This window comes from Sphaeramia orbicularis, chromosome 18, assembly GCF_902148855.1.
Source record: "Sphaeramia orbicularis chromosome 18, fSphaOr1.1, whole genome shotgun sequence".
NCBI lineage: Eukaryota > Metazoa > Chordata > Actinopteri > Kurtiformes > Apogonidae > Sphaeramia > Sphaeramia orbicularis.
Genome location: NC_043974.1, coordinates 16214756 through 16324265, shown reverse-complemented (window position 1 = coordinate 16324265; position 109510 = coordinate 16214756). Strand labels below are relative to the sequence as shown.

Below are 109510 nucleotides of genomic sequence, written 5' to 3'. Positions count from 1 at the left end.
TTTTGGTGGTGATCGGAGGGGCACTGATCTGCCTTGGCGGAGGTCTGCGCTCTCTGAGTGCTTTTCTAGTTTAATTTTTTTTTTGTGTGTAGTTGTAGTTACATGGTTCCATTTACAAGATTGTAAAATTACTCTGTTATGCAGTGCTTGATGAAGTTTAGCATTTTAGCATATTTGCCTGTAGCTCCACCCCTTTTGTCCAAATATGGTCACAACATGGTGACAGCAAAATCATAATCAAGCACTGATTAAATTCAGTCTTTCTCTCTCTCCTTATTTTAACACTTCCTCTGAGATCATTTTCTTGACCCTAACCTCAACCCTTTTTCTAGTATAGAACCATACTTATAAAATTATGTAAACATCTTCCATACTAGATACACATAGAAAAATAACATTCTACAACATACAAAAAATAGAATGAATGTTCTGTGCAGTGGAATATAATCAGCCCCTTGTACTCAGAACACCTCATTATTAATTTACTTGCTCTTCAGTAACTGTAATAGATTAAATTCATTAAATTTAATGACATTATATTATTACTTGTAACTAGCAACTCCCCGACACTGTGTAGCTTATCTGTGTTTACCACTGAAAATAATCGTCATCATTCATTTATTGTAAACAGATAACTAAGATTCATACATGAAATCTTACAGATCAAGCAGCTCCACACACAAATATTTTTGGTTCTGAAACATGAATAAAAAATCAGATCAAAACCAGACTTAACCACATGGTGTGCACCATGATCCTAATTAGTGAATCTCAGTAAGTGAATCAAGTTTCTTTATAGTTGTTCAGCATAGTTGGTGATACATAATGAGGCAAAGCTGCAAAATAAATGCAGCATTTTTACATAGATAATTGGGTGACCAGAGATTTAGTTTCAACCAATTATTTTGTCTGGTGATCTAAAACAAAGCAATCAAATAATCGCCACCCAGTACGGTGAGAAATCCCCAAGTGAGGCAGCTGAAGGATAATGGTTGTATGTGTAGCTTTTTGTTAAATTGTTCAAACTGATTCTTCACACTTTGGTAATATCTTCTCCAGAGGGCTGTATATGTTTTTGTTCAGAATCAGTGAAAAGGATGAGAAATTTGTTGTATAAAATAACACTTTACAGTAAAGAGTGTGGCTGTGAGTGGTTGTATGAGGATAAAAACAGTATTTTCTCCTTTGATTAGTCGTTATAAATGTTGGTCAGTAGTGATGGGAAAGAATCATTTTAACCCATAAAGACCCGAGCAGCCACTGGTGCCCAAAAGCATCTGCTGATCTTAAATGTTTAATCACTTCTGAACCACTGAACCTATAGACATGTTGAAATAATTGGTGTAAAATACAGTTTGTCATCTTTTCATGGGCATCAGATATGACAAATTTGAACATTCAAAGGCTCCATAGTTACCGTGGAAACACAGTCATCTTCTACAACATTGATTCACCAGTAAAACCCATTGAGTTGGATCAATGACAGTGGATGGACACACTTGGTTTATGTTTAGCTAATGATATCTTCTCTGAAAAAGTCACTTTTTATACAGTTTTCTCTATTTCTGATATAATAACCCTCCACTTTAGTCTGATCTTTAATGATCTGTGTTGATTTTAGGTTGTAAAAGTTGCAGGTTTGTGGTTGGACCAGAGGAAATGGATCAGAGGAAATGGACACAGATTCATGAGTCATTTTAGGGAGTCAGGTAAAAAAATCCAAGATCAGTGAATTAAATACAGGAAAATACCTGATTTTCACAGAAAAATGCAAAATACAGAGGATAATAATAATGATAATATAATGATATAAAAATCACTTAAAGGAGTGATATTTTGCTTTTTTAAATGGAATTATGCATCTCTGTTGCAAGGTTATAATAGTTTTGGATTTTTCATTATAGTTTAGTCTTATTTACTTTTGACTTTTTTTTCTCTAATTCAGTTAGTTTTAATTAGTTTTTAGAGCAGGTTTGCTAGTTATTAGTTTTCATTTTTTTCTAAATGCTTAGTTTTAGTTTAGTTTTAGTATGCATTTAAGTTTTGTCGTATCTTTTATCTTCTTCGTCGTCATATTCAAATAAATCCCAGACAGGACTCTGCTGTTTTCTCCCAACTTTAGTCTCCATGTTTCCAGGTAGAGTGGGGAAGAGAAGATGACTCTAAACGACAAGTGACGACAAGTGACGGACCGTTAAATAAAATAAAATAAAATAAAAACTGCTTGAGGGAAATAAATCGATTTCATATCAATCCGACATTGACAAAGACGAAAACTAAGGGAATTTTATCCGTAATTTTTAAACATTTTAGTTAGTTTTATAAGCACACAATATAGTTTCAGTTCATTATCATTTTTTTCTTTTAATTATAGTTTTTATTTATTTCAGTTAACAAAAATGTTTTTACAATTCTAGTTTTCGTCATTTCGTTAGTTTTCGTTAATGATAATAACCTTGCACTGTTGATGCCTTCTCTCACTTCAAAATACATGACACATAACATTTAATTTATTGGAGTGAAAATGAAATGCAAATATGATAAATTTTGAAAAAAAAAAAAAAAAACAAGCCGGAAGCCTTTTTTTTATTTTTAGCTTGTCTAGCTGAATGGTACAGTTGTGCGTCACCGAATAGATGCAAGTCTAAACTGAAGTTTAGGATTGGACTATATGAATCAAATCCAAATGAATTCAGCTCATGTTGATTCTAAAATCATTTCTGAAACACCGAAAGTCCTGGGTTAAATGTCCTCAAAAGTTGCATTTAATTTTCCTATTTCCCAGATAATGAATCCTAGTGTTGACTGCCTGATACTTCCTCTACCAGCAGAACAGGCTGTAATGCTATTAATTAATTTATTTATTTACCCCATAACCATGATTCTTGACCCATCATGTCTGTTTTGCTGAATCCTTTACTCTGAAACTGCAAATGAAAGCCCGAAGCTCAGCATCAAACAGAATACAACAGATGTGGTTCTGAGAGACAAAAAGAAACAGTACAAAAACACTAAAACACCCAAAGAAAAATGGAGGCGTCTGTTTATTTGGTTATGAGAGAAATGTGCATATGTTTAAAAAAAATCCTGCCAAATGTTGTGTTGAGGTTCAGTAGATGAGTGGAATACAGCCAGTTTCATTAAAAGGGAAACATGAGGAAAAAGGATGAAGCTGTCGGGAGGCCTGTGGGTTGAACACACACCCTGCCATTACATACACACTCTGGTTTGTTTGACACAATAAGTAGCATCTGTTTCGCTGAGACGCCTCAAGCTGTTTACCACAAAACTCAAGTGAACTCCATTCATGCTCAGTTAGCAGCAAGACAGGGGTAAAAGAGGGAAATGAAGAAGAGGATGCTAATTTTACAAATTCTCATGACCAGTCACTAAGGACCAACCAAACAACTGCCTCATTGAAAGAGTAAAACTACCAACTGAAGACATTTTATCTAAGTTTATTGTCATAAAAGCTGAAATTAAATAGAATCTTCTGAAGAAACCCCCCATTCACAAGGAGCGCGAAATCCAACTACGGAGCATTTGTTGAATTTTCATTACGTCATTAAAGTCATGATTTCTATTTGAAAGATGATTTAGTTTAGAAGCCTGACACACCACACATGAAACTGGAGGTTGAAGATAAATGTATATGGGTGCTTCTATGAAACTGGTCCCCAAAAACAGGACATAGGGGCTAAAAATTCAAACCAGATGTAGACTAATGTTATGAAGTAAGTTTGGAAGCACTTTGGGTGTATTTTAAAAAGAAATATTTACTGAGATAAAAGAGAAACTATTTTTCAGATAAAATACATTTTTATATTATTTTTATACAAAAATCTATATGTAACATGATAAAAGGACGTGAAAACGATGTACTATTTTTTAAAAATATCTTGTCATTCTCTCACAGGTACATTTTGGGAATCAAACTAATTATGCAAGGCAGAGTGTTTCACAAAAATGAACACTGTTCCAAAATCATTTACGATTTATGTGTTTAAATGGGCATATTCTGCGTGTAACGCAAGTGGACACGATAGGTTACACACAAAACCTGGAATGAGACTGAGATTCATGAAAAACCCACATGTCTGGATTAGAAAAACCACTAAGATCAGTGTCTTTATTTATAGTATAAAAGACCATTTCAAGCCATTTTTTCAAGATCAAATACAACTAAGTAGTTTTTCCTGTCCCAATTTTGGTCCTATTTTTGCCCCAATTTTTTTTTTTTTATTAAAAATTCATTAATTTTGAGATGGCTCAGAGCAAGAGTATAGTTTTTTTTTTGTTTGTTTGTTTTTTTTTTGCATTTTTCCGAGGTCATCATTAGGTACATCCTGGAGGGAAATACGCCTAAATTTCTCTTTTATTATTGGGTCTAAAAAAGCTGGGGAAATGCCAGATAACAAAATGAACCCAGTTTCATAGAAGCACCCATCTGTGTATGTATCCCTAATCAACATATGTCTGAAACTAAAAGCTATTAATCATTTTAGATAATTTTAAGTATAAATTAACATCCCCAAAACATCACCAAGTTAACAACAATTCACAAGTAAATTGATACATTGGGATACTAAAAAATATGACAGATCTTGTAGTTCTGTATTTTAAACAAATACATTTAAAGCAAAATCTTTAACATGAAGTTTGTGTTAGAGCTGTGTTTTTCTGTTGACGATAGCTGACTGACTGGCTCTAAGCTAACAATAGCTACTGTTGCACACTGTTACCACTGTAGAGGAGCACAAGGGAGGCATTGAAGAGCTGTAAAGTAGTGCATAAGGAAAAAAATCAGTGTTTTCTACAGAGAAATTAGTGCATAGGCTACTTTGTAAAACAAAAACGGCCTCCTCTCTCTCTCTCTCTCTCTCTCACACACACACACACACACACACACCAATGTATAATGACGAATATGTAATCAATATCTGTTTTTGTCTTGTCCTACTTGTTGTCATGTCTCTCACATGTTTTATGTTTTCAACAGCAGCCACGTAGTTGGCTTATCCCACTATCTTGTCTTACGTCTGTTTTGTCCCACTATCTTGTCTTATGTCTGTTTTGTCCCACTGTCTTACGTCTGTTTTGTGAGAAAAAATAAAGGAAGGTCCGCACAACCAGTGAGCTCCCAAACCATTTAATAGTGACGTTTCGGGCCAAGGCCCTTCATCAGACTGAGGACAGAAACTTACACAGGTGTTCTATATGTGGCGTCTAATCACAACACTTGACCCGAGTTACACGTCATAACAGAAAAAAATATTAAACTTTTCAAACATATGATCAATTGTAAATGATCAAGAGTCTTACATTTCAGAGTATCCACAAATGCAGAGTACACAGGTGTTTTATATGCAGTGTCCGACCAAAATAGCACGTGACATGCAATATACGTCATCTTAGAAGATCAGAAAATAACTTGTAAAGCCTAATCATATGTACAATCAGTCATAAGTCATAAAGTGTTACAAATGTCTACAAATATACATGATTTTCAATAATCAAATTGCACTCATATTTGTAATCAGATAATCAAATTTCTACAGGTCCATGTAGTTATACTGTCCATCTGAATGTGGTGACAAACACCACAGCATGTGTGCACAGTTTTTACTAACAAAAATACAAGAACAGATTTACAAGAGCAAAAACAAAAGAAAAATTGTTTTAATTTTTTTTTTTTTTTTTTTTTTTAAGTTTATATTGGCTTCTATTTGGATGGATCTCAACGTTGCCCAATATAAACTTAAAAAAAAAAATGCATGTCATGTGCTATTTTGGTCGGACACTGCATATAAAACACCTGTGTACTCTGCATTTGTGGATACTCTGAAATGTAAGACTCTTGATCATTTACAATTGATCATATGTTTGAAAAGTTTTAATATTTTTTTCTGTTATGACGTGTAACGTGAGTCACGTGTTGTGATTAGACGCCACATATAGAACACCTGTGTAAGTTTCTGTCCTCAGTCTGATGAAGGGCCTTGGCCCGAAACATCACTATTAAATGGTTTGGGAGCTCACTGGTTGTGCGGACCTTCCTTTATTTTTTCTCACGTTCTACTTTTTTGGGATCCTGCACACCTCTTATTTTGGATGTGCGTGTCGTTCACCTTTTTTACGTCTGTTTTGTCCCACTATCTTGTCTTATGTCTGTTTTGTCCCACTGTCTTGTCTTATGTCTGTTTTGTCCCACTGTCTTGTCTTATGTCTGTTTCGTCCCACTGTCTTGTCTTATGTCTGTTTCGTCCCACTGTCATGTCTTATGTCTGTTTCGTCCCACTGTCATGTCTTATGTCTGTTTCATCCCACTGTCATGTCTTATGTCTGTTTCATCCCACTGTCATGTCTTATGTCTGTTTTGTCCCACTGTCTTGTCTTATGTCTGTTTCATCCCTCTGTCTTGTCTTATGTCTGTTTTGTCCCACTGTCATGTCTTATGTCTGTTTCATCCCACTGTCTTGTCTTATGTCTGTTTCATCCCACTGTCATGTCTTATGTCTGTTTCATCCCACTGTCTTGTCTTATGTCTGTTTTGTCCCACTGTCATGTCTTATGTCTGTTTCATCCCTCTGTCTTGTCTTATGTCTGTTTCATCCCACTGTCTTGTCTTATGTCTGTTTTGTCCCACTGTCATGTCTTATGTCTGTTTCATCCCTCTGTCTTGTCTTATGTCTGTTTTGTCCCACTGTCATGTCTTATGTCTGTTTCATCCCTCTGTCTTGTCTTATGTCTGTTTCATCCCACTGTCTTGTCTTATGTCTGTTTCATCCCACTGTCATGTCTTATGTCTGTTTCATCCCACTGTCATGTCTTATGTCTGTTTCATCCCACTGTCATGTCTTATGTCTGTTTCATCCCACTGTCTTGTCTTATGTCTGTTTTGTCCCACTGTCTTGTCTTATGTCTGTTTTGTCCCACTGTCTTGTCTTATGTCTGTTTCATCCCACTGTCTTGTCTTATGTCTGTTTCATCCCACTGTCATGTCTTATGTCTGTTTCATCCCACTGTCTTGTCTTATGTCTGTTTCATCCCACTGTCATGTCTTATGTCTGTTTCATCCCACTGTCTTGTCTTATGTCTGTTTTGTCCCACTGTCATGTCTTATGTCTGTTTCATCCCTCTGTCTTGTCTTATGTCTGTTTCATCCCACTGTCTTGTCTTATGTCTGTTTTGTCCCACTGTCATGTCTTATGTCTGTTTCATCCCTCTGTCTTGTCTTATGTCTGTTTTGTCCCACTGTCATGTCTTATGTCTGTTTCATCCCTCTGTCTTGTCTTATGTCTGTTTCATCCCACTGTCTTGTCTTATGTCTGTTTCATCCCACTGTCATGTCTTATGTCTGTTTCATCCCACTGTCATGTCTTATGTCTGTTTCATCCCACTGTCATGTCTTATGTCTGTTTCATCCCACTGTCTTGTCTTATGTCTGTTTTGTCCCACTGTCATGTCTTATGTCTGTTTTGTCCCTCTGTCTTGTCTCGTCCTGTCCCTGTACACTGTCGTCTGTGTGAGTCCTCCCTCTATGTGTGTATATATATATATATATATATATATATATATATATATATATATATATATATATATATATATATATATATATGTACAACATGTGAATATGAAATTGGAGATTGTTGCTTAAACACACAATGTAATTAAAAATAAAGTTGTTCTCCAAAGAGGGGTTGTGGTGGTGGGTTTAGGAAAAAAAACCCAAAACAAAACAAACAAACAAAACAAAAGCAACCTGTTCACTGCACAAAACTCAGAAGTGCACAAGTAGCCCGAAAAATTCCATATAGAACTTTTAATATCAAAAAAGTTTAATCTATTTTTAAAATTTTGCATTAGCATTATTACTTAATTATAACAAGGTGAGATAGAAATGGTATCTCAGTTCTCTGTATGTCCTGTGCATCTAGTGAATTAGCAATAAAAAGTCGAAAACTTTTAATTATCAAGTGTACTGTAATATTTTCATTGTGTTTGTTATAAAGTCATTACAGTTCTGGCCATCAGACCACTCTAGCAAATAGTTTTCTCCAATCATATTATTAAATCTCCTAAAAATCATTTCATCAAGTGTTCAGGCAGTTGAAGACACAGTGTACAAGCATGTGTCGCCTCATGATCGGATTGGTACCACCTCCGCCTTGCTTTGAGCCAGCAAAAACCCTGGCAAGCTTAATTAGCTGGATGGTTTATCAGTTCATATTTTGGCAGAGCCCAAGTAAAGTAACAAACCAATTTTATTAGTGATGTCTAAATCAATTCCCATGTTTTCATTTTTTGACAAATGTTTGTCTCAAGAGTTTATAATGTTTTGAAATACGTTCCTAGTTTTTTTTTTATTTAGTCATAATCTTTGGACTATTACATGTATTCTGTTTTATTTATTTATTAATAGTGTATTCACTTTTCTTCTTTATAAAGTGAATAATGCCTAATGTGGGTGGGAATAAACAGGTGTCCTTTTTTTTTTAAATAATATTGTTCTGTCCACAATTAAACATAAAAATGTGGATGCACACTGTGGGTTATCAGATGATATTGGACACAGCCAATACTGGGGCTTTAATTATCATGAAGCTGAGCAGCAACAAGTTGTGTTAAAAGCATCAGTTAATTTAAGAGCTTGTTCAGGTTGTTGATGTGTATTCTTTATATTATATAAACTAGCGGCATTGTACCCATGGTGCCAAAGTACGATAGCATGAGAGGCTAAAATCGCCCAGAATACCTCACAACATTTGAATACAGACATAAAATTGTGCGTAGTAGATAGTCAGGTAATGTTTATATTCATTTGGCAAGTTTGGCGGCGATCAGGCCTGTGAAGGCTGAGGAAAATCCGTACAAATGCCCTCCCGTGCTGCAACATCGATTGGACGTACAATGTGCATTATGTAGTAGGATGCTGCACCGGTGCATGTGTCCATCTTCAAATATTTTGCTGCTGACCATGATCTACTTCAGGTAATAAACTGATGTAAACATACATGACTCATACTTGATGGAGCACATTCATTACATAAAACAACAGGCATGTGTGAATGACAGTCTGGCATCATTTTCTAATCTTTATGTTTTCCCTGTCAACATGGATATGCAAATAACAATAACAGTAATAATAAAAGTAAGACTAATCATCGTCATCACCATCATCGTGTTTTGAAAAATCTCTATTTTAGTGACCTAAAATGCCATTTACATGTGGAGAAGCAGCTCAAACACAGAGGCAAAAATACATTTTTTATATATATTTTTTATATCAGCATTAGTGTGGATGGACATTAAAGGTGTTGGAGACTTTCGTGACCAGTTTTTCATCAAATCTGTAAAACCTCAGTCATAGCCTAAGTATCACGAATCTGTAAGTCTTTCTGTGATTACTCACCTGAATCTCTTGCATCACAGTGAACAATTTCGAAATGTCCTCCACCATAAACAAACCATGTGTTTATATTCAGAGCCAGGAGGTAACTCGGGCATCTTCGGAATTTTGTTGCAACGTGCATTGTGGGAAAGGGAGGTTTGTGCAGCCCTTGACAGTGGCAGCTGCTAAAGACACGATGTGTAAACAGCAGGAGCTCCATTCCCTCTATGCATATTCCTCCAGCCGTTTCCGCGTTTCAGCCGTTTCCGCGGCATGTTTGTTTCATTCATATAATACCATAAATGTTGCACTGCCACTGCCAGGTGGCTGCATGAACCTCCCTTTCCCATAATGCACGTAGCGACAAAATTCCGAAGATGCCCAAGTGACCTCCTGGCTCTGTTTGTAAACACATGGTTTGTTTATGGTGGATGGCACTTTGAAATTGTTCACTGTAATGCAAGAGATTCAGGTGAGTAATCACAGATAGACTTACAGATTCGTGATACTTAGGCTATGACTGAGGTTTTACAGATTTGATGAAAAATTGGTCATGAAAGTCTCCCGCACCTTTAATCTTGTGTCTGTGGTTTAAGTAGGTGAGGGTCAGATAAGCAAGACTGGAGAAAGCCACACAACATACCACTGTACCATCTATATCAGAATACTGGTACCTACAGATGAGGAACAGTCCCATCTCCACTTTAAATATCTCAGCAAGTTGATAGGACCAATATTTTGGGGGATGTCAATCATTTTGGAATACAATAGCCTTATAATCGAGTTGCTCGGTTGACAGGAAATGAAGGTAAAAACAGGAACGATGCATTTACTAGCTTCAGTCCACGATGGTTGACGGGAAGCACAATACCACGCTGCATAACAGGAAATGTTGACAGGAAGTGCAATACCATGCTGCATGACAGGAAATGAAGTTAAAACAGGAATGGCACATTTTGGCTAACTTCAGTTCCTAGATATCAGTATTAATATGACCCATGGTTCCTCACAAGTCACTGTGCTGGCGAATTAATATAATGGAGGTAGAGCAACAATCAGTTATTTCATTTCTTAATTCTCAACTATTAAATTATTCATCAATAATTTTGCGATTGAACTAATCTGTATATTTAAAAGAAAGTCAAAACTGTCTGAATCCAGCTTTGTAAATTTTATTATTTTCTGGTTTCTTCGAAAACAATATTTTTCAATAAAAAAAACTGCACATCACCATACTGTCTTCTTCCTGATATCACTTCCCCTAAAGCCTAATGCTTGAGACATTAGACAAGATTGTTCACAAGTACACTGTTTCTCAGAACCTTGTTTGCAACGGGAGAAAAACATCCAATCATGGGATGTAAGCTGTAGGCACCAGCTAATCAAAGAGTTGCCATTTCAAAGCTAACACAAAGCTGTTAGCTGAATGTAGCCTGGAGAGAAGGCTCTCTCTCCACCAAATGACTTATTTAAGCATGCCATATGGTTTCACAGTGTTCTTTGTATTTGCTTTGTTGCCTCTGAAGGGGAATCAAATGTGGAAGTGACATCCTGTGTGAAAGACAGAGTCATACATTTCCTTCCTCTTTGCTAATGTTATTAGCAGACCTGTCTGGGGAGCGTGACACATTTCTCACTACACAGGCCCAGTTTTACCAACCGGGGTTTAGCTGGATCCCCAAATGACAGAAAGTCTGCCTCAAGTTTTCCCCTCCACTTCGAAAACCCAAGAACAAAGCTTTCTGACTTTTCTTTTCTCAGCCGCGGCACAAAAATGTAGTTATTCTAAGGTATCCCAGTGTGGGAGATGTTTATTTGGATTATCACTTTTTGAGAGGAAGCATGCATCCCTCAGCCAATTTAGAATTTGCCCTATAGGCCAGAAATCTTTTGCAGAGTGGATAAGTTAATTAAGAACAGTAAAAGGATGATAACAGCCTTCTCTGCTGCTCCTGCTGTACAATAATTGCATTTTGCACTTAGTATTTGTGGCAGGGTGTCATTATGTGTCGGAGCACTGCACTCCAAGAACATAAAAACATCTCATTATTGCTCAAGACCAGAGTAACTGACAGATCACAGACATGTCTGAAGCAGATTGACATTTTATGTTTATTAACTGGGTCCTTGATGTGCTTAAGTACGAAAGGTTGGAAAGGTTATGGGCTATCAAACCTTTCAGGATGAAATCAGAGAAGAAAAAGACTCACACATGCAGCTGCAGAGTCTTCTGATAATATTAATAAAACATAACCAGCTAGATGAACTCCTTTGTTTTTTAGGTTAATGCTTCATTTAAAAGTCTAATGTGTATGTAATGTATATTAAATTTGCATTAAGAAAGAAAACATATTCCACATGTTACCACACACTTTCCCCCCCGCTAATTTAATTTACACAATCATGGACTAACAAACACAATTAAAAATCTACCCTGTGTACTGTGTACAGTCGTCTGACACAATATAAACAGGGGTATTTGGTCTTGTGTTAATCATAATATTAGTAATTTGCCATCCGCCTGTCCATCCGTCCGTCCATCCGTCCATCCATCTGTCCATCCATCCATCCATCCATCCATCCATCCATCTGACTGTCCATCCATCCATCATCCAATCCATCCATCCATCATCCATCCATCCATCCATCCAGCCATCCATCCATCCATCCATCCAGCCTTCTGTCCATCCATCCATCTTTCCATCTGACTGTTCATCCATCCATCATCCAATCCATCCATCGTCCATCCATCCAGCCATCCATTCAGCCTTCTGTCCATCCATCCATCTTTCCATCTGACTGTCCATCCATCCATCATCCAATCCATCCATCCATCCATCCTCTTCCACTTCTCCACTTTTAGTCCAGATTCCCTCTCCCAGGTCACCTCCTCCGGCCTCCCTCCAAGGTGTTTCCAGTCCTGCTGAGAGCTGTAATCCCTTCAGCATGGCCTGGGTCTGCCTTAAGGTCTCCTCCCAGTTGCACATGCCTGAAATACTTGACCAGGTAGGTGTCCAGGAGGTACCCTGAACCACCTCACTGAGGGGAGCCAAATGAGGTCGAACCCCATTTGTGTGCTAAAGGACAGACTGGATAAAGAAATGTAATAGATGATGGAAACAAGCAATAACATAGGCTGCAGTCAGAGATGGTGATTGAAGGTTTGCTGCATAACAACATTGTGCAACCTCTAACTTTGCTTCTTAACAGGTCATTATTCAGTTGACTGCAATGATGAGAAATATATATGAGAAATACTTGAGAATATATGAGAAATATTTAGGGACCAACACTTTGAGACAGACTGTCTACCTCACCTTGTGTACCAGTCGCAGAGCATCTTTATTTTCACTTCACTGCCCATGTTTAAAGGTTAGAACAGTCACACAGGCAGCATTAACCTCACTGCAGCACACAGTCACCTTTCATATTTACAAAGTGTAGAAACCAGAGCTTGTGAATTGTATAATGTGCAGATGATGTGTAAATGTTCGTGTGTATGTTTATATATTTACACTGAAGTGCAGTCCAGTGTTTAATTCACAGACCTGACACCACTTACTGTCATTTTAATGTGTTGACTGTATTAACCCTTTCATGCATGAATTATGAGAACCTTAATCAAGATGTTTTTTCTTGAGTGATTTTATTCCTCTTTAGGCATTAAAAAAAACAATGCGTATATATATATATATATATATATATATATATATATATATATATATTTTTTTTTTTTTTTTTTTTTTTTAATGAAGCTATTTTTCATTGAGTTAAAAAAAATGTCCACTAAGCTGGACACCATGTGTTTAATTTCTGAGGAAGCAAAGAAACATGTATTTACAGATACACTGTGTGAAAACTATGAAATAAAAACATTTTAATGCTGCTAATTTGATGTTTTCTCACATTTTAACGTTACTCATTTCATGGAGATAATATGCAGAATGTAACCCTAACAATAACAAAGAATTGATTTACACTCAAACATGTTAGATCAGGTTTATCAAGAACAGCAAATTTACAGTAATGTTATCAGTTGCAGAGTGTGGGATGATGCAAAAGCGTCCAATGTGTTAAAACAACAAAATCCATCCATATATAAGAGAACAGCTGTAGAATAGCTGCCCACTGTAGTGACCACTGTGCATGAAAGGGTTGAAATAAAATGAAAAATAGATATACTATTTTTAATAATCATTCAAAGGAGTGCCAAAGCCAAAAATCCTGACCCAGACTGTTATCAGCAACAAGTGCAGAGGCCAGAAGTCCGTCATGGTCTGGGGTTGTGTTTGTATCCTTGGCAAAAGTAACGTCGCCTTTGTGATGCTCCACTGATGCTGAAAACATCAAGATATCCAGGGACATCTATGCATATTTCAATTTCAAAGCCAGAGCACATTCTTCACACATTACAAAGACCTGGCTGGGGTATAAACAAGTGCGGGGTCCCGGACTGACCTGCTGCAGTCCACACTTTTCAGTAACCTGAGAGTGCAGAGATTCTTCTAACAACACAGACTGAGCTCATTATACAGAAACACAAACACACATGAAGTATTTCTGCATGTTTTTCTGTCTGGAAACAGAAACACAGACCAAGGGGAGGCAGCAGAACAAGGAGGTAGTGGATGAATGTAACCTGGTCGAAGATACTTTAACACAACCTTTCACCTGCTCACAAATACACATCTGGATCACCATCAGCCACATTTACACAGAGATCCCGGAAAAAAGGTGAGATGGTGATTCCACCTTTTTGCCACCATTGACCGATTTCCACAACCAAAGGAGTAACAGAGGTGAGACAGGCTGGACTTTTAAACAGTGAGCCTGCATTTCAGAATCAGAAGGGCGGTGATGCAGCACAGCGTATAGTGTGATGTATAACTTGCGTGTCAGAAATACCCCAAGCCCAAGCATAGCAGTGTTGCTAACCTTTCCAGAGTCAGCCCATCGTTCACCATTCCACAGATGTTAGCATGGATAGAGTCCTCTGCCCGAAGTGACAACAGCTCGCAGATCTTGGTGTCTCCCCAGTTCAACATCTTTCTGGTCGCATTGATATGTTTGTTTACTGTACACAGCCTGCACTCATTTTCAAATCCCCCCAAGCATAGCGGTGTTGCTAACCTCTCCAGAGTTGCCTCATCTTTCACCGTTCCACAAATGTTAGCATGGTTAGAGTCCTCCGTCCGAAGTGACAATAGCTCGCAGATCTCAGCGTCTCCCCAGTTTGACATCTTTCTGGTCGTGTTGATATGTTTGTTTACTGTACACGGCCCACACTCATTTTTAAATCCCCCTTGCGCAAGGGGTCATACATGCAATACATCTTCAAAACTTCACACCTTGGTTGCGGAACGAGAAGTGTTCCTTTTACATAGCATCCCGGAATCATGATTCCACCTTTATCATGGCTCTGTTACTACCTCCAGAAGCGTTACAGAGCCACGAGAAAGGTGGGACCAAATGATCCCACCATTTCGTCGACACAGACATCGTTCCAGAATGTTAACGTGTTCTTTTGTTAGAAGCTCCAAGAATAAGTCCAGATTATTTTCGGTCTCATTTTTATAAATTTATTATTGACTTGATCTGACCACAAACAAAATATAACTCAGCTGAGGATCCACACCAAGCAGGAAAATGGATCAAGACATTCCAATGCACATCACTTATATAATCCTTGTAAACTGGTCTTCAAATTATGGGCTGACTCTCTTGTGCTACGTGGGATGGGTCACAAAAATGGGCTGGTTTTACCTGACTCTAAAGTCAAGCAGGTGTTTGGCCCTTAGGACTGGGTATCATGGCCAATTTCCTTAATCGATTCGATTTCGATTCATAAGGCTCTGAATCGATTAATTGCAACTCAGTTCGATGCGATTCAATTCAGTATTAATTAATTGATTCAGATTCATTTAGTGATACCAAAGTACAATTTTGAGTTGTAACTTGATTATTTGGCTACTGCAGCCATGCAACACAGAATCTATATTGATATTAGAAAGGAAATAAATCTGACATTTCAGCAGTAAACAGATGAATCTGCTCTGAAATAATGAACAGGACACAAACATGTCCATGTTTCTACAGTGGCTCAGAACATAATTCTTCTTTATTCTGTTTTATGGCTGGTGCTTCCAGCCTCAAGGCACATTACTATCACCCTGGGACACTGCAACCAGTTTGGCCCCCCTGTAACAGAATCATGTTGGGCCTTGGTACAAGAAACTCACTGGAAGGGGAGGGTGGGCAGAGCTTCGTGATTTCCAGTTTACTATTCCTCTAACTCCGCCCTCAGCCACAGGTGATCCAAGTTAATAGTTCTAGAACGACTGGCTTCCACAACCCGCCTCCGCTAGCCAGTTCCTCCACACTGCAGGTTCGAGTTTGAGGTTGGGAGAACCTCCCGCAGAGGGGTTTTCCCCACCCTTCCTCCGCATTCCTCCCACGCCAGAATTGTCACAAGCACGACCAAGATGCCCTGTCTCCGCGAGGGGCTCATGAGACGGAGCTGGCTGCACTTCCGTGTTGCCAGTTTCCGGGTCATTTACTGGCGGTCCTGCTCTGAAAAATCAATCTCATCCAACATTAATCGATTACGCAAAATTAAAAAGAAATCGATCCAAAATTGATTAAATCGATTTTTTTACCCAGCCCTATTGGCCCTATATTGACAATGTGTTTACATCTTATCTCCTGTGGTTTACAATCCTATGTGGGCATGTGTATTTAAAAGTGTGCCTGAGGTAAAACCTAAGTCCTGTGTTCATAAATCTGTCAGTTTAGTATGTTGACCAAGATGTGACCCATACTATCCTAAGAACTTTACCACTAAACAGTGAAACAAAGGAATCTAATGAAACAAAGGAATCCTGACGACTACTGACTAATATGTGATTAAACTTAAGACTTTTTAAATTAAAATAATATTTCAAGAATTAAGGCAAAATATTCTCGTAATAGAAGTGCTGTGTAAGGCTGAAGTCTCGGCCATACAGTCAGTGGCAAGAGACATATTACTATTTGATCCTGTTGGAATTATGCATCATTTGCATGTGTAATAGTAGCACTTTAAAAGATAATTTTACAAGTCAAGAAAGTCACTGTTAGTTGTAAAACTGTTGAATAATCAGACTGTGAGAATATGTAAATAGGAAGACTACGCACCTAAAATCACAGAGGTGAAATTATACTTGTATCCACGATCTGTTCAGGGTTATTCAACATGTCTGTGCAGCTTCAACATAAACACATTGTGGTAATTTTCACCTCTTTTAATGCTTTTTATCTTGCTCTTAACAGCAGGTTGGCTATTGATTTTAATATCAGTAATAGTAATACACAGGAAACGCTGTGAGCTGACTATTTTGGCAACAGAACTAGAAAAAAACACTCATGAATTTATGTTAAAGTAAAACCTCTGCTTGACTTCCTATTGAGCCTCCTGGTGATTTGATAATATTACACAAGTGCCTCAGGACCTGGAGTGAAAAAGTCAACTGTTTTGTAGCCGATAACTTCTTCCTCTCATTTCAATACAGAAATATGAGTGGAGAAAATCCACCCTCTTCCATCACCTGTCAGACGCAAATGGGTTAAGACACACTTTTGTTGACAGCTGTAAACCTTTGTAAATCACACTGTGCGACTCATTTAAAAGCTCTCCTTCAGAAATTTGCTGCCACAAATACATATGCAATCAGGTCAGAAGTAAATGTGCCCACGTCTTTTCCAGCACTTCAGCCATTTTGTTTTAACACCAAACAAGAGTTAGGGTGTTACTAAATCTGGGTCTTATTCAAGGTTATAATAGTTTTGAATTTTTCATTATAGTTTAATGTTATTTAGTTTTGACTTGTTTTTTTCTCTAATTCAGTTAGTTTTAATTTGGTTTTAGAGCAGGTTTGCTAGTTTTTATTAGTTTTTGATTTTTCTAAATGCTTAGTTTTAGTTTAGTTTTAGTATTAGTTTTAGGTTTTTCATATCTGTTCTCTTCTTCGCCATCGTATTCAAATAAATCCCAGACAGGACTCTGCTGCTTCAGTCTCCATGTTTCCAGGAACAGTGGGGACCAGAAGACGACTCTAAACCAAGTGATGGACCGTGACGCGCCGTATGGTGCCAACAGCTAAAATTACTGGAGTGAGATAAATGTATTTCATACCAATCCGACATTGACAAAAACGAAAACAAAGGGAGTTTTATCCATAACTTTTATACGTTTTAGTTAGTTTTATAAGTACACAATACAGTTTCAGTTCGTTATCGTTTTTTTCTTTTAAATTTAGTTTTTATTTATTTCAGTTTTTTCACTTCTGGTTTTCGTCATTTTGTTAGTTTCGTTAATGATAATAACCTTGGTCTTATTACCTTGTCACAACATATAAGTACTATAGTTTTCTGATTGATCAGGGACTTTCTTTCCAAGCTCATATTGTAAACTTGGTTCATAAATTGAGATTAAAATTCGGGTTGTACTGTCAAAATAAATCCTGCTTCTGTGATGTTCAGTATGAGTTCTTCAACCAAATGTTTTCAATCTTTAAGCTTTGTTTATCTTTGTGCTGTATGATTTATCACTGGTTCTAGTTGCCTCACTCACCACAGTGGATTCTACACTAAAGCTGAGTGGCCTTCATAGCGCTCCCTGAGGTTTAACCATTAATTGTCTCAGATCTATAAGGCTCTTCTTGGGTTGGTTCCATCATACTTATCTTCTCTTCTTCAAAGAACCAATACCCATTATGCCCTACGGACATGCGACATTTATTATCTGAATGTTCCCAGGGTTCCAATTGAAATGTGAACGCAAGTCTTCAGTTTTACCACCCCCTCTGCCTGGAATACTCTTCAATTGGAGCTGAAAAAAACAGAACTCATTTTTTCACAAGCTTTTTGTACCATCTTACTGACTAGACAACAAGAATCCTATGGACCGGGCCTGTGTTTTTTTAATTGTTTGCTGACCTCTACCAAGTCTTGCACTTTAAAAAATTTCTAGTGACCTAAACTACATAGCATTTTAAAAATGTTGTCAAAATGTTATTATTAGTTTGTGTTACTGCTAAGTTATTGCCTGTTTTTATGTTATTGTTATCACTGACCTTTTAACCTGTTTTTCTTCATGGTGTGTGCTGCTGATCTCTTGGCTAGGTCGTCCTTGTAAAAGACATGTTGATGTCAATGGGGTTAAATAAACCATTTGTATTTAAAATACCGTACCGCAGGGGCGTAGAATTGGGTTGGGACACTGGGACACGTCACTACCAACATCCAGCCACTACTGTGTAGTCACTAGCAATACAATAAAAGACACTATTTAATGCCAAACAGATACACTTTTTAAAGTTATTTTTTACTTATTATTTTCATGTATTTCTATGGAAGAGAGCAATACGAATAAAATTTGTGGGGAAAATACAATAAAACCTCAAATTCTAAGTCTGATTCTAGATGTGATTTTGTCCATATTTTTGGGGAATAAGGGTGTATTCACACCAGGAAAGTCCGATAGTTCACTTGCTTTGGTCCGGACCAAATTTTTTTATTTTTTTTTTTAATTTGGTGCGGTTCATATTCACACTGTACATTTTTGTAAGTGGACCAAAATCTGTAAACAAAACCACGTGTGCTGAGGTCGTTCATCCATTGGACAGAAATGAGCAGTGTCCATTAAAGCGCTCAGTCCAAAGTGAAAGGACAGAATCATGGACATTTTGCTGCTGTTTTTGTTATCGTCATAGCGGTTTTTACAGATGCAGACGTCTGCACAAGTGTTTGAGCAGCAAGAGCGTCTGATGCAATGTCAGGTTTACAGTATTGTAGAATTCATTTCTCAATGACGAAGACACAGGGCAAGACGGCTACGGAGGACGGCGCTCATGTGTGCACATCATGTTGTGACTGTTGGTCTGATTCACGCAAGACAGAACAGGTCTGAAGTGTGAATTCTGCTAGTATATGAAAAGACTGTTCTCCAAAAGCATTAGTGCTCCGTACTGCTTACCTATGTGTATCTATCCTATATCACCGTTGAGTTTTGCCAGGGACAGAATTCCTTAACGCAGGTAAAGTTTGCTGGGGGTGATGAAGTCGTTTATTATTTTTTATTTCAAGCACAACAGACAGATCTAACCGTCATCCTAATCATTCTCTCGCTGAACAAGCTGAAAACGTCGGAGTTTTTATGTGTCCTTTCTGTCAGCTGTGTTACATGCACATCTGCCCAGATGTCTAAAAGGCAGCGTGTCCCTTCCAAGCTCCCAGTTTGACCAGGGCTCATTTTCAGCTCCGTAGCCTATCCTCACTCTGAGCGCTTCTCTGGTAAAACTCTATTGTCCATAATGCTCGACGCACGACAGGAGCTCGTTAGGTACAAAAAACCCAACTGTGTCGGATCGGGTCCGGTCTGCTTTCATACCTCAAACCACTACCAGGGTTTGTATGGAACCGCACCGAGACCACCTCTTCAACTGGGTCTCGGTTCGCTTGTTTGGTCCGGAACAGAGTTCAGTGGTTTTTATTCACACCAGCCCAAAAGGTCCGAACCAAAGGAGCAAACGAACTCTGGTCCATTTTAAACGGACCAAACAAGGCAGGTGTGAACAGGCCTGAATCACATGTAATAATTGAAAGTAAAAGCCTTTTTTGCTCAGGCAATAACTGTACCATCAAACTCTATGATCATTTGTATCTCTAATCTGTTCATATGTCATGCATCAACATATTTATGTCAGGTGACAGACAGAAGAGAGGCAAGAGGAGGCAGAGGAGGAGAAGCAGGAGAGGCTGGAAATTCACTGGTGAGGTTAAATAATAATGGATATGTTAGTCATGAGCATAACTTTGCTGAAAGCATTAAATTCTTGTATTCTCTTTAGATATTCAGATATACATAATAAACATGTCAATTACTGAATTGTTTTTCCTGACTATGATTGTTTGCTTGTTTGATCAACTCTACATGACGTGAAATTATGATTGCAAATGCAAAAAAACATCAACTTTCAGGAGTGCTGCCTTGGAGTACTTTTGTGTCCCAGCCAATGTCAAATTCAAACCTACTTCCTTGTCATACCGTCATCGTACCGTCGTTGTACCGTCGTTGTACCATCGTTGTACCGTCGTCATACTGTCATCTTCCGCTTATCCGGGTCTGGGTCTTGGGGGCAGCAGCCTCAGCAAAGAAGCCCAGACAGCCCTCTCCCCAGCCACTTCCACCAGCTCTTCCGGGGGAATACCAGCGTGTCCTGGGTCGGCCCCGACGTCTCTTCCCGGATGGACACAACCGAAACACCTCCCCAGGGAGGTGTCCATGAGGCATCCTCACTACATACCTGAACCACCTCAAACTGGCTCTTCTCGACGTGGAGAAGCAGTGGCTCTACTCTGAGTCCCTCCCAGATGTCTGAGCTCCTCACCCTATCTCTAAGGCTGATCCCGGCCACCCTGGATAGGAAACTCATTTTGGCCGTGTGTACTCGCAACCTCATTTTTTCAGTCATTACCCAGAGCTCATGACCACAGGTGAGGGTTGGAACATCTATCTATCTATCTATCTATCTATCTATCTATCTATCTATCTATCTATCTATCTATCTATCTATCTATCTATCTATCTATCTATCTATCTATCTATCTATCTATCTATCTATCTATCTTCTTTTTGATATTATATTTATTGTTTCATTTTCTTGACACAAATGGTCTTCCATAGTGCTGCTGTTTTAATGCATTGTAATTATTTTGTCCAAGGCATTCAACCTGAACAAACATACTGAAATGTCAGAGTGAAATATTGATTATCAGGAAGCACAATACAGAAATATCAATGTGTTTGTTTATGTGAGTAACATATGCACACATCTATCTCTGTGCGATAGAGGACAGACCTGATTATGGAAATCAACATGTTTTGAGTCCGGAGCTTTCATTGATTTTGGCAGCAAACATTAGTATGGAGAACATGAGGGGCTTTTCAGTCTCAGTGCCTGCTTTGGGAAAAGAAAGGCTTTTTCTTCCATTACCTCTTTCAGCGCATCCAATCTGAAATCTGACTGAAATTTACAAAAAAGCATGCTCCATACCTTCTCTTATGTAAATGTTAATATTAAGTAATAAAGCAAGGCACTCAGGCTTGCTGGGGTTGAACTGGTCTGACCAAACCAATCTATCTCAGCTGAGTGGAGAACAGCAGTGACTGGATTTAGCCGGTCGCGCTTCTACGATCCACTGTAATAGAGTCAGAGAAAATAATTCTCTGAGTCTATTACAGTGAGATGAGATGATGGGATGATGAGATGTACACGAGTACGATGCGTCGATCATCAACCGGAAAAAAAAAAAAAAAAAGATGAACAAATATAGATTTCAAAGTTTTTTTAGTCAATATATTTACTATTGGCCTGCACAAATTTCTGCTCATAATGATTACAGATAATGGCCAAACAGACAGGTGGGAGGGAGATTTACAGCTAAAGATGCTAAAGACACTTTCATATCTGTAGGAGTTTGTTGGAAGCAAGAAAATAAGTAAATAGTTTTTTTGTTTTTTGCTTGGAGTCATTACAATCACATTCCATTTGTTTGGATCCAAGTCCAGGGTAATGAATGTTACAGCAACAAGACAATTAAAGTCAGTAAGTTAGAATTAACTCACCAACTCTTGTCACAACATACTGGCTGCAAAAAGCCGAAATGGTAACAGACAAAAACTGAAAGTCTAAATGGTAGTGCAATAAATACATGTGTTACATGTGATTCTACATCATGATATTTTATACAGACTCCCTGAAATGCAGTAAATAAGAAAATAAAAGAAATATAATAGTATTTACAAGCATTAATATTCCATTTCTGTAAGTCTTGCAAGTGAAACTCCTTTTGACATAATGTCAAAACACCATTGAGAAAAAAATAGCTGCATAAACTCAGTATTTGGCTCTGGGACATGATGAAGATAGTTTATATATTTTAAAGGGAGTAGATGATCAAATTAACTCTGTAAAGCCTGAACCATTAAATCATTGACAGAAAATTCCAGTTCTTTGAAACTGGAGCCTTTATTGGTCCTTCTGAACAACCAAAACATCTTTTTTCAAGTATCAATTTCCATGTATGAGTTTCAATTTTGTATCATATTTGATACATCAGGTCTCAATGCTCAAATATTATTATTTTTTAACAAACAAAAACATAACACAAACATGTCGAACAAATTGGTAATTTCTTTTCGAAATTGTCAAAGTTCTGCCTCCTTCCTCATTAATGGCAATCTTGTAGTGTCACTGGAAAGGCCTCTGGTGAACGAATTCCTCCCTCTGGTAGATTATCTGTGTATTGCATGTATCTAATTGTATACATCAGGTTTTTCAAGATAGAAAATATCACACTGATCATGTAGAGGGCTTCAAAACTCATGTATCAAATATGATATGTTTGGCGTTATAGGGTTAAAGATGACTTTAATTTCTTATAAACACAATTTATCCTTTAAATTAATGTCTTGTTGAACAGGTTGGGTTTTCATGTGCAAAATGTTCAGTAAAAGTTAAGTTTGAAATAATTCATTTCCTTCCATTTTTCTGAGGACGGAGATTATTCAGTGTTAGAGTTTTACAGTACATTAGCAGTGTACCTACAAATACAAAAAAAGACATGTTTCTCAAGTCATGATGCGATCACAGTATTGAAAAATGTTATTGCACATAACAGATTTTTCTCATATTGTGCTAGTCTAGTGATTCTGTGGTGGTTACGTCTATGCCTTTTATACAGCCAATGGTCCTTTTAAATTCAGAGCACATAGAAATTAAAAGTCAAAGACTGCAGAGAATAAACATTGAAGAAAACTCTTGAAAACACCTGTAGCTTATGCAGGATTTTCAGTGGCAGGATGCAGCCCATGATCACAACCTGAAGTCTCAACATCTGTGGATGTGTTGAACCATGCAGGATTCAAACCACTGATAAACTGTTTTCACAGCAGACGTTTTGGCTGGCAGAAGCAGAAAAGCACAGGTGTTGTAGATAACATTAACATTAGGTCTGTTATTGCCCAGGAGGCCAGTCTAGGGAAATGCATGGAACTGATTCACCTAAATGAGAACCAGACGTTTTTCATTATAACAATTATAGTGTTTTCTGCCTTAAAAATCCAAAATATTGTTGTGAAAAGGATTATTACGATGAAACTTTCCTGGGCCAAAAGCAACAATAATCAGCTGATTAGCATTGAATGTGTAGTTCAATGGCAAAAACCAGCACAGACAGACACACTTCCACAAATGCAGCTCCAGGATTCACAGTCTTCATCACAATCACAGATACGGATTCATTCTACTCTGCACAAACAGACCTACAGCAAATAATAGTATATGAGTATTTCATGGTTAAGGTGGAACTTCTAACACTGAGTGACTGATTCCATATGTTTTCTGCCTTTTTATGCCATAGGTGCTACAAGTAAAGTCTCACCTCTGTATGAAACTTTTAGGAAGACTTTATTACCCCACCCCCTGATGAGGAAGCAAGGGGTATTTTTTTTTTTAGTTTGATTTGTTCGTGTGTTTCTTTGTTTGTTTGTTTGTTAACACTTTAGCAGCAAAACTATTGGTTGAATTCATATCAAATTAGATTTATAGATTGCCAGTGACCCAGAATAGATCTGATTACATTTTGGGAAAAGTAGGTCAAAGTTAAAAATTTTTATGAATTTTTTTAAAATCTTTTTTTCCCATTTACTTACAATTGGCTAAATTTCACGTGTCTGTAGCAGCAAAACTGTTGGTTGAATTCATACCAAATTGGATTTATAGATTTTCAGTGACCCACAATAGATGTGGTTACATTTTGGGGAAAGTGGGTCAAAGTTAAAAATTTATATGAATTTTTTTAAATCTTTTTTTTCCCCATTTACTTGTAATGGGCAAAATTTCAAATGTCTATGAAAACAGCAATTTTGTTTCAATTTACTTCAAACTTTGCACATGTATAGAGGCAACTGATACGCTTACATCACCACAGGCATAGATGACATCAGCTGGATTCATGCCAAAATTAGCTACAATATGTGTGAGAGGGCGGGGTTTGTTGTGCCACTTGTTTTATTTTGTGTGTCATTTAGTTTTTTTCACCTCTGGACCACATCAGACCAAGTCCAGACCAAAAACCACTGTATATAAATCAGCGAAAAGTGAAAAAACAACAAAAGCATGAGACCAGACTCATAACTAAAACCACCATAGACTAATAATAAAACATGTGCTATAGAGTTTAATTCTAGAGAGGCTATTCCCTTTAAAACAGTTACTAAGAAAGATATAAAAATGGACATTTCACTGCTTTTAGACAGCTGATACAATGTCATATATGCCCTATCCACACAATATATTTTATAAAATGAACATTTTTGGGCCTCTCAATCACACAGAAGCAGCATTATGTTTATGTTTACGCATTTGGCAGACGCTTTTTTCCAAAGCGACTTACAGGGGAAAACCAATTAAATCACTCAATCAATCAAATTTTATTTATATAGCGCCAGATCACAAAAAAAGTTATCTCTTGACACTTTATATATAGAGTTGGTCAAAACCAGACTCTAAGCCAATTTACAGAAACCCAACAGAATCCTCCAGGAGCAAACACTTGTGACTGGTGACAGTGGCGAGGAAAAACTTCCCTTTAACAGCAGAAACCTGGAGCAGACCCAGACTCCTGGAGGATGGACGTCTGCCTTGACCAGTTGGGGTTAAAGAGAGAGAGTAAAGAAAGAGAAAAAGAGAGAGCGATAGAGAGAGGGAGAAGGGGGGAGTAGGGGGAGACACATGGAGGCGGTTGAGGATAAGTGAGTGGTGATGATGAGGGCAGGGAAGAGGCCGGACCACCACAGCAGGTCCAGAGATAATCCTGGAAGAATCTGTGGTTATCCTGGGAAAAACCTTACTAGAATATTTAAAATGGAATGTTTGAAAGTGCTAGGATAGGAGGTGCTCTCGGAAGAGTTGGGTCTTCAGGAGCTTCTTGAAGATAGGCAGGGATGACTCTGTTCTTGTAGCACTTGGTAGAGCGTTCCACCAACGTGGAATGACCCATGAAAAGAGCCTGGATTGTCTTGTACAAGGTCTGGGGACCACCAGACTACGTTCCCCAGACAAATATAACTAATATAGCTTGATAAAACAGAGGTTTTTCTATTTGCTTTCCAGAATTAAGATTTTTAGAAACTCATGTGGCGTTGCACCCCAATACACACATGTCTGTTGTTGCTTTGTGTAATGAACATACACCTAAAACATCACACATATGTCATATCCTCCTGAGACCCAGCAAAACATTTTTGTGCTCTATAGTGGACAAGAGTTCTACAGCTTTGCTTTAAAAAGAAAAAAAAAGGAAGTCCACCGCAAAGGACATTCCATAAATAAATAAATAAATAAAATGTCTGAGAAAACTGTTGCATCATGCTGTTTCCAATCAAGGCAATTAATTAATGTAAAAAGGCCAAAACATTTACTTACTGGGTCTCAGGAGGATATAGTTGTGTAAAACTGTCCATGAAATGCAGACATCAGCTCTGACACATTTGGGAGAGGAATTGCAGCACACACATACTCAGGATGTTTGTTCTTTATCCAAATAAAAATTCCAGACTTTTTCAAAACTGCCATTTTTTCTCCCAAACCTTGACTTTTTGTACTTTTATACTTGTGTTCCTACTTTTTTGGTTGAGATTGTACCTGTTGTGTGTAGTAGAAAAGTTTGTTTTAATAAATGTATGAATGAATGAATGAATAATTTGCGGTAAATTGTGTTTTACTGACAGAAATGTTTTCAAAACATATGAAAATCGCAAAAGTTCATGGATATCACACAAACAAGTGTCACTGGAATCATTCCAGTATTGACCATTTAGTGAAATCATATCAAGTTTTTTTTATATACTTTCCTCATTTTACATCTGACAAATGTATGTGCCTTTGAGTATACTCTAAAAAATTCACCTATGAGGAAAACTTTTTTTCCATACTTTATTAAGACTTTCACGCAAAATTCCAGACTTTTCAAGTTCTGGAAAACAACATTTCAAAATTCCATACTTTTTAAGACTTTCAAGACCTGGACAAGCACCCTGTGCACCAGTGATACAGAGAAATCAACACCTACAGAGTCAGCCAAAATAATGTATACACACATCAGGAAAAGAAAAGCTTGCATAAATACTTAATTTGTATAAGTACTTCCATATACATAAATACCGCTTTTAAAGCTTGATCAAATTACGATAACACTGTATTATTGTACGATGTTTCCCAACAGATGGCATTACCCTCATGAATGTAGCATCAACAAGTGACGTCTACAACATGGCAGCGGTGGTTGACTGAGGAAGGTAAGCTCATTTTAACCCTTCCATGCATAGTGGTCACTACAGTGGACAGCTATTCTCCAGCTGTTCTCTTGTATATTCATTGATTCTGTTGTTTAGGTTTCATATCAGCCTACACAGTAGATGCTCATGCACCATCTCATACACTGACATTCATACCATTACTGTAACTTTGCTGTTCTTGATAAACCTTATCTGCAGTAACATGTTTGAGTGTAAAGCACTTGCTTGTTATTGTTACTAGACAGTAATTAACAACAAAAAGTTCTTTTTTTGCATATTATCTCCAGGAAGTGGGTTATGACTAGAATAAGAGTATGTTAAAATGTGAGAAAACATCAGATTTGCAGCATTGAAAATGTTTTTGTTTCATAGTTTTCACACAGTTTATTAGTAAATACATGTTTCTTTGCTTCAAAAATTAAATGCATGGTGTCCAGCTAAGTGGACATTTTTGCAACTCCATGAAAAATAGGTTCATAAAAAAAATTTTCAATCGCATTGTTTTTTTAATGCCTAAAGAGGAATAAAAACAGGGCAAAAAAATCTTGATCAAGGTTCTCATAATTCATGCATGAAAGGGTTGAAGTGGTACTTCAAATTTAAGAATGTTGTTGAAGTCCAAAAACAATGGAGGTGTGAGTTTGGTTCAGAACCTCCTACACATCTGGCACGTCTGGCAAGTTCATGGATGCATGATAAGTTCGAAACACATGGTATTGATATGTTACCCAAGCAGTAGTTCGCTGTACACATAAATGTTTGGAAGCCAACGGCCACCACTTTGAGCCCCTCTTGTAATTGTAGAGGCCAAAGGTAACTTGTATTAATCTTGTTCTGTCTGAATAAATTTCATATTGAAATATTTATGCAAGTTTTCCTTTTCCTGATGTGTGTATACATTATTTTGGCTGACTCTGTTTAACACACTCTGACACCCCAAACCAACACTGAACCTGCGCAGACCTGAGCCCATTCCTCAGCCTACCAGCTGAAAATGACACTCCCAAAATGAATAGAGCAAATTTCAAAAACAGCAACACTTCACTCAATAAATGTGGGTTCAAAAGAAAAGTATCACCTGTGAGATTGATGTAGAAATGAATCATCAAAAGTGCTGTTTCTGAGTAAAGCCAGCTGGAATGAAACAAAAAATATAGAATTTTCAGCTTTACTTATAACAGAAAAAGAAGAGATAAGTCAGATTTGATAAAAAAAAAAAATACTATTATTGATGACTCCTCATTTCATAAACCTAACACTATATCTTGGAGACAGAGAGACCACCAGTTGAAGGCTTAAACATGGTTACAAACAGCCTTTATTATGTGAGTACGCTGAATAATAAACCTACTCGATTTAATGTTGAAACAGTAGTCCTAGGGCTTTTGTTCATACAATGTCCTCCCAGAGATTTATTTATTTATTTTGAACATGCAAAGAAACAAACTAAAACAAAACGAAGCAAATTAAGACAAAAACAAAATAGCATCTAAATGAACAGAATCTATCTTCAATTACATGCAAGTCTGAATTTTGCATGGTCCAAAAGGAGTAGGAAAAAGTATAAACTTATTTAATCCTGCCCCTCAAGTGCTTTTACACCTTTATCACTAACTTAATACAACAATCAAACAATACATTTTTCCTAATCTTAGCATTCAACCACAACAAATATATGATGCAGTAATTGAATTCTACACAACAATATGATCATGGCAGTACAGTCATACAAACAGACTCAACAATTCAACCATTTTCTTCAAAAATTACAGCATATTTATCAATACAACATTATCCATTACCAGACAGCCCTCACTGACATTATTAAATCTCAAGAATCTCAAGAATCAATTCTTTATATCTTTTTTTAAACAGAATTATGTTAGATATTTGTTATATCTCCACCACACACAATTTGTTCCACAATTTTACTCCACAGATGGTAATACAGAAACTTTTAATGTAGTTTGTACTTTATGAATCTTTACATTTAATTTTCCCTTTAAATCATAGCCTCCCTCTCTTTCACAAAACATTTCTTGAATATTACCCGGCAGTAAGTTATTCTTTGCTTTATACATTATTTGAATAGTTTTGAACTCCACAAGGTCAATGATTTTTAAGGTTTTAGATTGGAAAAATAGTGGATTCATGTGTTCACGAAAACCAACATTGTGAACAATTCTTATTGTTCTTTTTTGCAGGATAAAAAGTCTTTGTATTGAACTTACATATGTATTTCCCCATATATTTATAGATATATATATAGATTCATGCACTTGCACTATATGTTGTTGTTATTGTGCATTTTTGAGGTTACAGAACGCTTACGTTAATGTATTTTTTAACAGCCTGAATTCCTCCTCGGTCACTTCATCCTGATACCTGGTCTGAATGGTTGAAATACTTCTGTAAAAAATGAATAAAGTATGGGGCCTCTTCCTGAGTGGGCTCGGGTGGAGATGAGGTGGGATGTCATGTGGAAGTTCCAGTCATCTTTGGTGCTGCTCTGGTTCAGGTCCAGGTGACACAATCTAGGGAACATCGGGTTACTGTCTCCGTCAATGAAAAAAATGGTTATGTTTTCAAAGTAGAACATCCCTGCCATCCATTTTAGACTTTAGCGTTACTGCGGCACCTATTTATTATATATTTATACAAAATATAACTACTTAGACTTACTTTTTTATAGCAGCCATGAGGTATAAATAAAGACAAGATGATAGATGATACCTCATAGCTGCACTGTTTTTTTTGTCAAATTTAACTTTCTTAATGTAACGGAGACACTGTAGACTATTAAATAATTTAGCTATCTGTTGTTTAACCCAGAGGATGTGTATTAAAACTTAGAAATTGCAGTAGATCTAAAAAGGCACAAAACGTTTAGTAAGAAAGAACCAAAATGTTAAAACTGTACTTAATTCTCTTAAGTAATTTCAGTTCACATTTGTTCAGGTTATTCACATTTTTTGCTTAAGGATAGTTTGTAAATGTAAACAATATTATCTATTTTTCTCCTTCATGCTAAAATGGTGATGTCATCAATTATAGGTTATTATGACAGTATTTTACTGGTCTGATCCCCTTGTGATTGAATTGGTCTGTATGTGGCCCCTGAACTAAAATGCTTTTGAAACCCTTTATTGCTAATATCTTCAGTGTAATTTTTGCATTTCACAAATTCAACCCATGGGCTTGATTGGACCCTCTGGCCCACGGGCCATATGTTTGACACCCCTTGTTTAACTCTTTTTATTATTATTATTATTATTATTATTATTATTATTATTATTATTATTATTATTATTATTATTATTATTATTATTATTATTTCTATTTAGATTACAGCTTTCTTCTAATAGTTAGAAATTTGTTATTCAATTTGGATTTTTCTCACATTGCATTTATTGTTAATAGGTTGAAGAATGATCATGCTTGTTGGTTGTTAGATAAAACATTGTTAACAAACAGACAGGCTTTTGAGGCCCCTAGGGTAGACAGACCCTCCGGGGGTTGGGTTCCGGAACACATCATCAATTCATGTACAGAACGCTGTGGAATGATTTTATGGGAAACAGCTGGTTTTGACTATTTGTGCCAATAGATATGGATTAAAAGGCCTCATTGTTGTCATTTGGTGATGGTTTAGGTTCCTAAAATGTCTACATGTAATGTCTTCTTTTGTCTGATTTGTGCTTTAACTCATTAAGCCTTTTGTTTTGGTACTTTGGAAGCTTATAATAATTTGACCTTTTTCCTTTTTTTTTTTTTTTTCTTCAACTTTACCTCATACTTGACTTTCCAAAAAAAAAACAAAAAAAAAAAAACCAAACTGTAATGTGTTGCAGTGCATAATAAATACATGTTTGGGCATAAAGCTTCTCATTTGTAAGTCAAACCTCATCACAACCAGACTATCAAAAAACTAGACATCAACTTTACTTTTTAACTTTATGAATTGCAACAGGTGAGATTTTATTCACAGTATTAACCTTAGTGCTCCATCACTGTATAATGATAGTCTAGTTTAATAAAAGTTAGCTGTTGGCGCCATCTTGTGTTCATATTAAGTTATTACATTACACATCATTCTACAACTAAAGAAGTATCTGAAATTCCCTAGAGGTAAGAGGTGAGTTCAGGCCATTATATAAAAATCAAACAGAAATGAAATAAAATGCAGCTACAGACATGAATCTGAGCTAAAGCAAACAGCTGCAAAATGCTTAGATTTTCTCTAAAACAGCCTGTTTCAAAGGCTACACACCATCTAAACATGTCTGTCTTGTTTAATAATGACACAAACATCTAAATTTCATTAAAAATCTGTGTCTGACAGGTCTGGAGTTGATCTATCATTTGAGTAAAACAAGACCATCTTGTTTTACAATGATACAAACATCTAAATTTCATTAAAAACCTGTGTCTGACAGTTCTGGAGTTGATTCATCATCTGAGTAAAACAGAACTTTAATTTTGATCTGGTACAGTGTAATATTTCACGTTAAAAGTAAAGTCTCAGTAACAGCATTGTGGTACGTGGAAAAAGGAGGTTCAGTTTGAGGGGTTGTAGGGGGTGTAGATCTATGAAGGCAGATACAGATGATAGGATGGAGAATGAAAAGGCACATACGGATGTCCTCTACAGAGCTTTGATGAACTGACAGACTTCTGCTGGAAAGAAAAGAAAAGAAAAGAAAACAAAAGAAAAGAAAAGAAAACTGAAAACTGAAAACTACCATGGTACGTAGAAGTTGTGTGGTTATACAGTATTATTTGCCATATTGCATAAGTGTAACTCATGCTTGTTAATATACACTAGTGCTTGATAGAAGAAAACAAAAGTAAGATTAATTTAGTAAAAATAAACAAAGATGGAAAAGTACATGTAGAATATTTTTGCTCATATTGTAATATTAACCCATAAAGACCCAGTGCTACTTTTATGTCAGTTCCCAAGTGAAATTTTCTCCATATCTAACCTTTCTTAAGTGATTTATCGCCATTTATTTGAAATATTATCCTCTGTATTTAGCATTTTTTCATTTATCAGTTAAAAGTAATACTAGCAATGACATTGGAACATAATGAGCATAGTTTGTATTATATTGTCAAGTAAAGTAATGCAACTGAAAAACCAGTGTTGCACATGACATAAGAAGAAGTCAAATGACAGTGAACAGCAGCAGAACGATATCTAGGAATAGAATAGAATAGAATAGAATAGAATAGAATAGAATAGAATAGAATAGAATAGAATAGAATAGAATAGAATAGAATAGTCATTGTAATATGAAACATGTACAATGAAATTAAAAAGTGTCCACCAGTCAGTGCATAATAAAAATAACAACAACACAGACACAAACATCACAATAGTAAATAAATAATTATAAAAACAAACACACACACACACAGCCATTCATTCAATCATTCCACTATCTCCATCACTGTATATATGTGTTATGTTACAGATTGCTTTTTATGGCATTGAGGGTGGTTATTCCTATGGAAATAGTTGCTTTGTTGTGTCTTCAAAGACACAACAAAAAAATTTGCCACATTTAATGATAAGTGATGTAAGTTTCAGATGAAGCCTTTGTCTCTGTTTGAGTCAGTTCCATCTTTGGGCTGTAACAGGTAAATACTCTTCCACACCACCAGGACATTTCAGTTTACATTCCCTGCTGTTTCTCAGGCTCATTAAACATTTCATGCAATCAAAAAAGTGCAATAAATAAACTAAATCAGAATTCTGTCTCCGTCTCTGTCGCTCCTCCCCCTCCTCCTCCTGAACCACTGGCTGCCTTTTCCACCTGAGGCGAAGAACTCAGAGGATCAACATAATCACTCCTCACCATGTGTCACTTCCAGATGCACAGTTAAAATGATCGCTGCTTCCCCCACAGTCAACTGTGGCGCTGCCGCTCAACGTCACCCTTTCATGAGTTCTCTTATGGTTTAAGTACATTGAAGCTAAATGACTTTCTCATGACACTGTGGCTCTAATTAGACTCAGTATAACATTCTGAGAGTATTGCACCAGCCGTTATGCTGTTAAAACAATTTTCTGCATAAAACCATCGTATGTAGCCAACTTGTTTTTCTTTACTCCCCTTTGAATACCTTCCATTTCAAAATGCTTCTACAGCTGTGCCAACATTTCTAGGAAATTTCCCTTTTGATGCCCTTTAGCCTATTAGATAACTCCTCACTGGCAATAAATTGAGCTAAAACCTAGAATATAGTTATCACTGCAAGAAAAGAGGATAACATCTCCTCTCCTTCAGTTCCATCAATTTCTGGCAAAACATCAAGACATTCTCCACTGACAAACAGCACAGGGTTCAGATATCATCTGATCTGTCATGGGATGCTCAAATTAAATACATGATCTCAAAAATGCATCCAAGGATATGTAAGCGCTGCCAAAGAGCTAGGCCTCCAATCTGATGACCTAGAACACACACACCAGACCATCATCCATTCTGACCTGCAGTGTTCCAGTCCAGTTTACAGAAGACTGACAACAGGCCTATGAGGAGATGGAGAGGCTGCAAAACCACACAAAAATCACAACATCCATTTTATTTTTTCCATCATCCAGGAGTAGACGAGTTCTCCACCTTTATCTTCTGTGCACTTAAACTATTTTATGGAAGATGCATTTATTTTTCAGCACTTTGGCCAGCTGTAAAGTTTTTAATGTGCTTTATAAATGAAGTTGGTATGCTATGCTATGCTATGCTATGCTATGCTATGCTATGCTATGCTATGCTATAGTATGCAATGCTATGCCATGCTATGCTATGTTATACTATGGTATGGTATGCTATGCTATGCTATGCTATCTTATGCTATGCTATGGTATGCTATGCTATGTTATGCTATGCTATGGTATAGTATAGTATGCTATGCTATGCTATGCTATAGTATGCAATGCAATGCTATGCTATGCTATGTTATACTATGGTATGGTATGGTATGGTATGCTATGCTATGCTATGCTATGCTATCTTATGCTATACTATGCTATGCTATGGTATGCTATGCTAGGCTATGCTATGCTATTTTTAAGTGTTTCTGTTTGTAGTTATAAGTTTCAATTTTACTTTTCTGATTATGATGTTTTATAGTTGGTATTTTTAATTCATGTCAGGATCCTTGGCAAAAAATCTTGGAACCTGTTGTATTTAGCTTTGTCAAACTTTATTTAGTGAAACCCAAAAATTTGCACCTCTTATGATTAGTTATATCACCAGAATTTTCAAATTAAAGTCAAAAGTTTTGTCACTGACACATTTTCTTTTATTTGAGCAAACCTCCCCAATGTTTGTTTTTTCCTAAGAGTTTCTTTTTTTTATGTGTTTCACTACACACTGAACATACACTGAAGCACAACAATTTGCATGCAATACATTTTACAACAACAAATGGCTCAGTACAACACCCGGTCTATAAGAAAATTTAAAAAAAAAAAAAAAAAATGAAGCTGCTGGAAGATAAGCAGAGTAAGAGAGAGAGAATAAATAAATAAATCCAAGATAAAGCAACTAGTACACAGTCTGGAGTTATAGTGAAGATAAAACAAAGATCAGACAAATCAAGCAGTGACAGGTGAGATCAGTAGTGATCTGATTGTAAACAGGCACCAAAGATTTGCAGTCACTGATGAGGTCTGAAAGCACAGAAGTGACTGATCAGTTTGTGAAACGGAAGTATGGAGTCCAAATTTTCATAAACTGTCCCTTTGAAGAATGACGTAAACAAGTCAAATAGTCCATAGGAAAGCATTCCAGAAGGATTTTATGCCAAGCTGTTTTAGTGGGAGGTTTGTCATTTATCCAAGACATGAAAATATTTTTCCTTGCAGCACATGCGAGGATATCATACAGTTTTTTCAAGCTGGTGTCGATAATGTCCTGACTTGGATGTCCCAAGAGCAGAGATAAAGGGTCCACTTTCAAAGACACTCCAAGAATCTTATAAAATATCTACCCAGTGGGATTGAATTGCAAAACCATTTCTAAAAAGAAAAAATATTTTTATCTTGAAAATGTATACAAGTACATGTTAAAGAAAAATGCTAGTATAAAGAGGATTATTTATAAAGAAAAAACTTTTGTGTATATATACATATAGTGTTCCCAATGTAACATGTTATGTCTAACTTGTATGACAGCAGACAAAAGCCTCTACAGATGGAAGTTTGACAGAAGTTCCAGACTTGTCAGAGATGCTCAGTTTTTATTGGAGTAGCTCAGAGCTGACGTAAAGTAAGCCACTGCGCATGCGTTCCTTATCATGGTGGTGCCAGTGGTAGTGTCAGCCGGGGAAGTTGTACCTTAATAGTAAAGTTTTAGTAAAAGGAATGGGTTACAAAGTCTGATATCGTTTAATTTTAAAGAGCGTAGGATTGTCTCATGATCTAAAAGAAGAGGAATCATGACAGCTAACGAGGATCAAGAGGTAAGGTTGTGAATAGGTGATGAAACAGGCAGCGGCTACTAGCTGTTAGCGGCTAAACGCTAACTACTCGGCACTAGCATGATTGCTATAAATTTGTTTAGAGTCACATTTGACAGAATTTCTCCCAGATAGACAACAAATAAGCCAATACGTCAAAGTGTAAGCAAGGTGTCATAGCTCTCTTTAGCTGACACAGCAGTCGTATTGTTATAAAGGCTGGTATAGCTGCTTAAAGTCTTAAAAACGTGCTGTTCATTATGGAGTAGCGTTAACACCATATTACACTAATATTGCATACAGGATCCATGGTTTCACTGATCAAAAAGGAAAATAAAAACCTGTAATCTGTAGTAATTAACTGAAGTTACTGACAAATGATTGAAAAATGTTTGCTCAATTGAAATTTAGTGAAGTACAAAGTTACATTATATAGAAACAATTACTAATGTTCAAGTGCCTCAGATTTGTACAGAACTGAAATGAAATGCAGCTACTGATAGGATTCTGAGCTAGAGGAAACAGTTGGAAAATGCTTAAATTTTCTCTAAAACAGCCTGTTTCAAAGGCTACACATCTGAAAATTTCTAGACTGACTTGTTTTATAATGACATAAACATCTGAATTTCAGAAAGAAAAAAAAAACCTGTGTCTGACAGATCTGGAGTTATTCATTATCTGAGTAAAACAATACTTAAGTTCATCTTGATCTTGTACAGTGTAATATTTCATATTAAAATTAAAGTCAAAGTTGACATTTTTTCTTATGCATCGTGGCATGTGAAAACAAGAGGTTACTTGAATAAAAGTAGGTTTATTCCACTGCTGTCAGTGGTGATTTGTCAGCTTTGTGGCATTGTAAAAGGATCTTTTTATACTGTTTTTTCTTTATACGCATTTTTATTGTATGACATTCAACTGCTGTAACAGTATTGCATTGTATTTGTTTGATATACACACATCCTAGCTAAAAATATGTTTGATTGTGCCACTGCTTTTGTTTCACTATCCACTCTAATCCTGTTTGCACAGATGGAGCTGGAGGCTCTGCGCTCCATCTATGAAGGGGATGAATGCTTTAAGGAAATAAGTCCAGTTTCCTTTCAGTTTAGGGTGAGTACCTTTGTTTTAACAGTCAAAGTTACGTCACATTGCATTTTTTTTTCCCAAAACACCTTTACAAACCAGTCAGCTTTACTTTAATACAACAGATAGGAGACCTTGAGGACTCCAAAGCGTTCATGGTGGATTTTACATGGCCTGAGACGTACCCAGAGACTGCCCCACAAATCTCCCTTGATGCCTTTTTTAACAACAGAATGTAAGTTAAATCATATTTCACCCCAATCATACAATAGTTTGTGTTTAAAGTAGTGATTCCTGTCTATATGATGTTTAAACCTTCACACTACCTTTAAGAAACTCTTGGTTAGCTTGTGGGTTTTTAGTATTTTTATATAAAATTGCTAGTCCTGTGAGTTTATAGTTTCTTTTCCTTTGTCTTTTGTAGATCTCCAGAGACTAAGCAGCAAATCCTGTCCAAGATGGAGGAGCAGGTGGAGGCGAATCTGGGCACAGCGATGATGTATACGCTGTTTGAATGGGCCAAGGAGAACCAGGAGGCCCTCATGGAGAACCACAGGCCTGTAGTGACTGCTGTGGTCAGTAGGTTTCACTGTTACATGTTAGTGTGTTACACTAACTAAGGTCAAATGTAAAATTCTGACTGAGTTAAACCTTTCATATACAAAGAATAATCTGAAAAAGTGAAGTTATTTCTTGTTTCAGACACTGACATCCAGCAGTGATGTAACTACCACCTCAACAGCCAAGAAGAAGGAGAAGAAGGAGCAGCTGACTAAAGCACAGAAGAGGAGGATGATCAGCAGAACAGGTACGTCATCGAGCCTGTCCACACCAAGTTAAAGATATATGTTGCTGTTTTGTTTTTCTTTTTTGTTTTTTTTTATAAGATTTGTTTTTGTCATTATTTTTTCCAGTTCTGTCCTTGTTTTCAAGTTCACTGTTCAGCTTTGGTAGTTTGGTTCAGTTTAGATTCAGTGTTATTACCTCCGCCAAGGAACGGCAGAGGTTATGTTTTCATCTGGCTTTGTTTGTTTGTTGGTTAGTTAGCAAGATAATTCAGAAAGTTATGGACGGATTTTGATGAAATTTTCAGGAAATGTTGATACTGGCACAAGGAACAAATGATTAAATTTTGGTGGTGATCGGGGGGGCTGATCTGCCTTGGCAGAGGTCTTTGCTCTCCAAGTGCTTTTCTAGTTTTTTGTTTTTTACTGTAATGTGGGTGTTTGTCAAGTATGAAGTTCAGAAAAAGTATAATATAAAAATAACTCTATAAAGTGTTATACCTTAAAAAATGAATTCACTTAGAACAGATGAACAACCATTGACAAAATGAAACATTATATGTAAACAGGGTGCTGGGGTACAGAATAATAATGAAAAATGTCGTATGATTTTATAACGCAGTAATTATCCATGCAGTAAATATGTATGCTTCCTCTTTAGCATTATTTTGTTTACACTGTCATCTAAAAGTTTTGCAAATTGCTTCAAAGTTGGTTTTTGCTTTATTTCACTCGGCATTAATTTTTTTGTCATTATAATACTTTTAAAGACCAACTCTAGATTTTGGAAATATTTGTCATGTTCTGACCAAAAGTGATCATTTTAACCCCCAAGTGAAAGCCTGGTTTTTCCAAAATTCACTCAGTAACTTTAAATAAATATAGATTTGACATTTATCATGATAATTATTGACAATAACTGACATGAACAATTTTATCATGACAATATTTCAGATCAATCAGAATGACTCATTAGATTGATCCATATTTTGGATGGCTGAGACATCCAGAACAGACTAAACAAACACTGGCACTTTTTTTTTGTAGGTGAGGAACAAGCAGAGTAATTTGCAACTCTACATCTAATTTACTTTTCCTTATTTTAGTTTTTGTTAATGGCAATAACCTTTGTCTACAATGAAAGTTTTAAATTTTTAAGCAGCCTCACAGTGGGTTTGCATAATTTAAGCCATTAGCTGAAAATACCATACGGGCCTATTTATCTCTAAATAAATACTGTAATTTAACCCATAAAGACTGAAACAGCCACCGGCGACCAAAACCATCTACTGATCTAAACTGTTTCATACCTACTGATCCATTAATCCTCCAAATACATGTGAATAATTGTTGTAAAATACAGTTTGTCATCTTTTCATGGTCATCAGTTATGACCCATTTGGATGTTCAGAGGCTCCGTAGTGAACGTGGAAACACTGTCATCTTCTACAACATTGATTCACCAGTAAAACCCATGGAGTTGGATCAATGACAGTGGATGGACACACTTGGTTTATGTTCAGTTAGTGATAGATTTGCTGAAAAAGTCAATTTTTTTTTAGGTTTTCTCTGTTTTTGATATAATAACCCTCGAATATAATCTCATTATGATGATAAAAGTACATGATCTGTAAATTAAATATAGGAAAATGCCAGATTTTCACCGAAAACAATGCAAAATATAAAGGATAATATTGTCATATAGGGTGATAAATCACTAAAGAACGGTTAAATATGGAGAAAGATTCATTTGGGAACTTTCACAAAAGTTGCACTGGATCTTTATGGGTTAAAACTGAACTTGCTCCAGAGGCTTTGTACCGTATCATCCATCCGTTTAACTGCCGTGATGCAGTCAGTGAATGACTAGCTGTGTTAATGGCTGGTTAATACATAATACAATACATAATATTTGGTGCATAATAGAGTGAATGTGATTTTCAGATAACAAGGGGGAGCTGCCAAGAGGATGGAACTGGGTTGATGTTATTAAAGTAGGTACACTTTACTTTTTCTCCACAAGATGGTGCAATTAAACACATGTTTGAGGCAGCAAGTTCTTCATTAACCTCCGTTTTTATCCTTTTCTCTCATCTGTACTTCAAGCATGTAAGTAAACCAAGTTATTTCTTATGACTTTTTTCAGTTTTTCACACAAATTAGTGTTTTACAGTTGTGCTGGTTTTTCTCTTTTGTAGCTGAGTAGAACTGGAGGAAAAGAGGAGGATTAAACCCCTGAACTGGTGCTGCTTCGTACTAAGAAAAACAAAGTGCAGTGAAATGTGAACTCACTGCAGCCTGTTGCTGCTGCTGTCCCGATGCCTTCACATCCAACCTCGCTGACGTTCAGCTGTAGATGGCTGCTTCCACCCCGAGAGCCAAAGCCGACTGGAGAACGGTGGAGTCAACCATCAGACCGCACCCACACACTTCAGCCAAGCAGAGACTGAGAGCTGAGAGCCTGCAAGAATCAGTAGAACTGGTTGTGTTTTTGTGTTGTGGTGTTTCTAGTACGCAACTGGACCAACATTTCAGCCAGGTTTTGTCCAGTTAATACATAAATATTCTGCTCTGTCATCCATCAGGTTGGAGGGGGCTTAATCTAATTGCAATCACTGCCATGTTTGAGTCTCTCATATTAAGTCTAGTGGCCAGAAACAGTTGGATTGTGGGTAAAAATGTGTATTGTGTGAGGAAATTTTTAATAACACACAATGTTTCTCCTGTTACCTTTTTCTTACTTTAATGTAAGATGTTTCTCCAGAAGAATTTAAATTTTTTATATATAAGTGAAATAAAATTTGGTCTACACCTGTGTATTTGAGCATGAGATGAGTTTGTTATTTAATTGTTGGCAAAAAGGAAGCGAGTTAACCGGCTACGGAACTGAACCTGAAAATAGTTGTAAAAAGCGTAAGAAATCTTCTTCAATACCTGTTTTAAAAGGACTAATTTTTGCTACAATGCAGTGTAATCTGACATTTTGGGTCTGCAGTTACCTTTATGTACTGGTATATTATTCACAATTTTTTTGTTTAACATTCAAGTCATATGAACCTTTGCCATTTCATAACCCTTTTACATGGCTTAGAGTTTTCTTAGGTGGAAAAATCTTTAAAATTGTCTGCAAAAAATGCCTTGAAAGACTGATGCCACCAACCATCAATGGTCTTGTAAAACATGATTCATTGCAGTACGCACCAATATACAGTATAATGTGAAATTAACAGCAGAAAAAAACTGCAATACATATTAATGTAGTAGTAACATGTCCAAAAACATCAAATGCATGCAGTTTTGTGAAAACCTAAAGCCATCACTGCCTATTTGGACATCATGATCTGTTCAAATGTATGTATATTTAATTGTAGTTATTTAAAGCAACGTTATGCAACATTTTTGCTGTTAAACATCTGGTAAATTATCATGTGAACTAAAGTTTTTATTTTGCCTTTTAACTGCAGAACTCAGTGCATTTTCAGTGTTGCATTCGTTTTAGTCAAGTAAAATATCTAAGTTCTTCCGCTGTTGAACTTTTCAGCTTAAACTCAGTCTAATGTATCTGTGGCTAAATGCGCATCTATCATACCCACTATACCAATATTAAAAGGCTGTATTTAACATTATTAGTATTATAGTTTCTCTGTTGCAAGTCAATGTGGATGGATATTCTTTTTACAAATTTATTTACAGTAAAAAAGAAGGTAAAAAGTTCAAGGACTTTTATTGTGAAAGTTTAAACCGGAACTTGAAATAATTTCTTTTTTTTTTTCTTGACATGACCAAAGTCTTACTTGGATCTACGGTGTGAAAATGTGGACTAGCTACAGAAATGAGCTTTTTCCCAAAAAGAAGAAAAAAGTAAGAGGTCTACTATGTCATTCTTTTATTTTTATTGATAATTTACGTTTGGTTTTTGTTGCTCTGACTCGTTAGTTTGTGTTACTCGTGACATTATATTTATCTATTTAAATTTAGCCTGTAAATTATAAGGTTAAACGTTTGACAATAGCTAGTCCTGGATGCAATTTAAGATATATACATGTATGATAACAAACTAGTAATTCATTAAAGTAAAAAATATTACAGCTTAATAACTCATGAAAATGTAATCAAATGTAAAATAGTTAAGGTTTTAGAGTTTACTAACAGGAAAATAACGAAAATGGTCAATATAGTATTGGGTTAATGACAAATAAGAGTAATTCAAAACTCAAATGCATTTGTTTTACAATAACTCACACTGTATTTGGTTAGTTTCATGTCATTTGGAGTTACATTTGCCCCATTTTTTTGTGTGTGTACCTGAAAAAGAATGATAAACATTACACCATATTTCGACTGACGTTATTCCTTAAATGGTTATTATAGTTAGAACTAGAAGCACTCGGAGAGCGCAGACCTCCGCCAAGGCTGATCAGTGGGCCCCCCCGTGGGCCCCCCCGCCCCCGAATACCACCAAAATTTAATCATTTCTTCCTTATCCCATTTCCAACAAACCCTGAAAATTTCATCCAAATCTGTCCATAACTTTTTGAGTTATGTTGCACACTAACGGACAGACAAACAAACAGACAGACAAACAAACAAACAAACAAACAAACAAACAAACAAACCCTGGCAAAAACATAACCTCCTTGGCGGAGGTAATAAAGACAATCCAGTAGTTTTAGTTAATGTAAAAGTGTTCTAAAGTAAGATCATGCCAAACTGGAATATTTTGGCAAATTTTTGGTGCAAAGTGTTTTTTTTTTTGTTTTGTTTTGTTTTGTTTTTGTTTTTACAAATTCCTAAAAAATGTATCAGAGTAATTTCTCAATTTATTTTGAAACTGAGCAATAATGACAACAAAATATTATCATCAGTCAGTGACCCTATTATAGATACCCTAAGATTTCCTGTAAAATGTACGTTAAAAAGTCAGAAAACAAACTGTATTTTTAACCAACAACAGTACTGTTGACGTACTTGTAGTTCACTGGTTTGATATTTATGTTTCACATCAGTTTTATTTGTCTACTCCACTACATCCCAGTGACTGTTTTTACTTTTCATACTTTAAGTACATTTTTGTCCCAATACTTACGATCTAAATAAAGTTTTGATTACAGATCTTTTACTCATACTGGAGTGTTTCCACACTAATTATCCCAAATCCCCTCTTTCTTCCTAAACTGTACATAAGGTCGATCTTTTTTTTCTAGTCTTTATGTTTTAATTAAATATTGAACATTTTTGTCATTTCACAGGAGGATAAAGTGTCTGTATCATTTCCAGCAATAAGCAAAGGCCCAGTTTCACTTTGTCAGGTGATAAATACATATTAGTATGGATTGGCAGTGAATATTTTCAGACATCCATAATATACAGAACATAGATTGTTCAGAGTCTCTCCTGGTGATTCTCTGACTTTTAGTTTTTGTTGTGTATTTTACAGAATCCAGCCACAACACTGAGCAAAGACACAACAGCTCCCATCACAGTGGGTTCTATGGGTTATAAAACTGAAGCTTTACATGTATGTGTGCTGAGTGTTTGATGGCCTCTTTTCATTCATTACTGAAACAGCTCCAAACACAGTTGAATTATGCAGCTTTTCTTTCAGGATCAACTGCATCAATCAGGGAAATCCCCAAATTTCCCTTTCATAGACAACAGACTAACAGCTGTAATCCACCAAGGCCAGTTTATGAAGGTACGACCTTTACACACTGAAAAAAATTGCTTGTAAAACATCCATTAATTTGAGTTACTTGATTTTCATAGAGCAAAAGAACCAAGTAAGATAAACCCAATGTGTTAGTCACCATTAATTCAGTTTGTTTCACATGCGTTAAAGTCCTCTGATGAATAGTAGGTTCTTATGTTTGACTGACAAATATGAATCACATTAAATTCAGTAATTTATTATAGAATCACTTTAATCCACATTAAAATACCTGTTCATAAATGGTAGAGGGTTTAGGGGGTGTTTTCTGCAGGGTTTTAGTGGCCGTGTGTCTATTTCTAACAAGAAATATGCTGGAAATATATGCACACTATTGAAAGACACACAAAAATATAGCTTTTGCAGCACCCAGATATTTATTTAGTTATTTATTTGCTAAGCTAAAAGCTGCCCAAGACTTTCCACTGTACTGTACATAACAAAAAGCTTAAAAACAAAAGTCCTCATTGGTCAAATCTAACTGTTGGATGTGGAAAAAGTCATTGATTTTTCCATATTAATTTTATATAAATTTGTGCTGTCAAAGGGTGGCTCAGCACCTAAATCTCCCCATGCCAAGGGAACAAGGGAATCTGTCATCTTATGTAGCATTATTTTATTGTGTTTTCATAGTTCTATGCAGGGTGCGATTTGTTTGGGGAAACAGGGGGGAATTAACCGCCCCCCCCTCTGGTTTTTACATCCCTACTTCTGCTCAATGTATTTCATCTTCAGGGGAGACAACCAACCATTTGAAATAAATAACAGGCAGGTTATGACTGAGTTTTCTTACACCTATATCCTACATTACTGGCACTAACATTCACCTGAACCCAACTGTCGGCAATCTCAGAATTCGCGAACATGTGTGTGTGTGTGTGTGTGTGTGGGGGGGGGGGGGGGGTAAATGTGAGAAATTCATGGGGCCCAGCATTTGCGGGGGGCCCATAGAGCAGTGGAGGGGTCCAGTGGATACAGGTTAGAAGTTGTGAAAATTTTGTGTATTATAGAGGAACAGAACCTGGGAGTTGAACGTTGAAAGTATGTAAAGTTTCACTTTCATTTCACACCAGCGCTACATCAGTCTTGGACCACACCCCCACGTATATAACTGCTGCGCACAAAAACACCCACTCCCCCTCTGTCTTTTTTGACAAATCGCACCCTGGTTCTATGTACACTGTTGGCCATCAAGTGGGAATGTTCAGAAACATTCCTCTTTTTATTCCTATTTATATACATCAGTAATCACCTTTGTCGAGTGCAATGATTAGATGCTGAGTTCCAGTTCCACTTTATTTATCAAGAATAACTGACATTGTCACAATCATTTCATGAGAACAGGTACAAATATTTTATTCCAGCTTTGTGGGCAACAGCGTATACAGTGTATATAGTTTTATAGGTTTATTTCTTCCCTTTGCTGTATTTTACCCTTTTTTATGCTACTCCGTATATTATTCAACTGCTGTGACAAACGGAATTACTCCAACTGGGGATCAATAAAGTTTTGTCTTATCTTATCTGATCTTATCTTATGTAAAAATCAGTTAGCTTAACTGTTTTCAAGTCTTTTTGCTCTTCATTATGTTAAACTGAGCATAAATTCATAGTTATACTACCACTACTATTGATGTAATGGTGTTTTTGGTGTCACCAATATTTCCCACGTTCACCAAACTCGTGTTCTTCACACTTTCAACAGGTCAAAGCTGTGAGTCCTTTACTCGATCTGCACGAACATGAAAAACACCTGAAGACTCACCAGAGTTACTCAGAAGCATGGAGGCCCTTGTGGAAAACAGTGATGAGGAAAAAGAAGAAATGGAGGGGAAACACAAATATACCGATGATAGGACGTGTTTATCTAATATGTCCAACACAGATGATGTAGAGAAAACAATGGGTGACAAAAGCCTGCCAATGATGAGCAACTTGAGTGACTTAATGACCAAGGAGATCCAAGAGGCAGAGGAACCACCGCTATTTCTAGAAAAGAAGAGGTTCATGGTCTATATATGTGGAGGATATAAAGGTCAGACAATAATCATTTCAGTTTTCACTACAGTATAATACACTTAATGGATCATAGCAATACAGTCGGTGCTTTTATGCTACATTATCAGTTAATTGTGAGTTTCATGTCACATAATGCCACTATTTCTTCAGTACATTACATCTAAAATTACCGTGTGAATGAAAATGGCAACTTAATGTGAATTTAGATTTATCTTTTCGCTGAAATAATGTAGGGAAAGTTATGATTTTGACAGTGACATTCTGATATTTCACCTCTTTTATTTTATATGGGTTTATAGAAGTCAGTTGATGTTTTTTTTATGATTGAAAGTGAGTTTCCCAACAGATAAAGCCAAAGACCCACACTTTTTTAAAGGAGAAAAAAATTTTTTGCAAATTAAATTATTTAGTCAGGATTTGTGACCAGTTGCTTTGTAAATAATCATCTCTGCTCTTAGGAAAAAAACTGCTTTGTTTGATTTTACATTTTGTTCTACAGAATGGAAAGTGAACATTTTAACATTTCTTTTATGTTTGTATGTTAATCATTTATTTTTTACCCTGAAAAATTAAACACAGTGCATTACATTTTAGATTAAAAGACAAAAACTGGAAAACCACACAACCCAGAACCAAAACGCACACTTACTGGTAGCTAGAATTAATATTTACATTATTAATATACATTTATTGTTGTAATGATACAGGATCCTCAATAAAAATTATGTTGACCGTGTTGAACTTTACTAGACCATTGATCAGGAGGAGGTGGACAAAAATAGAATCAGAGCTAAAAATCAGTATTATATTTATGAACCATCATTAAATACATGGTGTTCCTATGTTTCTGCTAGCTATAGGCAATTACACTGTTGCCCATAAAGTAAATAAAATATTTTTTCTACGTCTTCTCGTGAAGAAAGGAAGAGTGTTTTCCATTCTTGATAATTAAAGTGTAACTTGGGCTCAGTATGTAGTTATTACACCTTGTCAAAAGTGATTACTGATTATTATTACAACTTTATGGCCAACAGTGTATTTGCTAACTCAAATTGTGAAAACTGTTACACAGTGAAGTTTTTAATGCCCTTTAAATGTGTTCTGTCACCTCTTAAGCTCTTAAACCTGAGGCAGCCACAGTTCTGTCTGTTACCATGGTAATGCTATACAATGCTAGTAGCAATTTACACATTCTATACATCCGCATAAGCACAAGAATATCAGATAAAACTCAACAAAACCAAATGTCACACAACAAAACACACTCCAAACAACAAGAATATAAATGGGCAAATATCTAAAACAAGCTAACAGTCTGGCCAATGTACTGTATATCAGGAATAATTTTAGAAAACAAAAGACTAATGAGACTAGCTTTGCAGTGCTAAGCTAACACTTAGCAAATCTAACAGCACAAGTATTATTTCTCTCCTGCTGAAACTCACCGAACAAGACAAAGAAGAGCAAGAATAAAGGTCTTATTAAGAAGCACTGACTATGTATTTTGTCTTAGCTTTGCTGTTTTCTGATCATAACTTGGTTTTATATGAATGAAGCTCCTGCTATTGGCTAATCCGTTGTTGTGTCTTACATTGAAAAAATTCCCATTGGAAACAAATGACACAGGCCTTTACAGATGTTAACTGAAATCTGTATTTTTGGCAGCAGAATCTACTTTCTTCTTTTTTCTTACTTCATTTGAGGCTCTAGAGAAAGTTATATTACCTCAGAAAATCTCCACTTTTTTTTTTTCCATTCTTTGTTTATTTGGAAAAGGAAATTATCCAAAACTTCCCTTACTGGTACAATTCAATATCCACACATCAAATGGAAAGAAGATGCTAATCCAAGATTTGTAGTCAAATTTAGAATTAAAATAAAGAACAAAAGAAAAGTGGGCTGGAGGGGAGGGCTTACTCTGCTACTTCATCAACAGGATAAAACACATTAAGGTGTGTATGTTTACATTTACCTTAAACAGAAATGTATGTTATATAAATGTTTTCACATTACCGATGTATTCAATTCACATCCATTTCAAATTTATCATAGTTTGTTCATTTTGACCAAATGGTGAAAAAAGATTCCTTTTGACCCTTCAAACAAAATGTCAATTCTCCAGAATGTAAATGTCCTGTACGATGTCGATCCATTCTTCAGTTGTGGGTGCTTCAGGCTTTAACCATTTTCTAGTGATAGTCTTTTTACTTGCTGCCAAAAGCATTAACAACAGTTTTTTATCTTTCAGGGTCCAGTTATCACTTGAAGTACAGGGCTTCACATTTACAAGAAATTTTTTTAGTAAAAATGTTTTTTTAAATGTTCACACAGCTATTAGAAAACCTCTACTTTTGTATAAAACTTTCAAGTGCAACCGTACTGTCATTCATTCGCTGCTGTGTCAGTAAGTGTTTCACACCTTGAAGAGGAATTAACTCTTGTGAACATTACTGTTGTGTTTCAGACTCAGTTGAAGAAAGGGCTGCACTCATGGAGAATGTGTACCCCCTGCTGTATCTGTACTGTAAACAGAGAGGCTACGACTTCAGCATGGTTGACCTCCGCTGCAGTGTTAGAAACCCTTTTTCTGAACACCACGACACTGTCCAGCTCCATGTGGAGAGTCTCCAGCGATGTCAGGGAACACTGGGTCCAAACTTTTTTGTAAGATATTGTTTGTGTTATTATGTGGTAATTCAAAAGTGCAGATCTTCAACAAACAGTTGATGTGTGATTCTCTGTTTGGGTCAGTTGTTCGTTGGACAAAAACATGAAGTCCAAAGCCTTCCCTCTAGTCTCTCCAAGAAGACTTTTGAAGCCATCCTGACAGTTTTGGAGAAAGAGTGGGTCCAGATGTCCAAGGGGAAACTAGTGGACGAGTTCTCTGAATCAGGCTCTCAGTCCAGTATCGCCACAGAGAGCAGCACCGGCAGTTTTGTCCATGAATCCATTTACGGAAACTATCTGAATTTTGGAGATGAGGTTACGAGTTCAGGGCTGTTGAGCCAGGGTTCATTCAGCTCAGGGTCAGATGGAGAGGAGGCCAGACTCAGCCCTGTGGGAGTGAGGAGTCTGGAGGATGTGGAACAAGACCAAACAGTACTCCAAATGTGGTACAAGCTCGATGAAAACTGCATTCCACCAATCTACCGCTTGCTTCCCATCAGGTAAACTGTCTTTATTTCCATTCCCTCATAAGATCCTGCTGAAATTTTTGCAGCATGTTGAACTTGAATATGAATGATGCAGTTAGGTTTTTGTTCTGGAACATAGTGGTACTGCAGGTGAATGTGTTCCTGGTCTTGAGTCTTCTTTTAAATCTTTTGCTGTAAATTTGTGTGTTTTCTCCTCTTTGCATATTTTGTGACCCTGTTGACTATTTGCTGTAAAACGTGACAATCTTGTGGTCATGCTTCAGTAGTTAGGCTTTTTCAAGATCGTTTCATCCATTTGAAGGGAATCTTACAATTTTTGACTTTTCACTGTTAAATTTCTTTTTTTGACCCATTTTGAAGTAAAGAAGCTTCTTAATAATTCTGCACCCCCTAAATATAGGGTGTTAACATTTTAGGCCGTACTCTCCCCTGTTATACAAATACATATCACCTGAGAAAGACGAATTCCTACAAGAAATGGAATTACTATAGTTTGGAGTTGGAAAACTTGCATAAATATGATAATATGGTCTAAATACTCATTTGCCTAATAATTTTGCACACAGTATATATTTAATATTTATCTTGTAGCTTTTGCCTGCATTTTTCTGTATTTTGTGTGATTTTTTTATAGAGTCCTTTTTTGCACTAATTGTTTTTGCTGCTAAACAGAACAGAGCTGCTAAATGAATATTTATTTTTCCTGTGACAGTGACAATAAAGATCTATTCTATTTTAAATATAAAGATACATACTGTATTACTTGCCTCAAATAATAATTAGCCTGGAGATTCTCAGTTCTCAGTTCATTTCTGTTTCCCATGGGCTGTTGTCAGCTGACCCCAAACTGGGAAATTACAGAATGGGAGGGCAACCATAGGACAAATGTGATCATCTGTTAATAATCCAGTTAACACAGTAAATGGGGATCAGCCACTGGGAGTCATTGTCATTTATTGAAGTACTTTTTATATGTGGTGACCTTTTCAGCTTTCACCTTCCTGGCATGTTGAGTGTGGACAGGCAGGACAGGAAGGAAGCCAGGAAAGACTGGAGAGATACATGTCAGAGACTGGGGGCGGTTTTACAACACAGTGCTATGGAGGCTCTGGGACAGGAAGAGGCATCTGTATTACTCAGAACAGGTTTGTATGAAAAATTTTACTAAAATGCTAGAGCTCGCATTTGATAGAAAGAGACTTGAGAGGTTGTTTTTTGGTAAATCTGATTAAAAAACAAACAAACAAACATATTCAGCAAAATGTAAGGATTTTTAAGTCACATGATGGAAAATTTTATGACATTAGCCTTGACTTGAGAAAAATTCCCAAAATTATTTACCATGAGTGGCTTGTGACTTGACTTGATAAGTTTTTTAACCTAAGAATACTTCCTAATATTGATAATAACTAATTAAACAAATAACTGTGGAAAACAAGTAATATCTGGTTATTTTGTTTGAAAGAACCACTGAAATATCTGCATATAACAAGGGGCCAGCTTTGTGTAGGTTTACTGTATTCTATTCAAGCCATTTAACCCTTTATAGGGCACTCATTGAAATACTCTGAAATTCAAAATTCCAGCGTGTGTTAGTGTGTTATTGGAGATCATCATCTACCTCCTCGTTGGTTGCCGTGACAAAAGCCTACCTCCTCTTGCCATAAAACATCCAAGCAGCACTTGCTAAAAAGTAAACACATGAAATAAAACAACAGTTATAAGATCTTAAACTGACAAAAATCACTTACATTTACTATTTTACAGGTTCAAAATGTCTATAAAATCTCCCTGAATCACCGTGTACTGTTATAAAAACCAGCATGCTTCTTGACCTCACTGAGGCATGGGATTGGCGGCATATTTAATGTTTGCGGAAATTACCCAAAATAGACCCCAGACCACCTCTGAATTTTTAAACAGCAATGAAAGTAAATAACAAAATAATAATTGACAGACAGTATAACTTATAGTGACTTCTAAACTTGTCAACAGCCATTTTCGCATGTCTAATACATAATCAAACATCATTTAAAAGAATAAGAATTAAAAAAAAAAAGAACAGAATAGGGGGAGGAGCCTCTCACTTTGTAAGTTATGATGATGAGATATCAAGCCTTGATTCTAAAAATTTGAGAAATGAATTCCATATCATGTGGAAGATATGAGTTTTTCGTTTAATTGTGTATGTGAGCCTTTCAATAGCTATTCAGGATGAGAGTTCCATTATCCATGAATTTACCGATGGACAGTCAACATTTTCCAGTGTCTAGCTGTAAGATGCTTCGCATATATTAGTCAGAGTTTCACCAGCCTACTTTCATGAGTTCTAAGTGCTAAAATTTCTAGAATAAGACCTAGAATACAGATCTCTGGGCCCATTGGGAGTGGTTCATTTCTAGAGGTTTATGAAGTTTTTCCAGTTATGTGAAAATGAATACTAAGTGTCAGTGTGATCGTTCCTGTCTCTGTGGTTAGTTCTGGACTGGGAGGTAGAGACAGGTCTGCAGACTGTAGCTCAGGCTCCACCAGAGGATCACTGTCACTGTTACAAGAGAGTCATCCCAGACCTTTTCTACAACCTGAAGAACAAACACGCCACCCACTACGCTGACCTGCTCAAAGGACAAGCTAAGCTGGATCCAGTCCTCAAAACAGCGCAGCAGCGTTTCATGGACAGGATCCATAAAAAGGTCAGTCTAGTTCTGAAAGTTGCAGCGTAGTTTTGATTCACTCATGTTTAGTCTTATTAGAAACAGGCAAAGGTGAATGACTATTGCCGGTTTTAGCATCATTTGGTTTTTTTTGATTAAGGTCTTTTTTTATTTTCAGTTTTCAAATGCCAAAAAGAAACATACAACTTGAACATGAAATTGTTGTATCCAATTCCTATCCACCTGCCCTCCCACCCATCCCACCCACCCCAAGTACTGGACCTTGGATAAATTTATATACAGCCAGTAATAATACACTTACATATAGAAATATATAAACCCCCTTCAAACAAATACATGTAAAGACACATATGCATCATTTGTATTATATGTAATATATATTGTATTATATTATGTGCAGAATCCAGGAGTCAATATACAGTACTTTGCAGTTTGTTGGGTTAGGGCCTGGCCAAGCGAAAGTGAACATCGGGGTCAATTTCTTTTTTCTCTAAAACAATATTTTTGATTGCTCAGCATGAAAGACATATATCTCTAGTTTCTAAAACTATGTTTATTTAATTTATTTATTTATTTGCTGCCATGTAAATAGAATACAGTGTAAATTAAGAACAGCGCAGGTTGTAAATGACTGTATATAGCATAAATTCAGAATGTAAATAGGAATGTGTAAATAAATATGTTCAAAATATATGTCTGTGTCTTATCTTACATTTATAATAATCAAATAACAGAGAATGAGAAATGAATATGTATGTTCATTTCAACTCTGGAACAACAACAAAGCTAAAGGTGGACTAAGACTTTTACTCAGTACTGTAATTGTTAATACAGTCTTGTATTTCTGGGAAGTACTCTAGTACTATATGATCCTGTAGCTTATGAATAAGTATCTGTTTTTAATGCAGAAACGGTTGTGTGCTTTGAGATGTATGTGTCTATATGTGTCATTCTGATAATAATTCTGTTTTAATGACCCTGAAGCGTTTTTTCCAACTTGACAAGAGAAAATATCTTTTCTCATTCTGTACTTAAAGGTGTTGAATACACATAAGGACGTATCATTTCAGAATCAGAGTCAGAATCATGTTTATTGCCATTTAAGTAAACAGAGTTCACATTACTAGGAATTTACTTCAGTGGTTTGGTGCATACATAGAACATGGAGTAGGTATGTAGCATGCAGTAAAAAATAGAATAAAATAAAGTAAGACAGAGTTATAATAGATAATTTTAAACCATGTCTAATAGTATACAGGGTTTCTTTGGGTCTAAACTGCAATGAGGTGAATTTCAACCTTCTGACAAGATCTAAAAATGGATTGGATTTAATGTTTGGTTGAAGCTCCTTGTGCAAAAAATGGTCAAATTAAGAAGTTTGACATCAGAGTAGTCAGAAAAACCTGCTGCCATCCACTAATGTTGGATATCAACATTAGGATTGTCACCAAGTAGCATGTACATTGCCTAAAAGGCATTAAATATCTTAAATTAACTTGTTGAAACCTGTAGAAACCCTTACTATAACTAATCACACTGGCATTTACACATTACTGTATTTGTGTCTTATTTGGTAAAAGCTGCGTCACACCAACATCTATGAGCGTAGTGTGTCCTGGGGACGGAACGGCCTGGATCCCAAAAACAACCGATCGCACCAGTTCTACACCGAACGCATCTGTTCCCACGTTCAACGGACTATCATCAGCTCCTTGAACAGGTACCACACACAGAGACGGACAGGACGTTCAACATCTTTCTACTGATATGTTGATGTTTTGTTTTTAATCCCTCAGAGTCATAAAGATCCCCAAAATCGAAGGCACCTTTGACGTGGTGAGGAGAGAAGTTGTCAGAGCTCAGATACATGAAGAGATTCAGCGTCACATTGACCATGGACGTCACCTGTGAGCATGTCACTGCTTATTATAGATTTAATAAATACTCAGTTATAAGTTGTTTTTAGTCCATAAAGACCCAGTACTACTAATACTACTATTTTTTTCTCTATATTTAACCTTTCTTAAGTGTTTTTATCACCATTTGTTATTATCCTCCTTATTTTGTGGTTTTTCAGCGTAAATCAGATATTTTTCTACATGTAATTTACTGATCATGTAGATGTTCATCAAAGCTCAGATTAAAGTTGAGGGTTATTATTATTAAAAACAGAGAAAACTCAAGAAAAAAGTGACTTTTTCTGCAAAGTTAGCAATAACTTAACATAAAACCAAGTGTGTTCATCCACTGTCATTGATCCAAATCCATGGGTTTTACTAAGGAATCAATGTTGTAGAAGACGACGGTGTTCCCACGGTAACTACGGAGCCTCTGAACATCCAAATGGGTCATATCTGATGATCATGAAAAGATGACCAAACTGCATTTTACAAAACTTATTTACATGTATTGATAGGATTAGTGGATCAACAGGTATTAAACCATTTAGGTTTGGGACTCTACAGGTTAATTTAGGCTTTTTGGTTTTTAATTTCAGTTTAGTTAATTTTAGGAGTGCATCTTTTTGTTTAATAATTTATGCCTGATGAGTGTCATACCTACTAATGTTATTGCTTTTATTTGTTGATTTATTTATTTAATCTCAGATTGGGATGCGCTACCTGGGACTTTGTAGAGAGGGTGGTGAGATGGGGTGGGAATTGTATATATGTTATGTGGAAAATCCAAAAGTATAGTTTTTTTCTTGTATGACTGTCACTTTTTTTAACCTTGATTCCAATAGACAGAATGTTGAGGAAAAAAAAACTATGCAGCTTTAGTTTTGGTTTTCATCTTAATTGCAATCATAACCTAATAACCTAACCTAATAAACAGATCATCTTAAGTCATATTTCCTGTGTTTTGCAGGTGGCGGAAGTGCACACTGAGACAGGCTTTCCTAGATGATGTCCAGAAAACAGTGGAGCACTCATCATGCAGACCTGTCCTCCTGCTGGGACCACCAGGCTGGGGGAAAAGCACCGTCATGGCTGCATTAGCTGAGCTGGCACCCACATGGATACCAGGGTGAGATGATGGGTGGATGGTTACCTCTGTTATCAGTTGCATATTGATGGAATGAGCAAAAAGACAGAAATTATATAGGTGAAAAGTGATGGATATAGGAATTTGCATGAAGAATTTGTGCTTTTGGTTCTTTACAGTAATGGTATGTGATACTGCATATTTTGGTATCGATCCGATACCAAGTAAATACAGGGCCAGTATCGCCGATATCGATACCAGTACTGATACATTTCAATAATTAAGGTGGATGCATCATCGAATTGCTAAATATCAATTCAAGTGTTTTGTGATGTTTCCTTTTTTATTATTAAATAGTTAAAACCCAGGACAGAATTTGGACAAAGTTTATAATTAAATAGAAAATACTTTATTATCAAATTAAGTTTTTTTCAGAAACAATAGAACTGTAACAAAACAATTTTTCCCCATACATTGTCATGTCTGGAATTGTTTTCTTAAATAAACAAAGTGCACAAAATGATCATCAGAAAACTAATTCTTTTTTTCAGGTAGTGTTCAGAAACTGCGACACAAAAATGAAATAAGTTATCTGTACCTTATAGTCTTTTTACAAATTATTCATCTAGCTTTTGTCTCATTTTCGGCCTGAAAATATAACCACACGGTGCTCCTCTTGCATGCCATTCTTCTACCCATGTCTCAGTCTGTGCATGCGTTGTGCGTGTGCTGGTGGGTGGGCACACCTGAGTTGGCGGCTTGCTTGTTTGCTTTGCGTTGCTGAGTCACATGATGGCACAACATCGAAACACAAGAGGGGGAAGGAGAAGCAAAGTGTGCCTGCTGCGCACTAAGACAGAAGTGACGAGTCCGGCAACCTGGCTGTCGCCTCTGTGATGAAACTGCAGCAATGTGTACAAGAGAGAAGCTGAAACTAAAGTATCGATCTCACCACGCTAGTATCGATCTGATACCGATACAGACTTGGTATTGATACTGTCGATATTTGGATTGATCCGCCTACCCCTACTTTACAGTAACATGATGCAGGCAGGGATTGTTGTAAATCTAATGTTATGTAATTTATGTCATACTGTAGTCTAAGGTTTTCCTGCAAATGCAGTGAAAATGAATGACTCCTTTTTCTTCTTTATCTTCATCTTCTTTGTCTTCTTCATTTTCTTCTTCTTCTTCTTATTGTTGCTACATTTTGTCCAATTTTATGTGTGATGGAGTAAAGAATCTTAATACTTCTTTCAGCGCTGACAGTCACATTTGGCTCATGTACAGTGCTCTGAAAATTGCCAGACTACATCTGAATTGCCTTCTCTCTTTCCTTGGTTTAGAGATGTAAAGGTGTTCATCCACTTCGTTGGTTTCACTGGAGAGAGTAGAAATATTCGTCTAGTCCTGCAGAGTCTGTGTGTTCAGCTGGTTGAAGCCTACTGTCCACAAACACAGCTGTCAGAGGTGCTCATTCATGCTCTAAAAATAAGGAAGTGTAGAAGAATGTTAAAGGAATTTTATGTCAAGTCTGCGTTTTAATTATAGTAATGACTAGTGTGTGTCTTCATTTCAGATATAGTCTTATATATCAGATCTAAAGTTAAAGATTTGATTCTCCTCCTCAGGGTTTTCCTCAGCTGGTCAATGAGTTCTACTCTCTGCTCGGTTATGTGGGAGCAGAGAGGCCCCTGGTGGTCCTTCTGGATGGGTTGGATGAGCTGTCAGAGGAACACGGTTCAGACCTGTCCTGGATCTCAACTGCTCTTCCTCCACATGTCCACATCATTCTTTCTGCCACCACTGACTCTGCCTGCACTCAAACCCTGCAGGTCAGTGCAGCTTAAATGCATTAGTTATGACCTGAGTGTAGCTGGTGTGAAGGGCCCCCCGGCTCTGTTCAGATTTATTTTCAAACAGTAGAATAAATGTGCATGAAAACTTAAAAACATTTGTGGTTAAAAATGTGATGTTTTGTAGGTTTTGCACATGAATTTAAAAAATGGCTTGGTAACACAGCATAAAGATGACTATTCACACTGAAAAAAGTAAAACATTGAATCAGTGTAAAAAGTTCTTCAATTGGTCACATCTAATAAAATTAAGTTGAGTGAACTAAATAAAATTGGAATTAAAAATAATGACTGGATTCAATTCAATTTTATTTCTCTCACCTTAATTTTATTAGATGTAACCAATTGAAGACCTTTTTTACATTGATTCAGTGTTTGCTTTTTTCAGTGCAGCTAATGTCAATGATCTGCACAAAATTTGGAACTATATGATTTACATGTTTCACTATGAATCAGGAAGTTATCATAAGATGTACTGCAACCAAAATTCACCGATATGATAAACGCCCTTCCCCAAACACAATGTTATGACTGTACTTGTGAACATATCCAACTTCAAGTTTATCAGTGAACCCTCATAAGTTCATGATACAGTTTTTGTTTTAATTGATATTGTAAACAAAATAAAGACTAAATAATAATTATGTAATTGTTAGATTTTGATTGTTTTGTCACCTAGAACTACTCAAAACCAGCAGTGAAAAAATGTGTTTATCTGACATAATTCTGTATTATCAGAATGAGGCTCATCTCAGTAGCTCTTTTTGCAGCATCTTTCATTATACCTCTGATGTGGGGTTCGGCTCCATATTTAGTTTCAAGATTGACTTGTGCACAAAAGAGTTCTTAAGTCTAACCTTATTAAATGGTGGAACCTTGTATCTCCGGTTTCATGGTTTGTATTCACTGTTCAGGACATTCATAGACATGCTGTGGGCCTTGTGTTCTTACATTAGGCTGATTAAAGCAGTTGGGCTTCAGGCTTTTAGCACATTTTTGTGCTAAGGTAAAGGATAAATACTTGTACTATACTGTTTTGCAATGAATCCTCTTAGTTTTCATTTTAGACTTTTTAAAATATCACTTTTCAATTTGCTCTATATGCAAATATTCAGGCATTTGTGGTTTTATCTGTCTTTTTCTCAGCACTTGCTTATTGTATGTTGCTGCTGTTAACTTTCCCCTTATCTTATCTTATCTTATCTTATCTTGTCTTAGATTATCTTAGCTTAGCTTAGCTTAATTTCCTACCTCTGCAATGTGTACAATAATGTTAACAATGCATAAGGGACCCAGTACGCTAAGTATGGGACCTTTAATAAACAATGTTTTTATTATTTATAATAATATTAGGAGTTCTTTTGTTAGCTCCCACAAGGCTGTCATAAAACTTACACTAAAACAAACACTTAAACTAAATAAGAAACTAAAAGTATCCAGTTCCCCAAAACAAAAATAAAATTACCCTTTTTAAAACTAACCAAATACACAAATATTAATAAACACTGATAAAAACCCAAAACTATACAACAACCATTAGATCATTTATACTGATGTTTTTTCTTAGGAAACTGAGAAATTTAACATCAACCAGACTTTTATGAGAATGTTTATTGTTGTTTTATTGAAAGTATTCTTACCTTTTCTTTCGTGTGTTGGTATGGAGCCTTCTCTGTTAAATGTAAGACTGAACTGCAGAGTGCTGTGATGCTGTGTTACAAAACTGCGAAAATGAATCTAAATGACCTCCACACTGCACAGGACACAGACCAGATCCGAGTCGACCTCAAACACCCACTCAGCTCTGAGTTTAAACTGCTCCAATCAGGCCTAAATGTGGGACAAACAAATGTAAAAACTCCTTTGTCCCCATAGTCATTGGCATTTTAGATGGCACTTTATAATTTAATTTTTATTTATGAATTGTCTGAATTGTGTTTTTATGAATTGTTATATTGTGTGGTGTGTTTAGTTATTGCTTTACTGTTGGCTGTACAGAGAATTGCCCCTCAGTGAAAATAAAGATTCTTAATTCTTGATTCTATTGCAGTGACCATAATAGTTACCTAATTACACAGATTATTTTCCCTTTGTTCGCCTGCAGACTGCTCATCCCATCATCCTGTCCCTCCCTCCACTCAGCGTCACTGAAATCACAGCGTTCTTAGAGGCCAAACTCCGAGCTGACCGACGCCGTCTGCAGGAGCAGCAGTGGCAGGTGCTGGTCCAGGCCTGTGAGTCCTGTCCATCTCCACTTTATCTGGAAGCAGCCTATGGTGAGAGTTTGCACTGGACGTCGTACTCCCTCCAGAGCAGCCTGAGCCTCCCGGTCAGCCTGGAAGGTCTCTACCTGGGCCTGCTGACCCGGCTGGAGAGAGACCTGGGCAGGCAGCTGGTGAGACGGGCTTCCACTGTTATATCCATCTCACTCTGGGGAGTCACTGAAGAGGTGGGTTATGGCATTTTTTTATTAATTTAACCCTTAAAGACCCACAACTAATTTTGTCACAACTCCCAAATACTTTTTTAGTCTTTCCCAAGTGATTTATTACCATTTATTTTAATATTATCCTTTGCGTTTAGCATTTTTCAGTGAAAATTTGTTATTTTCCTAAGTTTGATTCACTGATCATGTAGATGTTCATAAAAGTTCAGAGTGAATTCAAAGGTTATTTGATCAAATATATCATTAACTCAACATAAAAACTAGTGTCTCCAACCACTGTCATTTGTCAGACTATATGGGTTTACTGGTGAATCAGTGTTACATGAGATGGTGGTATTTTTATTTTCACTATGGAGTCTCTGAACATCCGAATGGGTCATATCTGATGATCGTCAAAAGATGACAAATTGCATTTTAGCTCAATTATTTACGTGTATTGATACGATTAGTGGATCAACAGTTATTTAACATTATAGATCAGTAGATGCTTTTGGTCAGTGATGGATGTTTGGGACTTTTTGGGTTAACTTGACTTGCAGCTATTGTTCTTTTCAATGGGATTTTGCATAATTTAGTTTGTAAAAGAATCAAAATTTATATCTTACAGGTAAAAAAAATGGGATAAGAAAACAAAAACTGAAGGCACTAGAAATATACACAGGAAAATAAATGTACAGATAGATTGTTTTATTCTTCTCTGAAAAGAAAAGAAAAGAAAAGAAAAGAAAAGAAAAGAAAAGAAAAGAAAAGAAAAGAAAAGAAAGGAAAACAAAAGAAAACAAAAGAAAAGAAAACAAGAGAAATATAGAAAAATAACATTGTAAAATGTTATATTTGTATGTCAGTGTAAAACATGTAAATTCTCCAGTACAAAATCAAATATAAATGTAATTAATAAAAAAAAATTGATATCTTACAGAATACATTTTATTACCATTACATTAACATGCATACATGAAGTCAAACAGAATATGCAACAAATGTCTTGATCAAGACTTTGATCAAACCTGATCAAACCCATTAACATCTGTTTCCACTGAAGCATTTTGTAAATTATCCTTAGAGTTGGATTTCTCCATGTTTCTGTCTTTAGGAAATGCTGCATCTTCTGTCTAAAGATGAAAAGGTTCTCCAGGAAGTGACCTCAGCACACCCAGCTCCCTCATCCAGCCCTCGTAGGGTGCCTTATGTGTTGTGGGTTCGGTTGAAACGTAATCTGGGTCTTCACCTGTCTGAGGTCTACACAGATGGAACGTGGGTGTATCGCTGGACACACTCTGAACTGGGTCGTGTGTGCATTAAGAATTATTTTAGAACAAAGGCATCTGCTATGGCTCTGCATGCAGACTATGCTGACTACTACAGAAGTAAGTCACAAAATGCACACATCTTTCAGCCACTGGCATGGACACTGAATGAGGAAGAAGATGGTAGTGGTATGGCTAAGATTTACAGATTCAATCTGAGGAAGCTTCGTGGGTTACCCTACCACCTGGTCCACTCAGGACAGATCATACCCTTCCTGACTGAGTGTCTTTTCAACTACGAGTTCCTGCTTCATAAAGTCTGGGGTTTGTCTGTTCTGGATATAGAGGAGGATCTGAAGAAGGCTGTTCTGCCAGACAAGTAGGTCGCTAAGACACAAAGGACACTCTCCAGCTGTTTTAGTCTGTGACAACAAAAAAAGAGTTATTGTTGTATGGTGGCACAGTTGTCTTTGAGCCTGGGTGCTAATTCACACCATTTTATGAATGGTAAGAACTGCCATGAAAGTAATAGGAAACAAAGATGACCAGTCCCTCCAATCGATATATGAAAGAATAGTTGTTCATCAGGCTCACAGACTCATTACAGATTCAGCCCATATCCTTTAACATGAGTTATTACGCTCAGGGAGACGCTGTAGAGCAAGCAGGTACAATACCAACAGTTATAAGCCCTCATTTCTTCGAACATCTATAGTTCTGTTACTATAATAATAATAATATAATATATATAACAATAATAATGGTAAATGGTAAATGGACTGAACTTATATAGCACATTTTACACACCTTCATGGTGCCCAAAGTGCTTTACAAGGCCTCACATTCACCCATTCACACACACATTCATACACCAATAGGCAGCTGCCGCCATGCAAGGCACTGCCAGACCCTACTGGGAGCAATTTGGAATAATAAGATGAAACCTGCTATGATTAATGGGCCCTGAGCCCTCTTCTCTTTTATCTTGTTCATCCTTATTATGGGCTGTGTTTTTTAAACAACCCATGTTCTTATTATTAATGTTTTTGTTTGATCTATTATTCCTATTGCTTCTATCATGGATGGATTACACTGCATGTTGGTCTTATAACTACTTGAATTCTTTTATCCTTAGCACTATGAAAATGGAGGAATGTTTTATACAGAATTCAATTACTATCATCTATTTAAATTAATTCATTTTATTGTTTTTGGTTTTTGTTTTTTTTACCTTGAAGAAGAAGGTGCAATACCTAGATTAGGTGTATTACATAATTGCAGTTATGCTGACTCCAAAACCTTGAGACTGAGTGTGTTTTGTTTATTACATGTGTCTGAATGTGAATGTACCACTGTTAGCACAAATTTCCCATGGGGGACAATGAAGTTTATCCTGATCCTGAATAGTGAAGAATTAATCTGTAGCTGTACATGTTCACTTCTTCAGAAATGCTTTATGTCAGATGTAAACTGGAGTGTTACTGGTCCCTGTTCCTTTGTCTCTATAGAGAACTGGTGGATGTGGAGGTGATGTCCAAGACTCTGGGCTTATCCCGCATTGTCCTCCAGCAGGACCCGTGTCAGCTAGCCTCACAGCTGGTGGGTCGCCTGGGACAAATGATTATGGAGGACCGTCCTCTCGCTAGAGGTATTCTCCCTTTAACTTCTGTCAGTATTTACTTACAGTGAATATGTGTGATGTGTAAATCTGCATGACAAAAGTTTGAGTTGTGTTTCTTCAGGTGACCCTCTGAAGTTCAGATACCTCCACGCTTTACTGGCTCAGTGTGTCCATTCGTCCCTACCTGTGCTGCTGCCCTCGTCCACCTGTCTGCTGCCGCCCAGAGACCTCCAACACACCCTGCTGGCAGGTCACACATCACACACAGACCCTTCCTTTCTTCATTTATGTACAGCCTTGACTCCTTTTTCCACTTCTTTTCCTTATGCCTTAGTCCCTACAAAGCAGGCACTTAACAAATGAGACATCCCATAATTACAAATAAGCACTTACGAAATGTTTATGTTAAAAATGTTTTTTATGTTTTGTGATTTTACTGCCCTATTATGTTGTAATTTCAAGTAATATCTCATTAACATGTAGGGACTTCCTTATTTTTAGAGTGCCAGACCCTCAGTGTCTGAAAAAAACAAAGTTGATTAGGTATGTGATATTCATTTGAGTTTGTTTAAGTTACTGAAATTTATAGCTTTCCTTGCATTGGACAGCCAGTTTGTTATGCCATGAGTTATTTTGAAGATGCTGTGTCCAGTATTGTTGTTGTCATCTTCATTAGCAATTTCTTCATATGTCTTCTCCAACAAAACTACAGGGTGGATTCATTTCAATTTTTTATGTAGCTTCCTTTGGACAATGTCTACAAAGTTTGTCCATACTTTTGAGCAATTGTGATTTTGGAATTTTTGACAGATTTTTGAAATACTGTTTTAAAATTGTCCTTTACTTATAGTGGGCCTTATTTTCATGGCTTATAACATGGAAATGGTTAAAGATATCAATATAGTTACTACTGAGCACTGATAGGAAGTCATATATGGACTTTCATTTGGGTCCATGACCTTTGACCTTTAGTGACCTGGAAGGGTCAAACTCAAGGTCACCAATATCTACATTTCAACATTCTTCTCTGAAACTACTGGTTGGATTCATTTCAAATTTTATATGTAGCTTCCTAGGGATAATATCTACAAACTCTGTTCACTGGTTTGAAAAATTTAGATTTTAGAAATTTTGACAAATTTTTTTGAAATATTAGAAATTTGCCATCATTTATAACCATATTTTGATGGCTTTCTATTGGGACATTAATCTCTTGCATCAAGATCACAGGACTATAACATAGCAGCAGAACCTGACAGCCTCACACAAGTTGATAATGATTCATGATAGAACATGACAGTTTTTTTCTTAGTGTGGTAAGAGTGACTTTGTTTTACCTAAAAGAAAAACAAAAATAAGAAAATAGTGGTTAATCCGGAAATCACTGGAAAGTGGGTAGTGGGTATGACGAAAATATTAGTTTTTGAATATGATTGTGTTGCACATCTAAGTATGAATGAAAACTCTCAGTATCGGTGGTTGTTACTTGGAGTTCATTGTTGGTGTGTTGACTGATCAGGTCATTTGAACACCGTGACGGCTCTTGGAGGAGGCCAAAGTGGAGTCTTAGCTGTTACCTGTGAAGCCAACGGAAGTCTGAAGTTTTGGGACCTGGAGCAGAGGCGGATCATCAAGGACCTGGATCCTGCAGGAGGATTTGTGGGAGATTCCCTCAATCTTGGTCTGGAAGATCAGATGGTCATAGTCCGGATGGGGCACTGTCTGCAAGTTAGATTATTAACTTTCACTGTTACCAAAAATTTCATTGCCTTATTTATGACTTCAGAAGCATCACTGTATAAGGAGAGCTGTTAATATTTTGATATATAATCTGTGGCTGTATTTGCAGGTTAGAGATGTGGAATCTGGGAATGTTGTGTATTCAGAGAGCGATTCAATTGACGTTCCTATCCTCACCACAACATGTGATGGACGGCTTCTGGTGGTTTTCTATGATGGAACTCCTCTAGTTAAGGTACTAACATATTTAAAAATGTCTTTTTTCTGTTAATCATCAAGCTTTATAACATGCTGATGCCAGAAAATTATGCTGAAAATAAATGAAAGAAAATGTAAATATTGCTAGAGCTTTAAAAACAAGAGCCTGGATTGATTAGGGATTGTTGTTGCTGTTCGTAAATGAAAAAACTGGTCATATTTGAGCTGAATGTGTCTCTAGGTGTTTGACCTGGCCTCATCCTGCTCTCTGCTGCACTCTATTAAAATTTCCATGGAGCATGAGCCAATCCACAAAGACAGCTCTCTTCTCCTGTCCAGCAACTCCATCCAAGACTATGTCCTCTTCGCCTACAGGTTTGTGAGTGTGCACTGTCATTCAGTATTGAGCATGCTCAGAAGTTTGCTCTTAGTAGGTGAAGCTGATATTCGCCTACGGCTACAGGTTATAGTGTTTCACGTTAAGCTTACGCCGTGACCAAACACTTTTGCATTATATTTTTATGTGTGTAATTTGTTCTGATCGTACCAAAAGGAATCCACTATAGCATCATGTTCATGATTTATGAGCCACACGTGTCAACAAGTCTCCTTGATCTCATACATACTTGTCATCACATATCCCTGTGTTAACAAGCTGTGAAATCAGGCCTCCTGGCTTAGCATCCAGACTAATTTCTCCTCCGGCTTAGGTGTAAATTATTAAGACAGTCTGCTTCTCAGTTGCCTCAGTGTTCTGATAAAGCACAGAGATGATGATGCTTCAATACTTTGGCTCCAATCATCATGGAAATAATGAATAATACCAGAGCTGATGACCAGAGGATGGCAGCAAGATAATACATTCCCATGTCAAGTTGTTTTATTAGCAGTGACGCAGGAGCTTTTAGACTAATTAGTGCAGAAGCCATACCTTCACACCTGACAGGATGGAGGATCAGATAAACAATAAACTGGGTCAGTGGTGGTTGCTGGTAACAAGAGACAGCAAGCGTGGTAACAGTACGCTACGCCTCGCAGCCCCGGCTCATTTACAGTTCGCTCACGTCACAGAAGTAAAATGAAAAGTGAGTGTGGAAGCATCAAGTCTTTTTGGCAAAAATCTGTATCGTTAAGTGATTTAAGTGAACAAACTGGGATTTACTGGCATTATTGATAGTGATTCATGTACACATATCAGGCAACACATAACCCCAAAAAACGTTAACAGTCAATAGTCTATTTCCTGACAACGTCAGGTGCAGTCTGATGCAAACTCAGGCAGTTCACTCTGTGACTCTTATTTCCTTGTGCTTCTCCACATTTTAACATCTAACATTTGGTCATGTTCCATACACATGAGATTTAGAGTTTGAGATAAAATTGGAGTTAAAGTGTCCAAAACAACAAACAATCACAATTTTCATATTTTCCCAATTACAACAGACTGCCTATTTATAAAAGATTATATATATATATTTTTTTGTTTTTAAATGACAGATTTGACGTATTACAAAGGGTTTTCAATAGGGCTATCAAAATTAACGCGTTAATGCAGATTAATCCATCATCATGATTAATCTGATTAAAATTTTAACGCATTTAACCCATCTGCAGTGCAGAATGACTCTGAACGTCTCTGCCAAGGCATTTGGGGCGGTTTGTCCAAGTAGAGTTATTGTCACACATGAACAAATGGGCAGTTGATCTGGTAGTGACAGGCAGCAGAACTAGCGCATAAAGATGGAAGATGCTAAACAGCATGTTGGCCCTCTGGATGGGAAACAGTTGATCGACATAAGTATTATACACGCTATGCAGGAAGGAGTTTTCTTTTCATCAAAGCATTTCAGGTTTAAAATTCCACATTAACGTGAAGCATACATTAGTCAGGGATTCTGCTAGCACTTTGGCTAACGTGTCGCCCAGCTTATGACAAACACGTTAAGTGCATGCATACAGTCACAGGAAAAATTATTAGATCACCCTTGTTTTCTTCAATGTCTTGTTCATTTTAATGCCTGGTACAACTAAAGGTATACTTGTTTGGACAAATATAACGATAACAACAAAAATAGCTCATAATAGTTTAATTTCAGAGCTGATATCTATCCATTTTCCATGTGTTCTTGATAATAACTAAAATCTATTAAGTTCTTACATCAATAGCTATGGCATTGTACTGCCAAAAACAGTGCTTTTAGGCATTCCATGTTTTCTTTTCTGTCTGTTTTAGTCACATGAAACACACAGGAGTTAGTACTTGATTGCATAACCACATATATCGGGGCCAACTGATAAAATTTAAATTTTCTAGGCATTCTTAAAGTTATATTAGCGTTTGCTCTTTGCTTGAAAACAGTAAAAGACAGAGGGGACCAATCAGAACAGACCTGTCTTTCTGGAAAAGGCCTTCCTCCATAGATTCTTACACAAGTGTACTCACACAAACCAAGGATAGCTGAAAAGAAGTGAAAAAGGGTGCACAGGCTCATGGTCAAACATTAAAAAGTCATTTCTTTCCATTCCATTCATTTTTCCGTTTGGCTGCAGATTCTATGTTCTAGTTCGCCTTTCTTTTTTTTTTTTTGGAGATGTTGGCAGAACCAGAGACACAGATGCACAAAAATTTCTCATCCACCATTAATGTTTGTATGGCAGACGAGAATCTTAAAGTGAATGTGTATTGTATATGTGGTTGTGTTCACAGACTGTCACCATCATCATCATCATCATCATAAGTGTCATCCCTCTGTATTTTGGTTTGTTATGTTGTGCATTTCTCTTTTAGGTCTGGTGTTGAGGCTGCAGTGTTTGGCGCCACAGGAGGTTGTGTACTGTCCATTCTGTCGGCTCAGAACGCTGGTGCCTCCATCCAAGCTGTTGACATGACTGAGGACTACCTGCTGCTCTTCTGCAGGTAACAGTAACAAAAACACACAGCAGGAGTCAGATTTACAGATTTACAGGCACAGTATTCATAAAATGCATTTATTGTAGCAGCCTACAGCTCTGAAAACAAGAGCTGGAAGGATTCGGTGCATTTTCACAGAAATGTGTTTGATTAATATTAAATACGGTTAAAAGACTATGCAAAGCAAGAGTGAATTAAAGAATATGAAAGAGCATCAGACTACATTTAGGATCCTGACAGACATCTTGGATAGACCTCAACCAAGTAAAATCCATGTAAAATCCAGATGTTTAGGGACACGACAAATTAAATTTTAAAGGTTAGAAGCTGAAATTTAACCCACAGGTCGAAACTTCTACTTGACATAAACTGCAGCTATTAATTTTCATTGTTGTAACATTAAGAGTAGCCTTGTTATTGCTACTTAAAGAAGAAATTACAGAAGATGAATCTAAAAATCCATAATGTTTCAGTTGATCTAATTTATATTGTGTTTTACTCTAAATAAATAAATAAAACTCACATAAACAAACACAAATGTGAATATTTATTTTCAAATTGATTATGGCCAAACAGTTATTTTTGATGTATTTGAATAAGCCAATAACGAATTTTAAAATGATGATTAAAGAGATGAAAAGAATGAAGAATCACCTGTCACACTGTTTGTGTTTTGTCCCTTTCAGGTACCCTTACAAGCAGGGCAGTGACATCATCCACATCGAGCTCTTCAGCCCTGAATCCTTTCAGTATCTTCGGATGATACTTGGCTGTGGTCAGGACAACATTTCCCAGGTCACCGTCAACCGTGAAGGGACCCACGTCGTGGCCTTTTGCTCCTCTGTCCAAACTGGCATCACCAAGCTGGTCACCTGGAATCTGGAGACCGAGGACCACAAACACATCACACACTTTCCTGGAATATTGACCAAAGGTTAAAATAGTCCCTGTGTGTGTTTCATGGCCGTATTTTCAGCTTTGTCCATTTCTCAGAGGTTTTTTTTTTTTAACTCATAAAGATCCAGTGCTACTTTTGTGTCAGTTCCCAATTGAAATTTCCTCTGTATTTAACCTTTCTTAAGTAATTTATCACCATTTGTTATATTATCATCTTCTGTATTTTACATTTTATCAGTGTAAATCAGGTATTTTCCTATATTTAATTCACTGACCATGTAGATGTTCATAAAAGCTCAGATTAAAGGTGATGGTTATATCAAAAACAGAGAAAACCGCAGAAAAAGTTACTTTTTCAGTTAAATATATCATTAACTGAACATCAAACAACAGCTGTTATTCATCCAGCTACATGGGTTTTACTGGTGAATCAATGTTGTAGAAGGTAATGGTGTTTTCACGTTCACTACAGAGCCTCTGAATGACCAAATGTGTCATATCAGATGACCATGAAAAATGGCAAACTCTATTTTACACCAATTATTTACATGTATTGATAGGATTAGTGGATCAACAGGTATTAAACAGTTTAGATCAGTAGATGGTTTTGGTCAGTGTTGGATGTTTGGGTCTTTATGGGTTAAATAGAGTTTATGTAGTCTAAGAAGGAAGATTTTCTGAACCCATAATCCTTTCACATACATGGCAGACTTTAACATGAAAGGTAATTTAACATCTTTATTATACATTTTCCTCCTCCTCCAGGGATTTGCCGTCACCTCCGCTTCTGTCTAGGAATCTGCAGTGGACAGAGGTACCTGCGACTGTGGGATCTGACCTCCAGGATGACCGACCAGACTCTGACCTACAACATCCACAAGACCCGGAGCGACGGCACAGAGGAGATCATCCCGATGGGGAAAAACCCCCGGTGGGCATGAGGACATGTGACACTGAGCCTGTTTACATTCATGCCAATACTCCGATCATTATCAGATTTCTAGAGTTATCAGATTATTTAAGTGATCATGTAAACAGGATAATCCAATAGGTTTTATCAGATAACAGCAGTAATCTGATTATGATTTGTCAGAGTAACACCTGGATTTCTCCCCAATACTGTTTTTTTAATCTGTCCTTTAAAAAAATGTGAATAACATGAACAAGCTGAAATTTATGCATTACTCACAACTCACAATTTATAGATCACAGTGGATTGCAAATACACATAGCATTTAGTAGCAGGCACAATATTGATAAAATAGCACTTACTTCTTTTAAGACATTTCAAGTTGATCATATTCATTCAGGTTATTTCCATTTTTTGTGAAGGAATAGTTTGTACATGTAAACATTTTCATGTAATGTTACTTTTTTCACACTGTCATCATTTATAGGTTATTGTGATGGTATTTTACTGGTCTGACCCACTTGTGATTGAATTGAACTGAATGTGGCCCCTGAACTAAAATGATTGTTAATATCTTCAGTGTATTTTTTGTATTTCACAAATTCATCCCACAGGCTGGATTGGACCCTTTGGTGGGCCAGTTTTGGCCCACGGGCTACTTATTGAACACCCACGCCCTACAGTGTGTTGTTGTATTATAGTGGACTTTGCCTCCCTCTGGTGGCAGGTACGCTGTGTGCTTTTCGGCCAGAGTCGGGTCAGTGTATGTGTGGAACCTGGCCCGACACCGTTTCCTCTGCCGACCGGTCCGAGTCCACCATGGCCTCTACAGCAGCACTGATGCAGTGTTCGCCCACGACCTCAAACTCTACATCTTTACAGACAGAAGCTCAATCAGCTGCACAGATGTCCCTTCACCTCGATTTCAGGTCAGAGGTTAAATGCTGGAATAATTTTTGGTCTGCATCTTTTTGCTGTGTACTGTGGTTCAGTTATAGTCTGTATTTAAATGTTTTGCATGTGTGTTTAGCAGCTTCAGTGTGAATTCATTCAAGTAGTTTAGCTTCGCTGTCATGCTTTTTCTCAAGCCTACAACCCATTTTACAGTTGGATTAGATTAGATTAGATTAGATTAGATTAGATTAGATTAGATTAGATTAGATTAGATTAGATTAGATAGAACTTTATTGATCCCTTGGGCAGAGCCTTCAGGAAATTGAATTTACAACAGCAGCAAAACACTGACTGTACAATATAAGAAATGTTAGAAGAAAATAATAATACAATATCTATTAAAAACAGTGGTGTAAAAACAGGCAGTTGCACATTGGAAAGTAATAGTAGAAACAAGTATCAGAGTAGTTATAATAAAGTTGTAGTTATAATAATGAATAACTATTATGTTATATTATAATATGAGATAGATAGATAGATAGATAGATAGATAGATAGATAGATAGATAGATAGATAGATAGATAGATAGATAGATAGATAGATAGATAGATAGATAGATAGATAGATATTAAAAAAATTATAATAAAAGTTATAATAAAGTGATAATAGTAATAGTACTCATAACAGCAATATATAAGTATGTAAGCATGTAATGTAAGTAAGCAAGTAATACTACTACTACTACTACTTCTACTACTAATAATAATAATAATAATTATAATAATAATAATAATAGTAATAATTTGTTATAATACATCATATTGTGTTTACACCAAATAGGTCAGAAATTAAATAAAGTTGAATTTATTGGGAATTAGAGTAATTAATCTCCATCCTGCCTTGTCATTTCACTCTCAGACTCTTCTGGTATATGATTTGCTTAAGCGGAGCTATGTCAGAAGACAGACGGGGATGTCAATCATTCCGTGTCCTCAGCATGAGTACCGTCTTCTGGAGGATGGACGGACCCTCCTGGGCCTGTCAGAGACCAGGTTAGATAAAATATGTCAAATAAATATGCATTTAGACACACATGGACAGAAGAATGATCTCTGTTACTCTGAACTCAATATTTAGATTAGTACCTTGATCAGTCCTGTTGGTTAAATAGGGTAAAAATTTTCAGATTTAACAGAACAAATGAAACCTGCTGTAAATGGCACTCTAGATGAATGTGCAGATACAGTCGTGGAAAAAATGATTAGACCACCCCTTGTTTTCTTCAATTTCTTGTTCATTTTAATACCTTGTATAACTAAAGGTACATTTTTTTGGACAAATATAATGATAACAACAAAAGTAGCTCATAAGAGTTTCATTTCAGAGCTGATATCTAGCCATTTTCCATGGTTTCTTGATAACCAAAATCACTTCAGTGTTTACATCAGTATCTATGGCATTGTACTGATAAAAACAGTGCTTTTAGGCATTCCATGTTTTCTTTTCTGTCTGTTTTAGTCACATGATACACACAGGAGTTAGTACTTGATTGCATAACCATTGTTTTTGATGACTTTTGATGGTCTAATAATTTTTTCCACGACTGTATTTCTATACTTTGATTAAAAAAAGCAGCAAAAAATGTATATGTATATCCTATTTTGATAAGCAAAGCCCTGTGTCTTTTGGTGCCATATTCTCATGTAGAGTCAATTTAAACAAGTGGTGCCAGGCACAACAAACCCCGCCCCTTGCACGTATTGTAGCTTATTTTGGCATCGATCCACTGTTTCATCCATATTCAATATTTGTTAAACATAGAAATTAAATATATGCCAAGTTTTAAGTAAATTGAAAAAAAATTGATGTTTTTATAGACATTTGAAATGTTGCCCATTATAAGTAAATGGGAAAAGAAAAGGATTTTAACATTTAACAAAAAATTTCAAAAACACGCTATCACTTAGGTATTTTGCAGAGTGATGTCTAAAATTAATCTGTATATCTCTGCAACGTTTTAAGTAAATTGGGTTAAAATTGACATTTTTATAGCGGTTTGAAATTTTGTCCATTATAAGTAAATGGAAAAAAACAATTTTAAAAATTCATAAAAAAACAAACAAACTGAACTTTCACCTACCTTTCCCAAAATGTAATGACATCTATTCTTGGTCACTGGCAATCTATAAACCAAGTTTGGTATTAATTGAACCGATAGTTTTGCTGCTAAAGTGTTAAACAAAGAAACAAACAAACTGAACCAAAAACAGTCCCCCTTGCCTCCCCCTTCAGGGGGCAGGGTAATTATTACCCAGAATAACATACTGTAGGTCTCAGATACAGTGGATTAACAATGTTGGTATATTTTATTGACCTTTATTCAAATGTAAAAATTGTTGACTGACTCTCAGATGAAATTCTTTTGAGTATAAATGGCATAAAATGCACAAACACAAAAGATGCAAGACAAGAATGAATTAAAACCATTATATAAATATACTTAAAGCTGCAGGAGCCAATATCATTGAGAAAAATTCCAGAAAGAACCTTGAAAATACCTTTCTGTCTGAAAATGCCTGTGATTAACTGAAAAATCTGTCAAACTGCAGATTTTCTACAGCCTGAAAACACACGAAAAGAGTAGATGCAGCAATCTTATGTCCTCTCAGAGCACTTGAATTACAATATGCTCCAGGGTAATTATGGATTTTTTTTACTCTGTGACACTAATAGACTATCAAGCACTGAAGTAGAAAATATAAGACACTGGATTAAAAATTCAGAAAAAAACCAAGTACAGGTCGAAGATGAATAGTTTTATACATGACTTAAATTACAAAATGATACCAGAGCGTGCATTTTTCTTGTTTTCCAGTTGTTTAGTTACAGACTTTGCAGATTTTATGAGGTTACTAAAAACACCAGGGACTTGTAGGTCAAGCCAGCTGTTGATCAAAGCTATCAAAAACCTTCAGAAGTCCATCTCAGGTGATTCCTGGTTGAACCGTTGGATGTTGTTTCAGGGATCATCTGGTCCTGTGGGATCTGGACTCTGGCTCCATCAAACATCAGATCCAGGCGTCTCGTCAGGCGGAGTCAGTTGAGAGCAGCAGCAGCATCACTGACCATGACCTTCTGCTTCAATACACACCAAGAAGAGAGACGAGTGAGCAGAATTCAATCTAATAAACAATTAATGTGAATACTAACTGGAATCTAACCTCTGCAAAGTAACTTGAGGTCACTTATTTTATCGCAATATGATATGCAATATGACATCAAGGTTTGGCTTTTTTCTTCATTATTTTGTCAATTTTCCGGGGTGACACTGTATACATTCACTGATGACTTGACAATTATGCTATTTAATTTGCTCAGGGGTGTCAAACCGGCCCACCAAAGGGTCCAGTCTGATCCATGGGATGAATTTGTGAAATGTAAAAATTACACTGAGGATATTAAAGGGGTCATATTTTGCTAATCCCACTTTTATTAGTCTTTGGTGCATTTATTTGTATATTTGGACCCTAATTGTTCAAAAAGTTCGAATTTGAACCCTCCAGGTGCTGCAAAGCTATTTTGGCAAAGATCGAGTGGATTTCTACAACCTGTTTTTATTCCTTCTTAACTTGTTATCTTTTTAACTAGTTACGTCACGACATCTGCACATATAAGGTCGAGACTTCTGACTAACATTTCTCCGAGTACAACATAATTGTTTGTCAGCAGCAGTGGTTGTAGTCCATACTGAAAATATGTCCAAACTCCGAGCCGATTACCTAAAATGTTCAGTTGTTGGTTGAACAGGACAGAGCAGCACAGCCAACAACCTGGAGGGGGCGGGGCATGAAGTGGCTCATGTGCATTTAAAGGACCAGCGCTCAAAACGACCTTTCTGGTGTCATTACTCAGAAATAGGGTTGAAGATGGACCTGTGGAGTTGAATTAATGAAGAATTCAGACCCAAGCATAGCATTTACAGCTCATGTAGACAACAGGGAAATGTTTGAAAATGCATAATTCCATTTAAAAAAGCAAAATACCACTCCTTTAACAATCAAGGATGTCCAAATCATTTAGTTCAGGGGTCACATACAGATCAATTTTAATCTCAAGTGGGTCAGACTAGTAAAATAATAGTAATAGTGCATTGGATTTCTATAGCACTTTTGTTTATTGATTCACTCTCACACACACTGGGGCAGCCAATCCCTTTTGACCACCACCAAACATTCATACGCACACTGGTGCGTAGTAGGTGGGGGAAGTGTCTTGCCCAAGGACACATGACTAGGACAAAGCAGGATTCGATCTGCCAACCCTTTGGTTATTGATTGACCTGCTCTATGTCCTGAGCCACAGCTGCCCCAACTATCATAATAACCTATAAATAATGACAACTCCAATTTTTTCTATTTTTTTTAGTGTAAAATAAGTAAAATTACATGAAAATGTTTATATTTACAAACTATTCTTTCACAAAAAATGTGAAGAACCTGAACAAATATGAACAATCTGAAATTTTCTATGATGTATAAGTCGTAATGCACATGCACTAGTGATAAACTGACGCATAACAATATTAAAATTGGACTGATTGTTCTTAAGAAATTTCAGGTTTTTTGAGGTTGTTCAAGTTATTCACATTTTTTAAAGGACACTTTGTAGATGTAAACATTTTTATAATAACCGAACAGGCCACCCAGCTCCTGGTGCAGACTATGGTTATCTCCCGTCTTGACTACTGCAATGCTCTTCTAACGGGCCTCCCAGCTTGTGTTGTCAAACCACTACAGATGGTCCAGAATGCAGCAGCGCGTCTGGTCTTCAATCAGCCTAAAAGGGCACATGTCACCCCCTTACTCATTGAGTTACACTGGCTACCCATAGCTGCCCGCATCAAATTCAAATCTTTAATCCTAGCCTACAAAATTCTCCGTGGGTCTGCTCCTGTCTACTTAGGTGCACTAATAAAAGCTTATGTCGCCCCACGACCACTCCGCTCGTCTGGGGAACGTAGTCTGGTGGTCCCCAGACCTTGTACAAGACAATCCAGGCTCTTTTCATGGGTCGTTCCACGTTGGTGGAACGCTCTACCAAGTGCTACAAGAACAGAGTCATCCCTGCCTATCTTCAAGAAGCTCCTGAAGACCCAGCTCTTCCGAGAGCACCTCCTGTCCTAGCACTTTCAAACATTCCATTTTAAATATTCTAATAAGGTTTTTCCCAGGACAACCACAGATTCTTTCACGATTATCTCTGGACCTGCTGCGGTGGTCCGGCCTCTTCCCTGCCCTCATCATCACCACTCACTTATCCTCAACCGCCTCCATGTGTCTCCCCCTACTCCCCCCTTCTCCCCCTCTCCCCCAGTCCCTATTTCTATCGCTCTCTCTTTTTCCCCTTCTCTACCCTCTCTCTTTAACCCCAACTGGTCAAGGCAGACGGCCATCCTCCAGGAGTCTGGGTCTGCTCGAGGTTTCTGCCTGTTAAAGGGAAGTTTTTCCTCGCCACTGTCACCAGTCACAAGTGTTTGCTCCTGGAGGATTCTGTTGGGTTTCTGTAGAATTGACTTAGAGTCTGGTTTTGACCAACTCGATATATAAAATGTCAAGAGATAACTTTCTTGTGATCTGGCGCTATATAAATAAAATTTGATTGATTGAGTGATTTAATTGGTTTCCCCTGTAAGTCGCTTTGGAAAAAAGCGTCTGCCAAATGCGTAAACATAAACACATAATGTAATGTTACTTATTTCACTGTTATTATTTTGCTGGTCTGATCCACTTCATAATGGGCTGTATGGGGTCCCTGAACTAAAATGATTTAGATGAAACATGCTTGACTTACAACTATTAGACATAAGAGTTGAGATACTGTATTAATAAACAACTGCATTAATAAACAGTTGAACAGACGTACTTAATAAAGAGGCCAGTGAGCATATAAAAGTCAGTCAGACTAAAAACAGTTTAGTCTCTTTTCTGTAAAGAAGACAGAGTCTGGATGTTATCCTCATTATTTACAAGTATCACTTTTGTCTGATACATCTGATGCCCATTCGGTCATTCAGTTTTTTTGTAGCGACTTGTTTTTAATTAAAGTTCTCTTACACAGTGATGCCATGGGATATTCGGACTGAGAGTAAATCTGCTATGAAGAGACGGCTGGAGAGAGAGGCACAAAGGGAGAAAGAGCAGAGAATGAAACTGGACAGAGAGAAATACAACGCTATAGACCAGTACCTGCTCAGTGGAGACGACCAGGTAACACAGCAGGTTAAGACCAGGTATAGCTGAACATAAAGAAGCACACCAAAACTGATGAAAGCAGAAAAGAAAAAAATACATGCATATAATTTAGTATATTATAAATTACTACGGGCAATGCTGTATGCTGTCTAGATACAGTATTAAGCACTTTTAGAAAGAGTAGGGCTTGCATGTAGTGTGTCACTAAGTGTGAGTTCATTTTATTTTTGCAGCAAATACATGTTTATAAAAGAAATGTACAGTTATGGGCAAAAGTTTTGGCAGTGAGACACTTGTGGTTTTCACAAGCTTTGGCAATTCAGTTCTTTTAGATTTTTTCCCTACTTGTTTCTGAGGTACATTGTTAAAAAAATTATAGGCATTCAAGAAGTGTCAGACTTTCATTGGCAAATACATCCCATTCATGCAAAGGGTCACTGCTAGGACAGTAGGTCTGCAGTATCTTAGTAGCACTGGATGCACTGGAGATTTGTAAGAAGCAAATGTTAGCATGCTTCAATGCTAAGCTAAGCCCTGAAAAATGGCTGAAAATATTCAGCTTTAGGATGTCTTAGTTGTTGTTGTTGTGAGCATGTTGTTATTAAATTAGTATTTATCTGAAGGTACCGAGGAATTGGCCATATTAAAAATATTAATGTTATTAATATTATCCCATGGCTTTGCTGAATACTTAAATAAAGGTTGATGAGAGCATTCTGTGATTTGTTATTTCAGATCAAGATCACCTTAATTTTAACAATTTTAAGTCAATAATGGTGGATGCCAAATGATTTATTCACTATTAATGTCATGTAATAAGCAGGATAATGTACAATTAACCAGTGATTATAGTGAAATAAACCCCTTCAGTCTGATCAAGACTTTCACCTGTCAGGGTTTATGTCTACATATATTGTCTCTTACTTTTGTTCTCAGTTCAGTTACACCAGATTTATATTACATTCATCATCTATAACTGCTATTTACACCCCTGCTGTTTCAGATGGTGGTGTGTTCCTACTTTGCACACCACCTCAATGTGTTCAGCATGGCATCCCAGGAGCATCTGCACATGCTGGAGGATCAGTCGTCTCTGCTGAACCTCCACACTGCAGCTCTGACCCACAGTGGGAGTCACCTGGTGTTGACCAGCTACAACCAAGACGAGCACACCCCCACGGTCACCCTGTGGGACCTACACAAAGGCACAGTGTGTACAATCACCTGTATGTATATGGTTTACCAAATCAAAGACCATTGCATACATGTTGTATATAGTTCTCCATTATTTGAAGTATGATCTAATTTCATTATTTGGCTTATCACTTCTATCACAAGAATCACTTAAACAGATACAGTTCTATTTTGGTATCAAAAGATGAACTTTGTCATATAAAACTGTAAAATCTTAACTTAGGTTTGTTTCATGAAAATCATCCCACTCAGTTAAATATATAAGTGATTTGTGTTTCATTTGCTATTTTTGTATAAATGCTCCTAGGTGGATAAGAAACTGAAGAATGAGCCTGGAGTTTGCTGTGTTTCTCTCTCAGACGATGCCAGCAGAGTTGTCTTTGGCGTCACAGGAAGCAACAAGTAAATGTTCTCTTTGTATCCTATTTTAGTTCTCCACAGTGATACTGTTCTCCACAGCAACCACTGCTCCATGTCCACGGCTGCTATAGGAGACAACACACAAAGAGCTTCTTACATTCATGTCCAGATTTGCTTCAGAGTACCATCTTCTAAAACATTACAGAACAGATAATACATGTTTTGTACGTGGAGAGGAGCAGGAAGAAGGAAAATCCTTACATTACATGTACATACATACTAATGGCCATTTCCCCTATAGGATTTTTTATTGTTTTTCAGAAAACTTAAAAACACAATAAAATTAACTAAACTAAAATGTTCAACCAAAAAACAGGATCAAAATAGGACTTGATAGGACTGATAGTTAAAGTAAAGCAACAAATGATGAGACACTTGGAATGGAAAGTTTTACTCTTGTATTAATCATGACCTACTTACTGATTATTATTATTGTCTACACTAGTGTTGTAGTCAAAACTGCACCATCCAAGACCAAGACATTTCTGAGATCAGAGGATTTCAAGACCAAGACAAGACCAAGGCAGGTCAAGACCGAGACAAGACCATGACCGTACATACAATGAAAAATTATTACAAGAGTGAACAAAGTAAGAATTCTCTATTTTAAGATTGATTTTACAGTAACAGTGACAAACAGTCTCTGGACTTTTTTTAAAACACCACACTGCAGGCCCCAGTAGGGCCTGGCAGCTCCTTGCATGGCAACAGCCGCCCACTGATGTATGAGTGTGTGCGTGAATTTGTGAATATGAGGCTTTGTAAAGTGCTTTGGGCACTATGAAGGTGTATAAAATGCGCTGTATAAGTGCAGTCCAATTACCATTTAACCAAACAGTAGCTGTTTCATTCACAGAATTACAGCATTAAAATGATGGTAACATCCCAAGCCTGAATAAAATGCAATGACAAACTAGAAGCACTCGGAGAGCGCAGACCTCCGCCAAGGCTGATCTGATTGGAAATGGGCCCCCCCGTGGGCCCCCCCACCCCCGATCACCACCAAAATTTAATCATTTCTTCCTTATCCCATTTCCAACAAACCCTGAAAATTTCATCAAAATCTGTCCATAACTTTTTGAGTTATGTTGCACACTAACAGACAGACAAACAGACAGACAAACAAACAAACAAACCCAGGCAAAAACATAACCTCCTTGGTAGAGGTAATCACTCAAACGTCTTCACCATCCAAAACAAACCCATGAATATAAATGCCTTATTTTTTGTCACAGTTTTTGGTTCCGTTTGGTTTTGCATGTCGTTTTACAGATGTATTCTTTGTGGTTTTGGAAATCAAACTTTATTACTAACAAGTTTGCAGACATAACTACTGCTGGACAGGTGAACACCTTCTCCTGGTCTTCCTTCTTTCTCACTGCATGCGTGAGGGTGGGGGTGGGGGTGGGGGGGAGTTTTGTCACTTGTGCGGTGTGTCTGTATGCAGCTGTTACTGGGGAAACCATGTGAAACAAATCAAGTAACCAATAACTGGTTGCTTTGAAATAGATCCCTTTCCACTCTAATCGGTGGCGTGAGCAAATAACTTAACAGCGGTGGTCTCGACCAGTCTCTTCTTAAAATCCCGAGTCCGCACAGTCCGAGACCAAGACAAGACCGAGTAAAAATGTACCTGAGACCGAGATGAGACAAAGACATTAAAAAAATGGCCTCGAGACCAACATCGATCTCAAGTACTACAACACTAGTCTACACTACTGAAAATGAACTACACTCAAGTAACCTGCTCACTGACCACTGAGTTCATCTGTCCCCCTCAAATATACATAGACACAGCCTTTGGCCTGGAAAGTGGGGGCACCGTCTCGCAGGTGTTTCTTCACCAAAACAAACTCACACTCACAGACAGTAGCAAAGAGCAAATTTAAGTTTGTCATTTTCCTCTTTTCGGGGAGTCATACTCCATTGTTGGACTCTGTCAGACTGTTTACTTCTGCTGTAGAATCAACCCAAGATAAAGACAGTTCTGTCTGGAAATCAGTTTATTTCTTCCCTTCACTGGAGCAACATGAAATTTCCATCACTCACTTCAATTAATTGCCAGAATAAAAAGAAAAAGATGCCCAATTTGCTTAATGTAGGACATACAAACAGACATTAGAATAGAATAGAATAGAATAGAATAGAATAGAATAGAATAGAATAGAATAGAATAGAAACCAGTAATGTAATAATGGCTAATAACATAATACCTGCTAATAACTTACGAATTGTGGCCATTTCAGATGTAATAAAGCCAATAATGTGATAGTAGTGTTATTATGTTATTGGCCTACCATTAAAAAATGTGGAAAAAAGAGTACTGCAGCCAATAATATAGTAATACATAAATAGGACTGCATTTTTATGTTTTTGGTTTTTTTTGCAGTTTTTGTGCAGTTTGCTCATCAAAAATAGGTGTAGTGGATTGCATAGTCATCATGTTCATCTCACTACCAAGTACACTCCACAGTTAAGTGAATTATGAACTATATGAAATGAATTAGCCTTTGTAATGTTCCTCCATACATGAAATTATGAACGTACATATCCAAGCAAATAAACAATATTCTGAATAAAGATTTTGTGCAACAAATAATTCTCAGATTCGCTCTTATAACAAACTTATAACTATAACTATAATTAATATAAAGTTGAAATGTTATTACATTATTTGCGTGACCATTTTATTACTTTATTGGCAAGTTATTACGTTACTGGCTTTATTAGAATTGAAAATGGCAAACATTATTACATTATTGGCCATTCTTACGCTATTGCTTGCTACAGTTGTTATTGTAAGATGTTTAAAGGATCATATAAAAACAACTTAAATAAGATAAGATAAAATTCTGACATGAGCGCACATTTTTACAGTTGCATGATTCTTGTATTGCTCCTGACATTGTGTTTAACTGTTATTTAACTGTATGAACATGTGGAAATATTCAGGTAGTAGTTCACAGTTCTTTACACAATTCGTTCGTTCATTCATTCCTTCCAATTACACATAATATAGGTAGCTGTCTTTAGTCTTGAAACCACCAGTATTCGCAGAAACACTCTTTAAACTGCTGAGAGCCTCTTCACATTAAATAATGAGTGTTTGTTCTGACAGACTGAATGTGTGGGAGCCGTTCAGTGGAAACATTAAGAGCATCAGCGGCTATGGGAACCTGTGCATCGAAGCCTCCAGTAAACTGTACACGACAGAGGGTGGAACCAGAGCTGTTCTTCTTTCAGGTAGGACCCCGAACTGTAAAACTGTAAAACACAAAGCTCCTATAAATACTTCACGGGATCTGTCAACACTTCGAGGTGTGTGTTAGTCTTCACACTCTGGTGCTAAAAAACAACTGTTTCTGTCACGAAAAGGTGGCGTTTGACGGCCGCTTGTGTTTTCACACATCATATAATCAGTGCAGACCAGTTAAAGATGGAGACGCTTAAAGGAGACTAATACTCACAGCTATATTTACTGAAACTATGAATAAGAGGTTATATATTGTTATAACATTAAAGGGGTAGTAGTCAGTAATAACCTCTCTGTGTAGTAATGTGATGTAGTGTGCACTTAACCCATGAAGACCCAAACATCCACTGGCAACAAAAAGCATCTACTGATCTAAAATATTTAATAACCATTGATCCACTAATCTTATCAATACATGTAAATAACTGATGTAAAATGCAGTTTGTCATCCATCATTTGAATGTTCAGAGGCTCCGTAGAGAATGTGGAAACACCATCATCTTCTACAACATTGATAAACCAATAAAACCCATGGAGTTTGATAAATAACAGTGGATGGAGACACTTGGTTCATGTTCAGTTAATGATATATTTGGTGAAAATGCCACTTTTTCTTCAGTTTTCTGTTTTGATATAATAATCTTTGAATTTACTTTGTGTTTTCATGAACACCTACATCAGTGTTTTTCAACCTTGGGGTCGCCTGGAATTCAAATGGGGTTGCTTGAAATTTCTAGTAATTGATAAAAAAAAAAAAAATACTAATAAAAAATATATTGTGAGTTGACAATCCCAATCCATAAAGACATGACAAACTCTGAAGCTGAAACTGAAGCACTGTGGTACTGTTTATCTTTCAAATGTTCATTGTGGTCGGTTTCAGATGCTGCAGCTCTTTCATAATCCATAGTTTGAGTTATTGTTTGTTCAGTATTAATTGTCAGCCTTGTAAATCCAAGCTGAACTGACTGTACATATCCTGACCAAGGAAAATAAAATTCTCTCTTCGTGCAGTAATCTACACCTGGCTTTTCTGCCTCCATCCATAATAATATATATTATATTGACTAAATGTCATCTAAAATTAACGTTTTGTGCAACATAGTATAGCAAACTATTACATGATCAAAACAAATTAATTTGAGAAAAAAAAGGCTCTGTTTTGAATGTCTGGGGTCGCCAGAAATTTGTGATTTTAAAATGGGGTCATGAGCCAAAAAAGATTGGGAACCACTGTACTAATCCTATCAATACATGTAAATAATTGGTGTAAAATGCTGTTTGTCGTCTTTCATTTGGAGGTGAATGTGGAAACACCGTCATCTTCTACAACATTCACCAACAAAACCCATGGAGTTGGATCAATGACAGTGGATGGAGACACTTGATTTATGTTCAGTTAATGATAGGTGTGCTGAAAATGCCACTTTTTCTTCAGTTTTCTCTGTTTTGATATAATAATCTTTGAATTTATTTTGTGTTTTCATGAACATCTACATGATCAGCTCATTAAATATAGGGGAAATATTTGTGATTTACAATGAAAAATGCAAAATACAGAAGATAATATTACAATAAATGGTGATAAATCACTTATAAGAGATTAATTAGAGAGAAAAAAAATCATTTGGGAGCCACCAGAAAAGTAGCACTGGGTCTTTATGGGTTAAAACAGCACATGTCCATATAGCTCACACTATGTTCGTTATGATCCAAACTGCTCACTTGATGTAAGGACTAGATAAAAAATAGCAAATAAAGCATGTCATTATATTATACTGCTCAGTATTTAATTTTTTTATGGCCAGAATTTATCAGTTGTGGAGGAAGCATTCAGAACCTGTACTTGGTACTGTAAAAATAGAAATACTACACACAAGCAAAAGTACTACAATCAAAACCTTACCTAAGAAAAGGTATTATCAGCAAATTGTAGATAAAGAGGACTGATTATGCTCACTTACAGGTTCAGAATTTTGTTTCAGGCATTGACTAGAATAGATTTACAGGCTGCAATGCTAAAAAAAAAAAAAACCATTACTTTTGTTACACTGTTCGCCTCTTTTCAGCCTCCACTTGAAATAAATTGGTTAGTGTTCCTCTGAGAACCCTTTTCTACCTAAAAGGTTCCAAGTAGAACCCACACAGGGGTTTTTTACCTTTTACCTTGAACTCTTTTGGTGGAAAATAGTTCTAATTTTACTGGAATTCTTTAAATAAAAAAGGGTTCACCAGAGTTGCATCAACATTAAAAAACTACTGATACATGAATAAAAAATGTATAAAAAAAAACAAAACAACTGATACAGTTTCAAATAAATGGCTTCACTTCTAAAATAATAAAAAAGACTTTTCTTTTCACTCCATATTTTTCCAAGACTTATTAATTTAATTTCCTCGAAAGTTTTAAGAGTATGAATATTCATCATAAAAATGTAAATGCATATTACCAATTTTTTTTTATCGTTTGTATGAATTGCCTGCCATTTCCCTGTTATATTAGTTGAAATAATAATCTAAAAATAACCCCAGTGCTATTATGTCATAGTTACTTCAAGGTTTTCTTTCTTTGTGAGATACCTGTTGAGCCTGTTTTTCATTGAGTTCAAGTCATTTGCAGGTTAAAGCTTGTAGTGGACTTGTTTATTCCATAAAAGACAATGGTGTTCTGTGTCCAAAAAAAATTGTGAGTAGAGTTTTAAGATTTTGCAAAGTCCAATGAAGCCTCAAACATCAGATTTAGATGCATTTTACTGCTATAGACATTTGAAGTTGAGCTCATTTGAACCACTTTAATGTCCAATCTACAGCGAAACATCCTATTTTTTAAGATCATCATATTTTTGTCACATATCGCTAAAAAGTCAGCTTTTCATGAGCTCAGAAAAACAGGCCTGGATTTTCCAGTTTTCAAATAGTTCATGTATCTTAAAAAAAAAAAAGAGGTACATATAATCTTAAATTTATTATGAACAATCCAAATAGACAGATTAGGACATTCAGAGGGCAGGTAGTTGATGAAAACTTGTAAAATGAAAAGTGAGTCATCATTATAATTGTTTGTAAATGTTCTACTTCTAAATTTCTGAAATATTTGTCATGCTCTGCCCATAAATAATCATTTAAAAGCACAACTAGCTTGATAATCTTTGTAGTAACTTCAACAACTCCCACTCCAGAGGAAAAATCTGGCTTTAAACTTAAAATATTGATTTGACATTTATTATAATTATTGCAGTGTTTGGGTTATTCTTGGGTGGCACATGATGATGAAGCGCATTTGTGTCATGTCAGGAGAGAAAATATTCTGGTGGAATATGTGCATGAGTCACTGCATGGCATTAAAATAACCAAATGCCATTTTCAGGTTGTATTTGCGGGTTTGGAGGTTGTTTCACTTTCATGTATCAAGGAAGAAATCCAGCGAGTCAGACTGGAGTAAAAGTACATTTGCCACTGAGATACAGATATAGATAAAAATTAAAGCAGAAGTAAAAAATGTGAAACCTATTTAAGTGTAATACTAAGTAGAGTTATACAATTACATTCCATCACTCAAGTCTTGTACAGCAGGGGTGTCAAACATACGGCTTGTTGGCCAAAACCGCTCCGCCAAAGGGTCCAATCCTGTTTTGTAAATGTAAAAATTGTAATACTTTAATATTGGAAATGGACCCCAGGAAGAATAGTCTCTACTTTGGTACAGACTAATGGGAATCCTTAAAGAAAGAAAGAAATCCAACCCATGTGGTAAATTTGTTAACTGCAAAAAATACACTGCATATACTAACAATTAAGGATGTTAAAATCATTTTAGTTCAGGGGTCCCATATGATCTCAAGTATAATACTAACTATAAATGATGACAACTCTAAAACTGTCTTTGTTTTAGTGCACAGGTTTCAAACATGCAGCCCGGGGGCCAAATCCAGCCCATCAAAGGGTCCAGTCCGGCCCCTGGGATGAATTTGTGAAATGCAAAAATTACACTAAGATATGAACAATCCCTTTAGTTTAGGTTCCACATTCAGACCAATTGAATCTCAAGTGGTCCAGACCATTAAAATACTATCATAATAACATATAAATAATGACAACTCCAAATTTTTGTCTTTGTAAATGTAATATTTTCATGTATTTACACTAAAACAAAGTATAATTTCGTAAAAACTGTGAATAACCTGAACAAATTCATACCTGTAATGTCTTAAGAGAAGTAAGTACAATTTTAACAATATTCTACCTGTTATTAAATGTATTTGTAGATCCACTGTGATGTGTAAGTTATAATGTACATGTGTAAATGATAAACTGAGACAGAATATTTTCAGAATTACACTTATTTTTTTAGTTTGTTCATGTTATTCACATCTTTTGAAAGGATACTTTGTAGATGTAAACCTTTTCATAATATAAATTTACTTTTTTCGCTGTAAAACAGGGAAAAGTTTGGAGTTGACATTATTTATATATTATTATGTTATTATTTTACTGGTCCGGCCCACTTCAGATCAAATTTGGCTTAATGTGGCTGAACTAAAATGAGTTAACACACCCCTGATCTAGACGGTGACATCTGACCATGAGGTATGTTAAGATGTCATTCACATTGTCCATATATGATTAAAAACGACACACTTACCTGCATGACTGTATGAAACTATAAATATTACTACATTGTGGAAACTGTATTCCTCTGTACTTGCTAAAATCCCACACAGCAGAATCAGGTCATTTCCATTCTGCCGTTGTCCTACAGGACAGTTGAGCCTGTGGGATGTGGAGGGATGCAGGTTCCTGTCTGTGCTGTCATTGGACGCTCATGTGCGCTGTTGGAGGCCGTTCCGTGGCGGCGAGGTATCGGTCCTGCTCGGCCTCAGCCACAGCCCCGCCCTCATCAACGTCCGGCCTACATCCAGGACGACCAGCACGAGGAAACGAGTGTCTGGGGAAGGGGACCTGTTTGGAGAGTCCAGCAGCAGCGAGGAAGAGGACGAGGACACGTAGGACTCAGATGTGATGAAGACTGATGACGAAACATTTGATCACTTCTGCAAACCAAATGGCACAGTTCAAATAAGATGAAACTACTTTAGATAAAAGACATGTCAGGTAGCACTGCCTCCAAAACATTAGCAAAAGCCCCCAAACCCATTCAGTTTTCAGCCACATTGGAACTTTATAAAAAAAAAAAAAAAAAACAGGCTTTCAGTACCGCTGGCAGTGAGTGGAAACAAAGAAAGACCTGCATGATTATACTTTGTTTTAATGAATATAAAAAGAAATTTACACAATAGTGATAGTGAAAACATAAAGTCCACAAACATGACATCCTATTCCAGTGTCAACAATCATCTCCTCAATTAAATATCAATCTCTTGTAAACATTTTAAATGTGAAGGCTATTCTCTACAAGCCATTATAGTATAGAGGCAGACACTGATTTCAAATATTTGAGAACATTTCATGAATTATGTTTTGTGAGTTGAAATTAAGAAAAACGTTCAGTGCTTGTTGAGTCTAAACCGAAGAAAATGAGGACTATTCGCAGGAATACGTTTTTAAATCAGGTATAGAAAACCAAAAGATGCTCTTTTGCCCAAGGTCAAAATGGAAAAATAAGTCTCACAAAAAGCAAAACACTTGGGGAAGACGGCGGCTTCAAGCGGATGATTCTTGGAGCAGCAGTTCTCCCTGCAGACTACAGTTCAGCTGTAGTCGATGGGAATAATCAGAGATGGAACAGCACAAGTTTTCAACTCGTCCTTGATTAATAAGCGCTGCTTGTCATGGTGCTGGATTGTGCTCTTACAACATCACATATACTGTTGTCATCTACCACTGATCGTCCTAACCCTCAGCCTGAAGACCTCTGAAAGGAGGGAGGGGCGTGGGGGGGTCACTACCTCGACCGGCGGTCTTTTCTGTTCTTGTCTAGGCTTTTGTCCATGGTCTTTTCGTTGTCCCCTCTGCATTTGGGGCAGTACCACTTGCCTTTGGGCTTGTAGGTCAGACCCACACATGAAAAGTGGAACCACTCAATGGGACACTGGTCGTTGTCGCAGCCGATCATCTCACCATAAGACACCTGCTCACAGAGACAGTAGGTCGGCTCGTTGGGGTCGATGGCGAAGTCAACTGGTGAGGCGTCGCGCTCCTGCTTGGCCTTGCGTTTCTTCTTCTTTGCAGACTTTGACTTCTTCTCTCTTGGCTGTGGGATGGACAGCTCCTCCACAGGGTCTTCCACCAGAGAGCCATTGGCCGGCGGATGACTCGAGTCACGACTCTCGCTGTTTCGCTGGCGTCGTGGACGTCGGGCTGAGGTGCGTTCGGGGGCGGGGGCCTCTTGTACACTGGACCGGCGCTCTGTGGTGAGCCGCTCGGCCTCACCCGGCTCCTGAAGACACATGGAATGAGAGTCCATCTGCCGAGAGCGGTTCTCCACCAGCTCCGTCATCTGAGTCACCACGTGGATCTTCTCGTCGCCGAGCTCCTGGCTGATGATGAGCGCACGCTGCAGCTGGATCTGCAGGCGTTTTCGCTGAGCAGCATCCTGCTCACCTTTGTACTTCTCAAATACCTCATCCACCTCCTTCAACACCTCTGCAAAACACAAAGAACTATGGTTAAAATAAACAAATAGAACTCAACATTACACCTGGCAGATGAACGTGTTGTTTTGTCTGATTTATTTATAGTTTTATACAACAATACAAGACGGATAGGGAAAAATAAAAATGTAGCATATAGAACTAGAAAAGCACTCAGAGAGCGCAGACCTCCGCCAAGGCAGATCAGTGGCCCCCCCACCCCACCCCCGATCACCACCAAAATGTAGTAATTTGTTCATTGTGCCAGTATCAACATTTCCTGAAATTTTCATCCAAATCCGTCCATAACTTTTTGAGTTACCTTGCACACAGACAGACAGACAAACCTCCTTGGCGGAGGTAAAAAAAAAAAAAAAAAAACAGTAAGAATGTGCAAAAACAGCCAGATGTGGTTTCAGACTCAGTGCATCCAGATGTTGTTCGAAGTCCGATACCATATCTGCACATTAAACTACAGTAAAACATTCTAGACTTATCAGAGGGGTCAATATATAACTGAAGGACTTTTGAAGTCCATAGGATATATCTTGCATACATCTTTATTAAAAGTGAAAAAAAAAAAAAAAAGTTTTTATGTTCATTGTGATCATGTCTTTAAACATTCCATAATTATTTAATTACAGAAACAATCACTTATTAATAAATGATTATTAATAAATAATTAATAAACGACTAGATGTCAATAACCGGGCGAATTTAATAACAACCACCTTCTAATTAGCTAAACAATAATAAAATGAGCTTATTCAAAAATCGTTTTGATTGTGTTCTTTTTATTAAGTTGAGATAATCATGACAGATATTTATTTTTTGGCAATATATCAAATTTTTATGGAAAATAATAAATTGTATCTGTGTCTGAGAAATCACTTCCAACTAAGTTACCCATTACAAACACACCTGTCAAGGAAGTGTGTTAATTCCAAATCACATGACCTGCTCCACATGATGTCATTTCCTCCTGAAGAAAACACTGGCAAGACTCCAATATATGTTCTTTCTCCTCTTTCTGAGTTATTTGATATAAAGTAGTGTGTGAGTCAAGTTTGTGTTTATTACACTCTTTGTCAACAGTGTTACTACAATATCTTTATAAATAACTTTCAGTTTCAGTTTTACACAGTTGTATATATGATATTTAGAAGAATCTTTCTGTAAAAATATCTTGTTATGGTTATATTGATTTTAGGCCTGAAAACAGCAAAAATGTCAACTATACCTGTCAACTATGTTACCCCGTAAAGGTAACTCAAAAAGTCCCTCAGTTATATATTGACCCACAGATAGACTACTACTTAAACGACTGTTTATTACTGCATAAATCACAAAAATTGGTATATTTACCAAATTGTTGAGATGGATTTGTGTAAAAAAAAAAAATTACAAATAATGAAACAAGACATGAATACAGCCAAATATCCAGCAGCGGGGTATGGTTCACAATTATAAACGTTACCTACGAAAAAGAGGTGAATACAGGTTTAATAATCTGCAAAGCTCAAATGATCCGTTTTGATAGGAAAAACTTGCGTGATCAAAAGTTTTACAGTAGTGTATGTAAAAACCTGTGTTAAATTTACTGAAAACAGGCATGAACATGGAAAAAAAGAAATACAGAAATGTTTAAATAGACATTTATTTGTGCAGCTGATATGACATAAGTAAAAGTACTACAGTAAACAAAAATATTCTCCATGTGTTTTCTTGACTAAATGTTGTCCTGGTAAATTCAGCTTAAGGAAAGTTCTTATTTTGGACCTCAAGAAAAGAAAAAAGAAAAAAAGAGACAAATTTCTCTATAGAAATATCTGGGTGAGTCAAGTCTAAGTCGTTAAATGTACTGTATATTTTATTACATATTCATATTTAGGATCCAGATATATTGAGATATGTATTAATTCTGTTCTTGTAAACTGATTTCTGCCACTGTGAAGATATTCTCCTGTAATAATAACTTTCACACAGTGTTTTCAGTCTGTTTGGAGCGGGTTTGTTATTGTTTGGAGATGTTGGATTATTTTGGGATGGTTTTTCATTATTTCTAGATACAGAGACATTATTTGGAGACAGTAAGTCATTGTTTTGCAATGTTTTGTCTTATAGCAGGGGTGTCAAACATACGGACAGGGAGCCAAAACCAGCCTGTGGGATGTAAGTTTGACTGAATTTACCAAATATAAACATTACACTAAAGACGTTAACGGTCAAGGGTGTCAAACTAATTTTTGGTCAGGAGCCACATATAGCCCAATTAGATCACACCAGTCAAATAATAGCATAACCTATAAACAACTCTAAATCTTCTCCTTGGTTTTATGCGTTGTATTTCATGCTGCCTCTTGGCCAGGACTCCCTTGGACAAGAGGTTCTTAATCTCAATGGGATCTTTTTTCCTGGTTAAATAAAGGTTAAATAAAATTTTTAAAAATGTGAAAAAAGTTAAATTTCAGTATGAAAAAAAATTACATTTAACAATATGATAACTTCAACATAATATTACTGAAGTTGCACTTATTTTTATTTACTTTTTTTCCCCCCGATTGTATTGGATTCACATTTTTTTCATAATGTAATTCTGCTTTTTTTTAAATATAAAACAAAGACAAAAATTTTGATTTTTACTTATAGGTTACACTGATCTACAAGTAAAATGCTTCCAGAATAAAAGTAGTGAAATTTTACCACGTGTGAGTCACTGATAAAGAAAAAACAAGTCAGAAATGCTGGATGGCTAAAGTTTCCTAGATACAGCCTTGGGTCAAAATGTGAAATTTTAGAATTACCTAGAGAATGGGTATAACTGAAAAGGAGTATTTGTCTCAGAGCTACCAGATCTACTTCAAAACACTGTCTTCACATTACAATACATGCACTTTACAGGTTCTGTCTAGTGGTCTAGTGGAAGATTAATAAATCTATTGTATAAATGTACATAAACCAATATATACAGGGTTCATACACGATTTTCAAGGTCAAATTTAAGCACTTTAAGGGTAATTTTCAAATTTTTCCACCACAGTGCCTTATCACTGGGATAAAATACACATCAACAGGAATACATATACTCATGATTTTTTTTTTTTTTTTCACTTTTTATCCCAGTGATGTATGTTGTATTATGCTATAAACATCTAAAATTATGTTTCATAATATCAAAAAGTTTAGAAATTAAAGGAGAACACAAAGTTTTATCCAAAAAAAAGGGAAACCACTTGGTGTTCTTCAGACACACTCGCACTGAGACAAAGATTAAGATAAAAATGTACTTGGAGTCAACCTGAGAACACCTGCTAATTTTCATTTTTGACATAAAGTTTTATTTTTCAAAATGTATCACCTCTGTGTAACTGGCTTTGGCTTTCCATCTAACCTGGCAAAGTAAATATGAAAAATAAATCAATCAATCACATCACAGAGTTATAATTAAAAGCACTTTCAAGCACTTAAACTAAAATTCAAGTACTTTTCAGAGCTTGAAAACCCAACATTGAAATTGAAGGATTTCAAGCACCTGTATATATGTGTAATAACGCTTTATCGTATACCTTAAAAACATCAACAAACCAGCACTTTTGTCATTTGTTTTCCAATTAATCTCATTTAAATACATAACATTTAGCACATTTAATCTCTGAGGCAGATAATGTCTAAAAAAAAAATTGTAGACCAATGTTATACACTACAAACAAAACGTTATGGACATGTTTAGTTTTTGGGCTATTTTTTTCAGTTGGGATTCTTGCACAGTGCTTTTTATTTTTTGTGTGTGAATTGAATTGAAACACATTTTTTTAACCCTTTCATGCATAGTGGTCACTACAGTGGACAGTTATTCTACAGCTGTTCTCTTGTATATTCATGGTTTTTTTGTTTTAGTTCCATATCAGCCAACACAGTGAACACTTATGCATCATCCCATACATTCAAACCATTACTGTAAGTAATGGTATGAGTTTGAGCTAGAGTTTATATTTTTTTTAAAACAAAAAGTTTGGGGTTTTTTTTGCATATTATCTGAGTGAGTAATAGCTAGCATTATAGTATGTTCAAATGTGAGAAAACATCAGATTAGCAGCATTAACCTCTTGACGCCCAGGAAAGTGAAAATTTTAGCTTTTTTCCATTAAACAATTGTCTTGATTGGAAACTGCATAATGCAACTTTTTTTTTCCAGATACATTTTTTAAAATTATTTTTATTTATTTATTTATTTATTTATTTATTTATTTATTTATTTATTTATTTATATGGACAGCATTTTTTAAGTAAAACTGTCAAACTTTTGTCCCCTACAGAGAACAAAATTGCATTGCTTGGTCTCAGGAGGTTAAAATTTTTTTATTTCATAGTTTTCACACAGTATGACAGTAAATGCATGTTTCTTTCCTTAAAAAACTAAACGAACAGTGTTCAGCTGAGTGGACATTTTTGTAGCACCATGAAAAATAGGTTCATTAAAAAAAAAAAAAAAAAAAAAATCAATCACATTACTTTTTCATGCCTACAGAAGAATAAAAACACTCAGGAAAAAAATCTTGATTAACTTTCTGGTATCCCGTCCAGCAAGGCCCTTACTTAGCACCAAGTGTGCCTTTTTGGCACACTTGTGGAATAATGTCAAAAAAATTTTTCATAGTTAGTTTTTAATTCTTTTACATTTTTTTCTATTTCATCAACTTGAGCCGTAAAAAAAAAAACCAAATACTCAATAACTCACATTTTTTAACCCTTTAAATGCCGTGTTTGTAATGTAAACAAACCGGTTTTTTTGGATGCAAAAAACCACAAAAAAAATTTTTTTTTTTTCAATATACTACATAAAAGTGGATCACATATTATTTGATTTTTGCAGCCTGGCATATGTCAATGATTAACTCCAACATTGGTTAATTTGTATTATTATTTTTGGTGCTAGGTCAAATGTTCAAAAATACTAGCATCTGTCACCAAGTGTGCGTGAAATGCACACCAATAAATCAAACTATTAAATATTATATATTGATTTATTTTTCTGCTCTAATTTGATTTTATTTTTGTAAGTCAAGGTCAGCCCTCATCATACATATCAAATGGAAGGAATAGTGTGTTTTAGGCACACTTGGGAGACAGATGTCTTATAATTTTCTTTTGTTTACAATGTGCAAATTTTAGTTGGTGGCCAGAATTTTGAAGATCATGCAAAAATGAACAACTTTTGAATTCTAACCTTATTTAAATTGTGAAAAATAATATGAAGTTTTTTAACATGAAGTGCAAAGTGTGCCTAAAAAGCGCACCTGGATACCAGAGGGTTAAGGTTCTTATATTTCATGCATGAAAGGGTTAATGACCAGACATAGTTTTATTTACAAATGACAAAAAAATGACCAAAAAAAAAAGAAATATCCTAAACTTTTTGTTTGTAGTGTAGATCATATCTATTAGCTCTGAACTAAAGTTTGAGAGTCCCTAAAGTTGAGTGGAGTTCAGGAGAGGTTGTTGTTGTTTGAGGCAGAGGATGAGGAAGAAGAGGAGGGCTGAGCTGCAGTGAATTCCTGCCTACAGGAAATGACGTCACGACAGTCAGATGTTGTAGGGGGTTGCCTAGTAGAGGAGCTCTCCGGTTCTGCGGTTCACGCTCGACGGAGCAGTGTGCTGGGCAGACACCGTGGAAGTCCCGGAGGATCTGTAATCCAACCTCACCTAAAAAAACAATCTAACAGAGCTTTAAGTCTCCGAATGAGGCTCGTGTGTTGAACCCGGGTGTAATGTACGGAGGCTGCTGTTACCGCCTGCGTCAACACACCGCAACAATGAGGACTGTTTTGCTCTAGCCTTACTGTGGGGCTTTTGTTAACAAACGTCTGCAAATCTAACAATCTTCCACATGTGCCACAGTCTCACCTCTGTTAACACCCTTTTTTGTTCCGACCTTTTACACAGCGAGACGAAATGTGTCTGCGAACCGGCGCTTTCGAAATGTAACACCAGATTACATAAAAACCCCACGGTGTTTTTTTGGCAGTCCACGCCGAGCACAGATCCACGCATAAAAGAACACGTCTTCCCACCCGATGTTAATATGTACTATCTATCTTGTATTCGGCATATATTTAGTCCATTAAACACCGGTGAATTCCGGTATGTGATGACTATTTTTGTTCGAATAACCCTGTGAAAACACACCGTGGTGGGCGGTAGTGTTCACTGTGTGTCCATTGAAAAAGTTCAGATTTTATTGTGACACGGAGCTGTAATGTGGATTATGTGACGCCGAATTTTTTATTAGACATAGAATATTTAGAAAACGCAGTCACTGTGGATATAATGCGCGTATGTGTTTGCACAGAGAGAATACAGTTAAATGTGCAGGTTTTCTCATTGACTTTGGTTCCGCGCACGAGACAGACCGGAGCGTATCCGGGTTGAGCTACCTACCTGACTTGTTTATTTAACACATGGCTCGTCGGTGTAATTAGACACATTTTGACCGATCACAAACACTGTCCACCGGAGGAGATGTGGACAAGGGAACGATCGTTTCTTTTTTTTTTTTTTTTTGCAAAATGGGAACACAACTGGCGCCTGCTCCACCATTTCAGCCCACCCTACCAGACTAGACTACCGTCCGGGTTTAGCATATTTACACCAAAAACTGGGAGAACACAACTACATGCGTTAGCACAATACCTTGGTACTTTGCATCAATTTCCCGAAGCAGAGAAACATTTCTTTGTATGTCCAAAGGCAGGGACTCCACACATTCCAGATAATCCTCCACATAGTTGACCAGTTGTTGCGACTTGTCGGGGTTTGGATAGTGATGGCCTAACATCGTCTCTACGATGCATAGAGGCACTAAAACAATATGCACGAAATCTGACAAATATACTGTTAAAATCCAATGCTTGGCGACTTTGCAGCTTGTAGGGCAGTTCCAGGCAGCAGTTCACTTCAAACAAAACTCAGGCCACTGCGCATGCGGGAGTATTTTCCTTTTATGGTTTTGTACAGTTTCCTCTTGTTTGTCATCAGGGAGGGCGGGGCCTGTTGGATTTAAAGTCTCGTGATTGGAGAAGGGTGATCTCATTATCATAATATTTTCCCGGGAAATTAAACCGAGAGGCGCAGTGTGGTCTGTACAGACATAAAAAACTGAGACGAGGAAGGTGTTTTTCTCCTGTAGTAGAGGGGATTTTATTGTTAATGAATACACATTTTTATTCAAGTAGAAGAATATATATTTGTAGGAAAAAAGTCTGGGGAAAGTAATGCCTTTAAAGCAGTGAAAGTGAAAATAGACTAGACTAGACTAGAATACAATAGATCTTTATTGTCACAGGAACAATGAAAATCAGTTTAGCAGCTCAGTTTGATTTTGCAGTAAAAATGTGCAGGCTCTTACATGTACTCAAAGTACAAAGTTGCCCAAATGATAATGTTGAGGCATGATTTTTTTTTTTTTTTTTTTTTTTTTTACAAAACTCTACACATTAAACTGAGATGAGAAAGGTGTTTCTTCTCCAATAGTAGCGGAGGGAATTATATTGTTAATGCATACACATTTTCATTCAAGTAGAAGAATATGTATTTGTAGGAAAAAGTCTGGGAAAAGTAACATCTTTAAAGCAGTGAAAGTGAAAATGAGCAGGCTCTTACATGTACTCAAAGTATAAAAGTATAAAGTTGCCCAAATGAGAATTTTGAGGCATGATCTTTTTTTTTTTTTTTTTTTTTTTTTTACTAAACTCTACACATTAAACTGAGAAGAGGAAGGTGTTTTTCTCCAGTAGTAGCAGAGGGGATTTTATTGTTAATGCATACATATTTTTATTCAAGTAGAAGAATATATATTTGTAGGAAAAAGTCTGGGAAATGTAATGTCTCTAAAGCAGTGAAAGTGAAAATAGAATAGAATAGAATAGATCTTTATTGTCACTGTCACAGGAACAATGAAAATCAGTTTAGCAGCTCAGTTTGATTTAGCAGCAAAAATGTGCAGGCTCTTAAATGTACTCAAACTATAAAGTTGCCCAAATGATAATGTTGAGGGCATTTTTTTTTTTTACAAACCTCTACACATTAAACTGAGACAAGGAATGTGTTTTTCTTCAATAGTAGCAGAGGGGATTTTATTGTTAATGCATACACATTTTCATTCAAGTAGAAGAATATTTATTTATAGGAAAAAGTCTGGGAAAAGTAACGTCTTTAAAGCAGTGAAAGTGAAAAATGTGCAGGCTCTTACAGTATAAAGTTGCCCAATTGTAATGTTGAGGTATGATCTTTTTTTTTTTTTTTTTTTTAACAAAACTCTACACATTAAACTGAGATGAGAAAGGTGTTTTTCTCCAATAGTAGCAGAGGGGATTTTATTGTTAATGCATACATATTTTCTTTCAAGTAGAAGAATATATATTACTAGGAAGAAGTGTCCAAAAAGTAACATTTTTAAAACAGTGAAAGTGAAAATACTCAAAGTATAAAAGTACAAAGTTGCCCACTTGAGAATGTTGTTTGTTTTTTGTTTTTGTTTTTTTCTCAAAACTCTACACATTAAACACACTGCCTCTTACAAAAGTCAACAAAATGCTGAAAAATGTTAGTGAATCTGTGTTGCAGAAAATGACAGTGTTTTCATATTCACAGTGTTAGGTGTTTTTCTCCAGTATAGTAGAAGAAAGATTATTGTTAATGCATACTTATTTTTCCTCACGTAGAATCACATATATTTGTCAGGGAAAGTCTGGTAAAAGTAAAAGCACTGATTCAACATCTTTACTGCAGTGAAAGTGAAAAAGTGCAGCCTCTTACATGTTCTTAGTATTAAAGTGTAAAGTCACCTTTTGACATTTCTTTCTGAAAAAACCTGATTTTTTATAATTATTATTATTATTTTTTTTTTTTTTTTTTTGGTTCATGCTGAAGCTTGGTCTTTGAAACAATTCACTATTTTTGTGTGTGTGTGCAAAACTCTATATATTAAACAGTCTTTTTTAAAAGCAAACATTTCTTGAGAAACTCATCAAATGCCTTGAAAAATGTTTTTGGTTTAATCATTTCATACCAGTCATCTTTTGTGTAAAGTGCTAACTACACACTTTTCTTACTTACAGTGTAACAAACACACACATACGTGGATTTTAACTGAATTTAGAGTCCATTTATCACAAAAGTATCTACATGTGCATTTTTAACATATTAACATAACATTTACATGACATTACGACGCCTTCTATCTACAGTTCAGTCTCTTTCATGATTGTTTTTTCTTGTTATATTTTTTCAGAATCAACATATTCGCCCATAAACCAAGCCAAGGACATGTTCTTTGTGTTATATGTTGAACGCACTTTTTAATGTTAGGAAAGTAAGCAGTGATCCAAAATAAAAGTAACCAATAATTCCTCTCAAGTGGATTATAACTAGAGTAACAAGTCCGCTTTGAAACTGTGAGGAGTCGAAAGGAGGTCTTTGTGTTGAAATGCAAAGAGTACAAAATTCTGTAGAAATTAAAACGTAAAGTACAGTAAGGAGGTATTTGTACAACGATCCTGCCAACCTCTATAATTTTAAGCATTTTCCTTTTGATAAATATGCAAGAATTATTTTCATATCTATAGTACAGGGTTTTTTTTTTACATTTAAAGACAAAATTACTTTTAACCCCTAGAGACTGAGATTAATATTTATGAGACTTCCTAATTAACTTTTCTCTACATTTAAATAGATTTAAAATGTTCTATTTTCATATATTTAATTCACTACTGTTCCAAAATGCTCAGAGTCAATTCTGAGGTTATTATATCAGAATACAGAAAAGAAAATATATCCTCGACTGAATGTAAAAACAAGCATCTACAACCACTGTCATTTGTCAAACATGAGTTTTACTAATGCATCGGTGTTGCAGATAATGACAGTGTTTTCACGTTCACTATGGAGCCTTTGGACGTCCACATGGGCCAGATCTGATGCTACCAGAGAACTGAGAAACTGCATAACTTAAAGGGGTCATATTTTTATTAATCTTTGGTTCATTTATTTGTGTATTTGGAGACCCTGATAGTTCATAAAGTTTGAATTTGAACCCCCTTAAAGCTATCTTTACATTAATTTTGGCAAAAATCGAGTGGATTTCTACAACCTGTTTTAATTCCTGCTTAATTTGTTACGTTTTATAACTAGTTATGTTACGATATTTGCACATATAAGATCACGACTTCCAATGAACATTTCTCCGAGTACACCATAATTGTTTATCAGCAGCAGAGGTTGTAGTAAAAACTGAAAATATGTCCAAACTTTGAGCCGATTACCTAAAATGTTCAGTTGTTGGTTGAACAGGACAGAGCAGCACAGCAACAACCTGGAGGGGGTGGGGCCTGAAATGGCTCATGTGCATTTAAAGGGCCAGCGCTCAAAATGACCTTTCTGGTGTCATTACTCAGAAATAGAATTGAAGATGAACCTGTGGAGTTGAATTAATGAAGAATTCAGACCCAAGCATAGCATTTACAGTTTATGTAGACCACAGGGAAATGTTTTAAAATGCATAATTCCATTTAAAAAAAACAAATATAACTCCTTTAAATGTATTATTGATAATTATTAGTGGTGTAACTTAAGGATTAGTGGTTGAAAAGTTTTAAAAGTTTTAGATCTGTAGATGCTTTTGGTCACAGGCAGTTGTTTAGGTCTGACACTTAAAGCATTATAATTTGTACTTAATCCAAGCACGTCAAACTGAAATTTACACTTCATTCAACATTGGTGTGTGGTCATATGACTTCCCTGAAGACTTATGACCATAACGGAAGACAGATTTCTTTTTTTGTTGCATTTTTTTTGTAACCACAATTGTATATTTACACCTTATTCATAGTTTTTTAAGTAGCAACATCTACTTTACACATTTAACTAACTATTTTACTGTATAAAAACATGTTACAGCAAATTGCTATGTTCCTCACAAAGAACAAACAAAAGCCACAAGTGTTGTTCACTTATATCATCTGTGCGTATTGGGTGTTGCATGTGTTGATTCAAATCGTTTGTGACGTGTGAGTTTTGTGATAAGTGTTAACTTTTACAAGAGATGCATAAGGATTGGTTATATGGAGGTTTTGTGGTTGTTCTGTTTCACACGTTTTGCTAAAATAGGGTTTACTTTCAAGCATAGTGTCTAAGCAAGAAGAATTTATCATTTGAACATAAATTATGGCTAAGACAAAATTGAATTGTCAGCGTGGATGGACATAACATTGGACAAATACAAAATGGAGAAAATATCTGCTTAGGTACATCATAAACTGGAACTTTTTGCTGCATGTAGGGAGAAATGGGTTCAACATATGATAATCCAGAGGCCTGATTGTATTTTATATAAAGGAACAATCACAGCTACATGGTCACTACTAAATGTTTATTGTTCAAGATCTGTTTGATTTGTTTGTTCTTTCTAATATTTTATTTCAATTGTCCTTTCCAATGGATATATTAAAATATAGATAAGAAAATGAGTTTACAGAACACATGTAAATATGAATGAATGTACAATGTGTGTGAATATCTGTATGTGCCTCAGATGAAAATTATAAAAAGCAAAAAAATAAATAATTATTTAAAAAAGGACAAGATTAAATTCCGTAAAGTAACTGAAGTCCCTAATTATTTTTCCACTTGAAAAAATATACAAACTTTAAGAAATAATAATAATTTGTTTATTTTATTTTAACTATTTATATACTTTCCTTTCATTATCTACTTTATTATGATTTAATGACATGTACAGAAGAGCAACAGGAATAACCCACTTTTCTTCTAATAAAACCTTTAATCCTATAATGCCAAACGTATCATATTTGATACATGAGTTTTGAAGCCCTCTACATGATCAGCGTGATATTTTTTTGCATTGAAAAACCTAATGTACACAATTAGACACATGCAATACATGGATAATCCACCAGGGGGGAGGAATTCATTCACCAGAGGCCTTTCCAGCGACACTATAAGATCGTCATTAGTGAGGAAGGAGGTAGAACTTTGGCAATTTAGACAAAGAATTACCTGTTTGTTAGACATGTTTGTGTTATATTATTTTTTTGTTTGTTCAAAAATAATAATATTTGAGCATTGAGACCCGATGTATCAAATATGATACAAAATTGAAACTCATACATGGAAATTGATATTTGAAAAACATTTTTTGGGGTTGTTCAGAAGGAGCAACAAAGGCTCCAGTTTCAAAGAACTGGAGTTTTCTGCCAATGATTTAGTGGTTCAGGATTTACAGGGTTAAGAATAATAGTAATAATAATAAAAGATAAGAATCAGAGCAGCTGAGGGCAAAATTCCCAAAAGAACTTAATGTTCTAGTATTAAATTCAACAATACACTACACCAGATCTTCCTTGCCGCTTTATAATCCCACTAAGATTTGGTTCACAAGCTATAGTTATTTAAAAAATATATATATATATATATATTGATGTCCAAGCTTTTACATGAAACTCCACCACTTCTGATGACTTCATCTGTAGTATCTCAGTTTGCAAAGAGACACTATTCTTCCCAGTATGAACAGATGTCCTGTGGGTTGGCTGAAAAACTGTAACGACTGAACAATGAGATAAGGAAAACAGCATGAAACTAGTATTGAGAGCATCTGCCGCACACTGGGTCACAAGGCTGAAGTGAGGACAGGAATGACTGTCACAATACACAGCTTCTCCTTTAGCCCACATATTTTAGACAAGCTTATTATTACACAGTGTCAGCGTGAACCACCTGCTCATGTGTTTAGGATGTTACCTATTTCCTCTTTCTGTGTCAGGAAACATTCTCAGCCTCCTACCACGATGGTAAAACTACATGAACTGGTTTTCTGTTGATCATACTGTTCCTGTATTATTCCTAGCCTATTTTGTACTGCCTCTAATGCTATAAAACTACCATTACTGACATGAACTGAACAGTGACTACAATTTTTGTTCAACATATCAGCTCTTTTAAGTAACATCATCAATACAAGAGCATAAAAATACTTTCACTTATTATAACAGGTGAAATCCTGCATTCAAAACCCCCTTAAGTAAAATCACAGTAAATTAGAGTAATATTAATATGCAATATGATACATCACACATCATGACTTGATAGTTGATTCTTATTTAATATTAATAATGGTCTGAAAAGTAACTAAAGCTGTCAAATATAAAACAGAATAAAATAAAGAATTTACCTTGAGATGTGGTGGAGTAGAGGTGTTAATCTGTAGCAAATGGAAATAGTGAAGCACTTTCAACTGGAATTAAAAGCAAAAGTAATTTGGCCTTGTTACAATCCATCACGGCTGAATAGACCAAAAAATGTAAATGTAAAAGACATGAGAAAATAGTGCAAATCTCTCACTACAATTATCAGTATGATACTATGATGCAGTTGACAGTTTCATGTAAGTTTCGTGATATATAACTATTAAACACTGGGGGCCTCCTCATTCACAAGGTTTCGTTTCCTGAGTTTTGCTTATCAGTTTAGAACATATTTATGTGTAAAGAGGCAACATTGGAAAATCCTGTTAGATATTTCAAAATAAAATACCTTTAAAACTTAATTTCAATGAAAAAAGTATTATTATTATTATTATTATTATTATTATTATTATTATTATTATTATTATTATTATTATTATTACTATTGTTGTTGTTGTTGTTGTTGTTGTTGTTGGTAGTAGTAGTAGTAGTAGTATCAACTGATGTCAAAGCTAAAGTGAGCTGCTAAATTTTCACACTGATTGAAAAAGTGAAAGTTAAATCCGGGTACAAACAAAGATAGGTATGGGTATAATACATGTAATGTCAGTTTTTTTAAAAGTATACATTCATTTCTGTGAAACTTGCCCTAACCTTAAAAAAAATCACCCAAACGTGCTTAACCCTAACATTAAAACATCTTTTAAAAAGCAAATAAAATTGAAAAAGCATTTTATTAGCTACCGGGGGCTTTATACTGCAAACACTGGATTAAATTGCAATGGGGAGTGATAAGTTACAATAAAAAAAAAAATAAAAAAAAAATAGAGACAACAAAACAATAAAAAAGGTTATAATTAAATGTAGATACACACAGTAAACAACACACAATAAAATACTGTACAGGAACATAATGGAATAGATAGATAGATAGATAGATAGATAGATAGATAGATAGATAGATAGATAGATAGATAGATAGATAGATAGATAGATAGATAGATAGATAGATAGATAGATAGCACTATATACATAGACTTGTATTGTTGGAATTGTGTTGGAATTTTTTGATTGATTGATGGGGTTAAATAAAGTTTATGAATATAAGAATGAATGTAAGTTACGTAACTATATTAGGCATGGTGTTGAGAACATGCCTAGAAAAATATGCTTTAAAATAAATAAATAAATAAATAAATATTGTTTTTGTTTTGTTTTTTTTTTTTTTTTTTTATTAATAATGTATTGTATGACGTACACTTTTATATAGTAATGTATTATGCATACTGTATTGTCTTGTTTGTATGTTTAGTCTATTTTTAAATAAATGGAAAATAGCTTCCAGCTAAATCCGGCATATTTACAGAAAGTAATGTTTTTATTTGTACTAAGTGTTCATTAATATGCACTGTTCTCATCAAACAAACAAATAAACAACAGTGTGTTTCCATGGCGTTGATAAATACTGGTCTTTTTTTATTTTGAAGGTCCCTCCATCGTAACTTCCGGTTAGGTTACGTCACTTGACGCCGCGGTGCTTTTATGCGTGCGTCGCACCGCTGCTGCTGCACATTGAACCTCCAGTCACTGTCGGCATCTCCGCGTGCATACTTACCGTCCGCCTGCACACCTGTCACCATGAAGACCGCTCTCGTGCTCGTTTTCATCATGTCCACCTGTGCTTTGTCTGGTAAGTCACTGTTATTATTTTATTTTTTAGACGAGTAACAATAAACCTTTTCAGAGAGTGTCCGCTAAGGCGACGAAAAACAGCTGTAATCCTGCAATATTGTAATTTTATGTTTAATTGTCTGAAAATAACCTCGAAATTATTTTACTCGTGTTGCGTTATTTCTTCTTTCATGTTATATACTTAAAAATAACCCGTGCACGCGCCGAGGTGACACCTATACTGAGACATTAGATGTTTTTTTTTTTGTTTGTTTGTTTCACTGTGACTTCCTGGATTGTTAAGGGAACAAAAATTTCCGCAGTCTTTCAACAGTGTCACGTGTCTGCTGGCAGCGTCGGCCTGGTTTGTTTTCCAAACTTTAGGACCTAACCCTAGTTTTACCTGTAAACTACAGCCCTGAGTCCACAATTCTACTTTTTTTTCCCCACGTGTATCAGGTTGTTTTTACATTGAGATTAATGATTAACCTTTTCAGGATTATTATATTGCTAAATTAATATTGACAACAACTCTGAACTCATTTAAAACTATATTTTTTTATCATTTAGTCTTGCTTCATATTTTTATTTCATCAAATATTATATTATCGTTTATAATATTACTTCATTTTGTCTTAATCTACCAGTTCCTGATCCATGACCGCATTAGTGTCATAAATGTGACATGGACTTGCGGACTTAGATAAGAAAAGCGGTCACTGGTATAAAAACAAATCAGTCTGGTCATTTTACTGTGTTTGTTCACTAGACCAGGATTACGCTTAAAAGATGAGCAGTACACTGAAAAAAGAAAGTTGCTGTGAGCTTTTCTAGTGGATCCAATGATTGTGAGCAGTGTAATGTGATCATTTTGTTTGTCTTAGTTTGGATTGAAATTCCAATGATAATAATAATAATAATAATAATAATAATGAAAAATCTCATGAAATTGCACCAAGCAGGCAGACATTAATTCGATATTTTTTGAAGGAGGCGGTGGTGACCAAAAACAAAGCAAAAAGTAACAGTGAACACCAGATTTAAGGAAATATAACAAGTGGGCAGACTTATTCAGCATTACAGGCTTAATATTATATGGAGTATTAGCGTGTGATCTCATGATATTTGTGTTAGAATGTGTTGTGACTACATTTCTATGCTATTGTTGCCGTTTTTTGTTGAAAATCTTTCCTTAATTATCTATTGTGTACGGGCTGGTATCATGGGTGTAGGCAACTAACGTCACTAAACGCCTTCCAATGCAAGTTTATAAAACTTAATTGTAATATATTTAAATTAACAAGCGATTTGTGTATGTGTCATTGTCTGTTTATTTTTTTAATGTTCTTAATGCTATTTTGTCTTTTTTTTTAATTGAATCTCTGTCATTGGCTGAAGATGAAGTAAAGCCTCCCGCCACAGTGGGACCTGTACATTACTTTAGCTCCCCCCCTGCACCTTCCAAAAATGGCACCACACCCAACCCCACCAACACCACCACCACAACAATAACAACTACAACTACTAACACTACTAAAACTACCAAACCTACAACTCCCAAAACCACCACAACCACCACCACCACAACCACCACCACCACAACCACCACCACCACCACGACAACTACAGCAGCTCCAGTGACTACAGCTCCTTCTCCATCGGGTGGGGTGGCCGTAGGAAAGTACAACCTGACAAAAGACAAACAAGTTTGCGTGATGGCTCAGATAGGCCTGAAGATCCGACTGGTAACAGCAAAGGTACGTATCAGCAGCAGTCTCCATGGTGAAAAACGGGGAACAAATCTGAAATGTAAAATGACGTTGAGTAGATCTTTTTGCACGAGGTCCTGATTCTGCTTTCAGCAACGTCAGCAGCTTTTTTTTGTTTCAATGCAAGTTTTAATTTCCTCATTATGGTGCTTTGCATGACTGTGAGAGGTTAAATTTGTGTCATATGACCATTGCTAATCCTGCGCAATAAGGTAACTTTGTAACTGTAATAGAACTAACACAAAGTGGTAATCAGTTCCTGCCTTTTTGTTTATCAGGCCAATGGGAGCTTCACCATTAATCCAAATCAGACCAAAGCTGAAGGAGAATGCAAGGACCCCACTGCCAACCTCACCCTTACCTTCCGTCAGGGCTTCATCACTCTTCTGTTCAACAGGGTATTTTTCATGTATCACAAACGCCAGATTATAATGAGGAAGTGAAAGAGAAGGAAAAAGGGACAGCGGTTGTGTTTCCCAATATGTTGTCTTTGACCCACTTGCACACATTAGACACTTTGGTCAAAGTCTTCAGCCAGTTACATTTTAATAGTGTGATGTAGTACAGCACTGACTGCACCGACACATTTAATACATAATACATTTGATGCAGATACGTTGGCTGAGGGTCATATAGGAACTGGAATCAGTGAAGGACTGTTAAAAACAGAAGTATGGTCTGTTCTTACAGCATGTGACCAGGAAACTGCCTCACTGCTTGTGTGAGTCATGTCGTGGTTTTCTCAGTCACACTCCGGATGAACAAAATGTGAACATAGATTGTGCTCGGTGAAGTGTAATGTCAGTGTATCATAGTCAAACTATCTATGAATACAGGTATAAATGTCAAGCTGTGTGGCAACCTCACGCTAATTATGTTTGCAAATGCACCACAAAGCTCCCAGCAACCACAGGTGGTGCAGACGTGGAGATCAACCTCATAAAGATCTGGGTTGAGGATTTGTCATATTTTACTGAATATGTGTCCATTAATCTAAAACGAAAGCAACATTTCTGTTCAGTCTACTGAAGGTTTAACAACTAACAAATGGGTGAAACTCAAACTGACATTTAGATGGATTAAAAAAAGAAAAGTCAAAATACAGATGTATAGCCAAGAATCAGATTCGGAATGTGGATAAATGCAACAACAAATACACAAATCAAAGTATTGCTAAACACATTCAAACAAGTTTCACAGGTTTCACTAGTACGTAGTCTGTTTTCATATTCCACTTAAAACAAAAACCTTGGAAAAACATGAGGGCTCATTTCTGGGAAAAAAAAATGATATTATGAACTAAAAGAGAAACCACCGCAGCATTATTGCAAACAGTTATAATATTTACTTTTGTTGTTGTTGGATAGTATTATTGTCAACACATTACTAAAAAAACAACATAAAATTACATGTAGTATTCCTTGTTTGCATGTTTGATTACACTAAATTTGTGTATTTTTATTTTTTTCCTCAGAATGCCACTGCAAAAAATGTCTTTGTTAGTCAGCTGTCTTTTGAACTTAACTACCCCCTCATCAAAGGAGGTAAGTTTTTACATTGAGTTTTTTAATTAGGTCACTTCATGTGCTGTAATAGTTCAGCACACAGCCATTGTTGCATGAAGAGCAAATATTCTATCATTAAATGTATTGTAACAAATATGTTGCACCAGTGCACAGACAAGAAGCATTTGGAAGTTAGGAACTTCCTTGTTTGTCAGTTTAACTATGTATAGATACAAGTGGCAGATTTTACAGTTAAGCATGTGATACAGAGTACCAGCAGTCAACACTATGCAGTTGAACAAGTTTGGTTCCATATCTGATCATTGCATTTATTTTTGGGAATCGCCATCATGTATTGAAGTAATGGAGCTGGTTGCTTTGTTCCACAGCTGCAAACACGCCTTACAGAGCAAACAACAAGACTCATCTGTTTGCTGCAAGAACTGGTCGCTCCTACTCTTGCAAGGAAGAATCCATTTTCATGGGGAATGGACTCTACCTGGATGTCAGTCAAGACAGAGTTCAAGCCTTCAACTTCACCAAGAGCAATGAGTTTGGCTCCTGTAAGTTTCCTACTGAAAATGTATATTTATATATTTTTTTAAGTTTAATAGTTGAATTTTTTTTTTTTGCAAACATTACATTTCATTTCATTTATTTCGTTCATGATTGTGCATTTCATCAGCAGACATTCACTAATCATCAGGTGAACAAACATATACACACCCATGCTCAAAAAGGAGCAGGATGAAGAAAATCTTATATTTCCTGCCCCCTTCTAAATAGCAATAGCCTTAATGGTTAGCGATACACAACTAGCAATAAAATCATACTGTATGAAGTCAGACAAACCAAACAAAATACATCCAAAGATAATACAAAATGAGTACAAAATGAATATCAAACCAAGTGCAAAACTACATGTCCAGGAAGTACAAAACGTAGGTAAATATATACCTGACGAAATGATGCAAAACAATTATGATACCAGACCAAAATAAGTAAATAAAGATGTCACAAGATACAAAACAAATATGAAGCAAAATGTGAAAACTTATAACTGTTCATATAATCTCATTGTTCTGTTTTTATATACTTTTTTCAGTTGGAATATCACAATGAGTAAATGCAGTAAAAGGTGAAAACTGTAGCTGTAGCACCAGCATTTAAGCATCTTAAAGCTCTTTGTTTTGGTGCAGTTTTTAGTAAAATCGCTCAAGTAAACCCACAATCATCAAACAGCATAGGCACAAAGTCAGATGTTGAAAATAGTGGAACATAAGGGAGTTGGTGGTGAACAAAAACAAAAGCTAAGAGGACAGTTAATATTACACCATTGGGCAAAAAAAAACCCACCTTTTTAGCGTAATGAAATTCAAGTGGCCTGAGATGGAACTGAATTTTCTGAACCTCCTCTTGGGACCGAAGATGGAATAGTTCAGCCAAACACAGATCAGATTATTTCAGAAAAGGAAATACACACCGATGGTTGACGTCGCACCTAGATACTCGTCTGTCTTTATCTTGCCTAAAACAGAGATCAGAGAACACAGGGCTACATGATTTCTATCTGCTATAGATTTTATTGCGGTGAAAGTAAATGAGGAAGAATTCCAGTCGTGATTAGAGTCTGAAAAACCAGTTATGAACTGTGCATGAGGTCTAAGGTGAAAAAACAACAGTTCTCAGTTACTGTGGTTGGTAATGGTGAGAAGGGAATTTCCTGGTCAGACAGCAAAGCACTTTAGGTTACATTGTTCAGTTACTTCAGAAAAAACATGTGATTTGGAATTTTTTTTGTGTTGGACAATAGCTGAGCACATACTTTATTTACATCAAGGATATTCCAGGATTAATCAGATGAAATGTTTGTGCTGATTGAACCAAAGAATGTCCAATTATTGTGGTTCCAGAAAGATTATCCAGAAAGAAATTCTCTTAGAAAATATCACAACTAAACTGTCAGCACCCAATTCATATGTTCGTTTTCTTTTTTTTTTTTTTTACTCTTTTGTATGTATAAAATAGGAAACATGAAAAGGACTCTAACATATGTATGAATAGTAATGTTGAGGATATCTTTACCTTTTCCAGTAAAAACAGAATGGGGGAAAAAAAAAAGAAAATATCACAAATAACCTTAAAAATAGGCTATTAATTAAATATATCCAACAATGCGTAGTATTTTTATTAGAGTACATTAAGATCAGGCATGGAACAAGTAAAATACTGTTAACGATGAAATACTTAGGAAACTTACTAGAAACTCCTACTTCACATGATCAGGAAAGTAAAAAATTTTTCTGAGTTATATAATAGGGGCAGATTTTGTACAGATAAACTGAAAGCAGCAAGTCTCATAATGTTCATAGCAATCATTCATTTCCAAATAATAGTCAAGTTTTTTTTTTTGAGTTCAATAAACAAAACAAAATCATGTGATGAACTTAAAAGGAGCTGATTTTAAAGTAACGTGACATAGAGCTCAAGAGGAAGAAATATCGCAAACTAAAACTAACTTAACCAATAAGAAGAACATGAAGATTTAATTGCTTATCTTCATTTTTCCATCACTTGGTTATTTTTATTCTATATTAAATTTCACTGGTAACACATCCTGCAATATTTCATGCATGGGCTTTAAAATAAATTATTCAAAAACAATTTTTTTATTTTATATGTACAGCCCACACCACACTTTGCACACAGACACATTCATCTAGCCTCATGCTGTCCTAATTCGTTGAACTTTGACCTGTACACTGCTCTTTTCTATGATCAGTTGCCAGTTTAGTGAATAGAGGTCAGGGACTCACCAGCTCTTTCCGTACATCTGTCCTGCAGCCGACTACTGCCCCGCTGATCAGCCGAATTACAAAGTGGCAATCGCCGTGGGGGTGACGTTGCTGGTGCTCATCATCATCGTAGTGGTGGCGTACCTGATTGGACGCAGGAGGAGGTCCGACGGCTACCAGTCTCTGTGAGGCGGGTCAAAGGTCACCCCGAGGTCCTTCCCATTATAAGCCAAAGTCAGTGAGGATCCAGTCTTTCTCAGGGGCTAAAGGGCACCTCTGTTCAAACCCTAACCTGACTTTTTCTTTACCTGTGTATGTTTACCTAATTCACTGTACTGATAGTGTTTTAAATAAATATGTATGGAGTCTGGAGTGAGCCAAAAAATAACATACAGCACCTTATTACAGATTAGAAAACCACTGAAAAAATAAAAACATTTAAAGGATTTGTGTTAAAAAAAAAAAAATCAGTTTGTCATTTTAGGATTAGTCATCATTTAAAACACAATCAGAAAAAGAAACTTTATTGGGGGTACTTTCTCCTTTATATTCCCTATTTTACTTCTAATTAGCAAATATAGTTTAAGGCTGTGAAAGTAAGGTTTCCAGTGGCACAGTGCAGGCTCCATACATAGCACTTCTGAAGGGGAAGAATATAAGGACATGTTTAGAATGTATCCAGGAAATGGGCATTTATTTGACTAACGCAGACAGACCCCACACGTTTCTTCTCAAAGTATACACTTCCATACTGGTACACTGAATATAACCATGACACATTTATGCAAACTGACCTAATACACACAAACTTAAAACTGACCAAATATCTCAGTTATCAGTTTAGTTGAAGTGCTTCCCATAGATGCATGAATACCCCACACATTCCCATCATGCAACAGTGGCCTGGTACTGTTCTATGTAAATGGGATGCAGCTTGTCTCTACAGATGCATATTGACGTCCATATTAATCTGCATTATTAGTATATTAGTTGGATAGCTTTTGGAATGTTATGTTGTTTTGTTTAGAAGAATCAAATCATCGCAGCTTTTATATCCTCCAGGGATTTTTCTGATTAATTACTCATTACATTTACAGGTGGCGTAACAGAGGTTTGCATTATTAATCTGCACAAAGGGAACACATGTAAGGGATTATTTCTGTCTCACATTAATTGCACTGAATGCTGCCTCATCTGATTAGCTTTTTGTTTGTTTGTTTTTTCTTGTTACATGTTGCCGATCTTTGACTAATACAGACTCCAGTTAAGAATCACCTGCTGTGTATTTTTGTAATATCGCCTTAAACATATCAAATTAACAATAACACACTGACAGTCATGCATTATTGTTCATTTTTTAAGGTATGAATTTACAAACTCGATGTGGCCATGCAGAAGGGTTAGCTTAAACATTGCAAGGTTGTGAATTACAGTATACTGTCAGCCGGTTTAGCAAGTTTTCATTAAGGAAGTGAGGACACGTTCTGGCAAAGTACAAGATAAGGTATTTTTGCAGTAAATTCACATGAGGTTAGCCTGCATAGCACGAAGATGACACACCTAACAGATGGACACTGCAAAAGTTCACAATTGTACCTCTGCCAACAGCATATACAAGCAAATTTTGGATAATAACATGAAATAAGACAGTGTAGTTGTAGTCATGGTGACAGCGTTTGCTATAGCTCCAGTATGTATTTGCATATGTTAGTAGTTGTGTTCTCCACCTTTGCAGCTCCATCTAGATGTTATCAGTCTGACTGTAGCATAACCCAAAAATATCAGATAATTTATGTTTTGGTTCTCATCTTGTCAACAACCTTTCTGTTCCAAAATGTAAAAACCATTTCTTTAAATGAGGGTTTTGGGGTTGGTGTCCAAGTTCTTCTGTCCATGTGTCAAAGTACCTCACAGTGCTAAATCCGGTTTTCTATGATTAAGAGTGAATCATCTGAAGTGTCTACCAGATTGCTGTGTTCACATCTGAAATGTCTGTTTTCAGTCTTACTAAGATGGCGTCGTAAAATGAAAAAAAGCTTTTACTTTCACTTTCATTATATTGATGTGGAGCCAGATGTTGAAAACCTAAACAAATAAAACCAAATCTCTCTGCATGGATCCTAAAATGCTTTGGTGGAAGAATGTTTCACCCTTATTGTAAATGAAAAGCGACGTCTATCTATAACATTAGTAGGAATCAGTGTGTTTTTGTTAATCACAGCAGGTGGAGTTGACTGTCTGGATGTGACGTTATGGCCTTTTTTTTTTTTTTTTTTTTTTTAACTGATTTTGTGTCCCACTAAGATGCAGCAGAGTTTGAACAGCCATCAGTGGTGAATGTAAAAGGGATCAAACCTGCTGCAACTTCACATTTTGTCCATCAGGTGATGCTGTGACATGTAAGGGAATAAG

At 36.2% G+C, this 109510-nt stretch overlaps 5 protein-coding genes across 6 annotated transcripts; 4 read left to right on the top strand and 1 right to left on the bottom strand.

Annotated features, from left to right (window-relative positions):
- The first annotated feature begins 35085 nt into the window (after positions 1–35085).
- On the top strand, positions 35086–39946 carry rwdd (RWD domain containing 4). The gene is made up of 8 exons (XM_030162913.1): positions 35086–35261; positions 36291–36371; positions 36470–36579; positions 36769–36919; positions 37047–37152; positions 39074–39123; positions 39236–39238; positions 39328–39946. The coding sequence occupies exons 1-8, from the start codon at positions 35238–35240 to the stop codon at positions 39358–39360; spliced, it is 558 nt and encodes a 185-aa protein (XP_030018773.1). The 5' UTR covers positions 35086–35237; the 3' UTR covers positions 39361–39946.
- Positions 39947–40891: 945 nt separating this feature from the next.
- Positions 40892–63735, top strand: LOC115438876 (NACHT domain- and WD repeat-containing protein 1). The gene is made up of 21 exons (XM_030162748.1): positions 40892–40990; positions 42379–42438; positions 42567–42647; positions 42735–42824; positions 44542–44871; positions 47320–47519; positions 47607–48022; positions 49001–49155; positions 50489–50703; positions 52266–52405; positions 52482–52592; positions 53554–53712; positions 55017–55140; positions 55302–55505; positions 57631–57975; positions 59066–59598; positions 60728–60867; positions 60962–61090; positions 62360–62568; positions 62690–62815; positions 63020–63735. Exons 5-21 carry the CDS (start codon positions 44619–44621, stop codon positions 63272–63274), a joined length of 3714 nt encoding a protein of 1237 aa, XP_030018608.1. The 5' UTR covers positions 40892–40990; positions 42379–42438; positions 42567–42647; positions 42735–42824; positions 44542–44618; the 3' UTR covers positions 63275–63735.
- Positions 63139–84741, top strand: LOC115438877 (uncharacterized). Its single transcript, XM_030162749.1, has 12 exons — positions 63139–63153; positions 65567–65695; positions 66376–66623; positions 67352–67517; positions 68224–68425; positions 69310–69443; positions 71415–71557; positions 74509–74657; positions 75646–75852; positions 76144–76238; positions 79375–79499; positions 84269–84741. The coding sequence occupies exons 2-12, from the start codon at positions 65664–65666 to the stop codon at positions 84514–84516; spliced, it is 1749 nt and encodes a 582-aa protein (XP_030018609.1). The 5' UTR covers positions 63139–63153; positions 65567–65663; the 3' UTR covers positions 84517–84741.
- Positions 84742–84755: 14 nt separating this feature from the next.
- ing2 (inhibitor of growth family, member 2) lies at positions 84756–96171 on the bottom strand. Its single transcript, XM_030162750.1, has 2 exons — positions 92790–96171; positions 84756–86112 (listed from the first exon to the last, which is right to left on the bottom strand). The coding sequence occupies exons 1-2, from the start codon at positions 92932–92934 to the stop codon at positions 85412–85414; spliced, it is 846 nt and encodes a 281-aa protein (XP_030018610.1). The 5' UTR covers positions 92935–96171; the 3' UTR covers positions 84756–85411.
- A 4745-nt stretch (positions 96172–100916) lies between these two features.
- On the top strand, positions 100917–109106 carry LOC115438844 (macrosialin-like). Of its 2 annotated transcripts, none has more exons than XM_030162698.1 (6): positions 100917–101048; positions 102428–102786; positions 103077–103196; positions 104273–104342; positions 104693–104866; positions 107148–109106. In XM_030162698.1, the coding sequence occupies exons 1-6, from the start codon at positions 100997–100999 to the stop codon at positions 107285–107287; spliced, it is 915 nt and encodes a 304-aa protein (XP_030018558.1). In that variant the 5' UTR covers positions 100917–100996; the 3' UTR covers positions 107288–109106. The 2 variants fall into 2 exon arrangements, with proteins under 2 accessions (XP_030018558.1, XP_030018557.1); XM_030162697.1 differs by having other exon boundaries at positions 100920–101048; positions 102410–102786.
- Positions 109107–109510: the final 404 nt, after the last annotated feature.

What these genes read in the sequence shown, in the direction of transcription:
- ing2 (XM_030162750.1), bottom strand. Translation starts at nt 92,934, where the DNA reads ATGTTAGGCCATCACTATCCAAACCCCGACAAGTCGCAACAACTGGTC. An exon ending in AATTGATGCAAAGTACCAAG is followed by an intron (nt 86,113 to 92,789) that starts GTATTGTGCTAA and finishes TGTGTTTTGCAG; the next exon opens with AGGTGTTGAAGGAGGTGGAT.
- rwdd (XM_030162913.1), top strand. Translation starts at nt 35,238, where the DNA reads ATGACAGCTAACGAGGATCAAGAG. An exon ending in CAGCTAACGAGGATCAAGAG is followed by an intron (nt 35,262 to 36,290) that starts GTAAGGTTGTGA and finishes CTGTTTGCACAG; the next exon opens with ATGGAGCTGGAGGCTCTGCG. An exon ending in CAGTTTCCTTTCAGTTTAGG is followed by an intron (nt 36,372 to 36,469) that starts GTGAGTACCTTT and finishes TTAATACAACAG; the next exon opens with ATAGGAGACCTTGAGGACTC.
- LOC115438876 (XM_030162748.1), top strand. Translation starts at nt 44,619, where the DNA reads ATGGAGGCCCTTGTGGAAAACAGTGATGAGGAAAAAGAAGAAATGGAG. An exon ending in ATCATCAGCTCCTTGAACAG is followed by an intron (nt 52,406 to 52,481) that starts GTACCACACACA and finishes TTAATCCCTCAG; the next exon opens with AGTCATAAAGATCCCCAAAA. An exon ending in ATTGACCATGGACGTCACCT is followed by an intron (nt 52,593 to 53,553) that starts GTGAGCATGTCA and finishes TGTGTTTTGCAG; the next exon opens with GTGGCGGAAGTGCACACTGA.
- LOC115438877 (XM_030162749.1), top strand. Translation starts at nt 65,664, where the DNA reads ATGACTGAGGACTACCTGCTGCTCTTCTGCAG. An exon ending in CTGGGCCTGTCAGAGACCAG is followed by an intron (nt 69,444 to 71,414) that starts GTTAGATAAAAT and finishes ATGTTGTTTCAG; the next exon opens with GGATCATCTGGTCCTGTGGG. An exon ending in GGCGTCACAGGAAGCAACAA is followed by an intron (nt 76,239 to 79,374) that starts GTAAATGTTCTC and finishes TTGTTCTGACAG; the next exon opens with ACTGAATGTGTGGGAGCCGT.
- LOC115438844 (XM_030162697.1), top strand. Translation starts at nt 100,997, where the DNA reads ATGAAGACCGCTCTCGTGCTCGTTTTCATCATGTCCACCTGTGCTTTG. An exon ending in TCACTCTTCTGTTCAACAGG is followed by an intron (nt 103,197 to 104,272) that starts GTATTTTTCATG and finishes TTTTTTCCTCAG; the next exon opens with AATGCCACTGCAAAAAATGT. An exon ending in GAGCAATGAGTTTGGCTCCT is followed by an intron (nt 104,867 to 107,147) that starts GTAAGTTTCCTA and finishes TCTGTCCTGCAG; the next exon opens with CCGACTACTGCCCCGCTGAT.